The sequence below is a fragment of the Lytechinus pictus genome, chromosome 7 (assembly GCF_037042905.1).
Source record: "Lytechinus pictus isolate F3 Inbred chromosome 7, Lp3.0, whole genome shotgun sequence".
NCBI classification, from domain to species: domain Eukaryota; kingdom Metazoa; phylum Echinodermata; class Echinoidea; order Temnopleuroida; family Toxopneustidae; genus Lytechinus; species Lytechinus pictus.
Window position 1 is genome coordinate 31662936 of NC_087251.1, and position 144179 is coordinate 31807114.

The following is a 144179-nucleotide window of genomic DNA, read 5'->3' on the forward strand; positions in this document are numbered from 1 at the left end:
TGACCTGAAAGGATTATTCTTCTTCTTTACAATGATACCAAATTCATGAAATTCGATGCACAATTAGAGCAGCAATGACCGAATGAAAAGAGGTGTTTTGGTCCGCATCAAGCTCATTAAATATGCAAAACATCTCAAGTCATGAATATCACTTGGATGAAAGAAGCCACTTTCTTGGGACCTGCCATCTGACTGATTGCACTTTGTTATAAATTGGCTAGGGAGAGTGTCCGGTTACTCATGACTATAAAATATATGTGCTTTAAAGCAAGAATGAAACAATATGATTTTAGTAGTGATGAAAAAATATAATTCTATATATTTTTGTTGTCCTCTTAACAATAACAGTAAGGAAGAAATTGAGGGTGTGTTTATGCTTCCATTGCGAGGACAGAATCAGCGCTTTCAAACGTTGTTTCAAAACGCCGATCGTAAACGTGGTTCTGGGAGTGCTGTTTATGCTTAACTTTTCATAGGCAAAATCACGAACTCCAGCTGGCTTTGCATCGTAATTTTCGTCTAGCAGGAAAGCGAGGTCAAATTGGGCGCGCCCTTTTTCAAAAGTTTTTTTTTGAGTGTTGTTATGGGGAAGGTACGTCGACTGTTATTCAAACATCGAACAATTTCCGATATTTTAGTCATTGCATGGAGCTACTTGACATAGCCATATAATTTTCACCATGATGAGGATAATAATAAGAAAAAATAAAGAATATTAAAGTATATGTAGTAAAATAATAAAACATATTTGTTTATGCTACTGGGGTATCTGGCGATGTCTCCTCATTATAACTCATGTTCCAGGTTTTTTTTTTTGTAAATCCCTCAACATTCATCGTGATGACAAATTGGAAGAGTAATACTAGTGATAAAAATTAAATCAATTATCACACATGCAAATGTAATAAATTAGCTAAGAGGTAATTACGTGGAGATAACATGCGACCATGGAGCAATGCGACTGTATTTGCCCGCAGATTTTCATCTCACCAGAAGCATGTACCAAATGACATCATTTAAACGTGTTTACGATCGTGGTTCTGTTTAGGGTTAATCACGTATGGAAACACTGATTCTGTCCTGAAAAGTGGAAGCATAAACAAGGCCATAGATTATTCACTTGATGATAATGTAAATCCTTTATTTATTCACTTTGAATTACATTACGTCGCGTAACGTTGGGGAAGTACAATAAGAAACAAGGCTATGGGTACCCACTCATCCTACGAACGCCCCGACCCAGGGAGCTCCTAGTCTGCAGGCACAGACCCTCATTGGAACTTTGATCAACAAGTGTGCCTCCACGCAAAGACTAGCACATACAAAACCTTCGCGAGAGAGCCTTCAGTACACAAGGCATGAGTAGGCTGCACATTCAGACCCTTAACTCGAGCGAAGGGTTTGCCCAGCAGACTAGGGAGCTCCGGCCCGCTTCACACTTCACTGCACCGCTACCCGCTATATACGGTACCATTCCGTACCTTGGCTTGGGCGAAGTTCGTGCGAAGGATTCATATGCTGACCTAACCCTAGCGCAGCGGGCCGGAGCCCAGGGGCTTACCGTGTAATTCACCATACCCACGGTAGTAGCATGAAGTATGATCTAAATAATTTTAAGAATAAATAGTTAAAACAGAAATTAAGCACTTACCACGATTAGGCCAAGTAAAAAAAGTTAGTAGTTGATCGTCCGGGTTTTTTTAGAGCAGTGATGAGGGAGGTCTTTACTATTTGCTATCTTACTATTTTTTTTAAAAACAAGGAGGCATTTTCTCGGCCCGTTTTTTGACTTCAGTAATGAGGGAGGTCCTTACTATTTACTATTTTTTTTGCTATTTTTTAATCAAATGATTGTCAGGCCATGTCAAGCTTGAATTATGTGATCGATGCATGCTCAATATTAATAATAAATGAGTAGAAATATATATATATATACAATTGATTGGAAATCTATGGAAAACGCAAGGCTCGACATTAGCGGTGGCCCGGTGGCCCAGGGCCACCAAAAATTCACCTCGGGCAACCATTATTGATAAAATATTAAGTTTTGGTGGCCCGAATCGGGCAACCAATAATTTTCAAAGTAGCGCAATTTTTCTCCCAATTTTGCACGCATTTATCAACTTTCTACAGCTCAAATTGCAAGCCAGTTCGTCATGCGCCCTTTTTGTTGATCTACACACAAATACACACACACGAAGTTTGCATATTAGGCCTACAGCTATAGCATACAGTAGCTATTATCCAGCCAGCCGCGCCGGCCGGCTGGCGTGAGCTTTGCATGAAGCCACTGCATACAGCTGTGCTCTAGATCTAGCTCAGACCATTCAGACTCAGGGAGCTGCGATAAAAAATGTTGCTGCTGAGAAATCTTCCACAGAACTTTGAAAATCTAAGTCAAAGTCACCTTTTACCCCAATGAAATGCAATTCTACCGTCTATAATACGAAAATCTGGTGTACCCTGATTATTTGCAAGTATTAAGAAGAGGAATTATGACCTCTCTTTTGACTCAAAAAGACCGATTTCCACATGAATTAATACACATAAAAACACATAGGCAAGTACATCACAGTCCCACGTGTGCATTTGTATGTATGTTGATACTTGGTTTATATCGAAGCTGTGTATTTTCTAGCCTTAAACAGACAGACAGTTTCTTTCTTTCTTGTTTATATAAAATGACTTCTTAAACCACTCTTGAGAAAGTAAATACTTTGGGAAGGCATTTCATTGATATGAAATGTTATTTTTTTTCCAACATTTTGGCAAATATAGGGAAGGACTTTTCTCACACTTTTTCCAGATATAGTTTTTGCCGTTTTCTTTCTTTATTTTTTCATTTTTTTTTTACAGTGGTTAAACCATTTATACCCCTTCCCATTGAATATGCCTGATTAAAAAATATGTTTCTACTGAAAATAAAATAATACAAACTAAAGGATATAAAAATAGAAATGTGCCATTCCCAAAAGGTAAGTGAAAATTATTTGCCTAGCTTTTAATTATATTCCAGTCAGAATAGACTGTTGCCACAGCTGTTAAAAAATATATGTAATGGCTTCTTAATTTTCCCCTTTTCCCAATTTTTATATTAACTTTGTTTTATTAATTTTTCTTTCATTTTCTTTTCTTTTTTCTCTCTAATTTTTTTCTTTTTTCCCTGTTCTTTGTTTTTTTCTTTCTTCATTTTCTTTCTTTTGTTTTATTTCACTAATTTCTTTTATTATTTTTGTTTTCTTTTTGTTATATACTTTTTGAAAATTATTATTTTCTGTGATTTTCTCCTATAATATGCTGCAAAAGAGAAAACAGAAATAAACTGGATTTGGGGCATGCATAATCTAGGTTTTAGGATTCAAAGAGGAAGGAAGGAAAAACCATTGTTTTGTACATCTATCTGAGTTTGCTATGCACTATTTATTTACTTTACCATTATCTCTATACAGAGATTTCAAAAAAAGTCCACACAACCTGCGAACAATACAATTCATTTATTCACTTTCAATCATTTCATTTTTACAACGATAGAAACAATTATCAATTAGCAAAGTAAAATAACAGCAAACAAGGTTTACATACAAGATGTATAAAGTGAAAGTAACTTAGTGGTAGTGGCTGCAGAATTAATATTTCAGAAGTTTGTTTTATTCATTTTTAATGTTTTTCTTTATATTTTTCGGGCCACCAAACTTTAATATCGGGCCACCAAAAAAAATGATTTGATGGTTTTGGTGGCCCGAACGGGCCACCACCAAAAAAAGTTAATGTGGAGCCTTGGAAAACGTATTATGCGATAAAAATCTATTGATGTATTAATTACTGATGTATACCGGTACTGTATTGTTGTAAAACAAAATGTTCATGTCAAGTGAATGATTTAAACATTATACTATATTAATATATGTAACAATTATGTAAGGGTAAAAATGCATGGGGGGTCATTTTTATTACCATGGAGCCATGTTCAGTTTTCCAGAGCCAATCTCTTTTTTAGCTCTGGGTATGGTTTTGCATCGCAGTTTCCAGCTGCTTGTATATTCGTTTAAATAATGTTTAATACTGTTCAATTTTTATTCATTCTTTAATTGATATCAAATGTTAAATGATTATTGAATTAATTGTTAATTGTACACATAAATGTTTATTGTTTCAATATTTGTAACTGTTAGTGTTAGATCTATTTACTATTTAATACTAACTATTTTTTTTACAATTGTCCATCAAATTGAATAGCTCAAGGAAGAATGAAGTTGATCAAATTTGAACAGAATTGGCACTTTATACTGGAATCCCATTAATGATTTTCAATCTTGATAATGAATAACCCACTTGAAATTATTATTTTTTTAAATATTCAATGCATTGCCTGCTGACGTTAGAAAACTCGCCAGAAAATTCAATTCATTTCACCAATTCACATGTCGCGCCATCACAGTCAATCATATCATCCCAACACACATGCACAGTCAATCACTGTACCAACACACATCTAAGTACAGGCCCCGTACAGGCGCTATCACTCACCAAAATACCCCGCTGAAATACAAATTACGTCATTAAAATTGATTCATCTGCGCCATATTTCCAAAGCATGCGACGGATTAGTTCAGATTCAGGAAGCGGGGTCCCCGAAAATGCACTAAATATGAAGAAATCTGTGATCTTTTCCGAGTTTGCAAACTTTATTTTCTCGCTAATTTATGATGGTATCTTAAAAATTCCAATAAAAAAACAAATCAGAATTTTTTTTCTTTCTTGCAGTTACGGCGATATCGGACTTTGTAATTGTTTTTGAAGTTGCGAGAGAGATTCCAGAGCACATGAGAGCAAATTGCTCACCAATCTTGTGATTTTTTTTCGCTATTCAGCAGCCATAAAAATAGTAAATATCAAGAAAATTGATGCTGCAATCAAAAAGGGAAGCAGGCGCGAACGAAAAACATCACAATTTTTTTTTTTTTTTTTTTGCCAATTTTGGAAAATAGTAAATAGTAAAAAATTTCATGCGGCGGCAAAAATAGATGCGCGCGAGGACGATCAACTACTTTCTTTTTTTACTTGGCCTTATATGGATGAAGGTCTAACGAGTGGCAGCTTCCTGACATCGAGGCACAGACTGGAACCTCAAAAAACGAAAAGTTAGGTCGCGAAACAAAATGGCCGATCGAGACCGAGGCTATATAGCACTAGCGCATATAGACTTTGTCAAATTCGCGCATGCCGCAAAACAAAATGGCCGATCGAGACCGAGGCTATATAGCACTAGCGCATATAGACTTTGTCAAATTCGCGCATGCGCCCTACACCCTCGGTACTGGTCTCGAACGGCCATTTTGCTATGAATTCTGAAAGAAGGAGAGCTACCGCGACAGAACTTTTCGTTTTTTGAGGTTCCAGTCTGTGCCTCGATGTCAGGAAGCTGCCACTCGTTAGACCTCCATCCATATAATCGTGGTAAGTGCTTAATTTCTGTTTTAACTATTTATTCTTAAAATTATCTAGACCATACTTCACGTAGACCAAAAGCTTCGGTCTCTCTTAATGTTGGTTGTTCAGCTGAACTCCGTTGGCTTCACTCACCAAATACATGCAGAGACCGAAGTTCTAGCGCGATCTGTACAGGGGACTCAATGGCCATGTTTATGTATTAAGTTTGGATAAAACAGGGAAGTGCAGTTGCGCGACAGCCGAGGTAAGTCACTGTTTTCGTTTCTTTTAACTTGATTTTTCCCTGTTTTTTGGCAATTAATGCCAAGAGGGAATATTAATTTGCATTTCGGTCGTGTTAATTTTCAAAATTTGATTCATTAAACAGTTAAAAGACAAAAATTGAAGAGCCCCGACGGGGGGATTCTGCATGGTAAGTCCCCTAATGGTGGCTGCACGATAGTGAGCCGTCTGTGTACGAGGGAAACAAAAAAAAAAGTTAAAAAACTCCTCGAAACAGACGGCTGCCAGCTGTCTATACTTCACGCTACTACTACAGTGGGTATGGTGAATTACACTGTAAGCCTCTGGCTCTGGGCTCCGGCCCGCTGCGCGGGCCGGAGCTCCCTGACCCTGAGACTGGGTGCGCGTTTCCGTTTTACACCCTGGCGAAGGCAATCTCCGTAAAAATAGCTACAAAGCGACTAGTGAAGAGTCTACACACGTCGCTGGTGCCTCCCCACACCACCGCATCTACACCACAGAGTTATGATCTACACTTAACTCCTGCACAGAGTTCAGTGGCCAGTGGCCACACGGCCAAGGATGTTCATGTACAGAGAACAGTCATGAATTAAATCCCCTTTAAATCCGCACATGCTTTTGCGGTAGCGTTTGTATAGACAAGGAGGTGAACAATTCGGGCAATAACCAAAACTAATTTAGTTAGCAGTACAGCATGTAGAGTTGTTTCCACTTATAATTGATTCATATAATGATTCTAAACGATGAATTAAAACATACTAGTTAGTAGCTGTAGTAGTAGTACTCGGTGGTAGTAGGATTAGTAGAACTCAAGACTAGAACTAGTCTCAACTAGTAATTTAATTCATCGCTTAGAATCATTATGAAACAATTATTATAAGAGGAAACAACTAGACTTCGATCTACATGCTGTAGATTCTCCTTTGTTTTGTACTATTATTATTCTTGTCTTATCATTATTATTACCGCTTACTAGATTTATTTTGTCTATTGCCCGAATTTTAGGTTTTCACCTCCTTGTGCTACAAACGCCACTGACGGTAGCCACTTTACTCTGTGCTGGTGTTCAGTGGCTGTGTAGATTGCATGCGGTGGTGTGGGGAGAAACCAAACCAGCGACGTGTGTAGACTCTTCACTAGTCGCTTTGTAGCTATTTTTGCGGAGATTGCCTTCGCCAGGGTGTAAAACGGAAACGCGCAGACTGGGTTAATGCTGACCTGGACGGTGGCTGGTGCACGAGAATCTTTAATCACACCCTTTTTGCTCAAATAACAATGACATACCGGTACCATTATAGCTAAGATTTATAATTGTGCTATGACACTTACCGAACCATATGGATCGTTTGTTGAATTCTCTTTGCTGTTTTTTTAATAAAAAAAAAACATTTTTGCTTGATCTTCACGTTGATGCCTCCTGATCAGCGTGGATATCAATTTTTGCCTAAAGAGGGCGCGCGATATTTTGTACCGTTTGTCTGCAGCTTGTATGGCAGTGTATCCTATCGCCGGACACCTTTATTTCAGTGCTTTAAAAATGACAACTAGAGGAAATACAATCAAGAAAAATTCGCACTTGCTATTCCAAATATTATGAAAATTATGGATATGGTAAAATTATTTTATATTTACCAACCATTTTCTTTGCATCGCACTTGCCGCATACCCCTCCACGAAAAACAGTTATTATCGTGCGTGACAAATTACATCATGATTCCGGACGCGCGCCGGACGGGTAAAGATATTCAACATAAATTTTAGGGGGGGGGGGGGGGTCCGTCCCCCACCTAAAATTTAGGGCGGACAGGTCCGCCGCCTATGCTATATGAACAAACTGGGGAGAGGATACTTGAAGAGGGTGGGTGTGACGGAGGGGGAGAGACACACTCTTAAAAGGGCGAGTCCACCTCATGGAAAAGATTTGAATAGAGAGAAAAAACACACAACAATACTGAAAATTTATTCAAAATCGGAAGTAAAATATGAAAGTTATGACACTTTAAAGTTTCACTTAAGCGATGAAATATTTAGTGTTATGCTTGTTTGATTTTTCTCTATTTATTCAAATCAATTTTCTTTTGGGGTGGACTTGTTCTTTAAATAAAAGGGGTTTCAAGCCCACGTGTTATATAAGCCTGCATAACCTAGAAAGTCCTCGCCCTATCCTTAAGATGTTATTTGGCAATGCCTCCAAAATACCCCAAGACAAGTCAAGGATTTCATCCATTCTTCCTCGGGTGAGAAAAACACCAACCCCTTCAAAATTATGTTTCCGAAATGTACTGGGAGTCTGGGACAGTACTATGTTTTCAAGAAAATTGAGTATTGTGGCACCTGGCACCTTAAATATGTGAAGTTTTGTATCAAGTAATGAGGGGCCCGGCCCCCCCCCCCCCTATTGGCGGAGCAAAAAAAAGGGAAAGAAAGAAAAAAAGGGAAAGAGAGGAGAAAAAAGAAGAGGAGGAAGAAGATTGAATAAAAAAGATTAAAATGAGGGGAAGACTTGGAAAATAAAAAGAATCTTTCATTAGGCCTATATAAAATTTTCGCTCGCGCTTCGCGCTCGCATTGCCTGTTAGGTTATTTACATAACTTGTTCAATATGGAGCTTAAAAATCAAGTTTGGAAGTTAATATACAAAACATATTTCACCTCGGAAATCGAACTTTCATTATTTTGTGTGATTTACAAACTGATTTTTATAAAGTGCTCTGTAAAAAATGTCAGTTCTATGGTTAGAATATAAACATTTTCTGCTCGCGCGGCGCGCTCGCAAATTTTGATTTATCAGGTACTTATCAATTTTCGTGTATTCCATAAAGTTTTCAAAATATCCCTTTTCATGCCTGATTGTCAAAACGTATCAGCTTGTGCTGCACGCTCGCATTTTGATTGGCGAGCTATGTACTATGTGACAATATTGATTACACAATAAACTACTTAAAATCCCCTTTTCATGACAGTGTATCAAAAATTTCGGCTCGCGATTTGCACTCGCATTAATTCGGTGCCCTCATTATGCACTGAGATCAATTTAATAATTAAATTGTCCCTTCTGTTTCATCTCGCGCTTAATTAGCAAGAGGAATAGAAAGATAGTCATCAGTTTCATATGATGACATGTCCTAAGGATGTCCCGGTCCTATATGTCAAAACTCAAAGTAATAATAATGAAAAATATCAGCTCTTTATTAAGTGCGATCCATCCACCTCACAAGCGAAGGCTGGATCCGCCCCTGAATATTGGCGATTATATTTCGAACTGAGTATCTTCTGCTCATTATTGGATTGGTATAATGGTCAAATGGAGGCATGTTTCTTTTTTCTTTCAAATGAATGAGTTGTAATGAATAAGCTTGTAAATATTGTGCATTGGTCATATATGTTGGCAGGGCGAGTGTATGAGTGATTGATTAATTTGGCCATGGGCGAAAATCCCAGGGGGGACAGGGGGGACGTGTCCCCCCTACTCAAAAAAGTAGGGGGGGGGGGGACACAATATCAAATGTCCCCCCTACTATTTCTTGTCTTTTATGATGGTAAGAAATACATCATTCTAAATCGAAATAAAACATGTATTTTGGGACGAGTTGGGACGAGATGACCGTACTTTTGGGATGATAACCTTTTTTTTCCTTGTCAAATTTCCCCGCACGTTGTCCCCATAGGCGGATCCAGGGGGCCAAGGCCCCCCCTATTGGCGTAGCAAAAAAAAAGAAAAAAAGGGAAAGAAAGAAGGAAAAAGGGAAAAAGGAGGGAAAAGAGAGGAGAAAAGAATAAAAGGACGACGCGTGCATAAAATAAGATGAGGGGAAGACTTGGAAAATAAAAAGAATCTTTCGTGGCACTATATAAAATTTTCGCTCGCGCTTCGCGCTCGCATTGCCTGTTAGGTGATTTACATATCTTGTTCAATATGGAGCTCAAATATCAAGTTTGGAAGTCAATATACAAAACATATTTCACCTCGGAAATCGAACTTTCATTATTTTGTGTGATTTACAAATTGATTTTAAAAAGTGCTCTGTAAAAATGTCACTTTTATGGTCTGAATAATTTTATCAACATTTGCTGCTTGCTCGCAAATTTTGATTTATCAGGTACCTATTATTTTCGTGTATTCCATAAAGTTTTCAAAATATCCCTTTTCATGTCTGATTGTCAAGACGTATCATCTAGCGCTGCACGCTGGCATTTTGATTGGCGAGTTATGTATGTTTCAATATTGATTATACAACAAACTACTTAAAATCCCCTTTTTATGACAGTTTATCAAAAATTTTAGCTCGCGATTTGCGCTCGCATTAATGGTTAAAAATATATTAACTGATGCATCCAATTCATAATTACAAAGGTGAAATGTCTTGTTTTTATGCCATAATATCATCAGATTTCGCGCCCTCATTAGGCATTTAATAAATATGATATTAATTTAATAATTAAATTGTCCCTTTTGTTTTATCTCGCGCTTAGCAAGAAGAATAGGAAGATAGTCATCATTTTCATGACATGTTTCTGTTTCTGTTTGTGGTAAACTCCCGTAGGAACTCGGCAGGACAGCATTTTTTGCTGGTAAACGCCAAGCTGGTATATAACCAATTGCCTTGGAAACATTTTACGTCTAGGTTAATCAGTCATAGTGGCTGACGTAATAGACGACAGATATCACTCTTGGGCCTTTTTATCAAAGTGGAGACAATGGCAGAGTTGGGATTCAAACTCACAACCTTGCGATTATGAGTCCAATGCTCTAACCACTGGACCACACGACCCTTACATGTCGTAAGGATGTCCCGGTCCTATGTCAAAACTCAAAGTAATAATAATTAAAATTTTAGCTCTTTTTTTTAAGTGCTATCCATATCCACCTTACAATTTTCCTACAAAGTGCTTGAAATATAAAGCTGTAATTGACTCTTTTTTTCAGATCGGAATATCAAAGTTTCATGATTTTTCATGATTAAAGATGTATTTAGAATGCCTAGATTCTAGGTCTAAATATGAAACACGCGCGCGCATGTTTATTCAAATACTCAACTTGTTCTCTATTTAAATCATTATCCAGTTTCAGATCACAATATCAAAATTTTTCTGCTCGCACTTTGTGCTCGCATTATTAATGTAGGAAGCCCGGGATAGGAAGACCCCCTATTACTCATCCTTTTCATGATTTACAAAACATTGATTTTGATTTATTTATTTTATTTAAACACGGTAAAAAGCCCTCGATCAGCCTATGGCTGTTTACAAAACATGAACAGAGTGGCCCATTTTTAGGTCTAACTAAATCTCGATTTTTTTTCTGCTCGCGCTTCGCGCTCGCATCAATTGTTGAATTATATAGCTATCCTGTTCACGATTACAAAAATTGATTAAAATTTTCCATTCTTTCTTTAGAAATTTTCAAAAATTTTCAGCTCGCGCTTCGCACTCGCATTTTTTGATTGTTGAAATATGTAACACCTTCATGGCTAAGTGCAAGCAGTCCTTAACAGGTACCTTTTCAACAGGTACCAGTTCAAAATGTATATAAACAAATTTTGCTCGCGCTTTGCGCTCGCATTATTAATACTCATCCTTTTCATGATTTACAAAACATGAATAGAGTGTCTCGTTCAGAAAATATTATAGGACTAAATCTCGAAATTTTCCGCTCGCGCTTGCATCAATTGTCTACTTATATACCTATTCTGCTTGAGTTACAAAAAGTGCTTAGAATTTCCATTTTTTAGGTGAAAAGGTCACCAAAGAAAATTAGCTCGCGTTTCGCGCTCGCATCATATCAAGAAGGATTATGATATTATATATGAATTTATAAAAATAAAGCTAAGAAGTGACTAATGAGGACTACCCCTTCAAAGAAACAAACACAAACCATATTCGAGCTGCCGATCGGGGAAAATATGGCTGAAACAAATTTCCGCCCCCCCCCTATTGGTGAAGACTGGATCCGCCCCTGTGTCCCCCTTACCTTTTGGGAGAGATTTCCGCCCCTGAATTTGGCCGATTCCCGGGGCTGCATTGATTATTGATTGATTGACTGATTTTGCTTTATTGATTTATTTTGAATAATATGAATTGATTTGATTTTTTTTCATTTATATCTTCCTTATATTCATTAATGATTTATTTTGAATAAGAGGAATTCGATCGTGTTTGAATTTTATTTTGTTTGCATTTCCTTTCAGTGCGTCAACTATATTACTGCCATTTTATGTGATATTTTATATCTTTTGAAAACTTTATAAATATCATTCATTTTCAAACTTCCTCATTCTCACACGTATCACTGCATTTGAATTTCATGAATATGATGCCCCCCCCTCTGTCTCTCTCTCGATCTGCCCGCCCCGCCCCTCCCCGATCCAGCTCCCCTCTCCAGTCTTATTTATTTTCTCTTTATACAAAAAATGGAATAATAATCCTTTTGCACCAAACTCAATTCATATCTTTATAAATTGCAATAAAATTATAACAAGATGAGTGCAAACCAAAAAATAAACATATTAATTCTTATTTCTTTAATTAAAAAGTTGCATACAGGCACATGCAGAAATTTTGTCATATGTATTCACATATATACATGTATATATATATATTTACATAATTAAATAATTGCATATCTACAATATATTTACATATTCACATATTTATATATTCACATATTTATATATAGGCATATTTACATATGTTTACAGACTATCATATATTTACATATTAATATAATTACTATTATTTCAAGTCTTGTCAATTAATCTGAAAATCATTGATTCACATGTATTATACCTGCAAAAGCAAACAGGAAAAACATAAAATGTTGAAAATGCCTAGACTCAGACATCATAATATCAATCAATATTCAATTAAGGTTCATTCTTGCAGCATAGACACAAGAATGGTTCTTCAAGGTTTCCACAACAGTCCAGATGCTCCCAATGTTGACAAACTTCGTTCTCACATTGAGCCCAGTCAATAATATCAGCAGAAGGTGAGGGTGGTTTATCCTGATGACATCTACAACACTGGCTTATGTTGTCTTCGTTCACATTGACTCGACTGAATTCTGATGTTTCTGCTCTGTAAATCCTGAGGAAAATGCCGTTCTCAGTAATAGCAACCCCTCCTGATTCGTAGACTGGTGCTGAACGACGCTTTTTTTTCAACTTGGAAGGTGGAGTAGGCATCTTCTTCTCCAAGAAAGCCCCGATGTTTGAAGATGCCGATGAAGAGGGACCTGCATGGGATGGATGGTGCTTCTTCGTGAACTGCTGTCACAGAACTTGGTCTGGTGATCGACCCTCTCGACATCAACTGCTGCCACATTGAATGGGTAGATTCCGGCCTTCTTGAATGCAGTTTTTAGATTGTCCTCCTTCATTGACTGAAGGAAGGACTGGCAGATGAGAGATGCCATATCATACCTTGTGATGGACTGCCCGGGTTGAGAGATGAGGAAGTCTGTGCAGGCCCTGTTATACAGTAGTGTGCCTTCATGGGTCCAAAACAGCCAATGTCAAGAGGTTGCAGAATATGGCTTGTATGGGGTGGCAAAAGGAAGAGTATGATGTTATGGCGGCGTGCTTCTTCAATGAAATGAAATTTTTAGAAAAATAGTGATTCGTTGGCTATTTCGTATGTTTAGAAAATATTACCGTTACTCACAAAATATCTTGATCCGAGGGACGTCTTCGTGTCGACCGGCCGAGGATACCGGTACCCAATTACGGTACCCACAATTTTCATAATACCGGTACGGTATACAAAACATGAATAGAGTGACCCGTTTTTAGGTCCAAATCCCGGGGGGGGCACTTACATTGACGAGTGGATACCATGCGCGACCAAAAAAAAACACGTAAAAGGGATGTCTTATTTAAGATAGGGCATGTTACGTACGTAACGTAATAAATAAGGGTGTCAAAAACACTAAAATTATGAAAAAAAGGGTATCTAGTTTCGCTAGGAAAGCTACGAGTTTAGGGTTAGAATTTGCGAGGGTATAAAAAATTAAGACTAAAATGTTTTATAAAGGATGTACTTTTTGCCCCAAGAGTCAACACTACGTGTTTAGAGTACGATTTGCGCGAGGTGTGGGAGGTAGGGCTGTACAAAACTCAATGATGTAGGTACAGGTAAAACCGACGACCGATCGCGACGTCCCTGACATAACAATTGAATTATCGCTGTACTTGTTTAGGGGTTCGATTCAGGGAATACTTGCCAATAATATCGTTTTGTTTCCAATACTTGTTAAGGGTAGGGTTTCACACGCCAATACTTGTTAAGGGGTGCATTTTCAGAATATGGAAAATACGTGTTTAGGGTGCTTTTCGAGACCCCTTGGTCGCGCATGGTATCCACTCGTCAATGAAATTGCCCCCCGGGCCAAATCCATAGACAAATAAACACTACTAGCAATGCTTGTGTCTTCTGTGATAAAAATGAAGAAAACTATAAACATTTATGTTTCAAGTGCGAAAAAATAAGAGATCTACGGAAAAACTGACATGTGGTGTTCTTTTAATCTTAATTTATATTAAAAATATAAATTGGGATCGAGGGAATTCATATTGGTATATATATATATCTAATGTAGGGAAGGAACAGTTGGTTAATCATGTAATACTGTCAATCAAATACATGTTTTTTGTTTATAGTAGGAATGAAAATAAACCCGGCCCTCACCTCAAAAAATAAAACAAAAAATTATAGAAAATGAACATGAGGAGAAAAAACTAACAGAAGAGACGGGCACTTTAGTGCACCATCTCAGAAAATGGGGAATTTTCACCAATAGAGGTGACGAGGCAGACACGGATATCATGGATTGATAATAGTACAGGGGGCTGTGTACTTCCAAGGGTGTGTGTGTGCATGGGGGGGGGGGGGGCTGTGCGGGTGTTGGGATTGTGTGCGGTGTGTGTGGATGTGTATATGTGTTTTGTTTGTACTGGCCGTGCTTTAGATGACGGGGGAGGGGGTGTTTTGAAGACAGATTAAACTTCTCTCAGACCTTCAGTTAAATTATGCTGTATGTTCATTATGTTTAAACACTTATCAATGATGTATTTCTTTTAATATGAAAAATGAAAATGTTGTGTTGATTGTACTTTAATATATATTTTTTTTATTTTGGAGAAAAATAAAATACTGCAAACATTCCTTAACACGGCCCCTTTTTGATCAGTATACGCATCGTGTTCAGGATCACAAACATTGGCATGATAGAATGTTCAATTTTCAGGTTAAAATACATGAAATTTCAAAAAATAAATTAGCTCGCGCATCGTGCTCGCACTATTGAAATATGGCTTGTGATATTATCATATATGCTGTTTTATAAGAATATAGCTAAGAAGTGACTGTTAGGAATACCCCTTCAAAGAAACGAAGAAAACTCAACTTTGAGCGGCCGATCGGGAAATGGGTGAAAAAAAAAATCGCCCCCCCCCCCCTATTGGCGGAAAATGGATCCGAAACTGATAAAGTACATCATCTTCACAAATTCTTTGAAGAAGACGACATGGCGGCATAAAATCAACCACAAACTTTCATCCAGCAGCATTTGAGCACATCAGAGTATAAGTCTCTTTAAAAAAAACCCGGCACCCTCGTGATGAGGGGATGATTATAACAGCTGTAAATTTGGAGTTGCTGTATAAATTTTGATAAAATATTCGTATATATATTAATCATAAAGATATCAACGTTATAGACGCGCATTTTTGCATGCCTTCTTTGCTTCAGGGATTTGCACAAAAACCTTTTATAAGAAAATACGCCATTGGGGTAAAATGGACTATAATTAAACGTATAAGGGACAAACTAAAACAGGTTTCCGTTTTGCCCTAATCCATTGGACCATTTTGCTCCAAGTACCGGTATGCATTTTACCCCAGTTGAATTTTTTTAATCGCACGCTTTAAGATCAATTGTTACGTTTGTGGTAGTTGGCAGGCGAGTTTTTTTTTTTTTTTTTTTTTTTTTTTTTTTTTTTGGGGGGGGGGGGGGCCTTCGGGTCTGAAGCCCCCCCCCCCAAGAAAAAAATTATAAATATTTTTATACGGGGGAGGGGGGGGGTAGCTGCTTGTTCAGCATAAGGCTAACCACAAAAGATCATTTTCATTGTATTATAATAAACCAATGTCGAAAATTTCTCAAGCCCCCTGAACCCCCCCCCCCCAAAAAAAAAAAAGTTTATTCTAGAACCGCGCCTGGTAGTTGGATCCTCAATATGTTCAGGTGTATTGTTCGCAGGTCGTCATAAAGCCAAGGTGGTCACTAACTATACAAGCGAAAAATTACAAGACATACACATGGAATGAAGAGGCAATGAAGAATAAATTCGAGTTTCTCTGGAATTTACACCTGGGAAATCATGAATTGTCGTTGAATTAAAAAAGTACAAACAATATTTATCTGAAATTGTCAGTGTCGTTTGAATTGTGTCGTTGATGACGGATAATGCAAGTTTTAAATGAAGTATTCCATTATGCTCCACCTACCGCTAGTCTGCAGGCCCACACCCTGATTGGAACTTTAATCAACAAGTGTGCCTCCACGCAAAGACTAGCACATGCAAAACTTGCTGTGAGGGCCTTCAGTCCACAAGGCATGAGTAGGCTGCAATTCAGACCCTTCACTCGAGTGAAGGTTTTGCACAGCAGACTAACCTACCGCCGTACCGGACCGCGCCCACTCTTCAGCTTTCGGATGTCACCACCCACAATAGGGGCCTGTCTCAGAAGATCATGCGTCCATTTTTTTTTAATACTGAAAATTATGTAACAAAATTAACCGCCAACGCCTCAACATATTAGAGATGGATGAATAAATAATGAAATGTGTTCTCCGTCACGGAAAGAAGATAAAACTATAATTGAAGAAAGGTTGAAGAAAAACTCACGAACTCCTACTTAAGTTTCATAAAATATGATCCGAATAATGCACAAACATTTTCATTTTCTATTTTTAATTTATAAAATGGTTAAACACGATTTCTTTACTTATTCCTTTCGCACATAATTGATATATGTTGATTACATTAAGAATTTGATTTTTTTCTCTTTTATCCGTAGTCGGCACAATCGATAAGGGCGCGCTTTACATATCGTTTTGTTACCCTACGTGCTTCTAATAATGTATTTGTCAATATATATCCATATTTATTCCAAATAAAGACCTTTTGTTCTACTTCATCCTTTTCAGGATGACATCATACTCAAAGGAGCATTGACTGTTTGATAGAATTGGACAAATCTCTACCATTTACATTAGTGTTAAAACGAACAAAAATATCAAATTGATCAGTCTTCTCTGTTTGTCTCAGAATATTTTACAACGTGCTTTCTGTATGCCTGAACTTTATAATGAGATCCTTTTGATATTTCCGAAGGATAATATTAACTCCAATTCTTTCAATCTTTTTTCCTTGATTTCTACATTGTACAGATTCTTCTTTCTAGGTTACAGTATATCATAATCATGGACCTGCAACTATAATAGTCCGTCAGTCTCTTCTGTATATCTATCGCCTTTCTCTTGTTTGTTTTTCGTTTTCTCTTTTCCATGTTTTCCTTTCATTACTCCCCCGATCTTATTTATTTTTCATCTTTATTTCTTTTCTGTCTATGCTATTCTCATCTCTACCCTCTCTTTATTTCTTTCTTTCATGTGGCCGGGGTCCAGCTCTTAGCTCTAAAGGGTTCTGCTAGATGCTCTCTCGTGATATCTCGGTCTAATTTTTCAATGTGATATGATGGCACTAAGTAAATAATGCAATGAATCAAATCATACATTTTTGGCTTAATAGAACTTCTTTTCATATATAATTATTCATGCATGCATATGAAATTGATAAGCCTCTATACAAAACCATACATTTTTGCGATACCTTTCGTATACAAGTGAATACATCTTATAAATACTAGGGCCTCACCTTAAAATTGACATTTCCATATCCATCTTTCCCTGGAGTAAGATTGCTCCACGTTGGTTATCAATTTAACTACTTTCTCCAATTATTTCACATAGTATTCCCAGAAACCAAAATCAAGAAAATTATAATTTTTAAATTCTAATCATGTATAGTAATCAATTCAATAAAAAAATGTAACAATATAATGTGTAGTTAGTATATTGCAAGCCTTACATGTCCTCTCCTTTTTCTATAGAAGTAGGCCTATATTTTTTTATTATTATTCATGCATGCATGTCAAACATTTACGAGATTGCGCACAGCGTTTAAATCTCAAGTGGGAGAACTGAGATTTTGCGAAAATGGGCTTTCAGCGGGAGATCTCCCGCCAAACGCGGGAGAATTGGAGTCTCGATCTGCTAAACCATGTAATAGACGGGTCAATGTATGGTTTGACCCGGAACAAATTGCGACATATGATTTTTCAACTGTTTCTGGCAGTATTTGACCTCAGGAATAACATACTAAAAATCTACCAAAATCTGCATACGGGAAAGTAGTTTTTTTAAGGTGGCGTCCAAGATGGCCGCCATTCACTGAAAATGGATATAACTCACTCATTATCCACCCTAGAATCCGATTTCGGTTCATATTCCATGGTCCAGTCGGTAAACGAATTGATACAAGTTAGAGTGAATATTAGCACTCCAGGATACCAGAAAAATCCAAAATGGCTGCCGTAGGCTAAAAAATCCACAATTCATCTATTACTTAAGTGGCTTTAATTTGGTTTCTATTTAATGGTTTTGATGATGAAGTAGTACATCGGGACAAGTTACAAGGACAGCCAGTGGTCTGGTGTGTCCAAAAATCCAAGATTGTGGTTTCAAAAATTGAGTTTAAAATGGCTGTTAATACTTAAAACGGACAACCCCCCCCCCCCAACATAGTTTGTTCAATATCCGGGAATATGATTTTTGTGCCTATACCATGGCTAAATGGATCGAGACGTTGGCATAAGTTACAAGGACGATGGGTGGTCTAGTATGTCCAAAAGTCCACGGTGGCTTTAAAAAATAGTATAAATTAGCCGCTGGTATTTACAAATGGACATAGTTCATGTAATATCCGTCAAGGGCATATGATTTTGATGTCTATATACCATGGTTTTAAAAGTCAGAAAATTAGTTATAAGGACAGTCAGTGGTCCAGTTTGTCGAAAATCCAAGATGGCTTCCAAAAATCGGAGTCTAAAATGACTGCTGTTACTTCAGAAATGGACATAGTTTATTTAAAATCCACAAAGGACATAGGCGGATCCAGGGGGGGGGGGGCCGAGGAGCCCGCCCCCCCCTATTGGCGGAGCAAAAAAAAGAAAAAATGAAAAAAAAAAAAGGGGGGAAAGGAGTGAAAAGAGAGGAGAAAAAAGAAGAGGAGGAAGATGAGTGAATAAAATAAGATGAGGGGAAGACTTGGAAAATAAAAAGAATCTTTCATGTCACTGTATACAATTTTCGCGCTCGCATTGCCTGTTAGGTGATTTTCATATCTTGTTCAATATGGAGTTTAAATATCAAGTTCGGAAGTCAATATATAATACATATTTCACCTCGGAAATCGAACTTTCATTATTTTGTGTTATATACAAATTGTTTAAAAAGTGCTTTGTAAAATGTCAGTTTTATGGTCTGAATATAAGTTTTCTGCTCGTGATGCGAGCTCGCAAATTTTGATTTATCCCCGGATTTATCAGGTACCTATTATTTTTGTGAATTCTATTAAGTTTTCAAAATATCCTTTTCAGGTCTGAAAGTCAAAACGTATCAGCTAGCGCTGCACGCTCGCATTTTGATTGGCGAGTTATGTATGTCTCAATATTGATTATACAACAAACTACTTAAAATCCCCTTTTCATGACAGTTTATCAAAAATTTTGGCTCGCGATTTGCGCTCGCATTAATGGTTAAAATATATTAACTTGGTGCATCCTATTTATAATTACACAAGTGCTTGAAATGTCCAGTTTTCAGGCCATAATATCAGATTTTGCGCCCTCAGGCATTAATAAATAAGATACTAATTCAATGATTAAATTGTTCATTTTGTTTTCAGAAGAGGAATATGAAGACAGTCATCATTTATATATGCATGTCCTATGATGTCCCGGTCCTATGTTAAAACTCAAAGTAATAATAATTAAAAGTATCAGCTCTTTATTAAGTGCGATCCATATCCACCTCACAATTTTCCTACAAAGTGCTTGAAATATAGAGCTGAAATTGACATTTTTTTCAGATCGGAATATCAAATAGTTTAAACTCGCGCTTCGCGCTCGCTTTGATTTTCATTATAAAAGATGTATTAAGAATGCCTAGATTCTATAGGTCTAAATATGAAACACGAGCGCGCATGTTTATTCAGATAGTCAACTTGTTCTCTATTTAAATCATTTTCCAGTTTCAGATCACAATATCAAAAATTTTCCGCTCACGCTTTGTGCTCGCATTATTAATGTAGGTAGACCCCCTATTACTCATTCGTTTCATGATTTACAAAACATGAATACAGTGTCCCGTTTTTAGGTCTAAATTTCGATTTTTTTTCCGCTCGCGCTTCGCGCTCGCATCAATTGTTTAGTCATATACCTATCCTGTTCACGATTACAAAAATTGATTAAAATTTTACATTCTTTTTGTTGAAAAGTCAAAAATTTTCAGCTCGCGCTTCGCGCTCACATTATTTGATTGTTGAAATATGTAACGTCTTCATGGCTAAGTGCAAGCAGTCCTTAACAGGTACATTTTCGATCAGTTCAAAACGTATATAAACAATATCTGCTCGAATTATTAATGTAAGGAAGATCCCCACTTACTCATCCTTTTCATGATTTACAAAACCTGAATAGAGTGTCTCGTTAAGTAGGTTTAAATCTCGAATTTTTCCGCTCGCGCATCATTATTGTTTAGTTATACACCTATTCTGTTTAAGTTACAAAAGTGCTTAGAATTTCCATTCCGTAGGTAAAATTGTCAAAAAATTTCAGCTCGCGCTTCGCGCTCGCATTATTCAATTTTTGAAATATGTAGCGTCTTCATGGCTAACTGCAAGCAGTCTTTAATAGTACCTTTTCCATCAGTTCGTTTCTGCTCGCGCTTCACGTTCGTAGTAATTTTTCATTTGCATACGCATCTTTTTCAGGATAACAAACATTGCCCAGAATGTTCAAGATTTTAGAAAAAAAAACATAATATTTCCCCAAAAAAAATTAGCTCGCGCTTCGCGCTCGCATTGCATATATAAGGATTATGGTATTATATATTTATGTTTATTCATAAGAATAAAGCTAAGAAGTGACTATTAGGACTACCCCTTCAAAGAAACCAAAAATCCCGGCAAAAATCATCTTCGAGCGGTCGATCGGGGAAAGTATTGCTGAAAAAAAATTCCGGCCCCCCCCCCTATTGGCGAAGGCTGGATCCGCCCCTGAAGGAGATATGATTCCGGTGTCCACACTATGGTTTTATGATTGAAATAATACGTTTGGACTGGTTACATTGATATGCAGTTGTCCAGTTTGCCTGAAATTCCAAGAGGGTTTTCAAAAATGGCATCTTATCAAATCACTCAATAGTGGTCAGAGTTCTACAATATCTATCTGGTTAGTATTCCATTTTGTCAACAAATCCACGGTGGATTCTAATTTTTTATCAAAATGGGTGCTGTTACCAACTCATTAAACAATATGATAACTTATCCCCATGCATTTAAGTGTAGGCACCAAGATTATTTCTCACATGTGGATATTGTATGAACTATGTCAATTTTCAAGTAACAGCTGTCACTTTAGAACCCATTTTTAAAAGCCAACTTGGATTTTAAGGCAAAATGGATAACTGCATATCATGGTAACCAGTCCCAAAGTATTTTTATTACCATTGAAACCCTAGTGCAGACACAAAATTAATATCCCCAAGGTGTATTTGTAATGTTCTATATCCACTTTTAAGTAACAACAGTCATTTAAGACCCCCATTTTTAATGCCATCTTCGATTTTTTGACACACCTGACACCTGACTGTCCTTTCAACTTAACCCAATTTATTACTTGACCCTTTAAACTCTAGCGTAGACACCAAAATCATACCCCCAAGGTGTATTTCTAATAAACTAGGTATACTTTTAAGTATCAACAGTCAATTTACACCCCATTTTTTTTTAGTCATATTGGATTTTTTAACATACAGACAACTGACTGGTCTTGTAACTTACCCTTGTGTAAGACACCAAACTCATATTTCCCAGACAGATATTGAACAAATGTTACTTATAAAGGACATAGTATGTCCTTTATAAGTAACATCAGAACTTTTTTACTCCATTTTTTGGAAGCCAAGACTGTCATTGTAACTTGTCCTAATATATAATTTGACCCTTGAAACCATAGTTGAGACGCCGAAATCATATCTCACAGGCGGATATAAAATGAGCTATGCCACTTTTACGTATCAGCAGTTAAGTTAGAATCATTTTTTGGAAGCCAATTAACTTAGATTTTTTGACATACCAAGCCACTGACTGTCCTTGTAACTTGCCCAATGTATTAATTTACCCTGAAACCAGTGGTTTAGATACCAAAATCACATCTCACATGCCGTTATGAAATGAGCTATGTCCGCTTTAAGTATCAGCTGCCTATTTTTAAGATCAATTTTTTTAATCCATCGCGGATTTTTACACATAATACCAGATCACTGACTTTCCTGGTAACTTGTCCCAATGTATTATTTGACCCATTTTACCATGCTATAGACACAAAAATCATATTTCTGGATATTAAGCAAACTATGTCGGTTTTTTTTTAAGTAGCAACAGCAATTTTAGACTCCATTTTTTGGAAGCCATCTTGGATATTTCACATAATGGACCACTGACTGTCCTTGTAACTTGTCCCAATGTCTTATTTAACCATTGAGAACATGGTCTAGACACCAAAATGTCCCAGGCGGATATGAAATGAACTATGTCCATTTTAATTGTCAACAGCCATTTTAAACTCCATTTTTAGAATCCATCTTGGATTTTTGGACACACCAGACCACTGGCTGTCCTTTTAACTTGTTCCATATACTACTCCACCCTTAAAACCATTGAATGAAAAAAAATTAAAGCCACTTAGATGAATATTGTAGATTTTCAGCCTACGGCAGCCATTTTGGGCACCATCTTGGATTTGCCAGGTACACTGGATGGCTTACAATTCACTCTAGCCTGTATCAACAATTTTTGTTTTACCCCCTAGACCATGAAATATGAATCGAAATAGGATTCTAGGGTGGATAATTAGTCAGTTGGATCCATTTTCAGTGATGGCGGCCATCTTGGACGCCATCTTAAAAATAACCACTTTCCCGGATGCAGATTTTGGTAGATTTTTAGTATGTTATTCCTGAGGTCAAATAGTACAAAAACCGTTGAAAAATCAATTATTGCAATTTGTTCCGGGTAAGGGTATTTTAGGTCGTATATTGACCCGTCTTTAAGTCCGGGGTTGGTTTCCCGGCACAGCCCTTGGCCAAGGCATTTTTATCCGTCTACATTGTTCATCAATAAGGCCCCCATTCCACAGAACGGAGACCGTTGAAAGACCACTGAAAGACTTAAAATTGATGAGGTCTTACAGCGGTCTTCAAGATCACTGAAATTTGTCATCTCTGTGGAATGGCTCAGAAAGACCCCTCAAAGAACTCTGAAAGACTGATGGATATTTCTTGTCTTACTGGTCTTAGAGTAGTCTTACACACTCTTAAAAATGTTGGGCAACATACGGTCCACACAACAATTGGTTAAAACTTTATCCAATTCTGGGTAGTTTTACACCAATACTGTGTAGTTTTCACCCAAAGCACACATTATTGGTGTAAAACTACCCAGAATTGGATAAAGTTTTAACCAATTGTTGTGTGGACCGTATGTTGCCCAACATTTTTAAGAGTGCAGAGATCTTTCAATGGTCTTTCAGAGATCTTTTATGCAACAAGTGATCTTTCAGAATTCTTTCCATGGACTTTGCCTGGTCTTTCAATGGTCTTTCAATGATCTCTCAGGAGTCTTACAGTGATCTCCGCAAAAATCTTGAGAGACTGCCGAAAGATCATTGAAAGACTGCTGAAAGACCGCTGAAAGACCACTGAAAGACCATTTTCTTGTAAGACCGTTGTAAGACTGTTTTAACCGTTTCAAAAAGTTTTGGAGCCCATGAAGACCACGAAGACCGCTGAAAGATTGGCCAGGACTCGTGTAAGACCTCAAAGACCATTGTAGGTTCATTGAGAGACCTCTGTAAGATCGACCAAAATTCATGGTCTTTGAAAGGTCTTTCAGCGGTCTTGCTCTCTGTGGAATGGCCCCTTAAATGAAAATGTTTTACGCATTATTGATACAACGTATGCAAGTCTTTTTTTTTAAATTCATTTATTATAGAAATTGATCATGTTTGAGTGCGCGTTTGTGTGAGGAGGGAGGGAGGGTGTGTATGTGTGTGTAATAAGGAGGCTACACACAGAAAAGGCGCGCTTTAAAATGCACTTTTTGTAGTTCTCACACAGGATATATCATCCGAGTCTATCTTTGTTTTAAGAATTAGGTTTATTCTTATATACAAAGACATTTCTATTTTATGTGATAAAGTGTATCGACAGACCTTACAGGTTTCATGAAATTCAAATATTTATAAAATGACATAAAATATATTTTATCTAAATTACATATTTTAGAACTATTACTCTACTACTCTTTCAGGCAGAGCAAACTAACTTAGGTCTTCGGTCACTCTTAAGCTCATGATTGAACTCAAATATTTATCTTATGGTATCCGAGGAGTAGATAAAGAGTTCATAAATTACATTAAACCTCATGGCAAGGTTGAAACTCGTAAACAAATCTCCTTATCCCCCAAACCCTATAAACCAACTCAGAGAGCAAACTTGTGTGCTTGCTCATAATCCACGCAACATCTTTGCTATATGCTCACTCTTGACATGAATCCGACGCGGGACGGTCAGACCGTCAGAAGGGAAGGCACATACTTTGTCAGAATTTAGTCGATGTCGTCTTGATGAAACTCTCCAACCATGGCAGTTGATCGACTGTACTACCTCGCTCTGATCGTCGTCGTCGTCATATCGTCGTCAAACGCCTTCGACGTTAGATCCAACTCAACTCATTTTGGTGTTTCTCTAAATGGAGTTGAACTCATACGCCATTCTCCAGAGGACACATTCCTTTATGTTGGGTCTGGACTACCAACATTTGAAGGCCAATTTGGCAATTATGATGTCGATGATTACATTGAAGAACGTATCGCTCTAGTCGACTTCGTTGCTGATGGTTTAAACGTTTTCACGTTTAGTCGACAAAATATGTTACAGGTCAGTTAATACAATAACATATTTCCTTCCTATTTAATTTATTAAAAGTGAGCATTTTAAAGAATGATATATAATAATTATTTCATAACGGATTTTTTTTCTTCTGAGAATGACGACGTTGAAATAAAGCTTATGTAAACTATAGTCATAATATATCTCAGAGGGAAACCTCAATGGCCCGTATTCTGAAGTTATAGGTTTAACTACAGTGTCAAAGTGTCAAAACTTTTATTAAGTTTTATAATGTTTTTTATGTTACTGTACTCTTTTCTGATTCATCGATAGTGAAGACAATCATCTATTTATACTGACAATTATGAATGATTTGAGAGCCAAATGAGCTGAAATATGATGTCTCTACCGTTAGTGATTTATGTAACAAATGGCAATCCATGCATACTTAAACCACAACTTTAAACCTGAGTTTAAGTTAAACCCGACTTCAGAATATACGGGCCAATGTATGCATTATTTTCTTTTTTATTTCAAAATCATATTGCAAAATTAACGGCACTCTACTTCACTGTGTATAATGTATATACAGTGCGTCCCAGAAAAAAACGAAACCGAGATTAAGCGATGATTTATCATAACTTAATCACAAATACAATAGACAAATGACCTACCAATGTAAAGCTTAGAATCTCCTCTTTCATCTGATATTACTTAGATTATTCCTCATTCACGCATAAGTGAGCAAAAACAATTTGAAGAAAGGATACCAAAAACTCATTTGGCGGGGGGTATCTGAATTTCAAAAAGAAAATCACATGCCTAAAAAGTTCAATATCTGCTCTTTTATTTGATACATTAATCACAAAAAATGGTCAAGAAGTAAAAAAGTTATGTTCCCTCGAAACAATGCTTGTATTTCCATAATTTCATGAAATAAACGTGTTTTCACCGGTTTCCCACAGGAGCTATCGCATGGTTAACAAAAGACTTAACTTCACAAAAGGGTGATAATTTTTCGTTCTAATGTGTCTGTTTAATTGATTTAGTTGTTAAATGGTCTGTAATAGTTTCCATTAATGCATGGCTGATCGTCAACAAAACGGAGTGTCTAGTGAGTTTGAACGCTAGCCTGTAGAACTTCTTCATTTTATGAAATTATTGAAATTCAAGCCTTATTTCAAATAACCAGAACTTTGTTATTTCTTGACCATTTTCTGTAATTGAGGTATCAAATTAAAGAGCAGATATTGAACTTTTTAGCAATGTGGTTTTCTTTTTGAAACCCAGATACAGCCCGCCAAATTACTTTTTGGTATCCCCTCTTCAAATTGTTTTTGCTCACTCATGCGTGAATGAGAAATAATCTAAGTAATATCAGATGAAAGAGGAGATTCTAAGCTTTACAATGGTAGGTCATTTGTCTATTGTATTTGTGATTAGGTTATGATAAATCATCGCTTAATCTCGGTTTCGTTTTTTCTGGGACGCACTGTATAGTGACAGATCATGTTTAACTCGATATCTTTGAATACCGAAATGAGGGGAAATGCCGGATCGTTTTGAACATATTTCTCTTTTCATGCTTTAAACTACATGAAAATATACACTTCGATGATAATGGATCATTAATAGAAGATTTGATAGTAATTTGCTTGATATTTTAATCATATTTCCATATAGAAATAGATAAATCCAATTTATCGGTCTACAAACGAAACTATGTCTTCCAAATCAAAATGTCTTCTTCATCTGATTCTTCTTTCTTTCTCTCCCCTTTTCTTCTTGTTTTCCTTCTATTTCTTCCTCTAACGTGTGTGTGTGTGTGGGGGGGGGGGAATAAGTCTGGGATGCAACGATGAATTATGATGTAATTTAAAAAGGAAATTACAGAGGTATTGGCAAAAGCCCTTGTTCAAATAACAGTGATGCACGTAATCAAATCATGATTAATTAAAATAAATAAATTAATTAATATTTACTTATTTATTTATTAATTTACTTATTTATCTATCTATCTATCTATTTATCTATCATTCATAATATATTTCAGTGTCATAAGTCTCTCCCTCTAAAATCTATGAACGGGGTCGCCCATTTCACTTTCAAAAATAAAAGTCGGCCTACACTACAATAGATGACCAATGTACCCAACGGAAAAAGAGGATCCTGCTTAACATTGCCCCATGCACGTATAGCACATTAAATCGCTGAAAGTTATAAATGAAGTTTGATCTTTTAACCTCTGCCCAATTCTCAATCATTGAGTGTTGCTTAGGCCTTGACCCTTTAAAGGTAAATCGCTGGTATTATTTGGGTTGCGGATATTACTGTTTGTTTCAGAAAGTTCTTGGCCATTATATTTCTCATGCCTCGACCTTAATAATTGTGTGAATTACTGCAGCAGGACGGCCAATATTTCTCTGATGTGAAAAATAAGAAATGATTAAAATTAGAAAAAAATTGACCTTCATCGATGATAAGTTTTTATATATAGCCACGATGTGACTTTATGGAGATATATATATATATATATATATAAAATCCCACTTCTGCAAAGGAACCATATAATGTATTCGCACCAATGTTTATTTCTTTTCGTGAAACAGTTGCCAAAGTATATGAGATATTATGATGACTGATATTCGGATGCAATGTTTATGTATATTTTGTAGCTATATAACCATTTAATATTTCGGTGAGAGAGTGGTCACCATAACTATTAAAAACTCAGAAGATGTATGTGGCCACGTTGTTCAAAATAATATTTTCAACTTTCTTTGGCAGTTTGGGGGAATAATATAATTTCGAGATGACTGAAAGGATTATACATGTATTGATGATAGAGGGTACGTTGCAGCATAATACTACACAGCTTCATCCCATGCAATCATTATTTTATTTCGAAAATATACAGAGAATATGCAGCATGAAATCTATCTTCTTATACGGAGGATAAACATGATAAACATACCCATTCACAAAACATTATACAATTATCAATGTACACTGTTAGAAAAAACAGAGGATTTTACAGAAGCAAAATTAAAAAACAGATTTTACAGAAAGAAGTAACCAAATCATTCTGTAAATTGTTAAAACAGGAAAGATTTTATACAATTTTTATAGAATTTTACAGAACAGGTCTGCTTTAAAAAGGGGGAAAACAGCTATATTTACAATAAATTTGTAAGGTTACATACACCAAATATCTATTTTCTGTAATTTTACACAAATGCATGTAATATTACACAGTGCAGTGAGATTACAGGTGTTCTCGAGACTCTGCTGCATGAATTTTTTTTTAAGGAAGAAATTTTCTAACAGTGTATAGGGGAGATTGGGGTTAGTTGGAACATTTTTGACAAAAATAGCTGTAAAGTCCAAATAGATTTTATACAAGAAACAATCAATATGTCAGCTTAAAGTATGTATCTAAGGGCTTCAAATGTACCCATAAAATTCTTTAAATGATGCTTCGGGCTGAAAATATTTATATCTAAATAAATAGAGTAAAGTTCACAGAGCAAAATGCTGAAAATTTAATCAAAATCTGATTACAAATAGCGAAGTTATTGAAATTCTAATATTTTGTGAAAACAGTGATATGCACATCGTCAGGAATATTCATTAGGTGGGCTGATGATGTCATATCCACACCTTCCCTTTTCTTATGTTATTACATGAAATCATAAAATTGTTTTATCATTTCATCATGTGTGAATGATATATCCCCCTTATAATGAAATAAGTTGCAGCAATGAATATCTAATGCACTTCATCAGTTTTCAATCCGATGTTTTCAGTTTTTAAGGAAACAATTTGAATAAACATAATTTCATATAATAAAATACAAAATTACAAGAGGGGATATGACATCATCAATTTGATCATTGAATATTCATAAAGACAAGCCTAAAACTATTTCACCGGATAATGCAAAACTTTAAAATGTCATAGCTTTGTTATTCCTTGTCCGATTTTGATCAAATTTTCAGTGTTTTGTTTGTCTGTTCAAATCATATTAACCTCAGCCTGGAGTATCCCTTTAACTCTATGATGGTTACTGAAAAAATCCACCTTGAACAAGACCCATCTAGTGTGTTCCAACTTACCCCATATACGGGGTAAGTTGGAACATGGTATGGGGTAAGTCGGAACACTCCATGGTTAATTCAGAATTATACTAAAACTTCTACATGGTTCTGGCTTATTTGCTTATTTTTTCAAGTTCAAGATATTAAAGGTGTGTATTCTGATTTTTAAAATTTATGTTTTCTATTACACATGACATAGGCTACAGCCACTCACGCAAGCCGACTGTGTAGTAGAATTCTGTATATTACTTTATGTGCGTTTGATTTTACAAGCAATATCATGTACTTCTGCACCAAATTTACATGGCATTAATCAGATAATTATTTAAACAGTGTAGTTTTTTAACTGTAACTCAGTAATAAAATGGATATGACGGATGACACTGTACATATGAAATACAAATAGTGGCTTTCATGACAAATGTATGATGCCAAAATCTTATGACTCATTAGGTAGGGGCAAAGTTTGGGGATGATTATAGGAAAACACACCTTAACTGTACTTTGAACTATTTATCTATACCATACAATAACAATTTAAGGTCAGAACTGAATGAAGGAAAAGGTTAATTATACTAAGAAATAATGAACATAGTTGTCAAACATGAGATGAAATGCACCTAGCATGTAAAACAAAAATACATTGGGTAATTAATTTGGCAACTAATTACTAAACAATCATATTGCAGTTAAAATTTTAAACCAAAACATTTGCTGTTCCAAATAGCCCCTTCAATTTTGTTCTAACTAACCCCAGAGGCCCATGTGACATTTAAAAGTTTACAGCACAAAAAAGGGACTTCACCATGGCATATTAATAACCTTATTTTGTAGCTTGGTACAAGTATAAATTTTACCCCAAACTGGCCTACTTGATCTATAAACTGCTCCAAGATAATAATACATTTCTGAAAGAAAAAAAATACTCGGAAGGTGAAAAAAAAAAATCCTTTCTAACTTCACCAGGCTTGTTGCACATGTGTTGTCTGTAATATGGTGGATGGTTGTTGATAATGGCATTAAATTGAGGGCAGTATTATGGGTGTTATAGAAAATTACAATGTTTCAACTTACCCCGCGTTCCAACTAACCCCAATCTCCTCTATGGTAGCCTATAATCTAGGCGGAGGATGTAGTTATTGTCTTTGCTGTTAAGCTGAACACAAGCGATACGTCTGATCTGGCAAAGACTACGCAATGTGGCTGCGTAGTCTTCGCCAGATCAGACGTATCGCTTACGTTCAGCATAACAGCAAAGACAATAACTGCAGCCTCCGCCTACATTATAGGCTACCCCTATGTAGGCCTATATTGAAAGGTTGGCCGAGTAAAGAAATCAAACTTGCGAAAGATAATAATAATGATAATACTAATAGCTCGCATTGTTTCTCTGTCAAATAAACACGATCTCATCACTCCTGTTTTGAAAGACCTCCATTGGTTGCCCGAAAGGATCGCATATAGTTTTCAAAATTTTACTGTTGGTTTATCATTATCATCAATGGATCCGCACCCGATTACAACAAATCTCTTATTACCCCACTATCAACCTAGTCTGCTGGGCAAACCCTTCACTCGAGTTAAGGGTCTGAATGTGCAGCCTACTCATGCCTTGTGTACTGAAGGCTCTCTCGATTGGAAGAGCAAGTTTCGTATGTGCTAGTCTTTGCGTGGAGGCACACTTGTTAATCAAAGTTCCAATCAGGGTCTGTGCCTGCAGACTACTATCAACCTGCTATCATCCCAATCTAGTCTCTTACATATTCCACTATCTAAAAAATCCTGGGGCGATCGAGCCTTTGCTCATGCCGGACCAGCCCTGTGGAATTATACCACAGGAGCTGAAGAACTCAAACTCTGCATCATCCTTTAAGGGCAACCTAAAATTGCATTTGTTCACCAGCAGGTACTATGTTTGAATACAGACATTTTTCCTCATTTGTAATTTATCCTTTTTGTACTTCTTAGTTCTCTTTACTTTTATGTTTTGCTCTCTTCTAAGCGCCTTGAGCATTTAATCAAAATGGAAAAGACGCTATATAAATCATATATATGTATCTAATTATTATATAGCGCCATCTATCTAGGAATATTCTATTCCGATGGTGCCATGAGCCTAATTACATCAGGAGGGCTAAAGATATTTGTTCGACCCAACCCATTCGAAATTTTTCAATTTGATATTGCTGATTGACAAAAATGTATGAATATGATTCAAAATCTAACACTGATTCTAGAAATGGTAACTACTGAACTTCCTTTGCCCAAATTGGGAAGATATATCAATGATTTGGCACTATTTTTTGACTGGCGGAAGAATTGGGGCTATTTTACTGTTTCAGTTGATGAATTTGATCCTATCATAGTTATCTTCATAAATGACGATTTATTTTTAAAATGAGCTGGCTACGATACCCTTCTCTGGTCAGATATGGAATGTCAGATATATATCCTATCCAAAGGTAGTAAACATTTGACCCTCTAATTTCACATTTATTTTTTATGAATTTTTGTTAAGTGCCATTTTAACACACAAGTCTATGGGGAATGTTTTACGCGCGTGAGACCTATAAGTAATACAGGCGAATTCCCTATAGTGGATGGAATACCTGCCAAAACTCCTCAGAAGCAAACAATTTCTAACTGATATCAATATGTTTAGTCATCAAGTGGTGCAAAAAATGGATTTAATGGCTTAGCAAGGCTATATCAGGTAAAGTTAGTAGGTATGTGTATGTAAGCCTAGGAATGCATATAGACTGGTCAATGAGAGTCTAGGCCTCTTTATGTTCTGATTCATCATTGGTTTGTGCTAGTGTATGATCACCTACTTAATGTTAGAAAGACCTTTACAAATTGCTCATGTTAAAATTGTTCTTTGGAATGGGGTAGAGAGCTAGAGATAGAAATTTCTGAACTTTACTGAAGAGAACTAGAGTGGAAGCTTCAAGAAGGTATTTAGAAAAAGGCACAGAGTAAGGTAAGGTATATAATAGTGCTCAACTAAGGAGGGAGGGGGGTGGCTGTGTGATCCAATCTTAGTCTAGCCCCCCCCCCCTCTTTATAAGCCATGACATCTATAAAATTATCTTTCTTTCTCTCTCCTCTTTCTATCTATTTATGTATCTCTTTCTTCTTACATCTGATAGGCAATAGCCCTAGGAAGATTTTGATATAATAGTTCAAATGCAAATGTACTAAAGTAATATAATATGTTATTGTTTCCTCATTCAATCTCATGTACTTCTAGTAATTATGTTTGAGGCAGTTCTGGTATCCTGATATCTACACCAAATTTACATACACCTTTATATTACAAGGAGAATAGGGGCCTATATTGTCATTGCATTCACTGTTGGGCTATATGCAGGAAGGATATGTATACATCCATATAGTGAATATAGCATGTATGAGTAGCACATTAAAATGGGTCATTGCATAGAAAATTCATTTTCAATGCATTTCTTTGTGCTAGTGTAAGTGTACAGATATAAAAGAATAGCAAAGTAGCTATTAAAAAAAATAAAATTCATAGGTCATATAATATAGGTGCCATGAGCCTAATTACATCAGGAGGGCTAAAGATATTTGTTCGACCCAACCCATTCGAAATTTTTCAATTTGATATTGCTGATTGACAAAAATGTATGAATATGATTCAAAATCTAACACTGATTCTAGAAATGGTAACTACTGAACTTCCTTTGCCCAAATTGGGAAGATATATCAATGATTTGGCACTATTTTTTGACTGGCGGAAGAATTGGGGCTATTTTACTGTTTCAGTTGATGAATTTGATCCTATCATAGTTATCTTCATAAATGACGATTTATTTTTAAAATGAGCTGGCTACGATACCCTTCTCTGGTCAGATATGGAATGTCAGATATATATCCTATCCAAAGGTAGTAAACATTTGACCCTCTAATTTCACATTTATTTTTTATGAATTTTTGTTAAGTGCCATTTTAACACACAAGTCTATGGGGAATGTTTTACGCGCGTGAGACCTATAAGTAATACAGGCGAATTCCCTATAGTGGATGGAATACCTGCCAAAACTCCTCAGAAGCAAACAATTTCTAACTGATATCAATATGTTTAGTCATCAAGTGGTGCAAAAAATGGATTTAATGGCTTAGCAAGGCTATATCAGGTAAAGTTAGTAGGTATGTGTATGTAAGCCTAGGAATGCATATAGACTGGTCAATGAGAGTCTAGGCCTCTTTATGTTCTGATTCATCATTGGTTTGTGCTAGTGTATGATCACCTACTTAATGTTAGAAAGACCTTTACAAATTGCTCATGTTAAAATTGTTCTTTGGAATGGGGTAGAGAGCTAGAGATAGAAATTTCTGAACTTTACTGAAGAGAACTAGAGTGGAAGCTTCAAGAAGGTATTTAGAAAAAGGCACAGAGTAAGGTAAGGTATATAATAGTGCTCAACTAAGGAGGGAGGGGGGTGGCTGTGTGATCCAATCTTAGTCTAGCCCCCCCCCCCTCTTTATAAGCCATGACATCTATAAAATTATCTTTCTTTCTCTCTCCTCTTTCTATCTATTTATGTATCTCTTTCTTCTTACATCTGATAGGCAATAGCCCTAGGAAGATTTTGATATAATAGTTCAAATGCAAATGTACTAAAGTAATATAATATGTTATTGTTTCCTCATTCAATCTCATGTACTTCTAGTAATTATGTTTGAGGCAGTTCTGGTATCCTGATATCTACACCAAATTTACATACACCTTTATATTACAAGGAGAATAGGGGCCTATATTGTCATTGCATTCACTGTTGGGCTATATGCAGGAAGGATATGTATACATCCATATAGTGAATATAGCATGTATGAGTAGCACATTAAAATGGGTCATTGCATAGAAAATTCATTTTCAATGCATTTCTTTGTGCTAGTGTAAGTGTACAGATATAAAAGAATAGCAAAGTAGCTATTAAAAAAAATAAAATTCATAGGTCATATAATATAGGTGCCATGAGCCTAATTACATCAGGAGGGCTAAAGATATTTGTTCGACCCAACCCATTCGAAATTTTTCAATTTGATATTGCTGATTGACAAAAATGTATGAATATGATTCAAAATCTAACACTGATTCTAGAAATGGTAACTACTGAACTTCCTTTGCCCAAATTGGGAAGATATATCAATGATTTGGCACTATTTTTTGACTGGCGGAAGAATTGGGGCTATTTTACTGTTTCAGTTGATGAATTTGATCCTATCATAGTTATCTTCATAAATGACGATTTATTTTTAAAATGAGCTGGCTACGATACCCTTCTCTGGTCAGATATGGAATGTCAGATATATATCCTATCCAAAGGTAGTAAACATTTGACCCTCTAATTTCACATTTATTTTTTATGAATTTTTGTTAAGTGCCATTTTAACACACAAGTCTATGGGGAATGTTTTACGCGCGTGAGACCTATAAGTAATACAGGCGAATTCCCTATAGTGGATGGAATACCTGCCAAAACTCCTCAGAAGCAAACAATTTCTAACTGATATCAATATGTTTAGTCATCAAGTGGTGCAAAAAATGGATTTAATGGCTTAGCAAGGCTATATCAGGTAAAGTTAGTAGGTATGTGTATGTAAGCCTAGGAATGCATATAGACTGGTCAATGAGAGTCTAGGCCTCTTTATGTTCTGATTCATCATTGGTTTGTGCTAGTGTATGATCACCTACTTAATGTTAGAAAGACCTTTACAAATTGCTCATGTTAAAATTGTTCTTTGGAATGGGGTAGAGAGCTAGAGATAGAAATTTCTGAACTTTACTGAAGAGAACTAGAGTGGAAGCTTCAAGAAGGTATTTAGAAAAAGGCACAGAGTAAGGTAAGGTATATAATAGTGCTCAACTAAGGAGGGAGGGGGGTGGCTGTGTGATCCAATCTTAGTCTAGCCCCCCCCCCCTCTTTATAAGCCATGACATCTATAAAATTATCTTTCTTTCTCTCTCCTCTTTCTATCTATTTATGTATCTCTTTCTTCTTACATCTGATAGGCAATAGCCCTAGGAAGATTTTGATATAATAGTTCAAATGCAAATGTACTAAAGTAATATAATATGTTATTGTTTCCTCATTCAATCTCATGTACTTCTAGTAATTATGTTTGAGGCAGTTCTGGTATCCTGATATCTACACCAAATTTACATACACCTTTATATTACAAGGAGAATAGGGGCCTATATTGTCATTGCATTCACTGTTGGGCTATATGCAGGAAGGATATGTATACATCCATATAGTGAATATAGCATGTATGAGTAGCACATTAAAATGGGTCATTGCATAGAAAATTCATTTTCAATGCATTTCTTTGTGCTAGTGTAAGTGTACAGATATAAAAGAATAGCAAAGTAGCTATTAAAAAAAATAAAATTCATAGGTCATATAATATAGGTGCCATGAGCCTAATTACATCAGGAGGGCTAAAGATATTTGTTCGACCCAACCCATTCGAAATTTTTCAATTTGATATTGCTGATTGACAAAAATGTATGAATATGATTCAAAATCTAACACTGATTCTAGAAATGGTAACTACTGAACTTCCTTTGCCCAAATTGGGAAGATATATCAATGATTTGGCACTATTTTTTGACTGGCGGAAGAATTGGGGCTATTTTACTGTTTCAGTTGATGAATTTGATCCTATCATAGTTATCTTCATAAATGACGATTTATTTTTAAAATGAGCTGGCTACGATACCCTTCTCTGGTCAGATATGGAATGTCAGATATATATCCTATCCAAAGGTAGTAAACATTTGACCCTCTAATTTCACATTTATTTTTTATGAATTTTTGTTAAGTGCCATTTTAACACACAAGTCTATGGGGAATGTTTTACGCGCGTGAGACCTATAAGTAATACAGGCGAATTCCCTATAGTGGATGGAATACCTGCCAAAACTCCTCAGAAGCAAACAATTTCTAACTGATATCAATATGTTTAGTCATCAAGTGGTGCAAAAAATGGATTTAATGGCTTAGCAAGGCTATATCAGGTAAAGTTAGTAGGTATGTGTATGTAAGCCTAGGAATGCATATAGACTGGTCAATGAGAGTCTAGGCCTCTTTATGTTCTGATTCATCATTGGTTTGTGCTAGTGTATGATCACCTACTTAATGTTAGAAAGACCTTTACAAATTGCTCATGTTAAAATTGTTCTTTGGAATGGGGTAGAGAGCTAGAGATAGAAATTTCTGAACTTTACTGAAGAGAACTAGAGTGGAAGCTTCAAGAAGGTATTTAGAAAAAGGCACAGAGTAAGGTAAGGTATATAATAGTGCTCAACTAAGGAGGGAGGGGGGTGGCTGTGTGATCCAATCTTAGTCTAGCCCCCCCCCCCCCTCTTTATAAGCCATGACATCTATAAAATTATCTTTCTTTCTCTCTCCTCTTTCTATCTATTTATGTATCTCTTTCTTCTTACATCTGATAGGCAATAGCCCTAGGAAGATTTTGATATAATAGTTCAAATGCAAATGTACTAAAGTAATATAATATGTTATTGTTTCCTCATTCAATCTCATGTACTTCTAGTAATTATGTTTGAGGCAGTTCTGGTATCCTGATATCTACACCAAATTTACATACACCTTTATATTACAAGGAGAATAGGGGCCTATATTGTCATTGCATTCACTGTTGGGCTATATGCAGGAAGGATATGTATACATCCATATAGTGAATATAGCATGTATGAGTAGCACATTAAAATGGGTCATTGCATAGAAAATTCATTTTCAATGCATTTCTTTGTGCTAGTGTAAGTGTACAGATATAAAAGAATAGCAAAGTAGCTATTAAAAAAAATAAAATTCATAGGTCATATAATATAAGTAATACAGGCGAATTCCCTATAGTGGATGGAATACCTGCCAAAACTCCTCAGAAGCAAACAATTTCTAACTGATATCAATATGTTTAGTCATCAAGTGGTGCAAAAAATGGATTTAATGGCTTAGCAAGGCTATATCAGGTAAAGTTAGTAGGTATGTGTATGTAAGCCTAGGAATGCATATAGACTGGTCAATGAGAGTCTAGGCCTCTTTATGTTCTGATTCATCATTGGTTTGTGCTAGTGTATGATCACCTACTTAATGTTAGAAAGACCTTTACAAATTGCTCATGTTAAAATTGTTCTTTGGAATGGGGTAGAGAGCTAGAGATAGAAATTTCTGAACTTTACTGAAGAGAACTAGAGTGGAAGCTTCAAGAAGGTATTTAGAAAAAGGCACAGAGTAAGGTAAGGTATATAATAGTGCTCAACTAAGGAGGGAGGGGGGTGGCTGTGTGATCCAATCTTAGTCTAGCCCCCCCCCCCCCCTCTTTATAAGCCATGACATCTATAAAATTATCTTTCTTTCTCTCTCCTCTTTCTATCTATTTATGTATCTCTTTCTTCTTACATCTGATAGGCAATAGCCCTAGGAAGATTTTGATATAATAGTTCAAATGCAAATGTACTAAAGTAATATAATATGTTATTGTTTCCTCATTCAATCTCATGTACTTCTAGTAATTATGTTTGAGGCAGTTCTGGTATCCTGATATCTACACCAAATTTACATACACCTTTATATTACAAGGAGAATAGGGGCCTATATTGTCATTGCATTCACTGTTGGGCTATATGCAGGAAGGATATGTATACATCCATATAGTGAATATAGCATGTATGAGTAGCACATTAAAATGGGTCATTGCATAGAAAATTCATTTTCAATGCATTTCTTTGTGCTAGTGTAAGTGTACAGATATAAAAGAATAGCAAAGTAGCTATTAAAAAAAATAAAATTCATAGGTCATATAATATAGGTGCCATGAGCCTAATTACATCAGGAGGGCTAAAGATATTTGTTCGACCCAACCCATTCGAAATTTTTCAATTTGATATTGCTGATTGACAAAAATGTATGAATATGATTCAAAATCTAACACTGATTCTAGAAATGGTAACTACTGAACTTCCTTTGCCCAAATTGGGAAGATATATCAATGATTTGGCACTATTTTTTGACTGGCGGAAGAATTGGGGCTATTTTACTGTTTCAGTTGATGAATTTGATCCTATCATAGTTATCTTCATAAATGACGATTTATTTTTAAAATGAGCTGGCTACGATACCCTTCTCTGGTCAGATATGGAATGTCAGATATATATCCTATCCAAAGGTAGTAAACATTTGACCCTCTAATTTCACATTTATTTTTTATGAATTTTTGTTAAGTGCCATTTTAACACACAAGTCTATGGGGAATGTTTTACGCGCGTGAGACCTATAAGTAATACAGGCGAATTCCCTATAGTGGATGGAATACCTGCCAAAACTCCTCAGAAGCAAACAATTTCTAACTGATATCAATATGTTTAGTCATCAAGTGGTGCAAAAAATGGATTTAATGGCTTAGCAAGGCTATATCAGGTAAAGTTAGTAGGTATGTGTATGTAAGCCTAGGAATGCATATAGACTGGTCAATGAGAGTCTAGGCCTCTTTATGTTCTGATTCATCATTGGTTTGTGCTAGTGTATGATCACCTACTTAATGTTAGAAAGACCTTTACAAATTGCTCATGTTAAAATTGTTCTTTGGAATGGGGTAGAGAGCTAGAGATAGAAATTTCTGAACTTTACTGAAGAGAACTAGAGTGGAAGCTTCAAGAAGGTATTTAGAAAAAGGCACAGAGTAAGGTAAGGTATATAATAGTGCTCAACTAAGGAGGGAGGGGGGTGGCTGTGTGATCCAATCTTAGTCTAGCCCCCCCCCCCCTCTTTATAAGCCATGACATCTATAAAATTATCTTTCTTTCTCTCTCCTCTTTCTATCTATTTATGTATCTCTTTCTTCTTACATCTGATAGGCAATAGCCCTAGGAAGATTTTGATATAATAGTTCAAATGCAAATGTACTAAAGTAATATAATATGTTATTGTTTCCTCATTCAATCTCATGTACTTCTAGTAATTATGTTTGAGGCAGTTCTGGTATCCTGATATCTACACCAAATTTACATACACCTTTATATTACAAGGAGAATAGGGGCCTATATTGTCATTGCATTCACTGTTGGGCTATATGCAGGAAGGATATGTATACATCCATATAGTGAATATAGCATGTATGAGTAGCACATTAAAATGGGTCATTGCATAGAAAATTCATTTTCAATGCATTTCTTTGTGCTAGTGTAAGTGTACAGATATAAAAGAATAGCAAAGTAGCTATTAAAAAAAATAAAATTCATAGGTCATATAATATAGGTGCCATGAGCCTAATTACATCAGGAGGGCTAAAGATATTTGTTCGACCCAACCCATTCGAAATTTTTCAATTTGATATTGCTGATTGACAAAAATGTATGAATATGATTCAAAATCTAACACTGATTCTAGAAATGGTAACTACTGAACTTCCTTTGCCCAAATTGGGAAGATATATCAATGATTTGGCACTATTTTTTGACTGGCGGAAGAATTGGGGCTATTTTACTGTTTCAGTTGATGAATTTGATCCTATCATAGTTATCTTCATAAATGACGATTTATTTTTAAAATGAGCTGGCTACGATACCCTTCTCTGGTCAGATATGGAATGTCAGATATATATCCTATCCAAAGGTAGTAAACATTTGACCCTCTAATTTCACATTTATTTTTTATGAATTTTTGTTAAGTGCCATTTTAACACACAAGTCTATGGGGAATGTTTTACGCGCGTGAGACCTATAAGTAATACAGGCGAATTCCCTATAGTGGATGGAATACCTGCCAAAACTCCTCAGAAGCAAACAATTTCTAACTGATATCAATATGTTTAGTCATCAAGTGGTGCAAAAAATGGATTTAATGGCTTAGCAAGGCTATATCAGGTAAAGTTAGTAGGTATGTGTATGTAAGCCTAGGAATGCATATAGACTGGTCAATGAGAGTCTAGGCCTCTTTATGTTCTGATTCATCATTGGTTTGTGCTAGTGTATGATCACCTACTTAATGTTAGAAAGACCTTTACAAATTGCTCATGTTAAAATTGTTCTTTGGAATGGGGTAGAGAGCTAGAGATAGAAATTTCTGAACTTTACTGAAGAGAACTAGAGTGGAAGCTTCAAGAAGGTATTTAGAAAAAGGCACAGAGTAAGGTAAGGTATATAATAGTGCTCAACTAAGGAGGGAGGGGGGTGGCTGTGTGATCCAATCTTAGTCTAGCCCCCCCCCCCCTCTTTATAAGCCATGACATCTATAAAATTATCTTTCTTTCTCTCTCCTCTTTCTATCTATTTATGTATCTCTTTCTTCTTACATCTGATAGGCAATAGCCCTAGGAAGATTTTGATATAATAGTTCAAATGCAAATGTACTAAAGTAATATAATATGTTATTGTTTCCTCATTCAATCTCATGTACTTCTAGTAATTATGTTTGAGGCAGTTCTGGTATCCTGATATCTACACCAAATTTACATACACCTTTATATTACAAGGAGAATAGGGGCCTATATTGTCATTGCATTCACTGTTGGGCTATATGCAGGAAGGATATGTATACATCCATATAGTGAATATAGCATGTATGAGTAGCACATTAAAATGGGTCATTGCATAGAAAATTCATTTTCAATGCATTTCTTTGTGCTAGTGTAAGTGTACAGATATAAAAGAATAGCAAAGTAGCTATTAAAAAAAATAAAATTCATAGGTCATATAATATAGGTGCCATGAGCCTAATTACATCAGGAGGGCTAAAGATATTTGTTCGACCCAACCCATTCGAAATTTTTCAATTTGATATTGCTGATTGACAAAAATGTATGAATATGATTCAAAATCTAACACTGATTCTAGAAATGGTAACTACTGAACTTCCTTTGCCCAAATTGGGAAGATATATCAATGATTTGGCACTATTTTTTGACTGGCGGAAGAATTGGGGCTATTTTACTGTTTCAGTTGATGAATTTGATCCTATCATAGTTATCTTCATAAATGACGATTTATTTTTAAAATGAGCTGGCTACGATACCCTTCTCTGGTCAGATATGGAATGTCAGATATATATCCTATCCAAAGGTAGTAAACATTTGACCCTCTAATTTCACATTTATTTTTTATGAATTTTTGTTAAGTGCCATTTTAACACACAAGTCTATGGGGAATGTTTTACGCGCGTGAGACCTATAAGTAATACAGGCGAATTCCCTATAGTGGATGGAATACCTGCCAAAACTCCTCAGAAGCAAACAATTTCTAACTGATATCAATATGTTTAGTCATCAAGTGGTGCAAAAAATGGATTTAATGGCTTAGCAAGGCTATATCAGGTAAAGTTAGTAGGTATGTGTATGTAAGCCTAGGAATGCATATAGACTGGTCAATGAGAGTCTAGGCCTCTTTATGTTCTGATTCATCATTGGTTTGTGCTAGTGTATGATCACCTACTTAATGTTAGAAAGACCTTTACAAATTGCTCATGTTAAAATTGTTCTTTGGAATGGGGTAGAGAGCTAGAGATAGAAATTTCTGAACTTTACTGAAGAGAACTAGAGTGGAAGCTTCAAGAAGGTATTTAGAAAAAGGCACAGAGTAAGGTAAGGTATATAATAGTGCTCAACTAAGGAGGGAGGGGGGTGGCTGTGTGATCCAATCTTAGTCTAGCCCCCCCCCCCTCTTTATAAGCCATGACATCTATAAAATTATCTTTCTTTCTCTCTCCTCTTTCTATCTATTTATGTATCTCTTTCTTCTTACATCTGATAGGCAATAGCCCTAGGAAGATTTTGATATAATAGTTCAAATGCAAATGTACTAAAGTAATATAATATGTTATTGTTTCCTCATTCAATCTCATGTACTTCTAGTAATTATGTTTGAGGCAGTTCTGGTATCCTGATATCTACACCAAATTTACATACACCTTTATATTACAAGGAGAATAGGGGCCTATATTGTCATTGCATTCACTGTTGGGCTATATGCAGGAAGGATATGTATACATCCATATAGTGAATATAGCATGTATGAGTAGCACATTAAAATGGGTCATTGCATAGAAAATTCATTTTCAATGCATTTCTTTGTGCTAGTGTAAGTGTACAGATATAAAAGAATAGCAAAGTAGCTATTAAAAAAAATAAAATTCATAGGTCATATAATATAGGTGCCATGAGCCTAATTACATCAGGAGGGCTAAAGATATTTGTTCGACCCAACCCATTCGAAATTTTTCAATTTGATATTGCTGATTGACAAAAATGTATGAATATGATTCAAAATCTAACACTGATTCTAGAAATGGTAACTACTGAACTTCCTTTGCCCAAATTGGGAAGATATATCAATGATTTGGCACTATTTTTTGACTGGCGGAAGAATTGGGGCTATTTTACTGTTTCAGTTGATGAATTTGATCCTATCATAGTTATCTTCATAAATGACGATTTATTTTTAAAATGAGCTGGCTACGATACCCTTCTCTGGTCAGATATGGAATGTCAGATATATATCCTATCCAAAGGTAGTAAACATTTGACCCTCTAATTTCACATTTATTTTTTATGAATTTTTGTTAAGTGCCATTTTAACACACAAGTCTATGGGGAATGTTTTACGCGCGTGAGACCTATAAGTAATACAGGCGAATTCCCTATAGTGGATGGAATACCTGCCAAAACTCCTCAGAAGCAAACAATTTCTAACTGATATCAATATGTTTAGTCATCAAGTGGTGCAAAAAATGGATTTAATGGCTTAGCAAGGCTATATCAGGTAAAGTTAGTAGGTATGTGTATGTAAGCCTAGGAATGCATATAGACTGGTCAATGAGAGTCTAGGCCTCTTTATGTTCTGATTCATCATTGGTTTGTGCTAGTGTATGATCACCTACTTAATGTTAGAAAGACCTTTACAAATTGCTCATGTTAAAATTGTTCTTTGGAATGGGGTAGAGAGCTAGAGATAGAAATTTCTGAACTTTACTGAAGAGAACTAGAGTGGAAGCTTCAAGAAGGTATTTAGAAAAAGGCACAGAGTAAGGTAAGGTATATAATAGTGCTCAACTAAGGAGGGAGGGGGGTGGCTGTGTGATCCAATCTTAGTCTAGCCCCCCCCCCCCCTCTTTATAAGCCATGACATCTATAAAATTATCTTTCTTTCTCTCTCCTCTTTCTATCTATTTATGTATCTCTTTCTTCTTACATCTGATAGGCAATAGCCCTAGGAAGATTTTGATATAATAGTTCAAATGCAAATGTACTAAAGTAATATAATATGTTATTGTTTCCTCATTCAATCTCATGTACTTCTAGTAATTATGTTTGAGGCAGTTCTGGTATCCTGATATCTACACCAAATTTACATACACCTTTATATTACAAGGAGAATAGGGGCCTATATTGTCATTGCATTCACTGTTGGGCTATATGCAGGAAGGATATGTATACATCCATATAGTGAATATAGCATGTATGAGTAGCACATTAAAATGGGTCATTGCATAGAAAATTCATTTTCAATGCATTTCTTTGTGCTAGTGTAAGTGTACAGATATAAAAGAATAGCAAAGTAGCTATTAAAAAAAATAAAATTCATAGGTCATATAATATAAGTAATACAGGCGAATTCCCTATAGTGGATGGAATACCTGCCAAAACTCCTCAGAAGCAAACAATTTCTAACTGATATCAATATGTTTAGTCATCAAGTGGTGCAAAAAATGGATTTAATGGCTTAGCAAGGCTATATCAGGTAAAGTTAGTAGGTATGTGTATGTAAGCCTAGGAATGCATATAGACTGGTCAATGAGAGTCTAGGCCTCTTTATGTTCTGATTCATCATTGGTTTGTGCTAGTGTATGATCACCTACTTAATGTTAGAAAGACCTTTACAAATTGCTCATGTTAAAATTGTTCTTTGGAATGGGGTAGAGAGCTAGAGATAGAAATTTCTGAACTTTACTGAAGAGAACTAGAGTGGAAGCTTCAAGAAGGTATTTAGAAAAAGGCACAGAGTAAGGTAAGGTATATAATAGTGCTCAACTAAGGAGGGAGGGGGGTGGCTGTGTGATCCAATCTTAGTCTAGCCCCCCCCCCCTCTTTATAAGCCATGACATCTATAAAATTATCTTTCTTTCTCTCTCCTCTTTCTATCTATTTATGTATCTCTTTCTTCTTACATCTGATAGGCAATAGCCCTAGGAAGATTTTGATATAATAGTTCAAATGCAAATGTACTAAAGTAATATAATATGTTATTGTTTCCTCATTCAATCTCATGTACTTCTAGTAATTATGTTTGAGGCAGTTCTGGTATCCTGATATCTACACCAAATTTACATACACCTTTATATTACAAGGAGAATAGGGGCCTATATTGTCATTGCATTCACTGTTGGGCTATATGCAGGAAGGATATGTATACATCCATATAGTGAATATAGCATGTATGAGTAGCACATTAAAATGGGTCATTGCATAGAAAATTCATTTTCAATGCATTTCTTTGTGCTAGTGTAAGTGTACAGATATAAAAGAATAGCAAAGTAGCTATTAAAAAAAATAAAATTCATAGGTCATATAATATAGGTGCCATGAGCCTAATTACATCAGGAGGGCTAAAGATATTTGTTCGACCCAACCCATTCGAAATTTTTCAATTTGATATTGCTGATTGACAAAAATGTATGAATATGATTCAAAATCTAACACTGATTCTAGAAATGGTAACTACTGAACTTCCTTTGCCCAAATTGGGAAGATATATCAATGATTTGGCACTATTTTTTGACTGGCGGAAGAATTGGGGCTATTTTACTGTTTCAGTTGATGAATTTGATCCTATCATAGTTATCTTCATAAATGACGACGATTTATTTTTAAAATGAGCTGGCTACGATACCCTTCTCTGGTCAGATATGGAATGTCAGATATATATCCTATCCAAAGGTAGTAAACATTTGACCCTCTAATTTCACATTTATTTTTTATGAATTTTTGTTAAGTGCCATTTTAACACACAAGTCTATGGGGAATGTTTTACGCGCGTGAGACCTATAAGTAATACAGGCGAATTCCCTATAGTGGATGGAATACCTGCCAAAACTCCTCAGAAGCAAACAATTTCTAACTGATATCAATATGTTTAGTCATCAAGTGGTGCAAAAAATGGATTTAATGGCTTAGCAAGGCTATATCAGGTAAAGTTAGTAGGTATGTGTATGTAAGCCTAGGAATGCATATAGACTGGTCAATGAGAGTCTAGGCCTCTTTATGTTCTGATTCATCATTGGTTTGTGCTAGTGTATGATCACCTACTTAATGTTAGAAAGACCTTTACAAATTGCTCATGTTAAAATTGTTCTTTGGAATGGGGTAGAGAGCTAGAGATAGAAATTTCTGAACTTTACTGAAGAGAACTAGAGTGGAAGCTTCAAGAAGGTATTTAGAAAAAGGCACAGAGTAAGGTAAGGTATATAATAGTGCTCAACTAAGGAGGGAGGGGGGTGGCTGTGTGATCCAATCTTAGTCTAGCCCCCCCCCCCCTCTTTATAAGCCATGACATCTATAAAATTATCTTTCTTTCTCTCTCCTCTTTCTATCTATTTATGTATCTCTTTCTTCTTACATCTGATAGGCAATAGCCCTAGGAAGATTTTGATATAATAGTTCAAATGCAAATGTACTAAAGTAATATAATATGTTATTGTTTCCTCATTCAATCTCATGTACTTCTAGTAATTATGTTTGAGGCAGTTCTGGTATCCTGATATCTACACCAAATTTACATACACCTTTATATTACAAGGAGAATAGGGGCCTATATTGTCATTGCATTCACTGTTGGGCTATATGCAGGAAGGATATGTATACATCCATATAGTGAATATAGCATGTATGAGTAGCACATTAAAATGGGTCATTGCATAGAAAATTCATTTTCAATGCATTTCTTTGTGCTAGTGTAAGTGTACAGATATAAAAGAATAGCAAAGTAGCTATTAAAAAAAATAAAATTCATAGGTCATATAATATAGGTGCCATGAGCCTAATTACATCAGGAGGGCTAAAGATATTTGTTCGACCCAACCCATTCGAAATTTTTCAATTTGATATTGCTGATTGACAAAAATGTATGAATATGATTCAAAATCTAACACTGATTCTAGAAATGGTAACTACTGAACTTCCTTTGCCCAAATTGGGAAGATATATCAATGATTTGGCACTATTTTTTGACTGGCGGAAGAATTGGGGCTATTTTACTGTTTCAGTTGATGAATTTGATCCTATCATAGTTATCTTCATAAATGACGATTTATTTTTAAAATGAGCTGGCTACGATACCCTTCTCTGGTCAGATATGGAATGTCAGATATATATCCTATCCAAAGGTAGTAAACATTTGACCCTCTAATTTCACATTTATTTTTTATGAATTTTTGTTAAGTGCCATTTTAACACACAAGTCTATGGGGAATGTTTTACGCGCGTGAGACCTATAAGTAATACAGGCGAATTCCCTATAGTGGATGGAATACCTGCCAAAACTCCTCAGAAGCAAACAATTTCTAACTGATATCAATATGTTTAGTCATCAAGTGGTGCAAAAAATGGATTTAATGGCTTAGCAAGGCTATATCAGGTAAAGTTAGTAGGTATGTGTATGTAAGCCTAGGAATGCATATAGACTGGTCAATGAGAGTCTAGGCCTCTTTATGTTCTGATTCATCATTGGTTTGTGCTAGTGTATGATCACCTACTTAATGTTAGAAAGACCTTTACAAATTGCTCATGTTAAAATTGTTCTTTGGAATGGGGTAGAGAGCTAGAGATAGAAATTTCTGAACTTTACTGAAGAGAACTAGAGTGGAAGCTTCAAGAAGGTATTTAGAAAAAGGCACAGAGTAAGGTAAGGTATATAATAGTGCTCAACTAAGGAGGGAGGGGGGTGGCTGTGTGATCCAATCTTAGTCTAGCCCCCCCCCCCCTCTTTATAAGCCATGACATCTATAAAATTATCTTTCTTTCTCTCTCCTCTTTCTATCTATTTATGTATCTCTTTCTTCTTACATCTGATAGGCAATAGCCCTAGGAAGATTTTGATATAATAGTTCAAATGCAAATGTACTAAAGTAATATAATATGTTATTGTTTCCTCATTCAATCTCATGTACTTCTAGTAATTATGTTTGAGGCAGTTCTGGTATCCTGATATCTACACCAAATTTACATACACCTTTATATTACAAGGAGAATAGGGGCCTATATTGTCATTGCATTCACTGTTGGGCTATATGCAGGAAGGATATGTATACATCCATATAGTGAATATAGCATGTATGAGTAGCACATTAAAATGGGTCATTGCATAGAAAATTCATTTTCAATGCATTTCTTTGTGCTAGTGTAAGTGTACAGATATAAAAGAATAGCAAAGTAGCTATTAAAAAAAATAAAATTCATAGGTCATATAATATAGGTGCCATGAGCCTAATTACATCAGGAGGGCTAAAGATATTTGTTCGACCCAACCCATTCGAAATTTTTCAATTTGATATTGCTGATTGACAAAAATGTATGAATATGATTCAAAATCTAACACTGATTCTAGAAATGGTAACTACTGAACTTCCTTTGCCCAAATTGGGAAGATATATCAATGATTTGGCACTATTTTTTGACTGGCGGAAGAATTGGGGCTATTTTACTGTTTCAGTTGATGAATTTGATCCTATCATAGTTATCTTCATAAATGACGATTTATTTTTAAAATGAGCTGGCTACGATACCCTTCTCTGGTCAGATATGGAATGTCAGATATATATCCTATCCAAAGGTAGTAAACATTTGACCCTCTAATTTCACATTTATTTTTTATGAATTTTTGTTAAGTGCCATTTTAACACACAAGTCTATGGGGAATGTTTTACGCGCGTGAGACCTATAAGTAATACAGGCGAATTCCCTATAGTGGATGGAATACCTGCCAAAACTCCTCAGAAGCAAACAATTTCTAACTGATATCAATATGTTTAGTCATCAAGTGGTGCAAAAAATGGATTTAATGGCTTAGCAAGGCTATATCAGGTAAAGTTAGTAGGTATGTGTATGTAAGCCTAGGAATGCATATAGACTGGTCAATGAGAGTCTAGGCCTCTTTATGTTCTGATTCATCATTGGTTTGTGCTAGTGTATGATCACCTACTTAATGTTAGAAAGACCTTTACAAATTGCTCATGTTAAAATTGTTCTTTGGAATGGGGTAGAGAGCTAGAGATAGAAATTTCTGAACTTTACTGAAGAGAACTAGAGTGGAAGCTTCAAGAAGGTATTTAGAAAAAGGCACAGAGTAAGGTAAGGTATATAATAGTGCTCAACTAAGGAGGGAGGGGGGTGGCTGTGTGATCCAATCTTAGTCTAGCCCCCCCCCCCTCTTTATAAGCCATGACATCTATAAAATTATCTTTCTTTCTCTCTCCTCTTTCTATCTATTTATGTATCTCTTTCTTCTTACATCTGATAGGCAATAGCCCTAGGAAGATTTTGATATAATAGTTCAAATGCAAATGTACTAAAGTAATATAATATGTTATTGTTTCCTCATTCAATCTCATGTACTTCTAGTAATTATGTTTGAGGCAGTTCTGGTATCCTGATATCTACACCAAATTTACATACACCTTTATATTACAAGGAGAATAGGGGCCTATATTGTCATTGCATTCACTGTTGGGCTATATGCAGGAAGGATATGTATACATCCATATAGTGAATATAGCATGTATGAGTAGCACATTAAAATGGGTCATTGCATAGAAAATTCATTTTCAATGCATTTCTTTGTGCTAGTGTAAGTGTACAGATATAAAAGAATAGCAAAGTAGCTATTAAAAAAAATAAAATTCATAGGTCATATAATATAGGTGCCATGAGCCTAATTACATCAGGAGGGCTAAAGATATTTGTTCGACCCAACCCATTCGAAATTTTTCAATTTGATATTGCTGATTGACAAAAATGTATGAATATGATTCAAAATCTAACACTGATTCTAGAAATGGTAACTACTGAACTTCCTTTGCCCAAATTGGGAAGATATATCAATGATTTGGCACTATTTTTTGACTGGCGGAAGAATTGGGGCTATTTTACTGTTTCAGTTGATGAATTTGATCCTATCATAGTTATCTTCATAAATGACGATTTATTTTTAAAATGAGCTGGCTACGATACCCTTCTCTGGTCAGATATGGAATGTCAGATATATATCCTATCCAAAGGTAGTAAACATTTGACCCTCTAATTTCACATTTATTTTTTATGAATTTTTGTTAAGTGCCATTTTAACACACAAGTCTATGGGGAATGTTTTACGCGCGTGAGACCTATAAGTAATACAGGCGAATTCCCTATAGTGGATGGAATACCTGCCAAAACTCCTCAGAAGCAAACAATTTCTAACTGATATCAATATGTTTAGTCATCAAGTGGTGCAAAAAATGGATTTAATGGCTTAGCAAGGCTATATCAGGTAAAGTTAGTAGGTATGTGTATGTAAGCCTAGGAATGCATATAGACTGGTCAATGAGAGTCTAGGCCTCTTTATGTTCTGATTCATCATTGGTTTGTGCTAGTGTATGATCACCTACTTAATGTTAGAAAGACCTTTACAAATTGCTCATGTTAAAATTGTTCTTTGGAATGGGGTAGAGAGCTAGAGATAGAAATTTCTGAACTTTACTGAAGAGAACTAGAGTGGAAGCTTCAAGAAGGTATTTAGAAAAAGGCACAGAGTAAGGTAAGGTATATAATAGTGCTCAACTAAGGAGGGAGGGGGGTGGCTGTGTGATCCAATCTTAGTCTAGCCCCCCCCCCCCCTCTTTATAAGCCATGACATCTATAAAATTATCTTTCTTTCTCTCTCCTCTTTCTATCTATTTATGTATCTCTTTCTTCTTACATCTGATAGGCAATAGCCCTAGGAAGATTTTGATATAATAGTTCAAATGCAAATGTACTAAAGTAATATAATATGTTATTGTTTCCTCATTCAATCTCATGTACTTCTAGTAATTATGTTTGAGGCAGTTCTGGTATCCTGATATCTACACCAAATTTACATACACCTTTATATTACAAGGAGAATAGGGGCCTATATTGTCATTGCATTCACTGTTGGGCTATATGCAGGAAGGATATGTATACATCCATATAGTGAATATAGCATGTATGAGTAGCACATTAAAATGGGTCATTGCATAGAAAATTCATTTTCAATGCATTTCTTTGTGCTAGTGTAAGTGTACAGATATAAAAGAATAGCAAAGTAGCTATTAAAAAAAATAAAATTCATAGGTCATATAATATAAGTAATACAGGCGAATTCCCTATAGTGGATGGAATACCTGCCAAAACTCCTCAGAAGCAAACAATTTCTAACTGATATCAATATGTTTAGTCATCAAGTGGTGCAAAAAATGGATTTAATGGCTTAGCAAGGCTATATCAGGTAAAGTTAGTAGGTATGTGTATGTAAGCCTAGGAATGCATATAGACTGGTCAATGAGAGTCTAGGCCTCTTTATGTTCTGATTCATCATTGGTTTGTGCTAGTGTATGATCACCTACTTAATGTTAGAAAGACCTTTACAAATTGCTCATGTTAAAATTGTTCTTTGGAATGGGGTAGAGAGCTAGAGATAGAAATTTCTGAACTTTACTGAAGAGAACTAGAGTGGAAGCTTCAAGAAGGTATTTAGAAAAAGGCACAGAGTAAGGTAAGGTATATAATAGTGCTCAACTAAGGAGGGAGGGGGGTGGCTGTGTGATCCAATCTTAGTCTAGCCCCCCCCCCCTCTTTATAAGCCATGACATCTATAAAATTATCTTTCTTTCTCTCTCCTCTTTCTATCTATTTATGTATCTCTTTCTTCTTACATCTGATAGGCAATAGCCCTAGGAAGATTTTGATATAATAGTTCAAATGCAAATGTACTAAAGTAATATAATATGTTATTGTTTCCTCATTCAATCTCATGTACTTCTAGTAATTATGTTTGAGGCAGTTCTGGTATCCTGATATCTACACCAAATTTACATACACCTTTATATTACAAGGAGAATAGGGGCCTATATTGTCATTGCATTCACTGTTGGGCTATATGCAGGAAGGATATGTATACATCCATATAGTGAATATAGCATGTATGAGTAGCACATTAAAATGGGTCATTGCATAGAAAATTCATTTTCAATGCATTTCTTTGTGCTAGTGTAAGTGTACAGATATAAAAGAATAGCAAAGTAGCTATTAAAAAAAATAAAATTCATAGGTCATATAATATAGGTGCCATGAGCCTAATTACATCAGGAGGGCTAAAGATATTTGTTCGACCCAACCCATTCGAAATTTTTCAATTTGATATTGCTGATTGACAAAAATGTATGAATATGATTCAAAATCTAACACTGATTCTAGAAATGGTAACTACTGAACTTCCTTTGCCCAAATTGGGAAGATATATCAATGATTTGGCACTATTTTTTGACTGGCGGAAGAATTGGGGCTATTTTACTGTTTCAGTTGATGAATTTGATCCTATCATAGTTATCTTCATAAATGACGATTTATTTTTAAAATGAGCTGGCTACGATACCCTTCTCTGGTCAGATATGGAATGTCAGATATATATCCTATCCAAAGGTAGTAAACATTTGACCCTCTAATTTCACATTTATTTTTTATGAATTTTTGTTAAGTGCCATTTTAACACACAAGTCTATGGGGAATGTTTTACGCGCGTGAGACCTATAAGTAATACAGGCGAATTCCCTATAGTGGATGGAATACCTGCCAAAACTCCTCAGAAGCAAACAATTTCTAACTGATATCAATATGTTTAGTCATCAAGTGGTGCAAAAAATGGATTTAATGGCTTAGCAAGGCTATATCAGGTAAAGTTAGTAGGTATGTGTATGTAAGCCTAGGAATGCATATAGACTGGTCAATGAGAGTCTAGGCCTCTTTATGTTCTGATTCATCATTGGTTTGTGCTAGTGTATGATCACCTACTTAATGTTAGAAAGACCTTTACAAATTGCTCATGTTAAAATTGTTCTTTGGAATGGGGTAGAGAGCTAGAGATAGAAATTTCTGAACTTTACTGAAGAGAACTAGAGTGGAAGCTTCAAGAAGGTATTTAGAAAAAGGCACAGAGTAAGGTAAGGTATATAATAGTGCTCAACTAAGGAGGGAGGGGGGTGGCTGTGTGATCCAATCTTAGTCTAGCCCCCCCCCCCCTCTTTATAAGCCATGACATCTATAAAATTATCTTTCTTTCTCTCTCCTCTTTCTATCTATTTATGTATCTCTTTCTTCTTACATCTGATAGGCAATAGCCCTAGGAAGATTTTGATATAATAGTTCAAATGCAAATGTACTAAAGTAATATAATATGTTATTGTTTCCTCATTCAATCTCATGTACTTCTAGTAATTATGTTTGAGGCAGTTCTGGTATCCTGATATCTACACCAAATTTACATACACCTTTATATTACAAGGAGAATAGGGGCCTATATTGTCATTGCATTCACTGTTGGGCTATATGCAGGAAGGATATGTATACATCCATATAGTGAATATAGCATGTATGAGTAGCACATTAAAATGGGTCATTGCATAGAAAATTCATTTTCAATGCATTTCTTTGTGCTAGTGTAAGTGTACAGATATAAAAGAATAGCAAAGTAGCTATTAAAAAAAATAAAATTCATAGGTCATATAATATAGGTGCCATGAGCCTAATTACATCAGGAGGGCTAAAGATATTTGTTCGACCCAACCCATTCGAAATTTTTCAATTTGATATTGCTGATTGACAAAAATGTATGAATATGATTCAAAATCTAACACTGATTCTAGAAATGGTAACTACTGAACTTCCTTTGCCCAAATTGGGAAGATATATCAATGATTTGGCACTATTTTTTGACTGGCGGAAGAATTGGGGCTATTTTACTGTTTCAGTTGATGAATTTGATCCTATCATAGTTATCTTCATAAATGACGATTTATTTTTAAAATGAGCTGGCTACGATACCCTTCTCTGGTCAGATATGGAATGTCAGATATATATCCTATCCAAAGGTAGTAAACATTTGACCCTCTAATTTCACATTTATTTTTTATGAATTTTTGTTAAGTGCCATTTTAACACACAAGTCTATGGGGAATGTTTTACGCGCGTGAGACCCGATGCGCGTTATTATTATTACCCCGGCTTTATCTCGAGCTGCCTCTCCGCGCTAATGCATTCAATGAATTAATCCAGCTAGGTACCCATTCACCTCACCTGGTTTGAGATAAGATAAACCCTGTACAGTAATTCTTACGAAAAATCCACTTTAGATCATTTTATGATAGTTTGTTGGGAACGGAAATTCTTATATTGGCTGTACATGCAGGCGTGGATCCATGGGGCCGACGCCCCCCCCCCTTAAAAAGGGAGAGGGGGAAAGAAAGATTGGAAAGAAAAAGAAGGGGATGGGAGGAAAGAAAAGGGAAGGAAAGTGAGAGGGGGAAAGAAGGGGAAAGTGAAAGAGAAGGGAAGAAATGAGGGAGAGGAAGAAAGGAAACAGAGAAAGAAAATGAAAAGAAGGGAAATGAAGGGGGAAAGAAAGGGAAGAAAGAGAGATAGAAAGCAAAGGGAAAAGGGGAGGAAAAAGAAAAGAAAGGAGAATAGAGATAGAGAAGGAAAAGAAGGGAGAGTGCGAGAGGAAAGGTGAGGCAGACAAAAGAGGAGGAAAAGAATGGGAAAGGAGAGACGAATCAAACAAAGGAAATAGAGAGGAAAAAGGAGAGAGAAGAGAATGGATAAGGGAGAGAGGAAAGAAAGGGCAGAGAAACAAAATGAAGGTCAAGACTGAGGGAGGGGGCTATAAACATTCATGGAAGAGAGGATGATTATAGAAGAAAAAGATAACACGGAATGAGAAAGAAAAAAAAGAGGATGAAAAAGAAATTTTAAAAAGGGATACCCTCTCTTAGCTTAGGTATAAACGGCAGGGCTCGCTGAGTTTGCCGGAGGCAAGGGGACCGTACCCCCCCTCCCCCCCATAAAAAAGGGGGAGAGAAAAAAAAGGCATTTGATGGGAAGGGAAATGAAAATAAAAGGAAAATTGAAAGGGGACTAATGGAGAAGGGGAGAAAGAGATCTTGCCGAAACGGTTCTGTTCCCCCTCCTCCATGTAGTAGCAAAGGACAAGGTGGGGCAAAGATGCGTTTAAAAAATGAAGACGTCCGGGGCCGTACGGCCTAGTCATCATGCTGCTTGCTCACCCCTCCGAATAATTAAAAGATAAGCACTTAGTCTAAAAAAAATAGGATAAAACGAAGGAGATGGAGGCGGAAATGAAGAGAAATAAATAAAGAAAAGAAAAATATAAAAATTAGACAGAAAAAAAGGAAAAGCGTTTGCGAAATGTGGTGTTAATTTCCCCCCACAAAATTGTGAACTTCGAGCCTGTTGTTCCGAATAAATGGCTGTGGGAAAGTCTCCATAAGATGTAGGCGGTCCGATGAGAGAAAAATAAAAAGAATAAAAGAAGAGGACAAAAATAAATAAAAAGATGAAGAATGAAGAAAATCAGAGGAGGGGGATTTGCAAATTGCCTAAAAGGAACAAAATGAATATCTCGCGTACTACGCGGTTGAATTGTCCGTTTAATGAGATACACATTTAATATGTTTAGAGGATAAGACGGCTATAAAAATATAAAAGAACTTACGTTTCTGGTCGCGCTTCAAGCATTCATTATTTTGAACAAAATGAGATACCCATCCTGTTCACGATTACAAAAAGTAATTAAATTTCCCGTTTTCACGAACGATTTAACTTCTGCTCCCTCTCTGACTTTTATACAGGGGCGCATTTGAAAGGAATAAAATATATGAAAGCATATTCATCCCATCTCTCGGTAAAATAAGACATAATTAATGATCATTGAAGCATTGCGAGTTACGCTTCTGTGACCACAAAAAAGTCTGAAAATATATAATTATCGACTGCACTTAATGAATTATAATCATTCATGCTAAACTGATCACAATTTGCAAGTATATATGTTTAAAACAAAGGCTATTCTTTTCTCTTTCGTAAGATAATGTGTATAATTTATTAGATTTCATGAAAGTCGGGTTAGGAGTTCAGACTTCGAGGCCAGCATCGTACATCCACTCATTTTTCAATGTTGTAATTGAATTGAATTGAATAACTTAATTGTCCAGAAAGGAAATTCTTTCACAGGTAAAAATGTAGATACAAAACAAAAATGTGTATACAGTATCCCATTATATTGCATTATATATGATAATTCGATTTTGATGTCATCAACTGAGAGCAGAAAACTCTTCACTTTTGCCTGTGAGTACATACAATAAAACTGTACACTGTTTTGATGAATTGTTACATATTTTTCTGTATATATTTGCCATTTTATATTGCATTATCTATGATAATTCGATTTTGATGTCATCTCCGAGCAGAAAACTCTTCACTTTGCTTGTGTGTACATACAATAAAACTGTACACTGTTTTGAATGAATTGTTACATATTCTTCTGTATATTTTTTTTTGCATGACTATCTATAAGCTTTATCAACTTTTGAATTCAGGTTCAAATCCGCTTGGTGAGTGATGCTTCTGAATCCCCATACGTTGAGTTCACAAGTATAGCTGAAGGCATCAATCGAATCTGGTTACGTCTGGTAGCAGAGAAAGATGAACATGTATTTGGTGGAGGCTCCCAGTTCTCTCATTTCAATATGAGAGGGTATAAATTCCCAATCTGGATTCAAGAACAAGTAAGATTTTATATACCTTTCCTTGCTTAATTGGTACATGTTTCGTGTCCATGTTTCATTGCTTGCCATGTTGGTGATTTTAAATTATTTCCTGATAAACAAAATGCAAAACTTTATTGCAAGCAAAATAGAGATGTAGATCTGGGGCCCGTTTCATAAAGGACTTGCAACTGTTGTAATTTTGCCATTGTGGCAACTACCATGGTAACCTTGATTCTGATTGGCTGATGAGCCCTGTTACCATGGTAGTTGCCATAATGGCAAAGTTACAACAGTTGAAAGTCCTTTATGAAACGGGCCCCCTCTCCTGTATTTTTTCCTGCTGTTGAGAGAGAGAGAGAGAGAAGGGGGGGGGGGGGGCTCTACCGTGTGACAAAAAAAAAACTTGACACCTCACAAATCTCCAATTTAAGGAAAAATATATGTCATGAACGCATAATCATTATATATGGCTGGAAAATAATATCTTCTCTCAAATAATTCGATACCATATTCATGTGGTATGTCTTAATAATCAGGAGGTATTCTTTGCAGCGATATAAATTTTGGTTTGCGCCAAAGTGGGGCATGACTGCAATGAATGAATCCAGATGTCAATGATGTCATAATGCTACATGAGTTAGTAAACATATTTGGAAATCCCATTTCGATTAAATTAATTTGAGAATTGATACTAAAAAGTGTTTATTAAAAAATTAGTATGTAAATTATTGAAAAGAAAAGGTGTTTTGAAATTTGTTTTAATGCAACCCTTGTAGGATTATGACATCATTGATATCGGGATACATTCATTGCAGTCATGCCTTACTTTAGCACAAATCAAAATTTACATCACTGCAAAGAATACCTCCTGATCATCCAAGCATTAACACATAAAATATGGTATCAAATTATTGGGAGAACATACTCTTTCAGACCATATATATTAATTATGTGTTCATGACACATTTTTTCCTTAAATCGGGGATTTGTGAGGTACAAAGTTTATTTTTACTCACACAGTATATCTGGTGTTAAAACAAGATGGAAGCAATGTCATTCTTCCTTGTTCGTTTGATGAGATAGATTCCCTTGACTCTTAAGAAGCAGGATGTTTGATATGTTTCACAAGATTACAAGAAGTACTTTGATCTGCAAGATAGATTTCCACATTTATTGCTGTAATATAACATTACCATGGAAATGCAGTTTCCAACACATGAAAATTATGACGAGATACCAAACATGACTCACAAAGTGCTTTTTGTTTTCTGATGATGTTTTCATCAATTTGACAATCATCATAATCAAATGCAATCTAGGTTTCCCAGTTCCTATAATGGAGAGAACTGACCACCTTTATTACGTCATGATTAGCTTATTTTTGAAGTTTCGACATAGTTTAAGCTGACAAAACATGCTACTTCATTTTCAACAGGGAGTTGGACGAGACAAGAACTACGAGATCACATTCAAAGCCGATCAGAGGGACGGTGGAGGTGGTGACTACTATACAACCTATTGGGCTCAACCAACCTTTGTTTCCTCTCGTCTCTACTATGCTCACTTTGACATCACCACCTACTCTGAACTGGACTTTCGAGCCGATCACTTCCATGAGATCCACATCTGGGGAAATACTCTCAGCAAGTTCCATTTCTTCACTGGAAGTAATTACACCGATCTTCTCGGGGAGTTAACTGGGTACCTTGGAAGACAACCGATGCCTCCTGAATGGATCTATAATGGCACTATCTTAGGAGTCCAAGGGGGTACTGATATCATGCTTCAATACATAGACATGGCTGAAGTGAGTAAAGAATAATCTTAACCAACTGTAGGCCTACATAAAATGTCATAAATTTGACCTATATTGATTCTCAGGACTTCTTAACATTTAAATGCATGTTATATTTTATAATTACAAAAGAAGTCAACGAGGAATTATATTTCTTCAAGCAACAGTTATAACAGTTATAACTTGACAAGCATGAAAAGGATGCCTGTCATTTATCCAGTATCAATGTGGCATAATCCTATAAGAGATGACTGATATTAATGACCAGAAATTATGCCTATTGAGTACCAGTACTATCATTTGCTTTTTTAATGTTGTCTAGCTATTGGAACTACTTTAAATTCCTTCTACTTGATACAGGAACATGGAATCAAAGTGAGTGGAGTCTGGATCCAGGATTGGGTTGGCCGTATCACCACGTCTTTTGGAAGACGTCTGTTCTGGAACTGGGAGTGGAACCCTGAGCAGTACCCCAACCTTGACACAGTGATACCGCAACTCAAACAGCGAGGTATCAGGGTGCTTGTCTATGCCAATCCAAACCTCAACAGATTAGGGAGTTTGTATGAGGAAGCAGCAGCAGGAGACTACCTCATCAAGAACATTTCTGGGGATCCATACATAGTTGACTATGGTGAGTTCTTCTGCGGAATCGTGGACTTCACAAACCCTGCGGCTGCTCAGTGGTACAAGGACCGTATCATTAAAAAAAATATGCTGGACCTGGGTGTCAGTGGTTGGATGGCTGATTTTGGAGAGTACCTCCCTATAGATGCGGTGTTTCATAGTGGAGCTAAGGGTACAGATATCCATAATCAATGGCCTGCCATCTGGGCTCAGGTGAACAGAGAAGGGGTGGAGGAGGGTGGCAAGATGGGTGATATCCTATTTTGGATGCGTGCCGGCTATACAGGATCCCAGAGGTACAGTGTCATGACGTGGGCTGGTGATCAGTTTGTTGACTATGGCCTTGCTGATGGCATAGCATCCGTGATCCCCGGTACCCTATCTTTGGGTATGTCAGGGTACGGAATGAACCATTTCGACATTGGAGGGTACACATCTCTCTTTGGAGTCACCAGGACTGAGGAACTCTTTCTCCGTTATGCCGAGATGGCGGCCTTTACTACCATGATGCGCACTCATGAGGGTAACAGACCTGATGAGAACTGGCAGTTCTACTCAAGCTCACACACCATGTACGAGTTCGCCCGCCATACCAAGATATACGTGGCCCTCAATGACTACGTCAACACCACCCTGCGTGAGAACCATGAACACGGCATTCCCGTTCAACGTCCACTCTTCCTGCATTATGAGGACGACGAGCGCACCTATGACATCCAATACCAGTATATGTTCGGACCGGATCTTCTGGTCGCTCCAGTGATAGAGCAGGGTCAAGAAAACTGGGATGTTTATCTTCCTGTAGATGACTGGATATTCCTTTGGGATGAAGACATCACCTCAGATGGTGGAGAGACCATAACAGTTCCTTCTCCAATGGGTTACATACCAGTCTTCTTTAGGTCCCAATCTCCATGGGCTGACACTTTTAGACAGCTGAGAGATATCGAGGCAGGCAAGTACTATATTTCTCTTAAAATGATCTGATACACTCCCCAAAATAAGTAAATTCACTAAAATTATATGGATCAGTAAATTCTTTGTAAGTTACAATTCTTTGTGATAGAGACATAAGATCTGGAATTTTCATGTAGACACAATTTACATGAAAGAGGTACGAGTATGGTTGACACACACACACACAAAATAAATGAAAGGCAGATGCGTTTTCTGGAGAGCATGAAACACGATGGTAACGAGGTGTTTGTCAAACCTCAAAACATCTTTGAATGTTTCAGTTAAATATGAGAAAATATTCAGGTTTCATGTACATCAGAAAATGAACTTTAAGAATGCAATGATTGTAATGTGCTTTTGATGCCCTATTATCCAGTCTGGGGACCAATTCTCCCTATTCACATGTGTTGTAATGAGCATGATTGAAAATGTTATCTCATCTTTTTACATTTGCCTCTACATTTTTTCTGTTTATGCAGTAACGGTAACTCCGACCGAACAGATGACGACTGCTGGATGTCCCACTATAATGGCATCATATTTACTTCTCGCTTTGTGTTGGACCCTAATGACATTATTGTGGTAGCTATCCACATTTCTTTGTCAAGAAAGTCTACCCTACGCAAGACTATAAATATGCTTTTTTGTAGAATCATCTGCTCAGCGATCACCTGGCATAATGATGATAATGTGCACAAATTGAGCACACACTGTCCATGAATGCTCATGGCACTAGAATCCAGATTCAACCCGTTACTCCCAACATGACTTGTAAAAAATTGACTCTTGTAATCTAAAAGTTAACATAGTATGTAACACTATAATCAGTAGCTTTCAAATACTGATCATTATATAGGCTATATTCAGTAGCTGTAGTTGGATAGAAGATCTGAACAAAACTAGCATGTTGGTGCCATGGTGATGACAAATTTGATAGCCCATACTTTTTTTTTCAATGGACATCAAACCCTCATCTCTGGTAAGTCATTCCTTGCAATCATAAAAGATTATGTGTTTTCACAGAGTCAACACATGCAGGAGAAGCAAAACTATTCATTAAAATTTACATATAATGACCGATCTTGGTTCCTGAAATACGTCTTGCTTGAAAGTAGAGAACATCTCTTCACATGTACTTCAAGGAAATGAAGAAATCTGTGTTAAAGATCAACACATTCATAATCATTGTATAAGTTTGGTACATATTCTTCAAATAAATCTTTGTAATAAAACCTTATGACATGAGATGTTGGGTTGGTTCTGTCATAATAAAAACTCTAAACAATGTTTTAAGTGTTTCCCTGCAATAATCAAGACATGAGACCCCATTGAGAATGTGGTTCTGAAAACCAGTTCAGGAGATGGTGATGAGAACTTTAATAAAGCAATTTTCTAAGCTGGTTTTGCAAAGTGGTTTAAAGGGATGGGTCTAGGCTGGAGATATTTATATCTCAATTAATGGAGTAAAATTAACAAAGCAAAATGCTGAAAATTAGATCAAAATCGGATAACAAATAAAAAAAGTTATTGAAATTTAATGATTTGCATTATTTGGTGAAACAGTTCTAGGCATGTCTTTATGAATATTCATTAGGTGGGCTGATGTCATATCCCTACTTGTTCTTTTGTATTTTATTATATGAAATTAGGTTTATCCAAAAAATTTCTACCAAAAACAATTGGATTGACAACTGATTAAGAGCATTATTTATTGCTGCAACTTATTTCATCATAATGGAGACACATCATCTAAATGAAACATTTATGATTTCATGTAATAACATAAGAAAAAGGAAAGTGGGGATGTGACATCATCAGCCCACCTCATGAATATTTATGACGATGTGCATATAACTGTTTTCACAAAATATTGATAACATTTAGAATTCAATAACTTTGTTATCCAATTTTGATGAAATTTCCAGCATTTTGCTCTGTGAATTTTACTCTATTTATTTTTATATAAACATTTTCAGCCCGGGTCCCGTAAAGTTACAATTTATTGTACGCTTGATTTTCACGATTGATTTGTACATTGTAGTCAATGCAATCAATAGTTTAAAAATGTCCTACGTTCATTGCTAAGCTTTGTGTTACTGCCCCAGTTTAGCAAAGATGGGGGGGGGGGGGGTGGTAAAGAAGGCTTTGATTAGATACTGTACATCTATTGTACTCCCTGTCAACTTTATTGCAGTTTCTGTGAACTTTGATCCATCATGGTGCAAGGGGCAAATATATGCATTATTAAGATTTCATCATAAAACCGGTATTTATAACATTTTTATAACTACTTTGCTTGTTCTATCATAAATACACGTATCATCAACTACAAAATAAACATTGGTATTCTTCGTTTGTAAATAATTACCTCCAGTGGATAATGGTGACAATGGAATGTGTGATATGTTTCTAATGAAGCCTCTATTCTAGTGTTATATTAATTATGAGATTTGAAAAAAGTTATTGGACTCATCAATAAAGGAAGTGTCAAAGCAACTGATCTGTTAATATTGTTAATGTGTAACTTAGGGCAAGTATATTTGACAGGAAGGGAAGCATGAAATATTTTGAAATATGAATAAACTGTATGTTCTATATGCCCGTTTTTTTCCTCAAAGGTCAGCTACAGTCAACCAATTCATGATTCAATCATCAGCTGTGAGTGAATTATATAACAATGTTAGATTCTATTCTAAACACCCCAAATAAATAAATATATTAATTAATCAATACAAAGATAATACTACTAAATAAAAAAGAAATAGTAAATAATAACAATAATAATAGCAGCATATTTACCCAGGGTAGCCACTTCAGTTCCGAAAACTGTTCTCCCAGCGGGTCCTGCTATTATTACCCCGGGGTAATATAATATTAGGGGTTGCGAGAAAGTCACAACTTTTTGGTGTTGGAAGAGAAGTTTATTTCACAAATTTGTGCTTGATGGTATGAGTAGGCTTATTTAGCATGTAGTTGAAGGCATAAAAGTATATAATGAAAAAAAATAAGGAAAATAATAATTATAATAGATAAATAATTGGAATATAAAATTAAATAAATAAATGGATAAAAACGAATTCAACAAAAAATAGAAAAAAAATAGAAATTAAGATTTTCATATAATTTTTTTTTAATGGAATGCAATTCACTTCTAAAAATTAACCATATCTGGTATTTTGGGGCAAAAATTACTGTCTTTGTTTTTCCCGATTCTGAACCCACTCATCTTTAATATTGGCAATCATTTGTCATTGTCTTATCAATCAGAATAGATTATTGAAATGCAATTTTTAAAATCTGAAAACCATAAAGGCTACAGATAATTTGCTATTTTGTGACTAATAGGGTGCCAATTCTGTCCACAAACTTCTCTCCATATTAAGTGTTTTACACATACTTAGACATTACTTCATTAATAATGTTTTTGTCTATATGATTACATGTTTGCAACAAACTTTAAATATTGACTTTGAACATATCTACTCATTTTTCAGACAACAGTCCTCTTTAAAAAAATCAAGCAGTAGAAAGCACATACAGCACAATTAATTGTTTTGAACCACTGTACAAAAAAATATATGGGTAATCTCATGCTCCAAAATATTTAAGAAACTTCCATTTCACATCTTTACAATGCACACAGAAACATCAAGGAAAACAAAACAACTGTTTCTTACTTTAGGCTAATGAGACATTAAAACCCATATATTAAAGGATAAAGGGCAAGAATAATGGCAGTAAAAGAGTCATTAAAGCAGAAAAGGGGAGGCCCCCCAAAAAGACATATAAGTTAGTATTAAGTATCACTATACATGCATTTGTGATGAATATCCTAAGAAACAATCACACCTTTCACCCCTTTCCAAATAATACATTATAAATCATATCATGCTAATATCATGCACTAACACATTACACCAGAAATAATTTGTATGTTTCATTATACACCGGTTTGTGGCATTTATTGATAATTTTTTTATTTCATTATCATCATAAAAATATATATATATTTACAAAATTGGCATAATTGACAAAGAAATGAACACATAATAGTTAGAATGATACTTCAATCATTTAGTACAGTGTATTCTATATTTCTTTCCATTTCCTCAATTAAAGTTCACTTTATAAATGCTTTCAGCTTTTGAATGAACTATAAAATAAAAAAATTCAAAGAGTTATGACTCCATGATAAAACTATCAAAAGTCACAATAATATGCAAGCTATCAAATATATCTCATAATAGAATTATATAGTTTCCCTTTTGGGGGGAAGTAATGAACAAAACTTGACTGTCTACATGAACTCAGACTTGAGATTCAGGTAACTTTGCCTAAGTTGTATCTTTTTTAACCACAGAAATCTGTTTGGTTTAGGAGAAATTGAACTTACAATGGGTAAACAGGTCTTAACATTTCTTCGCATTGGGAGTGTATTTGACTTCTGAAAGGTCAACTTATGCAAGTAATAACTCATGAAATGGTCTTTTCCATCAGAAGCCAAATAAACAAATACATAGACCTACTACTGATATTGCTAAACTAGTGTTCAACTAATTAGAGTTGAATTTCATTCTCCTTTAATGTTAATACCAAGACAGAGTACACCTTTATTAATTGTGCAGCTTTATTCTAAGCATCCTGGGGTGCCAAGAGAAAAAAAAAGTGAATGAAGTTACAGTTAAATTCATTACATATATCTAAATGGTGTAAACAATATACCCCAATACCACTCTCACTGCTAATGAAATTAGGGCAATGTCATTTCGTCAACTGCCAAAGCAGATGTCTGATAGAGATATCATGTAGTAGGACAAAATAGACCAGTTCGTAGTTACTTCTGGACAATTATGGTCAAATGACCTTTCATTTCTTTCATTATGATAGGCAGATTTCAAAGCAAGATATTACGTAAGCTTGCATTACATAGCAGGATGAAGAAATTGAATAGACCAGGTGACTAAAATAGCACACAAATGAACACTTTATGAAGGTATTTGTTGCATTCCTACTTTGAATGCAAATCATAGCATGTTGCACAATGTACTTGGCAAACTGTGAAATACCAGTCGTTCGTGGACGCATTGTTGTTTTTCATGGATGTAAATGAAAACCACAATTCAAAAGAATATATGAATAATCAAGACATCAAAGTTGGTGCTTATCTCATTAGATTTTAAACCACCATGTCACTTCAGTACAAATGACCTTCCTCTGATCATGCATAGAATCTTTTGATCATGCGCAGAAAGGAACTACGAACTGGCTTATTGCAATATGTCATGAGTTGGTCCAGTGATAAATTGGTTATTGAAATGGTCATGAACTTCCACAAAATGAAACTTCTCATTTTGATGTGTTCATACTGTGTCCTCACAGTAGTCCAAATTAAAATACTAGAACTTTTAACTTTAGCTGAATTGAATGAATTAAAATGAAATGAGCAAGGTGAGTGTGACACATGGTTCTCACATCAGATCAACACTCACATTTTGCACACTCAAGTTATACAGTTTGAAATATATAATGCTGCTTAATGAAATAATACAAAACATTTGAATTTATCAAATTGGCTTGGTCTTGAATGTTCAAACACTGCTTCACTGTATATCAATTTTCATTAAAATTGATTTGCACTGAGGTTTGAGTATTATCAACATCAACCAAACCTCACCAAGGACAACCTTTTTAAATGGAATACCATACCATGATAGAAACCATCTGCAGTTTTCATTAACATTGAAGAAATAATTTCTTTCAAGATTCCTGCCGGAAATGTTAATATTTAACAAACTTCATAAATGGGTTAAGCAAACAGAAATACATAGAATTTTTATATTTGCAGGATGTTACTTGCAACTAGATAAACAAGATGGCATGTCTTTTGCATAAAGGAAATAAACCAACTGAATGATGAGGGTATATAGACATAAAAAATGATATGAATACATATTCAAAATCAAATATAAAAAAATCCGTAAACAAAGACTTTTTTACAGTTATTTTATTTATTTGATTTTGATCATTTTTATTTCACTGGCTGTAAGCAGGACATTTACCACTTTGTTTGTATATAAATAGGCATTGTCCACATGATACACAAAAATCTTTTCAATCTTGAATGAATACCATATCTGCAGACATACATTGTAATATACCGGATAGACCAATATTGATTCTGTTCCAAGTACCGAAAGGTAAATACTCATTTAAACTTTCATCTACTTGCTGCTGTATTTTCAAACACCTTTGTTGCTATATGATTTCTTCAAAACAGAGATGTACTACTCTCGGGCTCCATGATAAAAAGGTTCAATCAAGAATTCAAGATCAATATTACATATACATTTTGTTCAAACACTGACCAGGAACCACACGGAAGTGTTCTTTCACATTTGTTGTCCATCGCAAGCATTTGTGTCACAGGGCCCAGTATGAAAATGTATGATGCAGTGCACAACTGTCCATCCATTTCTGTTAAAGTATTTCATTTTTGTGACTCTGCTCCAATGTTGAATCAATGATAATTGTAAGGCCAATACTGTTCATTTATCCCTCCATTTTTTTTCCAAATGACTTTTTGGATTGCTTCTGTTGGTATACTTCATTTTATTTAAAACAATATCAGCAGGTGATGCTAAGCTACCCTCATGAATAACATTAAGCTGATCAAATCTTTTCAACTTACCATACAGATGAATGGGAAGGAATTACTTTACACTGATGTGACACTGCTCAAAAATTAAGTAAGAGAGTGCTCCAAGGCAAGTCCTCCCTTAATGCACCCGTTGTCTAATTTCTTCTTGATTCTCGATTACATCTGCTGCTTTGTACAGGAAATGAAAGTAATATATAGCATTTATGAGGCGCTGATTATCTAGTTGCCTATTCAATAGCATACTATATATTACCCCGGCTTTAGCTCCAGCTGCTGAAAGTGCTTGGTGCATTCAAGGAATTAATCCTGCCGGGTACCCCTTTATCTAACCTGGGTTGAGTGCGGCACAACATGGATCAATTTCTTGCAGAAGAAACCTACCTCTCACAATCCTATTCAGGGGATGTACTCAAAGGTACTGCACAGGGTTCATCATCTATTCCTGTTTAAGTATTTGAAGACATCTCGAGAGAAGCAATAACTCAGACCAGATAATACTGTAGTAGAGGCCGTCACATACCTAGAAATGAACATATTGAAATACGTATCACACAAATCACACAACCATGTCCTACTCTGTATTAATTCAAGGCAATTCTGTCAAAGCTGAATTGATATGATCTACAAAAATAACTTTGGATTTAAATACATTGCGGTGATGTGATTAAGGCTAGAGCCAAAACCAGTGACTCCACAAACACATAAATAAATTGATCCAATTGATATTTGTAAAGGGACTAGTAAAGTTAACAAGTGGAACACCTCTGGCAGTCTCGCCTGCATTACGCGATTTAATATAGCAGCAGTGCTAACTTTGAAAACTACTATAAAATAATCATTCACAAAAACACCATTCATATAATGACATAATACCACATGGGCATTTTCACGGTAACTGACATTACACGGCACAATGTTTTCACACCTTTCATTGTGTATATCTCTAAAACAACAAATGATGGGAGTTTGCTTTTGATAGAGTTAATAAAGTGAACCTTGCTGTATACTCTGATACTAAGTTTTCCTATGTAACCACATTTTTTTACGCATCAGCAAGCAAAAATGTGTCGGTAACTGACATTACGCAAAAGGACATGCAATTTCAGGGTGTTCATTAAAATTGAAATATCTCATGTCCCTGAGTAGATAGAGTAATAATTTGAATATGTAAACATACCTCCGTTACTAGGTTAAGATGTGTCAAAATATTAAACAATTCGTATTTGTCTTTTGGGGGCTATGATAATTTTTCCACAACCATGCTGGTAACTGACATTACGGTAACTGACATTACACTTAATTTGCCATAGAGATAACACATGGAAGTCAAATGTGTGGAATCATTGCATTGTATCTTCTGTGCAGGGCTTCACATGAAAGTGAGCTTGATGTGGAAGTATACCCGAGTTTCTAGGAACATTTCAATGAAAAACTATTTTTTTTTTCTTAATTCCTTTCTTTGATTTGAACATTTTTATCATTAGGGTACTTGTCGGTAACTGACAATACACATTAACATTTACCAGTGCTATATGATTTTCAAAGGCATAATTTTTTTGGTACTTATATGTAAGGCTTTTTAAAATCATAAAAGTTTCATAATACTTCACATTTTTAATTGTCAAAAGATAAGAAATGTATGTTTACTTACTGGGGGGGGGGGTGGGGTCATAGCAGCTACATGTTTTCCTATAGTAATTTAATATTGCATTGACTGTACACATGGATTTTTCTGACTATACACTCATAATATATTCATCAGTTTTATATTGACTTTTTAAACCTTTTCCTTCTCCAACCTCCCCCTCCCCTCAAAAAAGGCAAAATGAATAAGGGTCTCCTCCCTAGGCTACACGTACCCCTCCCCCGAATCTCATGCAGCCATGTAGTTTTATTGATTTCTATTCTGGTCAGTGCAAGCAATGCTTATCTGTCGAATTTCAATTCTCTTCATAATTTGTTTAATCATTTTCTTTGCTAATTTCTTTTTTAAGCTGTCAACAAAAAATAAACTCCAGCTTCTAAACTGAAACTAAACTATTTGTAAATTAGAGAAAAAAAAAAGTTTTAGTAGATCCATGCAACATTGATAAGAACTGTCAAATTTAATTTTTCATCTATACTTGTAAGTTGTAAACCAAAAACAAAATTGTATCACACATCCACACTACCAACAGGTATAAAAACCAGGAATTTACTTTTAGCGAGGCAATGCTCAAAAGAATCCTAGAAACTAAAAAAGGGACCCTGGAAATCCCCTTCATCACAATGTTCAGCTTAAAAAATGTTGCAGATTTAGGCAATAGGTTGGGAAAAGTACCCCCTACCCCCCAAAAAAAAAACCAAACAAAAAATTGTCTGATACAAACAATTAGGTACTTGGTAAGTGCATGTACAAAACAATTTCATAGTAATTTTTTTTTTGCACGATGGGAATGCAACTTCCTTCATAATTTCATATTGTATTCCTTGTGAACTATACCTTTTAAAAGTCAATAGCAAGCTCCTTCTGGTGTGACTTTTAAAGTGAAAGACTTAAATAACAAGTATACAATATTTCTTCACCATAAAATTGACCACATATTTGCATTTCAATATTGATAAACAACGTTTTATCATGGTAACTGACATTACATCTCGGTAACTGACATTACATTTTCCACTTGGTAACTAACATTACATATATTTAATGGTACCCTATGGCTTCATTGTGAATTGGTAATCTTTAATTTTGGTGTAGAAGGGAGGGGTGTTACCTAGAGAGGAAATCTACCAAGTTTCATATAATATATCCTCTTTTCCAGGAAATGAGAAAAAAAAGTTCATGTTTTCGGTAACTGACATTACATATCATATCACATACTTCATCAATGTTTTTTTATCAGATGAATGAATTACTGGTGTTTCTTTCTGTAGGATTTTAAAAAGTGTTATAATAGCAAGCTAAATCACAGGTGAAAACATCATGTTCAAACCTGTTCTTTAAAAATCTGTCAAAACAAAATATGTATCAATATACTATTTTCAACACTAATTTGTATCCATACTTTGGCAGCCATTTTGAAATAAAAAATGGCTGCCAGAGTCGGAAAAAAAAAATTCTCAGAAACTTCAGGTCTTGTTTTATTGAAAAACATAAAGCATTTGACATGAATATCAACTTGATTTTTTTGCCTCTGTGTCCATCTGTGGTGAAAATGCCCACATTCATTGACCATAAATGACATTTGAACGGTGACTTAAGACTTGTCAACTACACCCATGTCCACATTTCATTCACTCTATCCATAAACTTTGATGGCAATTCAACAATTACCCCAACATGGCCTAAGTTTATTGACCTTAACTGACCTTTGACCTTGGTTTTGTGACCTGAAACTCACAGGGGATGTTCAGTGATACTTGATTACTCTTGTATCCCAAGTTTTATGAACTAGATCCATAAACTTTCATAGTTAGGATGGTAATTTAACAAATACCCCCAACACGGCCAAAGTTCATTGACCTTAAATGACCATTGACTATGGTCATGTGACCTGAAACTCGCACAGGATATTCAGTGGTACTTGATTAACCTAATGTCCAAGTTTCATGAACTAGATCCATAAATTTTCAAAGTTATGATAGTAATTTAACAAATACCCCCATTTTGACTAAAGTTCATTGACCCTAAATGACCTTTGACCTTGGTCATGTGACCTGAAACTCAAGCAGGATGTTTAGTAATACTTGATAAACCTTATGCCCAAGTTTCATGAACTAGGTCCATATACTTTCTAAGTTATGATGTCATTTCAAAAACTTAACCTTAGGTTAAGATTTGATGTTGACGCCGCCGTCGGAAAAGCGGCGCCTATAGTCTCGCTCTGCTATGCAGGCGAGACAAAAACCAGACTTGATTTGTGCCAAATAATTGTCACTCATTACAACCCTGATCTTAATCTGGAAGATGGGTCTTGATATTGCTGTTGACTAGGCCTGGGACGAATATCTTTTTTGCTGTTCAATTGTTCACCAGTGTTAACAATCAAATAATTTGAACTATGGATAATCAGATATCACAAGAAATTGTTTGACTCGTTTTACTCCCAAGAGTACTGTTGACCCCAGTTGAAAGAACTACCGATTTCTAGTCTGAAATTCAGACTGCTATAGTGTGTCTTACCATAAACCATGAAGAAATGGATGATCTGTGAGGGCAAAGACAGGGGCAACAAGAGTGAATCCAACAAGAGATAACTGGACTGCAGTATTAACCTATAAATGAAAGATTAAAAGAAAGCATTACTCAATTCTTGAAGTAATAATAACAATAGTAATAAAAGCTGGATTTATAAAGTGCTTTTTGCCTAGGGAAACAAAGCGCTGCTATTATTACATCAGCTTTAGCTCGAGCTACCATCACCGGCGCTTAGTGCATTCAAGGAATTAATCCTGCCGGGTACCCATTCACCTCACCTGGATCGAGTGCAGCACAGTTTGGATAAATTTCTTGCTGAAAGAAAAACACGCCATGGGTAGGATTCAAACCCACGACCCTCTGTTTGAAAGGCAAGAGTCAGAACCACTAGACCACGACATGCCCTTGTACAATAATTTTACCCACTGGTGCTAGTTTATATGGTTATTATCATATTAATTCTGACAATATAAGAAACAGAGGGGGGGGGGGGGTCATGAAGAATTGCCAATCCCCCTCCCCCCATATCATGCAATGCAAATATATATGTTAATGAAAGCACTATAAAACAAGGCATGAAAAATACCCCTAAACATACAAAATTGCAATTTTTTGGGTGCGCTTAGAGCAAATTTCTGTATTATTATTTGGCATGCAGAGTGCACTAAAAATATTGGACATTTTTATCAGTCCCCCCCCCCCCCTCTAAATCATAGATTGATAACCCCAATATTAGATGTTATGAACCAATTTCCTTATCATGATTTATTTAAATGAGACAAAGATTGATTGTAAGTTCAGTAATGGTGCTGTAATTGGAAGCATATTTACAAAAACAATTATAACAATAATGTAGTGAGATTTGTCCCAGGACCACCTTCATTAAAAGTATATTGTAGCGCAGATAATAACATGCAACATTTATATAGGGCTTAATACAAAGTTTATAAGCGCTGCAAACTTTTAGCACAGCTACCCTGGTCAGGCGCTCAATCATGCAAGAAATCCCCTACTGGGTAACCCTTTACTACACCAGGGTGGAGAGTGGCAAATGTAGATAAATGCCTTGCCAAAGGACAAGAGTGCAATGGTAGGCTTTGAACCTCGGACCTTGTGGTTCAAAGTCCCAGACTTATTAACTGAGCCACAGCAACTCTACAGATGTCAAAAAGTGGTCCAAACACCTATACCAAACTTGGAATCATTCAATTTCCAATGACAATAATACGTTCTTACCTTACTTATAAATGTAGGCTTCATCTGTACAGTGGCATGTGTGAGATCAAAGTATCTTCTTAACGTGATTGGCGGTGGTAAGGATTGATAGCGTAGGTAGAAGGCAGCAGACATGAGACCTATATCCCTCAGAATAATTAGAGCCGTCAGGGGTACTGGTCAGGAAAATAGAAAATCACAAAGAGAACTTGGATTTGACTTAGTATTTCTGTCTTTGGATGCTATGATGATTAAAGTGGTGCTCCAGTGGGGGTTGAATCTACCACCCCCTTGAGATCTCGCCCGCCGACTGCATGAACATCATGAAAATTGGCATGATAATTGTGTGGGATGTGATCTATAAGGCTGTATGGTTAATTTTTCCGAAAAAGATTTTTTTCATATGAATTATTTATGCTAATTTATGCATAAATCATACTTTTTGCTCTAATTCACAAAAAAAGCTCCAAGAATGCTAATTTTGGTACTAATATTCTGTATACCATTGCTAACAATTACAAATTTAAAAAAATCTGGTTTGAAAATGAATTTCTTATGTATTTTATTGTTTTATGAATTTCTTTTGTATTTCTTTGTTTTTATACGTTTTTTTGCAATTTTTGGTCTGACATGCACTTATGTAATGTTGCAACCACATAACCGGGCATCATAAATTTGGTCTAAAAGATGCACAAGACTTAAAAAAGTAAAGTCAGTGAATGACTTGGTCGAAAATTTCGCGGAGCGGAATGGTCGTGGGAAAGCTCGAAGGGCGAGTTGATTCAAACCCCCCCCCCCCAGCGGCTTTAGGGTTAAAATTCAATAACTTTTTTATTTGTTATTAAATTTTAATTTTTAATAATTTCAGCCCAGAGTACCCCTCTAAACGGTAATAAAAAAAAATATTTGATACAGACCCTCACTTTGTGAACTAGCAGACATAGAGCATAAGCATAAAACAAAGCATTTGATGGGCCTACAGTTCTACTATCCTACCTTTATTTCCCTGTCTGTGATATTACCATGCTATCTCCATTAAATGAAACTTATCACTTGGAATTTGATTTCTATTTTGTTAGAAAATCAGGAGTCAATGGATTATCTGGAAGGACATCACAGAACACACATACATGTGCTATCAATCTTTGGAGCAAACTAGGTGAAGCGGCAGCAAATAAAGGAACCAAAACTTGAGTCTTGAACAAAAACCTATGTCTTGAACTTATTTCAAGTAGCGGAGAGCACATAATTTCTCAACTTCAATTGCTATCAGAAAAGAAATCAAACTTTTTTTTTCATATATTGTATTAAAAAAAATATTCATTCAGGAGATAAAATTGAAGATCTTTAAGAACCGCGGATTAAAAGACAGATATTCCTGATGTGCAGAAAATGAATAGCTTTCAAAAACAAAACCCTACATCAAAGATGCTGATTACAGAGCAATTTCATCAAATAAGCCTGTTCACGGTTGGAAACTGCGCACGAGCAGAAAAAGGTCATTTGAGATCAACCATGAAGGTGGCTTTCAAATTCACTGACATAGGCATTTGTGATTTGATGATTATTCATGTATTCCTTTCAAAATATTCATTTTATCACATCCAAGCTTAAGAGTAATAAATAGAGCATTTATAATCACTGGTATTTGACAGTAGCCTAAAAACTTCCAAACTTTATCCCTGATGTACTATTCTAGTCACCTGGTCTATACAATGCCTTTTGTTCTTAGAATACTCTACCGGTAAAGCTTACGCAACATCTACATTTGAAAATTATAGTGCTTATCCTAATGAAAAATCACAAAAGTCATTTGAGAAAAATTGATCATGAGCTAACAACCGTGAACTGGCTTATTGAGAATCACCTACAAGCGTTTTTTTTATAAAACAGAAAGTTTTCCTACCCAAAAAAATCTACAGAAAATAAGTTGATATTCAATAGAGGAACCCTATGGAAGTGTAAAAAGAAAAAAACCTTTTAGTACACTAAAATTTGTCTCCTATGAAGCATGTCCATTAATTAATATGTTGAATACATATGTCAATGATAATATTACGTTTTGGCCCCTACCACAAACCACGGCCTTAAAGGGTAGCCTACCATTTTGTTTGATGCTTGATGTAGTATACTATATTGTATTTTATGGTTGAAATAATAATAATCCGCTTTTATATAGCGCTTAAGACATCGTGTCTAAGCGCTTTACAGATACATTATAACCCCGGTCATCGGATTCAATCAGTCATTCCCGCACACAATGTGTGCACATCCTCCACTCCCTGGGGAGTATTCCAGTCAGTCGCCGGTGAGGCGCATACAGTACTGGACAAGCTACAATGACTTTCACATCCTACCAGGTACCCATTTAGCACCTGGGTCGAGAGTGGCAAAGTGTGGATTAACGCCTTGCCAAAGGATGCCAGACCGCGGTGGGATTCGAACACACGACCCTCTGTTTACAAGGCGAGAGTCAGAACCACTACACCATGGCTCCTCCACAAAAAAAAAAAAAGGAACTTGAGATGAGGGCGCCGGTCAAGAAGACTACCGGTATACTCACATGGAATAAGCTCACTGTAGGTCAAGCTGACGGTGAGAATACTGATGAGACATTTATCAGCCAGAGGATCAATTATTGAACCAAGTACGGATTGCTGATTTTCAAAATTCCTTGCTATCCATCCATCTAGCTGTGAAATAAAAAGAGAAAAGAAAAGTTTGATGCAAGAAAAGTGAAAACTGCAAGCATAATAAAATTTCTTTAATACTATTTCATAAAGAGTCAGTAAAACTGATTGATGTTCAAAAGGGGAGTTTTCAAATATGAATGTCACAAGACTGACAAGAGTAAAAAAAAAATTTGCAATCTACACAAGTCAATATTCAAAGATTATAAAATGGTTTTTGCACACAAAGAATGTTGTTTACCTATGTGAATTGCATGCTTTGTATCTTTGTTTCTTGCCTTGCTAAATAAAAAAAACATTAATGGCATTGGGTTTTGTAAACACGTGTTAAGAAATCAAGAAATGCTGATGAATTGCAGCAAGAAAAAAAAGCCTACAGAATAATGTTCATGACAATGATAAAACATTCAAATATTATGTTATATTGTGCAGCCTGATGTTACAATGTGGGAAAAAAGACAATGTGCCAATTACCAGATCAGATAGCCCAGCGAGAAGAAAGAGTGAAGAACCGAGTAAATACTGCTCATTGATCACAAGGTAACCAATGTACGGAGACAGAGCTAGCCGCATTGTCGTCAGCAAGTTTGGGATCGTGAAAATGTTCTCTCTCTGAAAATGTACAAAAAAGGAGATTGATTTATGTAAAATATAAACAAGAGATCAAAATTCACAAAGGTTAGTTGCATCAAAACATGTCATTAACACATCATTTCACATCACATCATGCTATTTGATGTGTGACTTTCACCCATTTTGGGGAAATGCAAATTAAACATGCCCAGATGTTGAATTTATCTCATGGGTTAAGGTTAACCCACTTTTGTGATATTGGATTGTAAATACATGAATAGGCTGTGAAATATGAAATTTGTGTCCACATTAATAGCAAAGTTATTGATCACTTTTTTTCTAATTTAACTCAAATACTTCAATTACAATCATCCCACCATCTGAAAGTTGTAGTATCAAGACACTGATAAAATTCATATGAATATCCCAACTTACCAATTCCTTTACTTTAATCTTGCTCTTTTCAACCTGCTCTTGAACTTTTTTCTTTGTCTCTTCGAAATCATTGGCCCCCTTCTTCTTGGCCTGTCGCAGTAGATTTACTCCACCCTGCTTGAGTAATGCATAGCCAAGCTTCACTTGAAATGCTTCTTCTCGCTGCCTACGACATTTTGTCTTTGGCTTATCATTGCTAGGATGAGTTGTGTTTGAGAAGAAACAAAGACATGGTCTGGCTGATACAAGGTAACTTTGTCTCTGAAGTTGATCCCAGTCGGTCACTGCAACCAAAGGAGTGACTCGCTGCAGTGGTAATCGCTTAAATGACAGTAGTCTCATGAAAGACATGATCTTCTGCTATTTCCATCTGAGTGAGAGAAGGGAGGGAAAAGAAGATAGAGAGAGAACATGAGACAGAGAGACAGAGGAAGGTAGGGAGGATATAAAAGATATTTAAAAAATTGAGATACAATTTGAATGTACATGTCTTAAAAGATATGAATGGCACTAGTTTTACTTTGTCTAAACATGTTGAATTTTAAGGTAAGATTCATGATATTTATCGGCTGATGCAATTATTTTTTAAGTTAGCACTGCTCATGATATTGTCGCCCTCTATACGGGTCTTGTAGCTAGGCTACGATAACAAAGATGGCGACAATAACAGACAGTGAGTAAACACTCCTCTACTTTTAATATTTTCAAGTTTTTTTTGTTCAATATTATTTTAAAATATGACCCTTTAGTGCCAAAAGGGTCCAAAAATATTGTAGCCCATTTACATATTTGCTCCGGCTCAAAACCCTAAAGAAAACAATTATTTTGGAGCAACATTATCGTTGCCAAAATACTTGGTGCATGTAGAGCAATGGCATCCTGTCCCTGGCTCCGCTCCGTGGAGATTAAGCACGTCAGTGATATGACATTAATCTCCAGGAGCCTCCTGAGTGAGTCCTGGCTAGGTCTAGGAAGAAAAATACTTTAGTTGAATTATGTTATTATATTAAGGTTTAACGCTAATTAACCCAGGGAGTTCTGGGCCGGAGCCCAGGACTCGTCCGTGTAATATTAGGCAGATCAATACTCTCCAAAATGGGGTAGAATGGGGTTGCAATAGCACTTCAAATAAAAGGGGAAAAAATAAATTATGCACTTACATGTACCTCGATTATATGGATGAAGGTCTATCGTGACACAGAATCCTGACACCAAGGCACAAACTGTACCCTTTAAAAAAAGGAAAAGTTCTGTCTCGTTCGTTCTCCTTTCAAAATTGAAAACAAAATGGCCGATCACTACCGAGAAAGAACGTGACATAGAGGTCTAACTTTTCCTTTTTTAGAGGGTCCAGTTTGAACAAAGAAAGCCGCTCCAAAGCATAGCATTTTCTTCTTATCGTGAAAAAAGAAAGAAATCTGCTCCAAAGCTTCGCATATTTTCCGTTACGCCGTTCCGGCCGCATTGATCTGCTACAATGAGCCGCAATTTTGGTGAAAAGCGGCCGCAGAGCGCTATCCGACTATCGCCTCTGCGCTAGCGCACCCGGGCTAGCGGCATACACATATGCCCGTTCCATAGGGATGCAAACGCACTCACACGCAGGCGACCCGTTCCAAGGACCCCCGTTTTTACAAACATTTGTAGTTCCGAAGCCCGTTCCGAGGACCCAGACCCTCCTTTTTACAATAAGCCCGCTCCAAGGCCCCCGTTTTTTGCCTCGCCCGCGGCACATACCTACTACTTTTTTGGTCGAGTATCCCCCCCCCCCCCGGATTTGGAGTGCTGTTTCGACCCCATTCTACCCCATTTTGGAGAGTATTGATCTGCCTAATATTACACGGACAAGTCCCGGGCTCCGACCCACTTCGCGGGCCGGAGCTCCCTGGGTTAATTGCTAATCAGAACCGCAATACATTATGGGATCGAAAAGGGGGCAATCAAGCAAGCTCAGCTCTGCGCACTACAAACAGTCCTACAAACAGTAGAGCTAGCCTAGCTAATTAACAGTAGAGGCACAGGTCAGAAAATTGGGATCGTCCCAGTTTATAGGGACTGTCTCAGTTTTTTAAGATTTCTTCACACAAGAAATCTAGTAAAGTTCATTCACCTGTCAAGTGCCGACACCAATCAAGTGCGCTAATCAATGTAAAGATATCGGGTTTCATAACAAGATTATTGGAAGACAGTTAGACGGTAAGTCATGAAAAATAGGCGGTGAACTTCAACTGGGGCCTGGGGGGAATTGAGGTCACTGAATCTATTTTTAGCACTCTCAATTCCCGTAATTGATGTCTGCTTTGTCCCGTAGGGGGTAGTGAAAAAAAATCGTCCCCATAAACAAGGACAGTCTCAATTTATCAAGTCATCGAATTCAAGACATGATTTGTCTAGTCTTGAGGACGCAATGATGACTTTTAAAATCCTGTCATAATATACTTCTTCATCATTGGTTTATGAGGATATCCTCGTTTTCTGGGACAATCCCAATTTTTAGACCAGCGGCTGTACTGAATAACATTAAAAATAGCCCCCTTTTCGATTCCCACGTCCACGATGCATTGCCTACGGTTCTGATAAAATATAAACCTATATAGGCCTATATCTTTATATTGATTATTGGGCGTCATCAGTAGAGGCGCACGGCCAATATGGGAGACTCTCTGAGTCTCTCCAATAGGGGAGACAATCTCCCACATTGGAGACTTGCTTTGCAAAAGGACAAAAGAAATAACACCAACAAAAGCATGATTTTTCCTACCAAAATTTTGTCTCACTGAGGTCAGAAGCCCATTTGTTTTGTGTGTGATTGACATTTGACAACAAAAATCCTTATCAAAACAAAAGTAGACGGTGAATTTTTAAAGTAGACGGTGAAAGGGGGTAATTTTTCATGAGGAGTCTGCTTATATCACATTTTTATTTGCCGCCAAGGTAATCCTTTTGCAGCAAATGTAAACAAAGGAAATTGGTCTCCAAAACTGGAGACTGTCTCTGAAATAGGATACCCAAATTTTTTTTTTTTTAAAGTCTCTGAGTCTGATATTGGATTTGGACTCTTTGGAGATAATCTCCCACATTGGACTATTTATTTGGAGACAGTCTCCAATTCCAAATTGGCCGTGCGCCTCTACTGCTGGTCATGTGAGTCAAAATGTGTAGTTAGAAAATTGTGCTCCAATTGGCTCTCCATGGCATAGTTAAAAACTTTAATTAAACCACGGTTTAATTAAAACCAGAGTTCAGAATACGGGCAAGTGGCTATGCAGTCGACTCACCGGAGCTGAGCAGGACCCAAGGCTGGAGATCGATCGGGATGGTCCGGAGCCGGGCGGCGAAGTCTGCCGTGGGCCGCGGCACGTGCCTCACTCACTCTCTTGCGGCAGAGCCAGCCAGACAGAGCATGCAGCTGTCCTAAGAAAGAGCCTATTCTCGCTAATCAGGATTTGTTTTCAATTCAAATATTGGAGGTAAATAAAAACCCGAATAAAGATTTTATCTGTTTTAAAAACAATTAATACATGAAGAAAGAATGGTACGATCTATCGCACGGATGGGCAAGCTGCCATGTTATTGTTGGATGGAATAGACAGAACCTCGTTCGTTATATTAATTGCTGGGTAAGATCATTACTTTTATTTTTTAGGAAATAAAATGATTTTGAACCATTTAAAAACTTTTATTAACGTATTAAATAATCTTTATTTAAAATATTTTCATTTTTTGTATAATATTTTTTGTTGATTTCCAAAAAAAATACTACCTAAAATTCCAAGTTGCCCACGTCAACAAGAAATGGGGCCGATTGTACGAAAGGGTCTTTCCAAGGACCGTCTTTCGTGTCGCCCATCTCTTATGATGCGCTATAAGCGGGGTGTTTCTGAAATTTATGATAAGCAAATAAAATTCGTAAGCTTGCTTTTAAATCAAATTTTATACAATTTCATGAGATATCACATCATTTTATAAACAAATATTTTGTTTATTTTAACGGACAAATAAAATATATTTGCAGATAATTTATTTGAAATGCGTTTCACATGGCGTATCATAAAAGATGGGCGACACGAAAGACTGTCCTTGGAAAGACCCTTTCGTGCAATCGGCCCCATGTCAGCTAGCTAGCTCAGAAAGGCTGCAAGCAGAAAAGAAAGAAAGAAACCTTAATTTTATTTGCCTTAAAAGCCGATAAGTCTCGTCTATCATGGAGGTAATTACAGCGTCATTTTATTTTTATCTATATTTGTGAGTGTTTATGTAAGTTCTGATTTTTTTATAATAGAAAGTCTGACATGACAGCGGTCACCTGCTACACCGCCATTGCCATTGGGAAACGCAGAGTCTACTCCGCCGGAACTTCGGCGTAGCTAGGCCCTACTCTCTAGCATTAGTCTGGGCATGAGTCCCATCCCATTGATTCAGTGGAAACAACTCAACGTCGACAATAAAGACTTGCCGTCTTGTATTTTATGTTAATGCCCACATTACTATGGTCATAATGAGTAGAGGTGCATGGCCAATATATTGAAGAAAGGCCTTATCATTAAATTGTGTAAAAGTCAGTGTGCGCTCGTTGCTATCATACAATGGAAGTGGAAAGAAGTTGTCCCCGCCGCTGACAAAATAAACGGCAGTTAGTGGAGTGGTGACTTAAAGTTAATGTTAAAGCATGATAATGCCTGAAGAAACTCTCTTTGTATATATTTGTAGATATTTTTGTATTTTGCAATTTTTGTAGATAATTTTGCATTTTGACTTGTTTTGAATTCTGATCTAGTTAATGACTTAAACTTAGTAGATATAAACTAAAATAAAAGTGGAGGAAGAACAAGAACTGAAGAAAGAGAAGGTATATAAAAAAAAATCAGACAATGCAGTCTCCAGTTTGTGAGAACAACAGGACCAATTTTTTTTTTATACATTTGCGTGCGAAATTAATTAGGACTGTGTCAAACAGAAATGTGATATATCAAGTGATATAAAAATTCCTTGTGAAAAATTATTCCATGATCCACTTCACCAGTCCATATTTTTTACATGTACTAAATTCACTGTCTACTTACATTTTATGTTGAATGTTATCTTCCACACACAAAACAAATAGGCTTTTGACCTCAGCAAGACAAAATTTTGGCAGAGAATTACTGCCTTGTTGGTGTTGTTTCTTTTATCCTTTTGCAAAGCAAGTCTCCAATATTAGAGATTGTCTCCCTTATTGGAGTCTCAATATCTGCTGTGCACCTACTGAAGATGATTGATGTCTCATCCCTGCTATGAATCAATTTATGTTAACTTATTCATCCTACAGGCAACAAAGAAAACTTTTTTTTTTTTTTAGCAGAATGGTAGGGAGGAGATACCAGTGTTCGATCCATCTGTATTAGAGAAACTCAAAGAAGATTTTGAAAGTATTTCAAAAGTATCCTTCAAGCCACCCATTAGTCCTGCGAATCCTGGAACAGATTTATTAATGAGACCACTTCATATAGGAGATTATGACAAAGGTAAAGTACAGATTAATTCATCTATCAATAATTATATTAATTTGTATGATTAGATCTCCTAATTCAAATATTAATTATTATATTATACCTAGGATTAATTCAAACATGACTATTAAGTATATTTTATATATATATATATATATATATATATATATATGTATATATATATATATATATATATATATATATATATATATATGTTTCTATATTGTTTGAAGTATGGGTTATTTCTGAAACTGCTATTTAAATTTTTAAGTGCAAATCCACTCCAATCAAAAGTGGATTTGAATAAAATGAGAAAAAAAAACATAATGCTGAAGATTTAATTGAAATCAGATGTAAAGTAGGAATGATTTATCTAAGCATTTTAAAGTTGTTTTTTTACTCAACAGTTAAATGAAAATATATATGCAAATAAAAACTAGATATTAAATAAAAACAATTTTAGAACTAATGGTGTTGACCACTCATTATTTCTTTTGTATTTTTTGCATGTGTGGAATATAGAGTATTTCCATATTTGCAGATTTGACGAGGAAACGTCTTAAGAGATTGGAACAATGGCAATCCCACGTTTTCAGGGGATATTGAAATCTTGTTACACATTTATAATGAGGAAATGAATGAAGAATGAAATACAATTTAAGAAGTAGTGAGTGTGTGACATCTGTTCCCTCGTAAATGAATAGGCCTACTTATTTCTGATTTTAATGAAATTTTCAGGGTTATGTTAGTTTGATTTTTTTTCTTGATCTAAATCACCTTTTTGCTGGAGTGGACTTGCCCCAAAGCCCCCCCCCCCCCCACAATCTGGAAGCCAGCGATTTATTTCACATAAGAACATGTATTGATATGCTTTTTTCACATTACTATCTAGGAATACCTAGGGAAAAATCTGAACGCAGGCAGGTTATGTCTGCATTATTCTGATCTATTTCTCTTTGTGTTTCAAAGAAGAAACATGCATTGAAATGCTTATATATTCACATTTCTCCAATCCATAAAATATTTTAATGTGTTTGGAGTAATGGATTATTCCAATTATGGTCTAATCCACAACTGGTCATATTCCATTAATTATCTAAGTGGCTGTTTTGAGAAAATGCATTTAATATTTCCCCATTCAAAAGTTGAGAATATTATACAGTATGTTACTGTAATACATGGCAGTTAAGTCAGTGAGTTGATTTATGAATAGGGGTTGGTGTTCATTGTGTTTGTTTTCTATTTCTCAGGGTACCTGCAACTGCTGTCACAGCTTACAACGGTTGGCAATGTGTCAAGGGAACTCTTTGAAGGTATCTTGAACTCAATTTCAAAAGGATACTGGTTAAGCAAAACTAATGGATAACAAACATTTCCTTGTTGTTGGTTATTATTATTATTATTATTATCATTATCTTCAACATTAATTAATTTATTTAAAATGTTTTGTTAGGGTTTTTTCGGTGGAGGTCTCTTTTCATTGTTTCAGGCTTAGTTTTAAAACATTCTGTTGTTCAAATTGCCTGATATAGCTTGGAATATTATTATTCCATTAAGTAAATGTAACTCAATTATGCTATTTTCATTAAATCTACTGGATTTTTATATGAAATAAAAGATAATTAAGTAAATCATCTTTTATTCCTATTTCATTGCGATTAGCAATTAAATATGATTCCTTCAATAGCCTACAGTAATTCATTTTCTTTCTCTTTGTTCCCTTTTTTTAGAACAATTCCTTGCCTACAAAGCTTGTCCAAACTCTTATTACATCATCGTTATAGAAGACACAAGCACTGGTCAGGTGGTGGCCTCGGGAACATTAGGAATAGATTTCAAATTTATTCATATGTGCTCAAAGGTAAAGATTGCTTTATAAATCAAATGCTTTGGTAAATGAATTATGAAGGAATTGGGATTGGGGTAATGAGATGTTGTAACATTGAAATAAATTACATTGCTTTTAAGATAAACATAATATCACCTCTCATTATGCAGTGGGAGTTATTCAGACCTGGCTCAAATTCATCAATGAAAAAAAAGCCTTAAAGCCATATATTTCATCAGTCAGGGAAGGGAAGCTGCAGATGCTACTCAATTTTCTTTTCATTACACCTTGCATGGCACGGCAGGTTGGCAGCATCAGAGTATTTGATTGGGGGACACATGTTTTCCTCTCTTTTCAAGGCAATGTTTACCTACTTTTTTTCTCTTACTTTGTTATTCTTAAAGATTTACTTGGAAAAACATAGGGCATGTGTTTGTCTCCCCTAAATTTCAGGACTCTTGAGTCATACATGTGGACACAATTAACTCCCAAAATGAAGACAATATGATAAAAAGTGCAGAGCTTATATTAGTCGAAGACCACTGAAAGCTATAGCCTTGGCTGCCCCATTGATTGGTCTTGGAGATTATATATTTTTCCCCATCTGTAATATATCTTAGATATGTGCCTTTTGGGAAATTGAACCCTCCCTAAAAATATTCTAGTTTAAGCCCTGAAAGTGAAAATTGCCACTTAAGGAAATGCTAGATAGGCCCCATGATTTTGAGTTATTCTGCAACTAACTTGTTGGGGTGCACCCTTTGCTTTATAGATGTGTGTACATACATAGCCAATACCAGTTGCCATTAATGTATATACATGTAATATTTACTGATACATGTTTTTTAAGAGTTGTCACTGGAGTTGCCGGTGTCAAGAACAACCTTCCATGTACAATTTCTGACCGGCATCTATTTTCACTGATAAATAATATGATATGAAAAGTATATTTTGAATGTTTTAACCCTAAAAATCAATTAGTCTTCGACCCCACAAAGCCATGGCAATGTTTCGGGCACTAGAGTTTCCATCACTATAGTCCTTGGTTTCAACCCTGATTATGTCTGTTTTTGTTCAGGATTCTATTTTGCATTTTTGTAAATTTTTATTCTTCCTTTTCCTTTTTATTTCAGAAAGGAAACTTGGATGAAATAGTGGTGAAAGAAGAGTACAGGGGAAGACAGTTAGGAAAGTTGTAAGTAGAGAATATTGTGGCTTTATATAAAACAATATGGTTTTGCTGATTTAGAGCTCTTTCTCTGACCTCTGGGAAGTTGCTTAAACATACAATTTTTTTATCGTTACTGGGCCATTGAACCTTTACAATGTACCAGCAGAAATGTAATATTCCATGAAGTTTGTATTACAAAAGAAATATCAAATTATATTGTTGCTAAATTGAGGTCAGATGTCACTGCAGGCTAATTGACCTGAAGATAAAAGAAAGTTGTCAGAGCTTTCAAATTCTTTCTGTGATACTCAGAGTAATGAAAAAATATGTCACCTGCAAAGTATCACTCTTTAAATACCCCCACAAACCAATTATAACTCTTTAAATGCCCCACAAACATTCTAATAAGAGCTGAAACTGTAAGGTAGAGTGTGGGATTAGCCCCTTACAGTCCAATTGTACTGGCAAAAAAATTATTGCCGCCTCTTTTCATGCTTTGTTTTCATGTCCACAATATGGATTTTGCTTTTATCGATATACTTAATCTTGTTATTTGCCCACCTTTATGGAGTATCGTTATTTTTCATCATTTGCATTTTTTATTATATCGATTTTTCTTTGGGCATCTCTCTCTCCAGTAATTATCTTTGATGTATTTTTACTGTCTTTGCTCTCTGACGCGTTCGTCCGCTCTGCCTACGAAGATTTCTGCTAAATGCTGCCCTCTCTCGAACCTTTATGAATTCGTTATTTGTTTTTATGTGTTTTTGTTTCTCTGTATCACTGTTACTTATTTGTTCCCACACAGGACCTTTTATTTTGATTACTCTTCTGTTACTAACTCAATGCCGAAAGTAGTAGTGAATGTTGAGACGCTAACCGTACTTCCGTGAATACTTTAACTAATATGCCGTTTTATTCTTTGAGTAATGATGACCTCTCCATTAGTTTAAATACACATAATTCAAATGGCAACCCTCAGGTTAATTTGGCGTACAACCACTTTGTAGCCAACAACATTAACGCATCATCAGAACTTCTTGATTTTCACTCTGATCATGACTTAATTCGCAATCCATCATCAGAATACATCACTGAACTTCAATTCAAAAACACTAGTAAACAATTCTCCAAAGATATTTTTTCTTTATTACATTTAAACATAAGAAGCATAAATAAACATTTCGAAGAGTTCCAACTGCTATTAGACAATAATTCATCTAGACATTCGTTTTCCATTATTGGACTTACAGAAACTTGGTTAACTGACGAATCCAATATTCCATTTGCATTAGATCAATATGATTTTGTTTTCAATAATAGGAAAGATAGGCATGGCGGTGGTGTTGCGTTATATGTTTCCCACAATTACGAATACAAAATTCACGACGAAATCACTAATATGAATGAATATATAGAGTCACTTTTTATCGAAATCAATGTCCCAAATTCCAAAAATATAATTGTAGGTGTTATATATAGACCACCAAATTCTAACCATAATGATTTTTTACTTCACCTTTCTAACTTAGTTAGAAATCCATTGTTGGTGAACAAAGATGTTTTTATATTAGGGGATTTTAATATCGATATATTGAAGCATGACAGCAACAATACTGCCCATGAATTTCTTGAAACATTTTTGACTTCTTCATATTTGCCATTAATATCAAAACCCACTCGCATTGCAGATCGCTCTGCAACCCTTATTGATAACATATTTTGTAACATCATGCCGTCTCCTGATTCTGAAATTATATTATCCGATCTGACAGATCATTTTCCCATTATGTCACATTTTCCCCTCAAACACTCGTGTATTAATCCTTCCAAGCCATCAAGGCGGAGACCTACTCCCGAGAATCTTGCAAGACTGGGTGTTTCGTTAGAGTCTGTTGACTGGTCGCCTATTTATAACAATAATGATGCAAACATATGCTTCAATAACTTTCTGAATATTTTTAACAGTGAATTAGATAAGCATATTCCAAAAGTAAAAGATAGACAAACTAACTACAAAAAATCACCAAGACTTCCTTGGATATCTAAAGCACTTTTGCGTTCAATTAACAGAAAAAATAATTTATATTATAATTCAAAACTTAAAGGTACTCTTCAGGCAAAAACTAAATACACCACATATAAGAATACTCTAACTATGACAATACGTTTGGCAAAGAAAAGATATTTCACTGATCAAATAATTCTGTATAAGCACGACATTCAAAATACATGGAAAGTTCTTAAACAAGCAATGAATTTATGCAATAATAAGTCCGATATAACTGAAATTAGGTCTAACGGTGATATCATTGGAGATCCTGAAAATATAGCTAATGTTTTTAATGATTATTTTTCATCTATAGGAATTAACCTTGCTAGAGACATCCCCCCTTCAACAAAACATTTTTATGATTATCTAGGTACACCTAATTCTAGTTCAATATTTTTCACTCCCGTAGTCAAACAAGATATTACTGATATTGTATCTAATTTGAATAATAAAAAAAGTCCTGGTTATGATGATGTCAATAACTTCATTTTAAAAGGTATAATATCTGAAATTGTTGATCCTTTGACATATATTTTTAACCTTTCTCTAACCTCTGGTCAAGTCCCTGATCACATGAAAATTGCCAAGGTCATTCCATTGTACAAAAAAGGTGACAAGTTAAGTATCAGTAACTATCGCCCAATTTCTTTATTATCGTCCTTGTCCAAAATTTTAGAAAAAGTGGTTTATAGCAAAACAATTGATTTTTTAAAATCTCACAATATTTTTTCTAACTTTCAGTTTGGATTTAGAGAAAAACATAACACAGAACATGCATTATTGAATTTCGTTGATAAAGTGGCCCACGCTTTTGATAATTGCTCACATCTAGTCGGTATTTTTCTGGACTTCTCCAAGGCCTTCGACACCATTAACCATGATATTTTATTACATAAACTTTCTCATTATGGGGTGCGCGGGAAGGCCTTGGAGTGGTTCAGAAGCTACTTGTCTGATAGACGCCAATTTGTATCTTTGAATGGTCAGGCATCCAACATGCAATCTATTAATTGTGGAGTCCCGCAAGGCAGTTTGTTAGGCCCGTTATTATTTATCATCTATATTAATGACTTTTGTAAATCATCTGATGTCCTTTCGTTTATACTCTTTGCAGACGATTCCAATATGTTTTATTCCCATAAAAATCCATATACCTTAGTAAATACTATTAATAATGAACTTTTAAAAGTCACAGAATGGATAAGATCCAACAAATTGTCTCTTAATCTACTTAAAACTAAATATATGCTATTTAGCAATTCCATTGATACACTTCCGATGGACATTGTTTTAGATGACACTAATTTAGAAAGTGTCACATTCATAAAATTTCTCGGTGTTACCGTTGATAATAAGCTTTCCTGGAAATACCACATAGATTGTACTTGTAAGATTATTTCGCGAAATATTGGCATTATCAATAAATTAAAATATCATTTTTCGTCGTCGTCACTTTTAATGCTATATTCTTCTTTGATCCTACCTTACTTGAATTATGGGATACTTGCCTGGGGCAGCACACACCAAACCATTTTAGATAGACTGTTGTTACTGCAAAAGAAGTCCCTTCGTATTATTCATAATTCAGCTTTTCGTTCACACACTGACCCACTATTTTTTGACAGCAAATTGCTGAAGATAAGCGACCTATACTTATTTCATTTAGGGCAATTTATGTTTAAATTTAACAAAAATATCCTTCCACGTGTATTTGATTCTATGTTTCCTCTTAATCGGTCTTTTCATAATTACCCTACGAGGCAATCTAACGAATTTCATTTACCCCGTTTTAGAACTTTATTGGCAAAGAGTACATTTATGTTCGATGGCCCTAGTTTTTGGAACTCCCTCGACAATAACATAAAAAATAGCCCTTCCATACATTCTTTTAAAAGAAAACTGAAAAACTTCTTACTTAAATCCTACCGAGGTCTTCATTACTAATTCCCGCTCGTTACCACCCCCTCTCAGACATCTAGTTATTTTTATTAGTCTTTATCATCTTGTTTTATTCTCTAATTTCGGTCGCAATTCGTCCTGTTTCTATTTAAGTTTACTTCTCCTTTTGTCGTCCTGTTCTTGTTCTTGTTTTTTTTTTTTTTTTTCTTCGTGGTATTTTACTCTTTATTAGTTTTGTCTTGTTCTGTGTGTTATCTTGTTCTTTTTAATCTATTCAGTAAGTCTCCGTAGGCAAATAGCAACCATTGCGTCTCTCCCCCCCCCCCCTCTTTCTTTCTCTCTCTCCTCTTTTCTCTTCTTTGAGGGAGGTTCACATTATACAAGCTTTGCTTTTGAGTGAATCTCCTATTTCCACAGATACCTTTTTTTTCTATTTGAATTATATTTTATAATTTGTCTACGAAATGCACCACATTTTGTATATATCTTTATATGTTAATTATCATGAATGTTTTTTACTATGATTATAAAGACAATGATTTGTATCGCAAATATTTGTTACAATGTATGAAAATGATTTGTATCAATATTTATGTTATTTCTGTTGGAAATAAATCTGAATCTGAATCTGAATCTTTAATTGTGTTCAGTGTCCTTCAGAAAAATAAATTATTTAATTAGTTAATATTTTGGTGATTTTCAATGATTTACAACAAACACAGTTTTTTTGGTGCATTTTGATTTCAATAATTTACAACCAACACAATTTTTGGTGCATTTAAATAGCCTTTTAACACTAAGAATTAAATATTGTAAATTCCTTTGAACATTACAATTCTCAACCAGAACTAAATTTTATCTTGAATTAAAACTTTACCTCTTACAATTTTATGTAAGAGAGGGTTTCTTGTATTTGTTTTTATTTGAAGTATATGCTCAGATTTCAATATGTTAAATTATCACGCATTAAGGGTCAGGACAAATATATTGAGCATTTCAATGGCAGAAAGTTGTCATTGCCGCTGTATTAATAATGTATGGTAGGTGCTACTGCCAGGAATGTTCTACTGAATGAACAAGTTATCTTTAATTTGGACAAATCGTGTAATCATTTCAGAATATTTTTAAATAAGGCTTCAACTAAATTCATCTGAGTAAGAAAATTTATTGATAGCAGCAACAATGGGAGAATATAATTTGAGCAGTCAAGATATTAAAACCAATCTTTGCAGAGCCGTACCAATGTGCAAAGCTAGCTTAAATGCAAGATGCTCTTCTTACATAAAAATTACAACATTAATGTAGTGAATATTATTTGTTTTTATTATAGGATAGTAGAAACCCTTACATTACTAAGTCAACAGGTTGGCTGCTACAAAACGGCTCTCGAGTGCAAGACAGAAAATATGGGATTCTACACCAAGTTTGGCTTCAAGAAGGATGTTCAAAATTACATGACCTATCGACATGAACATTGTTCATTGCATAAAGAGGAGACCAACAGTTAATGATCATTTCTGACCAATATATCATTTTAATCATGAGTACAGATAATTGCAGGTCAGATGTCTTCATTAATCTTCAGCTTTAGTGGAAAAGCAAAAGAATCAGGATTAGTGCAGTTGTAGTTAACTTTTGCTACATTTTGTGTGCCTAAGAGATGTAATAATGTTGTATTCAATTTGCATTTCACGTTAATGAGTAACATCAAGGGAAAGCTAGAATTCATTGTCAGACTCAGATGAGATGGATTCTTGACTGCGTTCAGGCAAAATATGTGTCCCTGCTTTTGCCAGACCAAAATTTGTCATACAACTTATACAATTTTCTCATGACCTCCGAGATCTTCAACCTTGTGACTCCCAATTCTAATGATGAAAATGGTAAGGATTATCCTCACATGGATATCCATATATTAGCCAAATTTGAAATTGATCCCTCAGTTGGTTCTTCAGTTTTCACAAGAGAGATATGTATTCTAAGTTTTATAATGATCCTTGCGACCTTTGATCCTGTGCTTCTTGGTTATTGTTTGATGGTTAAAACCCTTCCTTTATATGTCCATTTTTCGTTTTTGTTGCAAACGTTTGCTCTTTTTCTTTCTCTTAGATGACGACCAGCCCAGGCAGGGTGTATGACACCCTTCCATGGAACATTGTAAAGTGTTTGAAGGGGTCTTGTGAAGAAAATATTCTTATTCTGTTTCACAGAGAATGAGGGAACGAATTTGATTGGATTGTGAAAATTAAATTTTCACATATCAGTGAAATCGTATTTTAAGTCCACTTTTATACGTTTTTATGTTTAAGGCCATATGAATCTCACATTATTGAATCTTTACAGAACTTTAGACAGGGTCTATTAGGTGTGCCAAACAGTTAAACCTATTAAGCAAAGAAACTTTGGTGATTAAACTGCTCCCTTATGAGGATCTTATATGTATTGGCATTCTAATATTTATTTTCACTACTGTTTGTCACTATGTTGGCTGAACCTCATGCGTGGTTGTTTAATTTATTTGGTACTGCTGTATATTTAAAGTTTCATTCCATCTTCTGCTATATGTGTTATATGTTTTGCTTGGACACTAGTGTATGAGTTTCTGATGCTCATATTCATATTTTATAAATGTACATTTTCTGTAGATAATGATAAAAAGTATATGACTATTTTATTTATCTAATTTAATTCATTTACTGTATAGTAGATGAACGGTTAGAATGGAAGACCATTATAGCATGTGGAATACCAAGTAAAGTTTATGAACATCACTCATTATTTTATCAATTCGCTTTTAATAATTGAGAATGATATAATTGTGTCTTTTCATTAACAAGGGAATGTAATGTTTGTGTGGGTGTTTCACTTCTAAAATGCATGGCTTTAAGAAATTGATTATTTGTGCAATTTAGATGGTGATTGTACATAAATTTCCAACTTTACATTACTCTATCATTAATGATTTGACATTGAATTATCACTATTGTGATATCATGAATGTCTTTATTAAATCATCAACCTCAATGTTACTTTTACTACTACTTCTGATACTACTATTAAAATACTGTTGTTGATTTGGTTTTATCACCTTATGTGCCAATTTGGTAATGAAAATGCTTTACTATATGGAATGTCAAAGAATGAAATGTTAATGTGATTAGTATGCAACCATGAGGGGTAAACACAATACTTTTTAGGTGATTTCAGGAGGGACAATGACCTTTTTTTTCCTTCAAATTTAAGGGTCTTATTCTTAATGAATTTACAGTAGTTCATGTTTCATCCTGCCTCAAATTAGTATTTTCCAGTTTGCTTAACTGTAATTGTATTTGAATAGTGGTTAAAAACAACATACATGTAGATGTATATAGCTATACATGTAGAGAACAAAATTCATTGATTTTAATTTGGATGCCATTTTTTTTCATAGATTTTGATAGTATATTTGAAAAGTAATATATTTCACCATTTTCTTTGTTTCATTTTTTGGGGATGGTGGAACACCAGTGTGTTAACTAGCAAACTGAAACACCTCCAGAGTGCAGTATATGAACCAACTGATCATGTCGCAGAATTCTTGTTAAATACTGATAAATGTACAAAAATAAATAAAACAATAAAAATTGGTAAAAAGCTTATTATACTATAAATATTTTTGTCCCACAAGACTCGAGTCTAAACTTGACCAAATTAACAATCATAATGTGAAGGGACATTCTGTGATGAGTTTGATGACAGTGCCTTAAATGTACAAAAAAGATATGTGTTCATTTACTTTTTGGAGGTTGAATCTACCTCTAACAAGTTGATTTGAATAAATAGAGCAAAAAAAAAAATCAAACAAGTATGAAAGTTCTTCCAACTCAGATGTAGAATTAGAACATAAACATTTTACCTCAATTTCACAAAATACTTGCATGTACAACTCTGATGATAATTGAGAGTGCCAATATCATTTACTATATTTTGTATTTCAAGATATTCCAGGGGAAAGCATTGTCACTATCCATATCCTGCTACCAATTCATTTCCAACAACCTCACAAATGTGCCCTAGATGCAGAGTTCCTATTCAAATTTGGAACCCTAAATAACATCAATACATTAGAATAGTCACTATGGCCTGTATTCTGAACTTGGGTTTGATTTAAACTCTGATTTTAAGTTGTGTTTTAACTATGGATAGCCAATTGTGACGGGTATCATACAATGTCTAACAGAACAAGTTCAATTTATCAGCTTATTTGACAATCATTCACAACTGACTGGGAATGATTACTTAAATAGTTCTCTCTTATCATTAAAACTGGTGGAAATGGCCAAGTAAAGATATGTAATATATACTGAAATGCAACTTCGAAATTTTTGGCTTCTCATAAATTCTAACACAGAGTTAGACCATGGCCCATGCTAAATCGGACTTCAAAATGAAGGCCAATGGAGACCCAAGGTTTATATATTTCTAAAATAAAAATGTGTTCTACTAAACATATTCCTTGGTGTCATTTACAAAGCATTGAAAACTTTAAAAAAATGGTAGAATGCATAGCATAATTTGTAACCCTAAAATGATGTGATGGGCGAGAAAAAGGCTACCTTAAGGACATTCCACAGTTGAAATGAAATCCATGTCATGTTTACCAAATTTTGCACAGAGATACTTAAGCTCCTAATTATTCCAAATATGTAAAAATTTAACATTGGTTCATGTGCTTGATTGTTTGCTATCGGGCATTGAATTTCACCCATTTGAAAGTGAGAAATACGCAATAAAAATCATTTTGCGCTTTGAAACCCCATGAGATAACAACGTTGAGTTGAAACCTCTATTTCTCAGTCAAAATCCATCTAAATTTCCCAAAATTTTACATTTTAGTTTAGTATTATATATTAAATATAAAGAATCCACTCACATTGCTATTCGTTTGCTCTTTAAAGGGTAGAAGTACATTCAATTTTGAAAATAAGATGTGAAAGAAGACAAAAACATATCTAAAAATGTGAAATTTATATTACAACTTTAAGAAGTACAATAAATGCTGCATTTTATTCAAACCACATGTCATTTTCACCAAATTTTGCATGGTTGTAGGAAAGGTATACTAAAGAGGTGAGAACATTAAAAATTGGGGGTTCATGTGCTTGTTTTCAAAATATCAGCACTTTTGTTGGAGCAAATGTGATTTTAAAAGCACAAAATATGTGTCAAAATGCTTCCATCTTCATAAAGAAAAATTCTACACCACTATCCCATCTAATCAAACTTGAGGTCATTATTCGGCATATTTCGCAGTACTACAGAGTAAAGTATTCTGAAGAGATAGATGCATTCAAAAAGTTGTTCCATAGATTATTTTCAGCTAATAGCTTTGTAAAATAACACATCAAGATTTGCTGTTAGAGCGCAGATGCTTGGAAAAAATCAGTTGATACCTGTAGCTGATTACCCACCTGTTCACTTATTGTGGCGTCAACGCACATGGGTAAAATATGTGCAGATAGTAATGCGCACAAACATAACTGGGGAACATCCTGAAGTGGCGCTTACCAACAAATGGTGCTGAAAAGCACAATGAAATTGTTGTCTAAGTTGGATAATTGACAAATACTAAAGGAACTTACCTATTAATGGTGCAGTATTGTGATTGATTATGTAGCAATATGTAATTTATTATTTTCTGCAGAAAATAACATGAGGGTAGTATTTAATATTTATTGTTTATCTTTAATCTTTGATTTCAAACAAATTTGCTTTTTCAGAATGATTGTATTCATAAATTGGTAATTATTTAAATTTAACGAAACATCTGTAATTGTGAATTGAATATATTAATAATAAAACATCAGATAATATGCAGTTTGTTTGTGCGTTGAGTTATTATACTAGATAATTGTTTGACTCGGGTGTCCGTTTTATAAAACTGTTCGTAAGTTAAGAGCGACTTTAAGAACGACAGGTGATCCTTTCTTGGGTAAATGGCATATTCATTGGCGATGGTTTAGTGCGTAAGAAATGTTCACCAGTCCTTCTTAAAGTCGCTCTTAACTTACGAACAGCTTTATGAAGCACCCACCAGGTAACATACGAACATACTTGCAGTTGTTGAGCACAATATATTGCATTTTTTGTTTTGTGTTTGTCTATACCATTTGACTACCCACCCAGGGAGAGGTATCACTCATTAACTTCAGTAGTACCCATGTTGTCCAAGCAACTTGGTGTCAGTTTTTATCCCCAAACGGCGTAGATAGTGACAAGATTATGCAAAATGCACCCCTAAATGATAAAATATTTCCTTAAATGGTGTAAATGTTGAGGGACCAGTGAAAAGGTTTTTTTTCTTTAAAAATGTTGAATACTGGCAAAACTGAAAATTACCCGATTTAAAAAAAACCATCATCGATGCCTTGGGATGGAAATATGACCGTTATTTTTAATTGTATGGATACCACCTCAGTATGTGAATGACACAAGTGGATATTTAGAACGGGCAATGTAATATTACATTTTCTTTCCTAGTATCTCTTTTGAACGTGCACCTTGCTGTTCATTTTCCCTATTCTGCAAATAGCACCGAAACATTACAATCTCAAAACTCTGGACAACAGATCTTTGGGACTTTCCCTGCGCTATAGTGGGGCTCAGAATAACCATTACATTTCAAATGGTGGCTACAGTGGATAGTGAGGGAGGGTAGTGAAATTGGATGAAAAAGGGATTATGGAACATTTGTTGAGGCAGAAGGTCCACAAAGCTTAGGATTACATTTGTTACAAATCATTTTCTGCTTAGCCTAATCCCATAACCCTTGCTTTCAGTTTCAAAACATGCATTGAAGGTGCATAGTTGACTTCAACATGGATAAAACAAAGTGTTTTCTGAAGTGTAGGCCTGTAATTCAGTTTACATTAAAGATCAGGCTTCTAAAGCAGCAAATACTTTGGTGTACATAATACAACACTTTGCCTCATGGACCCTCCCCTATGAACATTGTAAGATAGGGATAATATACAGTGCGTCCCAGAAAAAACGAAACCGAGATTAAGCGATGATTTATCATAACTTAATCACAAATACAATAGACAAATGACCTACCAATGTAAAGCTTAGAATCTCCTCTTTCATCTGATATTACTAAGATTATTCCTCATTCACGCATGAGTGAGCAAAAACAATGTGAAGAAAGGATGCCAAAAACTCATTTGGCAGGGGGTATCTGAATTTCAAAAATAAAATCACATGCCTTAAAAAGTTCAATATCTGCTCTTTCATTTACCTTAATCACAGAAAATGGTCAAGAAGTAAAGTTCTGTTCTCTCGAAACAATGCTTGTATTTCCATAATTTCATTAAATAAACGTGTTTTCACCGGTTTCCCACAGAAGCTATCGTACTGTTAACAAGACTTAATGCATGGCTGATCGTCAACAAAATGGAGTGTCGAGTGGGTCTGGAGGCTAGCCTGTAAAACCTCTTTTTTTAATGAAATAGTTGAAATTCATGCCTTATTTCAAACAACCAGAACTTTGTTATTTCTTGACAATTTTCTGTACTTGAAGTATCAAATTAAAGAACAGATATTGAACTTTTTTTAAATGTGATTTTCTTTTTGAAACCCAGATACAGCCCATCAAGTGACTTGTTGGTATCCTCTCTTCAAATTATTTTTGCTCACTCATGCGTGAATAATCTAAGTAATTTCAGATGAAAGAGGAGATTCTAAGCTTTACAATGCTAGGTCATTTGTCTATTTTATTTGTGATTAAGTTTTGATAAATCATTGATAAATCTCAGTTTCGTTTTTTGTGGGACGCACTGTATAACAATATATAATAATACTAATAATACGACGTTGCTTGTATAGCGCATATCACTACCCATGGGCGTCTCTATGCGCTTAATAGGAAAATAGACAAAGAAGAGAGAGGATTAAAGCCATTATGTAGCATATAAATAGCATAAAAATATAAGAATTCAGCATGATTGCTGTTTGTGACGTGGGTCAAAATATCTTGGCACAAGCAGGTTTGAATGCCCAATAAGCTTGTTGCAGTCATGTGATTAACAGCTCATAACAGATTACAACTACCAAAAAAATATTTCATTTTGAAAAAATATTCAATTTAATGCCTTAGTTTAATATGCAATAATGTTTGGTTTACAAGTGGCACAGCTGTTTTTTGCTACTTTATCGGGCAGTATAGTATTACACAAGCTCAGCCGCGGATCCAGCTGGATTAGAAACAATAGTTTTGAGATGCCGAATATTGTGCAAAGACAATTTGGTATGGTTTTGTGTCTAATCCAGCTAGATCCACGACTGCACAAGCTTAGAATAAATAATGACAAAAATACCTTCCCAAATCACTTCACTGACAGCTTACCTGGTGTAGAGAAGGGGAAGGAGATAATTGCATCACTTGTTTAAAATGGAGATATCTGACTGCACAGCGCACATTAATGCCTCCACCAAATCAGATACATAACACACATTCAGGGTGAATGTTAATTTTAAAACCAACAAAATTTCACAATTTGAGAATTTTAACTTTATGATTACTGTTCCGAACTGTTCTATGAAGTGACCAAGAAATCATTGGCACCAATGTGTGTACAGATTGGACAGTGTTTGAATTAATAAAAATACGTCATGATATGAAATGAAGCCACCTAACCAATGTGGCATTGGTAAGTTAATGACCTTTGAATAAGAATAAGAACATTGAGTTTGCACGCTAGTATGCACGTACCAGGGCTTAAATTAATCAAGGTCATCAAAGGTCATGGCTGTGACTAGTCTTAATACCCCTCTCACAGGCCTTGATTTCTTGTGCCCTTTTGCATTGATAAAAAAATAATGCACACAAAAGCTTTTCTCCAATACAAAATTGAATCAAAAGCCTATACTGTGAAAAGTGCAATCACAAGCTCCGGTAGTGCGTTCTTAAATGCACTAGTTCAATTCATCACTCCATCCTCAGTGTGATTTGTACATTTCATACGTATATTCCTCCGTGTAAGTTGCGTCATATGAGACGGATATGGAGTCTATTTCAAGCGTAAACTCTCCATCCACGGCATCTCCCATAGTCAGACCAATAGCATTGACGGATTCCAAGTCCGGTGGAGTCTGCTTGTCCTGGACTCTACCTTTGCTTGACATGAAGAACTTGGTGAAAGGGATCTGCATAGGTTTGGAAAAGAAAAGGGAATCAAGAATAGGCATATGGAAAACAGACAGAAAATCAAGGTAAATCCAATGAAACGAGTATCAGTAGAAAATCAAATTTGTTCATGGTGCTAAGTGTTGACCATTCTCATTACGTTTAACTGTAAGTATATTGAATACTTATGCTTTTCTTAGATTTTTTGCTATCTACACTGGCGGATCCAGGGGGGGGGGCACCCCCCCCCCCTTTTAAAAAGCAAAATTAAAAATTTGTAATGTAAAAATGCCATTAAAACAAAGGTGTGCCCGCTCTTGAAATTGAAGACCTTTTTTTTTTTGCTTGTCAATTTTTTGGCGGGTACGAAATATCCTTAATTTGTGGTTGAAAACATTTTTTTTTTTTGCTTGTCAAAATTTTCCTCTGAAAATTTTGCCCCCCCTTTTGGAAAATCATGGTCCGCCCCTGGCTATTTACAATTGTTTTGTACATGTCAACAGAGAACAATCTAGTGTTTAGAACACAGGACAACACTGAATTTGCATTTTAGAAAACAGAACACAAGAGATTCTAAATGAACCACAAGATGCAAATTGATATGATTTCTCTAGACACTGTGTTCAATCCTACAGCTTAAGAATATTTAATACTGATCCTTACCGTAATATCTTGCCAATATGGTCCACCTCGTGTGAATATGAAGTAACTCCAAACATCATCATGAGACTCTGTAAAGAAGCCCTTGATCATCAGGTTTACCATGTAAGCACGACCATCTCCTCGTACCCTCATCTTCAAGACATTGAATGGTGTTAGGTCCATTGCTTGTTTCCTATTGAAGGATTTCTGTCATGCATAAAAACCCATAAAGGATAAAAGAATGCAAGCTCGTAATTTTGCTTAAAATACTTAATTAAAAAAATTGGTTAAAAAATGGTAAAATAAAATAATAAGAAAGCATATCTAGTCTGAAACACATTAAAGGTTTCCTAAATTAGACAAATAATTTGATCTATTGCAATTGAAAATTGTCTACCGATAACAAATAATTTTATATTCTTGTCATATTATACATACTTTTTACTGAATACTTTAAAGCTGTTTCAACTCCATGGAGTATAAAAAAAATCATATTCCTGCTGATATCAAGTTAACGTCTTCTTGTAAAGTGGTATATTCTACAGATTTGTTAAACATAAGAGTTTTGTTTACTCACATAAGCTTGTTTAGATCTCAAAGCACAGTATCCACTTCTTTTAGTTTCTCTATCCCTTGGAACCTCAGTGCAGAGGTTACCATGAAACAGCAGCTTATTGTTGCGACTGACAGTCAATCCTGCAGTACTTCTCCCTCCAATCTCAGCATCAGTATGGACAATAAAGTCTTCAATACTCTCAGGTCCATTAAAATGCCACAACACTCGGTTCTGGTCAAACATAGTGTCAAGGTTTGGACTTCTAATCTTAGTCCACATTTCCTCACCTAAGAGTTTCACATTCCTATTTAAGAAGGAGAAATAACCTTCTCTGCTCTTGCTTCTTTGATCTGAGCTACTCAGTCTACTATTTGAAAGGAAAGGAATAGCTATCGATTGTCTCTGAAGATATGAGCTTTGCTTGAACTGCCAAAGTGTCCTCCACGTGTTCTCCCTCAAACGACAAACAAGATGCTTTGGAATCATTGCCATAGTCACTTAGTCACAACTTTCTACATTAAGATTGCACTAATATCACATCATCACTGCATTTATCTTCCAGAATCAGCTGATCTCCTGTATCTGTTTGTCCTGTATGTCAGGAGAATGTTCTTTTATCTGCAAAATAAGTAGCAGGCTTAACATATAAATATGAGACAAAAAATAGACTTGTAGTAAACACTGAACAATCGTATGAATAAAATGACTTTCTGCTGATCAGAATTTCCACAAGTCAAACTAATCAAATGTTTAGCAGATCCCAATTAAATAGTGTAACTCAGATATCTATTAAATGAAATAGTAACAAAATAACAAGATATTGCAGATTACAAAAACTTTAAAGATTTGACTCAGTTTTGAAAATGAAGTTGTCAAAAAAATTACTGAAAATGAATTATGACTGTTAGTGCATGCGAAAATTGTTTCACATTGGCATTTAACAAGCACTGGACATTTAACAATGACTTCTGCCCTGGCTCTTGGCACACATGTATTTTGTATGCATGACTCAAACAAGACTGACACACAAAGATACTTTTAGAGGCCATCTGTCAAATTTTAACAAATGGGAATAATGAAGAGAGAAAATAAGGAAATTATTTGATTTTTTCTAAACTCGAAAAAATTGTTTGGAATAAAGCGATGTTTTACTTGGCCAGTATAAGCAACAAAAGAAGGAGGGTTTATAAAGTAGTGAAGAATTAGGTCTTGCATTATTTGTAACTTCCCATTAACAATACTTTAAATATTATGCTCGGAATACACAATTTTCAACATGGTTGTCATAAAAGCTCATGAAATGTTTGCTACATTAAAGAGGAAAGGGGAGCTTTTTCATTAATTTAGTTGCAAATTGTCACTCAGGAATAATCATCAATCATTAATCTTTACTTTTTACTATTCAAACTATTCAAATTCATTGCTAGATGATCATATGAATGTGTGTGCCCTAAACAATAGATGAGAAGTATTACACATTAAAATGTGTTTTCAATGTGCCTTCATCCATACCAGCCAATAGCTGCATCTGCAAAAAAAGTGCCAAGACAAAGTTGTAAACAACACGTCTTTCAGGGGCTCAAATACTTTTCATGGCTGCAGTTTCAGAAGCAAATTTTAATCTTTCTTGAAAAATTACAGTAGAGGCTACATGTATGTCTAATTCATATTTTGAGGTTTCAAGATCCAACAGATACAAGACCCACTTCATTCTAACACCAGCCACAACACCATACTTGAAATGAGGCTGGTGTTGGGAGTGACCTCGGAAAATATGACAAATTCCCGGCAGTTTGTGTTTAGCGCTGGTGTTGAATGTCGCCTGCTGAATAATAAGAGGCATTACAGCTGGTGTTGACTATCTTAATTTCATGTTTGGTGTTGGTATTCGTGATTTGAAGCTCGCGAACGATGAAACATCCCAGTAATTTTTATGAACAATAATAATTTGTCTTTCAGATATTTGAAGTTATGTTGGCCTTACTTTGCATTCTGTATGAGATTTTTATAACGCGATCGATATATCGTTCTTCTGAATCCAGCTCGGTTCAGCATTCTTTTCATGCCCTCATCAGTCTAAACATCAACACCAGCTGACGAATGCCAAAAAAAAAAATGGCTTCAACTCAAGTCAACCCTGATGTCAACAGCAGATAGAAAACTTTGCACATCCAAGGCAATTTAAAATTGCCTGGCCACCGGCACCGGGCACAGGCACAGTATTAAAACAAAAAAGTTCCCTATAAAGGCTATAGATACTATAATTTATAAATACATACATGATCGCTCACAAACACAATCACTCACAAAATAAAAATGATCGGCCTTATCCTGAAATAAGTCACCTCTCTTCTCCTGTGTGCGCTTGTTGTCATGGTTGTGTACAAAGTCAATGGGAGAGGAAAGAAGTCACCTCCACTGACGAAATGAACCAGGGTGACCAGACATACCGTATTTTGCTTCTTTGTCCCGGCGTCCCGACAAACCCTTCCCGGGACGCCTATTTGTCCCGTATGTCAGAATATTGAACAAAATGTAATTAATACATAGAAAAGTGAAGAATTTTCATAAAAATAACCTGGGAAAATAACCAACAGATGACAAAGGAGAGACAACAATAAAATTACTGTAAACTTTTGCAAGTTCTGCGGCTTGCAATGGCTTCCTGTCTGTGTGTGTGGCAGGCTACTAGGATCGGAGCAGATTCTCAATGGTGCAAACAATCTCACATGATCAACAGTTTTTCCACCAAAATAATCACAAAATGGGCGGGCAATTTTAATTTTTATATTATGGATTCTCAGATTACTGATTTGGTGATGTAATCGGTGGAGCAAGATATTGAGTTTTCATAACTAGATCTAGTTGTTTCAGGTTTCGTTTTAAGTCTTGTTGTGATCAGTGCTAACTTGTCATGGGATGAGAGATGTGTGATGCTGCGATGTTTCATCTAATTTTTAAGTTTGACAATGTTTCACTTTGAAATTTTATTCATTTCTAAAACATTTTAGTGTTCTAACAATTTTTAAAATAGATTTTTAAAAACCCAAATATCATGAAGATGATTGGATATTTTTGCTTGCTTGAAGTTTGAACTTTTTTCCTTTGTTTCATTTTTATTTTTTATCCTTCTTTCTTCATCCTTCTATCCTTCCTGCTTGCCTTTTTTTGTTCCATCTATCTTTATTTCCAATCTTTCCTCGCTTTCTTTTCTGATCCTTTCTCTCTCTCTCTGTTCATTTTTCTTTCTTTCTCTTACTTTCCTTCTTTTAAATACCTTTTTTTATTTCCTTCATTCTTTAATTCTTTCCTTGAACTTTTCTTTGCTTCCTTCTCCCTTCCTCTCCTTTTCATTTTCGTTCTTTCTCTCCTTCCATTAGTTTTCTTTTTTTTCATACTCTCCTCTCTCCCTTTCATCGGCTTTCTTTCATTCTTTATTTTCTCTTTTCCCCTTATTCATTCTTTCCTTTCCTGTTTTTTCCATCTTTCTTTCTTTCAAAGAATGAAGGAAACCTTTTTCTTTCTTCTTTTTTTTTCTTACTTTCTTTTTTTTTCCTTTCTCTCATTTATTTATTATATCACACATGCATTCATTCATCTTCCCTTCCTTTCTTTATTCATTTCAAAGAATGGCAGAAAGTAAACCTTTTTTTCTTTTATTCATCCGACCTTTCATTCTAATTTTAAAAAAAAAATTTCCTTCATTTTCATTTCCCCCTTCATTTTGTATTTCTTTCCTCTATTCCATCTCTTTTCTTTCCTATTTTCTTTCTCTCCTTCATTCTTTCGTTCACCCTCCCTTTCCTTTTCTTATCAAACATTGTGTTTGTTGATTTTTTTTTATCAGTTGCTCCGATCGTGCATCGTGCTTTTTGTCCCATATTTCATTTTCTGGTCACCCTGAAATGAACGGCAGTGAATTAAATCAAGAAAATGCCAAATGATCCCTCCGCCGGACCCCTTCGAGTCTGAGGGGAAATATTCCGACCCCCCCCCCCCCCCCCTTTCCGAGCAATAACAATAGTACATTGTCCCACATGTGCTTATCTGTGTTGGTGATCAGTCATCAGTGCAGAGCAGCGTGATCTTTTCAGCTAGTCTTCCTTAGATTTCAGCCTTTCATGTATTAACAAAGTTCAGTTAATGTACCTGTACCAGATCTAGATCCACCTACGATTATAAAGTAACAATTAACCTTGGTTTTACAGACTTTCTCATAGAGTGTTTCTGAACTTACCACTTACCCAGGTCGGACGTCGGCCGGCCGCTCGGAGAGCATCTTTGCCTTTGGTACACGTACCGGTATACATCACGTACGTACATCACGTGCATTATATATATGGGAACCCATTATATTAGTATGTGAGTATATGCCATAGAATACATCTCTATGGTATATGCATGCACCGCGACATTTCGGCCAAGCTGAGTACGGCCACAGGCAAGGTTCGAGACCAAAAGTTTTAGGGGAGCTTAGCGGTGCAACAGCCGGGGTTGGGGCAGGAGTGGCAGTCTGCCCACCCTGGCGGAGCTCACCAGGAAAAAAAACCGGGGAAAGCTAAGACAGAATTAAAGAAAATGAAAAGGAAGAAAAAGAGGAAAGAGGGGGGGGGGGGGGAGAAAGGGGAAAGAATTGAGGGGAAAAAGAAAGCCGATAAATTAAGAGAAGAAAGGTAAAACGGAAGGAAAAGGAAAAAAACACGAATAGGGGGCCTACGCGTATAGATCTAGGTATAAGAAAAAATAATCCCGAAATACTAATAAATAGGAGAGAAAGGAGAACCAAGAGATGGCCACGTGGAACGGGAATTTATGGCGGGAAAACTGAGGAGTGAGAAAAGTGACGGAAAATGAAATAGAACAATGAGGTAAGTATAGACCCCGGTACGTGGTATAGGTCTTAATATGCTCAAGCTGAATTTTTAAAAATGAAGAAAAAAATGAAGACACAGTCTGGGCTACCAAAGATTAATAATAAATTAAAGCATGAGATGGCTTATTAATGTATGATAACTTGCTAAATGGCAATAACGATCGCAATCAGGACAATATTACAGAAGATTATTAGAGAGGTTCCATGCAGAGGTACCGTCCAAGCATTGCCTTATAAATTATGTCAATTTAATGAGGCCTACATAATTTCATTTTCATAGGGCAAAAACTCGCTCTTGATGTTATAGAAAATTTGTTTCGTAAAACCTCCGTAAAACCTGTATACCCGCGTGATTTGATTGAAAATAGCGGCCATCAAGGTAAATGACTGAATCTATATGGAGAGGAAGGGAGTCCCAAAAATTTCTACGACCAAGAACAAACAAGCAAAAAAAGAAAAGGAGAAAAGAAAGAAAAGCACTTAAAGGACAAGTCCACCCCACAAAAAATTTGTTTGAATAAAAAGAGAAAAATCCAACAAGCATAACACCGAAAATTTCATCAAAATCGGATATAAAATAAGAAAGTTATGACTTTTAAAAATTTTGCTTAATTTCACAAAACAGTTATAATAATATGCACGTCCTGAAAAATCCTGTTCACATTATGACCGGGATATTTTTGGCTCTTGCCCCTCCCCGGCAACCGACCCCTGTTACGCCCCGAGCTTAACTGTGCATGCCTATGAGACTTCTGCAGGGAGCTTGAGAATTTTTGACGTTGTTCATTTCAGTACATGGAAAATAGTCTATCGTAAGCAGCATGCATGGGTGAAACAGCTAAGGGTCGATCGGCGGCCGGCCGGGCCGCGGGCCGGCCGGCGCGGGGGGGGGGGGGGAGAGCCAAAAATTTCCTCCCGGTCATATCATGATGTGAACAGGATTTTTCATGATTACACGCGAGCACTATGGTGCGAGGCTCTATGTGAGAGTAGCGTTATGAGTAAAAAGATAAAATAAGTAAAAAAATCGCAAAATCAAGCTCGAAGCACAAGCTAAATTTTTTTGGTCCCACTCACTTAAAAAAAGGACCTATCCCTGTTTGCGTGACACTTTGTGATATTTTCACCAAATAAAATATGCGAGATGAAAAATGTTAATATCCTGATATGATAAGTGGACGTTAGCATTTCTTATGAACAGGATGGGTATCCATATATCTAAACAAAAATGCATGCGAGCGCGTTTTAATACTTTTTTGCAATTATGAAATTTATTATGCAAGATGTGTATCTCGCTAAAACAAATAATGAAAACTCGAATCATGAAAAAAAAAATTATTGTGCATATTGACTCGAACACTGGATTTTTAAGCCCCATGTTATCTTATTAAACAGATCATTTATTTATCTAAATCAAAAGTCACTGCGAGCGCGAACAAAATTTTGAATGTTATAAAATGACCTCAATTAAAGTTTTATTTCATATTGCAGGGAACTATACCATGACTATATGAGGAAATTTTACAAAATTTGAAGGGTGAATAGTGCTAGCTGTTGTGGATCACTTTACAGCTTAAGTGAGATGCTCATGACAGCATTTACATTATTTCTTCAGTTTCGGAATATTCGGGGGGCCGGGCGCGGGAGCAAGTAGGGCAACGATCCTGACCCCCCCCCCTTGGTACCACCACTTACAGCATGGTGCATGTGGCAAAAGTTTCTGAATAAAAGTCCCGGGAGAGCGAAGCGAGCGAGGTTTTCTTCTACTTTTTCATTACAAGTGATAGATTTTGACATGATCTTATTCCTCTTTCCTGTCCATTTCTTTAATTTCTCCTTTTGTTCTTGGTCGTAGAACTTTTTGGGGCCAGTCCCCAGCAACGCCTTCCATTTTTATGCCAGTGCTGCTGGGGTCCGAGCGGAACCAGAACCTCTCGAGATTTCATTACATGAAACCTTACTTTTCAATCTGATCATATATGTTTTACAAAACGCATCACTTCAATACAGTGGAGTAATAAACCAAACATTTGAGGGGCACAACATGTGAAATGTGGGGATATTTCTAAAACGTCACGAACGAGTTCATTACACTACCTCATTTCCCGTTTCTGTTTGTCCCTTTTCTTTCCTCTTGAGTCCTGTCATACTCGTTCCCGTTCCATTTTGCCACCTTTCTATATATTTCCCCTTTCTCATTCATTAGTAAGTTCTTTCTCATAATCTTGTCTCTGTTTTCCTCTTTCCGCTGAAAACCTTTCCTCTCTTTATAGACTCTTTTCCCTTTCCGTTTCTTTTTCCCCTCCCTTTCCCCTTTTCCTCCATTTCCTTTCTTTCTTTCGTTTCTTTCAAAGTTTTCCCATTCTCCCCGGTTTTTTTCCCGGAGCCATGCAGGGCTGAGGGGGGCAGATCGAGGCCGCCCCCGTGCCCCTCGCCGCCTGTTACCACTAAAGAAGACAAGGAATAATATGCCTTGTTAGTTGCTATTATGTCAAAACACTTGTTCTCAAAAGATGTATAGCTAGGCCTACATGCATTACCTCCATGAGTATATAGGGGAAGGCGGGGTAAGTTGAGCATAAATTATAGGGGCAAGTTGAACCACTACCCCCAGGCCAATAATGAATGAGTCAGACACTGTGGTGTTGTCATTGTATTGATGACCCATTGCATAACCCCTAACCCCACCACAAGTTGTTTTCAACTTTGAAACAAAAAGTACTTTTTTTGAGGGAAAAATACAAATTTCAGCCAAAAAAGTAAAAAAGGGTGCGAAATAGATAAGTGCTTTTTACACACATGCACACACGTCTTTAAATAAAATAAAGACCAAAGACTATAAAGAACAACATTGTTAGCCCAGGTATGGAGCTTCATTCTTGTCATAGTCTTTTATAATTATGATGGATGCATAAGAAATGTGTGGAAGCGAAATTATCGCATCATGTTCGGACTGGGGTAAGTTGTGCCAGCCGACATGGGGCAAGTTGAGACATGGTAATTCTTATAATGTAGGCCTATATAAAAAACAAAAAAACCTTAAAAAGCCTTCGATATGCAGACAGAAAGGAGCAAATTTACATGACTGTTCTATTCCTTTTAGGATGTTGTTATTTATAGAGAATTAGCAAGTGAAAAGACTTTGAATAAAAAAATTAGACATGCTGGTTCTTCCCCCACACATATAGTGTTTGTGGCTCAACTTACCCCACAGATGGGGCAAGTTGAGCCATCACATCAGACAATGACTTTCAGTGTGGGGATAGAAAGTTATATATAGGTGAAAGATATTTCAGAAGAATTGAATTTTAAGGCAAGGTACTTATTTCTACAAGATTATAAATAGTATCAATTCCAACATGCAAAAAGCAAAAGGTGGCTTACCCATAGAGAGTATACATCTCTATGGGCTTACCCCGCCATCCCCTATATACGGATCTTGTTCATAAAAGAAAGGATCGCGTTGCCCCGCGTTGACAATGCAAGCTTTTACCGTGTCGCAAAAGGTGGGACGAATGCCTGATACGATATTTCTGATGGACGACGAGTTACACTCATTGTAGAAATGGAAATGGCAGGAGCAAAGTCAAATCGTCGTACTCTCTCCAAAGTCTCAACTTATTTTTCATATTTTCTTTGTCAGTTTTCTTAATATTGGCATACTGACGCGATCATGGCGGCTTAAAGAATCACAGTCGGCGGAAAGTCCTTCGAGAGGATTGTTTATTCCAACTCTAAATAGAATTCGCCGAACTGTTTAATAAATAAGCCTAGGCTTCACGTCTTACGACATCACTCGCAAGTCGCAGTCGATCGGAGTGTGCAATAGCCAATAAACTGGGAGGAGCTGCCTATCCGTCCGTCCAGCCAGGTTGTGTGCATTGAAGTTTGAACTCAGCCACATCTTTTTGGGGTGCTAATTCGCTTTGCTGTCCTTGGCCCTTGGCTGTGTAGTGTAGACCCTTCAGAAAAGACGCAGGATCTAATTGGGTGTACCATACAGTACAGGCTTAAAATCTACTCCATCAAGGATCAAGGCACTAGGCCTAGTCAGCAATAATAATTTGTCATTGAGTCATTTGTAAATTAAAACAATCCCAGATCACATCCACACAATGTCAAAAGCTACCAAACGCAAACATGTAACAAGAGAGGTTCTGGAAGATTATATTTTGCCAGAGGAAAATCAACAAATTTTGAAGGTTAGTAGTAAAAGTAGAGTCTTAAACTTTCACTTGGCCTAGACTTGGTCATGTTGGTCTTGGAAGTTTCGCTTGGCCATGAAACTTTTAATGAAATGGCTCAGTCAGTGAGCACATCTCATGCTTGAGTAAACACCAAACTTCAAAGTCAAACCTTGTTTTCTCCTTATTCTTTGGAGCACTCAGTGTTACATTCAATCAAATATTTATTTTGGTTATTGATCAATTTTCATCTTAGTTAAAAGTTAAAGGTAAAAGACAGTAGGGCCTACCAATTGGCAATAGTTGCAGCAAACAATTATTTCATGAGAAAGTCTTTTAATCAAGGTTAATTGTCAAGATATTATCAATTAAATCTAGATCTGGGATCTGTTTCATAAAACTTGTTACAATAACAAATTTACAAGAACAGTTAAAAGCTACTGAAATCCTTTAATCTGATTGGCTGATGGTAAATTTGTTATAGAAACTCTGCATTTGTTGCAACAAATCGTAATGAAACAGGACCCAGGTAGATCTACTTTATGTAAACTTATCTTTGTAAAAATCATGAAATCAATGGCTCAAAATCGATAATTCTGATGATTACTAACACAGAAAAGCTATGTGGGAGAGTGTATTAATATTGCTTCGAAAAATACCCAGCATTTGATGGAATTCCATGCTTATTTTGCTCATTTCTCAGCAATTAACACATTATCTTCCAGAGGCACATATTTTTTTATTTATACATATACAAACACTTGGGTGGTAATTTCTATTGATTTTGTTCGAACTTGTTTTGAAAAAGCTACCACAACTGGTATTTATCTTTAAAGCTTAGAATGTGCTTTTTCAAGCTCAATAATAATCTAAAAATTCATCAGGGGTGATTTTTTGTTGGTGTTGGGGTGGCAGGCAGGTCACAGTTGATCTCAAGTTGGAAAAAGTGATGCATTTTGGAAGTGGTTGAATTTCTAAAACGTGACCAATAAATAGATGCTGTATTCAACTTTTAAATTGATAATTTCCTACTGTTGAAATAATTACAAACTTGTTTAAAAAAACACTCAATTTAATTTAATCATTTGTGATTTGCTTTTGCAGATACTTGGAGGAAGAGGAAACAATCTTCATGAAGCTCAGACATCTGAAGGAGATAAATTCCTGATCAGTATGCCAACCAGGTTTAGGAAAAATGTCTGGATAAAAAGGGGTAAAAGAAATATTCTATCAGTCATTTTCTGGATTAAGTGTTGAAAATTATTGGCATCAATGTCTCCTTATCAGACAAAATAGCTTTTTGCAAAACTCTTTTCATACAATATCTGTCATTTTCCCAAAAATGTTAACCTGTAGAAACAATATAAAGTATATTACAAAATACAAAGTATATTGCAATTGATAATGCACTTGCCCTGCATGCATGGACATTATCACTTGAAATAACTAAACTGCATGTGCACGGACCAAACATGTTCACAAGGAGTGAGTTCATAAAATGATGATAAATGTGCTTTTTTTTTTAAATTTGATTACATGTAGGTGACTTTGTGCTTGCTGACCCTATTCTAGAAGGTGATAAAGTGAAGGCTGAGATTGTTGCAATTCTCTACCCTAAGCAGATCAAATATATCAAACAAGAACAACTATGGTAGGTATATGCAGGTCCATGGTATATGTAATTTACACATTATGCACTTATACCAAGTCTCCCCAAAGTGAACATTTTTTTAAAGGTTCCTTGGGGTGCAGGGTGAATTTGCCCCTGTAATGCCTAAAAGATCCCCGGAAACTAATACAATATCACAAAGCAACAATGTCCCGATAGTATTAGTTGAATAATTTATATGTTTTATGGCTTGGATTGGCTTTTCAGGGATAAAATAACGGGGGTGCAGTAGTCTGCTGGGCAAACCCTTCACTCGAGTTAAGGGTCTGAATGTGCAGCCTACTCATGCCTTGTGTACTGAAGGCTCTCTCGCAAGTTTTGTATGTGCTAGTCTTTGCGTGGAGGCACACTTGTTGATCAAAGTTCCAATCAGGGTCTGTGCCTGCAGACTAGGGGTGCAGAGTGAATTCGCTCCTGAATGCCCCAAAGAGCCCAGATAACTGTAATACAACATCACAAAGCAACATAGTCCTGGGGCCCGTCTTACAAAGAGTTGCGATTGATCCGATTAATCGTAACTATGGAAAGCCAGCAAAGTCAACATATAAAATGCATGTTTGTCCAAAAGATTTTCTAGATATGAATGTATATCCATGAATTTATTGATTTCTTGACCATTTGGTGTGTTCTCCTTTGTTTACAAAGGAAATTTTGCAAATTTCTTGTAGAAAAAATTATGGCACTGATGGATTTCCATAGAGTTACGATTGCTTGGATCAATCGTAACTCTTTGTAAGACGGGGCCCTAATAGTATTAGTTGCATAATTGATACCTTTGGATTCTCATTGTGTTACTAGGCCTCAAGGTTTTGTCACAGGAGCCAGTGAGATTAGGAATCAAAACCCAGAAGGCACTGAAGTAGAGGCCTTGACCAACCAGCTCAATGATGCATCCATAGCTGACAGAGATGTAGAGGAGAATAACGGGATCTCTGATGGAGAAGAGGATTATAGTAGTGAAGACAATGATGATGACTTGTTTGTCAATACAAACAGACCCACAGTTACATATTATTATTCAGATAGTTCAGAAGAAGACGAGGAAGAGGAGGAAGACGATTGTGAGGGGGAGGTTCAAGAGGTAACAGATGAAGATCATAGTGCGGACCGATAGCCGTCTCTTTAGTTAACACAGAGCCCATCAAGAAAGGGTGTTATACTTTGAGGAAGTTACATTGCATTAGAGTCTCATTGAGGACTAGGTCTTGTATCAATTCCAAGTTCATGTGTGCACATCTTTGCTTATAAGTCATATTTAAAGAGAGAGTCCACCAAGAAATGAAGGTATTCAAGCAAAATGAAAAATTGCATGTTCTGAAGATGGCAAGAATACTTATTGAAATGTTTATTTGGGTGGTCCTTTCTGGACCAAACATTCTTGTACTTTAACCCCACAAGAGTATTTTGTCAACTGTAGGGTAAAACCTCCACATTGATTCATATTTTGTTATGGAAACCTTCAGAAGTTGTTAAAATAAGTTATTATTGAATCACAATATCAATGTGGGTTCATGCCATATTTCCGGACCACAAATAGGTTACAACAATGTCAATTCCACTGTTGTTTGACATTAATATGAGGAAATATTGAAATTCATGTTATATAGGTAAATTGCCTTTTCGTCTACTGCCAACTCGTCCACATGGTCTAATTTCATTTAGTCTAATGCCATTTCGTCCAACATTATGTCTAACAACCATTTGGTCCAATCATCACTTTGTCTAATCCCCATTTCGTCTATGACCATTCGTCTCATAACCAGTTAGTCTAATATCCATTTCATTTTCATTTATTTTGCACAATTTAACACTTAGTCCAGTTAGACCTAATGGTATATGGACTAAATAGCTATTGGACCAACTGGTTACTATACAGAATGGCATTAGACTAAATGAAAGTAGACCATGTGGTGAGTAGACAAACTGATGGTAGACCAAATGATAGTAGACAAGCTGGCTATTGGACGAATTGGAAATTAACCGTTATATAATGATAAAACAAAATAAAAAGTTAGAGGATGACATCACTTCACTTTGCATGCTAACAAGGATGTGCATTTAACGGTTTTGTGAAATAAAATAAAACTTAAGATGTCAGAAATATCCTTATTTCATCTCCAATTTTGATGAAATTTTCAGCATTATGCTTGTTTGTGTTTTCTTCAAATCAAACTTTCGTTGGGAACTTGGGGTGGACTTCCACTTTAAAGCAAGCATCCACTAGGGTCAGGACAACATCAGTACATGGCACAGAATGCAATATAAGTAATCTGCATTCCTCCATAAGCGTGTCCAGACCTTTTAAATGATGCTTTGCTGTTCCCAAATGTTCCTTGGGGTGTTTCACAAAGATTTAAGTATGACTTAGGGTTGCACTTAAATGCCTAGTTGCGTGCGTTATAATAGGCATGACCGCATTGTTCAGATCATGCCAAGAGGACGCGGACAACTACATTATATGGCATTTATTTGTGACTCTTTAAGTCATGCTTAAATCTTTGTGACCCCCCCTTTGCATTTTGGGTTGGCAAAAAATTGTTAGCAACCAAATTTGGTCTCAACTAAAATTGGATATGGAAAAATTACTTCTTGACACCTTGAGGAGCTTGTGTTGTCCTGGCGATGTCTGTCCTCAATGTTCTTGAACACTTCTGCAGAATATTTGCAAAAATGTTAAATAAGCAAGTACACTTTTTACACTGTCCTTATGATTCACAAAATGACTTCATTTTGTTTCATGATATTGTCTAATTACTATCTTAATTGTAGTGGCTCTATATGTTACATGGCAAGAATCTGGTTGGAAAATGGAAGCTTCATGCTTGTTTTCAGAATGGATAGCATATTGACTTGGGACTCATTTCTTTCTCATTAACTTTGCAAACAGCCCAATACATATACAAATATAAAATATTTGAATGAAATTTTGAATTAGTGCTGCAAAGACTTGTGCCACCTTCATTTCAAGCATGTTCTTGTACATATAGGTCAATCATTGATTTAAATGTTCATATGAACAAAACTACTATAACGTCTTTGTTAAAAAAAAGTGCAAAGCGTGCACAACATGTCTTCAAGAGAGTCTTCAAATTAGATGCTACCTAGCTCATTTGTTTGTAATCAAGTCTTGTCTCCAAGCTATATGATCAACCATTTACTGTATGTACAATGCCAATAAATCATATAAAAAAGTATTTAGTCTTGAGATTTCCATTACTATAAAATTGTGTCATTTCCCCTCATTTCCATAGCTCTATTTTATACTGTTTTTTTTTCTTTGACAATGCATCCCAGAAAATTGAACCCGAGAATCATTGTTGATTTATCATAACTTTATTACAAATATAGTAGACAAATTGAATATTGTAAAGCTTAAAATCTCTTCTTGTACTCGGATTAACCATGGACCCTTCATAGTTAACTCAGAAGATTCCCCATCCATGCATGAGAGAGTAAAGGCAATTTGAAGAAGGGATATAAAAAAGTCATTTTTTGAGAGTTATCTGATTAAGATTTTGATTAGAATGTTATAATTTATGAAGCGAAAAAAATCTTACAACTAAACTTTTGGATTGTGTGATATAATAATAATAATATGCAACATTTATACAGCGCTTAATACAAATGTTTCTAAGTGTTGCATACTATTATGTGAATTCCATTTTCAAGATTCTTGTCGATTTGAATTCCAGGCATAAACACATACCATACCACATAAATACAACAAAATTATTTGGAAGATATTCTTTTGCAGTGTCAATTTTTTTTTCTTGCCTAAATGCAGTTCGGTAGAGAGTAGTGACCTAGTACTACTAATCCCTTTTCTGCTAGTCCGTTAGTTTGTTCCAAAATGTGAAAGTTTTTGTTCAACTTGCTCTCATTTCTTTATTTCTGCATCAATTAAGTTCATACAAGTATGGTATATATGATCCTTGGATAATACCACATGTGCTTTATGAGGGTGATGGGTTCAAAAGGTCAAATGATAATGTTCAAGTTTTTGTTCAATTTGCTCTTATTCCTTGAATCCTGTATCAATTACATGTATGTTGAAACTTGGTACATATTATCCTTGAGTAGTACCATGTATGTCCATGAGGGTGATGGGTCAACTCATAGGTCATCTAGGGGTCAAAAGGTCAAGTTGCTCTCATTTCTTTATTTCTGCATCAATTGTGTTTACACTTGGTACAAATAACCATTTGGTAATACCATATGAGGTCAAAAGATCATATTGCATATTTTATCGATCACAATATATCAGGCAAGACTCGTGGTTCATGAACCACCTTGTTTTATTACACACTGGGTACAGCAGTGATCTGGCAGGGGATGTAGAACGGTTAGAAGATGTGGGGGGGGGGGCTGAGTCGGCTGACCATTTCAAAATCACAATTAGATGGTCGTTTTTTTTAAGAGTTTTTGGAAAAAAGTGGGGGCTGAAGTACCGCGGCTCCTGTATGGTATCTCTAATAATTCATTGTTGTTCTCTTTTCTTTCTCCCTTCTACACATCTCTTTATAATCTTTCATCATAACCCAGACAACTTAAAGACAGGAAAGAACACCTAATCTTTATCTGATTTGTACAGATGTGGTGCAACAACTGTTTTATTTCTTTTCTTTTCTCATAAAACTACAATACATATACAACAAATGCAAGGACTTTGACAGAGTTCTTTATTAATCTTGATGCTATTCATGGTAATCTTTAAAAAGAAATAATCTTGTATCACTTTTCTCAAAGAGTTTCTACACTGTATAGGGTATGAACATCATTTTTATCTAGTCACCAGCACACAAGGTTTCTAACTGCATATGAATCATAGAAACATATCGTCCACTAAGGCAAAAAAGGTCACAAGTCCGAAGTCTGTAAATTCAAAAAACAAAAAAGCGGTATGCTACTGCCAAGCACATTGTGGCAATGGCGAAACCTTTTCTTGCTTGTCCACATTGCATAATAGACCAAATCATAGACCTTGGCCATTTTAGAAACCAAAAGTTCACCAAAAGAAAATGGAAAATAGAAGTTTACTATTTGTTTTTTTTACCACACTTGCTTGATAAAGCAGACAGGCCCTCCATCTTCCAAACTGATTAACAAAGGTACTATCAATAGATTATCAACATCAATTTTGGAAATTATTATTCAAATCAACAAATCAACTACAATAAGTTTATTTGAACACTTGATATCGAGTTAAGCTAGACAATGCACAATATTTTTCTTGAAAAGTTATGTTGTATGTACATGTTTCTCTATTTTTTTCTCATAATTTATAGCACAAACACTAAAAACACATTGAATTCATGATTTTTTTCCCTCATAGCAATCTTCGCTCCAGAATTTTCACTCAGTATATGTAAAATCTACTTCAATGGCCTTGAATCACAATTCTAAGAGCTATCTACTTCATTGGCTGAACGACAACCAATTAAACACATAGACCTACAAGTATATATTTTGGCATATATCTAACTACAATCTTCAAAACTACAATGACCTGTATCTTTTCAATAATAAGTTGTATGAACATCATTGTACATATCTTACCCAGGAAAGACCAGTATTGTACATTTTTCCTCAGAAGTAAAAATAAAACCCAAAGATTTCTCCAATTTCACCAATTAATGATAATAAAAATAGATAACACCCTCCCCAAGTGCTTAACACATAAGACTTGCTCAACACATGACTTCAAACATAAATTTAAAAAAAGTTCTTTTAACAGAAATAATGGAGTTGGAATTCTTTAATTTAAAAGGAAAAAAAAAAACATTTCTTTACAAACATATTAACTGTTGCCTGCACTATAAATCAGAAAACATGACCCATCCAGGCTTAACAAAACATAACGTGAATGAGTGCATTCAATTTAATACAAATATTTATACACTATGTAATGACTTTATAAACTGTTTCAGTCTTGATTGCACAACATGTTTATACTTTGTTTTCTTTATACACCTGCGTTTATATATGTTGCAGCCTCTGAAAAGTGGTTAAGAAGAAGAAACACAGAAGAAGTTAAGAATATATCTTGGCACACAGAACCAAGTACCCTGGAATATTGATTGTCCACTAAATAAAGCATCTATTACATTGTTCCTTCTTAGCAGTTACTATGAAAACTAATGGCCTTATAAAGAACTAACCACCACATGAAGATAGACTGTTAAATAAATTGAAATTTTGAAGGACAAACAGAGAAAAATAATAACGGACGATAATACAACCCTGATTTTAGGTCATGAAGGGACATAGTCTAAATTTGCACACAATTGGTCATCTCAATAATCAAGATGGATAAGTTTATAGGACTCTATTAAAAAAAGAAATGGCAAAAGTACATGTTTGACATGATAGGGAGTTGTGATTAAAAAAACATGGATCAATATTCATAACCAAATAATTGTAGAAAACTCAAAAAAAAAAGCTAAACATCAGTGTAAAAGGAAAGATAAGTCAATGCTTCAAATGACAAAATAATAAATAATAAAAAATACCACATTTCAAGGCTTCTTGAATTTTTTTCTGCAGCTATTTTGCTGGGTCATTGCGGAAAGTTTACAGAACAGTTTCACACTTAAAAAACAAAAGATTAAAATATCTCTAACTAAACTGATATGCAGCCAATCTGATACGGAACTTTTACAATAGCCTCATGCAGTCTCACCTGCAATTCAATATAGTAGTAATGCTGACTTTGAAAACAAGTAAGATGAATAACTTTTTGAAGAGAGACAGAGAGAGGGAAAAAAAAATTCATTAGATAACTTTATCCTACTTTCATTGACCTCAAACGACCTTTGACCTTGACTAGATCCTATAAAGACCTAAAATTACATCCATCTATTTGCTGATACTTGATTATATGTAAGTTGTATGCAATACAGACTTATTCTTCAAATGTTATCTTGCAAATTCAAATCCTTAACGTTGTTAAAAGTTTTTGATGTTGATGCCACATTGTAGAATGTCTTTGACCCTAATATAAATGACCTTTGACCTTGATCATATGACCTGAAACTCAAGCCAAATGATTAGTGATACGTGATTAACCTCACGTCTTAGTTATATGAAACAGTTTTGATTACATTCCAAATACTTAACCTTGGAAAAGATTTATGTTGATGACACTGTCGGAAAAGCAATCCCTATGTCGTTCTTCTGCTATGCAGGCGAGACAAAGAGGGTTAGATATTAACAGAGAACTATAAGGTAAGGAGAAAGATGAACAAATAATCATACAAGCAGAAAGACAATTTCCCTGGATCTCCCTTCTTGTATATATATCCTAATCTCCAATCTTTGCACCAAATTTCTTGGACACTATCCCTTATCTTAATCCAATAAGAATTGCACCAAAGGGCAGTACATACATCTCTATCTGCTGACATTATTTATATACAATTTACAAAATGAAGCAACTGAACATTAAAAAAACAACACAATATAAAACAATGTTTTTGGGGGAAAAAAATACATACCTACTCACAAGTAACATGTTATAAAGGTGATCATCTCTCCGGGGAGATCTGGGTATATACATGTCCAGGTTGACCCCATGGAAAAAGTATAATGCAAATTTTCAAAGGATGAAAAGCAGGAGTGATTAATCATACATAACGAGACATGCTGCTTCATCACCCCCACCCTTCTCCATTTCTTCAACTGTAATGAAAAAAAGATGAACGCTATTTTATAATTATACAGTCATTTTCTACATATGATTTAGTAAGGGACACTACCATTCATTACATTACATTACAACTTTCTAAACCTTAAATAACTTTATTAATAACAAATTGAAGGGTTGTTTTTCATATTGATCCCCTTGACATTATAGATCAAGTCACCCCACAAAAACTGTGATTTGAATCAATTGAGAAAAATCAAACAAGCATAACACTGAAAATTTCATCAAAATCAGTTGTAAATTAAGAAAGTTATGATATTTTAAAGTTTTGCTTTTTTTACATATCATTTATATGCACGATGCAGTGATATGCAAATGGGAGAGTCTATGATGTCGCTCACTCAATATTTCATTTGTTTTTTTGTTGTTTGAATTCTACAATATTTCACTTCTTACAGATTTGACAATGTGGACCAATATGACTGAACTATAACATGTTAAAACAATGGTAATTCCACATGTTAAGGGAGGAATAAAACTTTGTTTCAAAGGTCAATGAGGAGAAAATTAGAATACTTCATATTTCATATAAAAATTCATAAGAAATAGTGAGTGAGTGACATCATCAGTCCCCTCATTTGCATACAGATCAGGATGTGCATGCAACTGATTTGTGAAATTAAGCGAAAATTTAAAATGTCATAACTTTCTTATTTTACATCTGATTTTGATGAAATTTCCGGTGTTATGCTTGTTGGATTTGTTTTTTTCTTCAAATCAACTTTTTGTTGAGGGTGGACTTGTCCTTCATTGACAAATTTTCCAAGAGTGATGTACTAAAAGCTTATATTTTTAGCAAGAAATGTGCGGGCATAAAAAATACATGCATTGATAATGTCTAATGGGAGTTGTGCAGTTCAGATTAAAAAAGTACATAAGAAGATCAATTTACATTGTATCATCTGGGAAGATTGAGTGAATTAGCGATAGTTTGAAGGTGCAATTAGAAGCATCATCATATGTATAGATCCATATTGAAACATACATGATTGATATTATGGCAAGTGTGCAAAAAGAGAAATCAGAAAGTTCTAAAACACCATATATTGCACTCACTATAGAAATTCTTCTACCAGGAAAATACAAAATTTTATGAGGCAAGAGTAGATAAACAGGTAGCCCTGACATGTTTTGTAAGCTAGATGGCATGTCTTTCGAAAATAGGCAAGAGCCTCAACAGAACCACATTTGCGTCTCTAATACATTGATAGAACTCAATTCATAACAGAATCTTTTAAAGGCTATTCACACAAAAGATTTAACAAACATAGGACTGAGATAGGTCACAGTATATCATCACTTACAGTTCAATTAAATTATGTAATTCAAATCACTTACAATGATAGATAAGGAGAAAACAAATTTATGAAAGCATATATGTGCCAAGAATCTTCCCATGCACAGAACTATAAAGACATTAAAAGATTCTGCAAATCACATGATGTAAATGGGATTAAAATTTAAATAAAATAGAGCAAATCTACCATTGGTATGTCATTTGTCTTTATATGAACCAAATTCTTACTTTTTAGAGTAAAAAAATTACATTTTTTATTAAATAAAAATAAAAACAGTATTAAAAAAATGAAAATGCAGGCAGTGCACATTAATTTGACCATTGATACTTGGTAGAAAGTACTAGTAGCCAATTTCCCCAATTAAATATTGTTTGTAGACGTTAATTGTAATAAGAAATAACAGTAAACAATATTAGGTAACTGAAACCTGATTCTCTTTAATAATGTATTAATTAATTCCGGCTATCATTCACAGAAATTCTAGTCCATTTTCACAACATGAGAGTGATTTTGTACTCAGAGAGTGGTTAGCAAACCTGTTCATTTACAAGAATTATACCCTCAGTTAAGTTGAATGGAAAATGATATACCCTCATCATTCAGAATTCCAGTGTCTTTATCCAAAGTAATACTATCAAAGCAAGTTTAATTTGCATCTTTAGCATTCATGACTTAAGACATCCCTATATTTCTGATGCAATTCCCCCTTTTTTTTTTTTACAACATCTCCACAAGATTGTTAGTTGTGTTACATATCATATTGCAATGCAAGTTCTTGTCGTAGGTCAGTTACAAGTACATCTGTATTTACACTTAACACAAAATACATACAAACAAAACTTGTAAGTCATCATGGCAAGAGTAAGAGAAAGTCCTATTATTTCAAGAAAACAGAGAGGAAATACAGAAAATGCAGTGCTAAAAGTCCTCCCAACCCCCAATAAATAACCCACACTCGATAAAAAGATATCCTCCTTCCAATTCTTCTGCCACTACTCTGAACGAAATATATTCATATTTATAGATTTATATATATATAATATATATATATATATATTATAATGCTATATACACATTGGCATACTTATTATGTAGTCACATCTCTGCCTCCCCCATTATGTACAAACAGTTTACATAACATGTTCTAAACGCGTCCTCAGCGGTATGTGTATGAAACGTCAGTGTCAGTTTTTGTTAGCGGTAAATTGTGATCTGCCAAGTCAGAGAATTGAAAAGGTTCTGGAAAAGTGATAGGAGAGACAGTCACACTCCCAAACAGCATTAAGTTGTCATGGTAATGAAAGAAAACATGGTTATTGGTCATAATATAAAGGAAAGAATAATGAAAATATCCGAGTTCCGATAACAGTTGCAAAGAAATAATTATAGAGCAACTCATCCTTCATGAGTTCAAGATAATCCAATATTATTGTCAACAATAAACTTAATTTGGTATTGTAAAAACATACCTTGACTTTTTAATTGAAACATTGCTTTTATTTGTCAGAATGAACTCTAACTAGAAAACCACCATTACACACAAATGTGTCCTATATTAAACACACTACCTACTGGATCTTCGTATTCTCATTGGTTTTATATAGGGATCTCCCAGTTCCCATCCAGCATCATAAGGATCCCAGTGTTTTTTTTATATCTCACTTAAAGGTCTAGTCCATCCTAGAAAAATGTTGATTTGAATCAATAAAAAAAATCAATCAAAGAAGCATAACAATGAAAATTTCATGAAATCGGATGTAAAATAAGAAAGTTATGACATAAAAAAAAAAAAATTCCACAAAACAGTCATATGCACAACTTGGTGACATGCAAATGAGAGAGTCGACGATGTCTCTCATTCACTATTTCTTTTGTTTTTTATTGTTTGAATTATACAATATTTATAATTTTTACAGGTTTGACAATAAGGACCAACTTGACTGAAATAAAATGTTAAATGTTAGTTCCACATATTCAAGAAGGAATAAACCATTTTTTACAGGACAATAAAGGAGAAAATTATAATATTTCATAATTCATGTAATAGAATACAAAAGGAATATAGAGTGGGTGATGTCATCAATCCCCTCATTTGCATACCGACCAGTATGTGCATAAACTGTTTTGTGAAATTAAGCAAAACTTAAAAATTTCATAACTTTCTTATCTTACATCCGATTTTGATCAAATTTTCAGTGTTATACTTGTTGGATTTTTCTTTTTTTAAATTCAAATTAACTCTTTGTTGGGGTGGACTTGTCCTTTAAAGGGCAAGTTCACCCCCCTCCCCCTCCCTCAAAAAAATAAAATAAAAGGAGAATAATCAAACAAGCTGAACACATAATTTCATCAAAAGTATAATAAAATTGTTATGACAATCAAGCTTCGCTTAATTTCACAAAAGCTATAAGATCCTCCTTATACTGGGGTGTAGGAACTGGAAGCATTGCTTATTTATCCTTGTTGCTATGTAAATTAGGCAGCCAAAGACATCACTCACTCATAATTTTTATGGGGTATTATATGAAATGAAATATGATTTTGTTTTTTCCTAATTAAATGTGAAACAGAAGTTTGATTTCTCACAGAACAGTAGAAATCTATTGCTGTAACCTCGTGTAATTCAATGAAGTTTCTTCATTGTCAAATCTACAAAAATCAGCATATTGTTATTGCATTAATGTGTGAGCGACATCATTAACGCTCTCATTTGCACATCACTCTGATGTGCATACAACAACTGTTTTGCGAAAATTTTCAGAGGTATGTTTTCTTGATTATTCTCTGTTTATTCAAATCAACATTTTGTTTTGGTGGAATCCCCCCCCCCTCCTTTAATGAGATCTGGGGGCATTTCACAAAGATTTAAGTATGACTTAGAGACGCACTTAAATGCCTAGTTGCGTGTGGTATAAAAGGCTTGACCGCATTGGTGAGATCATGCAAAGAGGAACGTACAACTGCATATCAATCAATAAGATTGTGCATTGCATATGATATACGTGCCGACTCTAAGTCATACATGTACCGGGTACTTAAATCTTTGTGAAACACCCCCATGTTCCTTTTTCCTAAAGGTTGGCATTAACAAAATCATTCTGCCACCAATCTAACAAAATCATTCTGCCACCAATCTAACAAAATCATTCTGCCACCAATCATTCAAAACATTTTTCAGCAAAGCTATTGAAAACCATTTATATATAATAAAGACCCATGTTCAGATGTGTCGTACGGTTGTCATAGCCTTAGAAAGAATACAAGTGCATCTACTTACATAAAGGTTAAATCTTTCAAGCGGATTATCAATCGCACTCGGAGAATTCTTTTTTTTTTGTTTTGTTTCACAATGTATTTGTTTTGAACATGCCCAACAAAAAGGATATTTTGTTTAATAAGCTTTTTAAGTTTTCATTTGGTTAAACATACAATATCTCAATTGAAAGGAGGGATATTGTCTTGAAATTGATGTGCTTACTTAAGGGTCAAATTTAAATCATTATACACAATATTCATTTATACAGGTAATTTTAAAATACCATGGAAAAATGCACATATTTACTGATTGTCACTTTATGCTGCCAATGTCTCTTTACAATACAGCTAAATTGCACTTTTGCAGTCATAATCCATACATTTTACTCTTATTAAACATAATTAATCATTTCAATGTTTGCATATGTAAATCTTGAAGACTGATTTTAAGTTTTGAATATCGGTGTGGTTTCAGAAAAAGGGAATGACTTGTTCATCTCACCAATAATGTGAACAAATTGATTTGTATATGCTTGGAGCAACTAGAACAAAAAAATCAATACAAGAAAAAGTCAAAATATTCACTTGGGCGATGTGATTAATTGAATCTAATGCCCTCTTGGACAAGTTTTCTTTCTTTTGTCAGTAATCCTGTCTTGGAATATCTACATTTTGTTTAATTTCTTTTTTGTTTTCTTCAGCCAACATGAGAAGTTTTATTCATTTTGAGATCCATTGCACATATCTACTTGCAGTAGTTCACATTAATGATACAAAAGGGTTTTATTTTTTATTCAACCACAAAATAAATACAACCCTTTTCTGAAAAATAATAGTCAACACTATTTAAAAAATAAAGAGAAATGGAGACAGAAAGACAGACAGAGATATAGTAAAAGAGCAAGAGAGAGAGAGAGAGAGATAGTATACTGCACTTGGTTATAAATGTAGCCTCAACTGAGATGGATTGAATTTCACAAAATGACCAATTTTCTTTTAGAAAGACTCATCATTGTTTTAATTTCCACTACATAACATACATAGCCTAACCTTGGAATATCATTAACAATTCTCAAAGTATGACTCAAGCAACTTGGAAATGGGCTTGGGGTCAAAGGTCAACCCAAAAAGATAATAAACTGCAGCTGACTCAAAGCCTTCTTCAAAGGCTAAGAATCAAAAAGTCATTTCATAGCAGCACACACATTTCCCGCTCGATGAAAGTTTGAACAATTTTTTTTTCATACATGATAAAAAAAACACCTGCTGTGCTTAGGACCACATCGTTCTCATGACCCACGACCGTCTCAACGGATGAAAATTCAGCAAATACACTTGTCACTCTGCTCCAAAAGATCCACACAAGTCTTCAGTGTCTTCGTGTCACCATCTGTATGATCTGGTGCACGCTACAAATTTTTCGCAGCGATCCACACGCGCATTGCATTAACAAGATGTCAGCATCCTTTGGCCAAAACCTTGAAAGTCTTCATCCATATTCTCCTCCTCCATCAAGTCTATTGCATATAATCCCAGTGGTAGAAAAAATGAAGCTCCTCCTCCTGTTTGCGCTTATCTCCTAGTCGATGTCTGTAGTAGTAGCTTGGTTCTCTTCAGCTGTTGGGCGGGTATAGGTGAAACCACTGAACTCATTCTGGTTGATAGACTCTACGATCTTGGTGGTGATGGGCGTCAGCTTAGGCTCCTCGCGAGTGAAGTCCGTGTCGAAGTTGTTCCAGTCTTTCTTTGTTTTCTGCAGGAATTTGTAAATTCAAACAAATTTAAAGTTTGTTAGGAACTGCTTTCTTTTCATCATCATGCAACATCTGTTCCCAATCCACAAACAGGTGGGTTTTTTTTTTGCATATCCCTCCATTATCACTGCAATTCACTTGTCTGTAAGATTACCAAAGGTGTTACTTGCAGTGATGTGGCACTCATACCAGTTATAAGAAGTAGACACCCATGGTGGTGCATGTTATACAGAAAATTTATGAAAGTACAAGATAGTTATCAGACAACACTATACCAATGAAATTTTTTTTTTCTCTTCCTAAAGTGGTTTTGATAGCACAGACTCAAAGAGGTGGTCTCAATTACCAATTAAAGCTGATTGTCGTCAAAGTTGTCAAATGTATCCAACCTGAAAGATTTATAATTTCCTTGGTTTTTTTTTAATAATCTGCTTGTGCAATATATTTTCCAAGTCTTTTGCGCTACTGCAATCTGAACTAATGCACTTTGATGTATCATCAGTTTGAGAAAATGAATAAAGTGACTTTTCTTTTTACAATGTGTAATTCTTGTTTTCATCATTTTTTCTTTTCCCCAGTAGGTTTTCAAAATTCAATTATACTACCAAATTGTCCATGTAGCTAATATATTGAATATAATTATTTTTAATGCCATAATGTAACTTGAGAGAGAGTCTTAGGAAAACATGAAAAATATCAGATGTCTGGTTGCTACAAGAACACGTTTTGGAGGAAGAAAATTGAATTGACTTAAAATGAAAGTTACTTACAATCTTAGGTTTGAATGGAGGTTCTACTTTGAGGTCTTCTAGATCTTGCCAATGGATCTCTCTGAAGAAAGAATGTGATAAGATAGCCCTTTCTCCTCCTTGTGCTTCCATACAGCCTAGACGCTTGCTGGGGTTCTTGGTCATGAACTAAAACAGAAAAGAATATGTTACATCAGGGGAGATATTTATCAACCATGTCATTTTTTTTTCACTGACCGAATTGCCATCAAGCAAGCAAATGCAAATATTTACAGGTAATTAATTTTCAACAGAAGCTGATGATTATATACATGTGCGCCCTGGGGCCGTTTCACAAAGCTGTTCGTTCGTAAGTTAAGAGTTACTTTAAGAACAACTGGTGAACCTTTCTTATGCCCTAAATAATCACCAATGAACATTTAATGGTGACTATCATTTATAACAAGAAAGGTTCACCAGTCGTTCTTAAAGTTGTTCTCAACTACGAACAGCTTTCTCAAACACTCACCAGGGCAGTTCATCACAGGCAATCATTTTGTTAGATTGTCCAGTTATGAATTCTCTGCAAGTAATAATAGCAGGGCCCGCTGGGAGAACAGTTTTCGGAACTGAAGCGGCTACCCTGGGTAAATATACCGCTATTATTATTATTATTATAAGTTAGATTCATGCCCTATGCCTACCACCTCAGGCCACTCTTACAATAGTATGATCTTTAATGTCACAAAGGGATAGATATTGGACATGGTATTGCCCTCATTAGGTCCTGCCTAAATATTAAACTTTTTTTACACAAAACTATAGAGTAGAAAATGCATTACAACCAAGATAATGGCAAGTGATAGATAACAGGTCAGGAATATTTCAGCTGTTTACTCACAGCTTTGAGGATGGATGTTGCTTCTTTACTGAGCCAGACTGGATAGAGGACGTCGTCATGAAGGATGGAATCGAAGAGATCGTCTTCATTGTCTGCTTCAAACGGTGGTTGACCGGCCATCATCTCATACATGAGCACACCCAAAGCCCACCAATCTACCGACGGACCGTAGTCTAGCTCTTGGAGAATCTGATTATCGCAAACAATGAAATAAAAAGTACTTGCTGGATTTCACAACTTTTTCTTTTTACTCCACTCATCTGTAGTTCCACATTCAGCTTGTACTTTCTATATCATATTGGTAAAATTGATATTGATAATTTCTACTGAAGGACCATAGTCTAGCTCTTGGAGAATCTGATTATTGCAAATGATAACATAAAAGTAATCACTGGATTTCACAACTAAGCTTTTTACTCCACTCATCTGTAGTTTCACATTCAGCTTGAACTTAACACATCATGTTGGTGAAGATTCTATCATTATTTCATAACTTTAATTTGTACTCCACTCATCTGTTTCTCATTTAACTTGTACTTTGTACCCCCCCCCCCACCAAAAAAAAGAAGGAAAAAAAAAGCATTCTTTCAGACCAAAATAACATGTTTTTATATATACACATATATCGTCGGCGGTCATCCGAACCGTCATATCACACATACGACAGTGCAAACCCATTACAGAGAAAATCGACTTCAAAGTTTACTATAATTTCCACACTTTGTTTCCCAGCCTTACAACATTTTCATTGCTAGAAAAATACATGGTTGGAAAGACCAAGACAATTGCTTGACATTGGTATCTTTATTTTTACACAAATCCAAGGATCAGAAAAAATATCGCAAGAGAGCTACATGTTTATAATTCGGTCTGAGCGGTTTTAATTTTCCCTGTACACAAATGCCAATTCGATGCGCATGATCAGTCAAAACGTATCGCTTTTTCACATGCAAAATCAATGCAGTGCTCATACGACGGTTTGACTGACTGTGCATTTGAATATTAAGTGCGCGCAACTGTTGTTTGCTTTGCTAGAGTGTACGTTGCCCATGGGATTTGCGCATTTTATCAACAATTTGTATGGCATTGCCGTGAAAATCCCCACATATATCAGAAACTAAAATAAATTGTTGCCTAGAAATTTAAGTATGTACAGAATAGAACTTGTATTTTCATTTTCTGCAAAAATCTCAAAATCAATTTTTCTTTTTTAACCAAAATTGACCGATGCTACGGTTCGGATGAACGCCAACGATATACATGAATATAAGCAAACATCTACCGGTACCCATTAACATGGCTCTGATGTCTTGTGGAAGTACTTGTTGTTAGTTTGGAGATGGTACATGTAGGTCACATATTCAACACCAATCGTGACCAATATTTTGAAAGTGACTTACCTCGGGGGCGATGTAGTCCGGAGTTCCACAGAATGTGGCAGTGGTACGACCATCTAAGATACCTTCTTTACACATACCAAAGTCAGCTAGTTTGCAATGACCGTCCATATCTAGAAGAATGTTGTCTAACTTCAAATCCCTAGGTGAGGCAAACACAGATGAATTAACACTTGGTTGAAATAAAATCATCTATACTGGCATGCAATCTTCACTACTGCAATTCTTTATTATCTGTGTAGGTTTGTAGTGGATCTTATTAGAGTCCAAGGGGGTGTTTCACAAATATATTAGTGTGACGCCGAGTCTTCGAGTCACACTTATATTTCGGTTGCAAGTGGTATGTATTTAACTCATCACCAGATCATGCGCACTACTGTGTACCCATCAATCAGATTATGTTTTAAATAATGTGCGCATTGGCATTTAAACATGACTCTTTGTGAACATCCCCAGGACTCATGACCACAATGTCATAAAGTGTTAAATGTGACTTCAAGTCATGCCTAAAAATACTAATGCACATGTGATATAAAAACACAAAATGTTCAGCGTCAGTAGAGATGTTCATTTAACACTAAAAGAATAAAATAATATCTAGGAATTGTATGAGGAATGTAAATAATACAGACTTAAATGTCTGTTAGCTTTGATGGAATAAGATCTTTTAAAAAGGAGATAAAATTGAAAGCAAAATAAAAAGAAGCTGAAGGGGTAAATTACCTGTATATTACCCCATGCCGATGTAAGAACATTAGTGCTAACGTGACTTCAGCAGCATAAAACCTGGCACGTGGCTCATTAAACTTGCGGGCTCTCTGGATCTGGAACATTAGATCACCTCCGTTGACGTACTCCATAACAAAAAATAATCGGTCCTGCAAAATTTAATAAAGAAAGAAAGGGAGAGATAAAATGAATTTAAAGAAAAGAGAGAAATGGGAAATGAATAGACAAAAGAGGATGGAGAAAAAACAAAAGGAGAAAAAACAGAAGGGGAACAGGAGAGGGGACAAAAAAAAAGTAGAAGAGAAGAGAAGAGAAGGGAAGAGAATAGAAGGGAAGGGACAAGAAGAGAAGAGAAGGGAAGAGAAGGGACAAGAGAAGAGAAGGAAGAGAAGAGAAGAGAGGGGGGTGTGAGGGAGGATGAGGTGACAAAAAGGTGAGAGGTCAGGAGGCAAAAGACACGGGAGATATTCACGTAGATGAAGAAGAAAGAAAGATGGAGATAGATATAAGAAGAAAATGGAAAGGATGGGGTGAGACAGTGATAGACAAACAGAGGGAGGAAGAAGGGGGAGGAAGAGATAGAGAGAGCTTTAGAAAGGATTCAGCAGCCAAGTAAGGTTCACCATATGGTTACCTGCTGTGAGAGTAGTCATCAGGGGATTTCGTTGCTACATTACTCTATATCAAATTTCAATTTGAATTTACCTCCTATGCTTACAAGGCATGGGTTACATTCACCTTACTTCATTCAAGCTTTCTCCATGTTCCATCAAATCATCCATGGGGTGTCTGAACCTCATATCTCAACATACAATTTTAAAGGCAGCTCAGAAAAAGCTTCTTTTTTTAAATAAATATGGCAATGGTGGAGGTGTCATATTTTCTGAAAACGGTCTCCTTATTCCTGTAGAGACTTCTTTCTATGCAAATCAATGTTGCAACTTGTATCTATGTCATAATTCGGAAATAGAGCTTTTTATGAGCTGTACTCAATAAATACTCAATTTTTGAGATTCAAGATTTTAACATCCCAGTAATAAAATGCATAGTTTCTTTCAATCTACCACACAGGTTTGAAATAAATTTTTTCATTAAAAAAATTACATCACCAAGAACATTCAAAATAATATACATTCAAGATAACATCATAATATGGTACAATGCATCTGCCCTGTTTTATTTCTACTCATATATGTCCTTGTGCAGTTGCCATAAAAATCGTTTCACCCATATGCTTGGAAAATATAACAGATCCTATTCAGATACATTCACAAGCTAATGGGAGTCTAATATGAATTAGAAATACCTAATGTCACATGTGATAGAAGAAGAACATTTATCAGCCTAACATTCCCAATATGAAAGACAGACAGCTTGGAATAACATAATTAGACAATGTCCTAATTCATGATAATGCAGACAGTCTACATTCAACGTCAGTCAACGTTATGCTTACATAACTCAACAAAATAACACTTGTGGAATTGCTCAAGATTCTATGATTTGTCTGGCGTTTGCAATTCCCCTGAGAGTGAGGTAATGACAAATTGTTGTCCCAGGTATCTGTGTATTTAATCCCACTGCTGAGATGCAATATAACAGCACACCATTGTCTCATTACCCTACATAATGGCTGATCTACTTTCAGGTGAAGTGCGTTTGCATTGCTACCCTCCTTCTTCCTTTATATATCTGTGCCAGATTAATCAAAAGCACTCAACTGATCATCTCATACTTATTGCAATGTGGTTCTGACAATGCGTTCTTGTTGTTCGCATTCAAAATTCTCATTCTTACATTGACGCCCAATGGCGACAAAGCCTTTTTGATGTTTTCCATTCCTATTCCGCAATCTACTTCTTTTCTCCTTCCCGAAAAGCCCATTTATTACACACGTACATCTAGTTCTTGTGGACCCTGCCCAGGTCCTGTCCATTATCCAAATTCTTCTAAATTCCAACAACATATTGTACAGGACCCATCATTGTGCACCTAACATTTCATTTTCCTAAATGAAATCACTCTTGCATGACTATCCAGGCACCATTTTGTCCATTTCAGGTCCTTTTTTTGTTCATTCATATCTGTTATCCTGCATGCTACAGATTTCTAACAAAATGCTGTAAATAGTCTGAGAGGTGCTCATTCATTTCCGATCCATAACTCAGCTTCAAAATGTCGTCTTCATGCTCTAAACTCACATCCAAAAGAGTTTTCCTTCCAAAATGTAATGTTTTTTAAAATGCAAAACTGGAAAATTGTAAAATCAACATATAACTTTCTTGTTTTTATTCATTTAAATCTCCTTTTTTCAGGAATAGCTCATGGTATCATTGCAAACATTAGAACCAAATTTCAAGAATAAGTGGTTAGCTGAGAAAAAGGGAGCTTCCTCTATTTTGAAAATGCTAATCTTTCATATGAATATGCAACAGACTACACAATTTCAAGCAAAAAAAATATTTAAAATTGAAGAATTGTCATGAAGATAGAAATGTATATTTCTACCCCCCTCTCTCTCTCTCTCTCTCTTTATCTGCAAGAATAAGTAGTTAGCTGAGAAAAAGGGAGCATCCTCTATTTTGAAAATGCTAATCTTTCATATGAATATGCAACAGACTACACAATTTCAAGCAATAAAAAATATTTAAAATTGAAGAATTGTCATGAAGATAGGTATGTATATTTCTATCCACCTCTCTCTCTCTTTATCTGCAAGAATAAGTGGTTAGCTGAGAAAAAGGGAGCATCCTCTATTTTGAAAATGCTAATCTTTCATATGAATATGCAACAGACTACACAATTTCAAGCAAAAAAAAAACATTTAAAATTGAAGAATTGTCATGAAGATAGGTATGTATATTTCATTGCATAATAAGAATATTCCAGAATATCTCAGTTAAGCTCTGCTATGTAGGCATATTATTAATCCAGGCAGAGTAATGTTTGGTATTTTTGTAATGTACAGTGATCTTGGCAAAGAATAGGGACTGATGGCAGGGAAAAAGGACTATTGGATTAGCTATGTTGTTTACATTGTTAATTTCACTGAGGTCAATCAAGAGTCTTCTAGAACATGTAGAATTGGATTATTCAAGAAAAAAGCAGAATGTTTTTGTTTTAAGACAACACTAGAAGCTTCCAGTAAAGTGGAAATTTATATATAAAAGCTGGCAGTTTCTTCGATTAGATCAGAACTCAGAGTTTCAAGCCAGTTTTCATGTCAGTGCACAGTTCACCTCTATGTGGAGTACAACATTAACTTCTATGGAATTATTTGCACACCATCAATGAACTGTTTGCAATTATTTTGAAAGAGGAATACTCAGTGCTCGAGATCATCAACCTGTTCTAGGGAAAATTCTTCAACCCATGGATCGCTGATATACTGTTTATCATCAACTTTGTCTTCACCGACATTTTAACTCACAACAGTAACTGTAATCATCCATCATCTTTCAACATCACTTTCGTCATCACTAACATTGTGGACTTTAATCTAAGGAATCTTTGCCAGCCAATTTGGATATTATTTGGATTTAATACAGGATTATCATATATTTGGATTAACCAAAACTGACTCTTTTCAAGATATGTAAGATGATTTATTGGTTTTTTTTACTTAGTGCTCTATTCTGTGTAAATAAGGAAAATAGTAAAATAATCTAACTAATTTTTTTTTTTCATTTGTTCAATATTGTTTTAATATCATAACATTAGACCATACTTTTAACCCTCAAGGGACTAATCTTTACAAGATTAGCTTCTTTGGTTTCTAATTTCTCTTGTCTACATCTGCTTCTTATAATCAAGTGCAAATATTCCTACTAATGAGGGATTGCAAACCTTGTTTCAAGTTATTTGTACATCATTTATTTCTGTACATCATTTTGATTATAAAATCACACTTGAACTTGAATATCAATAACAGTAGTATAGATTTATAGAGTGCACACACCAAGCAAAGACCCTTGTGGTGCTAGCTTAGCAACAGTTCACTTGTGTATAACCGAACTACAAATGTATGCAAATCAAATCAAACATGAAATAAAAAATTGAACAAATATGTTTTTAAAAAAATAGATTAGTGTGAATGAGTGGAAATTGATTTACTGACACAATTTACAGAATATTGTTGTTTTACAAAGCCTGTAGTACTAGCATTAAAGAGGAAAGGAATGATTATGACTGTATAGATAATAAGTAGATTTGCAGGTAAATGTGTCTGTGGCAGGCTAGGTGTTAAGGTGACATGACACTTGCTCAGGGCTCCGTAACACAAAGGTTAGCGATTGATCGCTATCTGATAACAGCCTATCAAGACCATCGTTGCATGCGTATTTAGCTCAGTAGACTGACTAGGAACCAATCAGAATTGTACTTTCATATTAGTGATTGATCGCTTACCTTTGTGTTACGGGACCCTGGGCATTATTCCGTCTAGGATATAGGGTTAGGGTTATTGATGCAAAAAAGGTTAAATGCTAGGTTTTATCTTAGGTTTAGCGTGAGGTTTAGGGTAGGGAAAGTTGTTTAATCCAGTGTTGAAGTTAGTCATTTGAAAAGTGTGGAATTTCTAACAAAGCAATTGTTGCTGGAACAAACGTCATGGAACTGTTCTTCAATGTTGGCATCAACTCATTGGACTTTAAAAATTCATAGAAACATCCTGAAATAGAAAGACTTCTATGAGAACATTTCTTACCTTAGTCTGGAAGCAGGAATGTAGGGATGTAAGGAAAGGATGACGGTTAGCCAGCACCAGGACTCTCTTCTCTGTCATGGTACACTCCACGTCATCATCTTGAATAATAGCATGCTTCTTAAGAACCTTGACGGCATAGACCTCATCGGTTCCCTTCCGCTCCGCGAGCATTACCTGCAAATAACAATAAAAAATTGTCTAGAAGTCTCTTTTGATTTAATAGACATCAGAGAAGCCATCAATGTTCTAAACTGACTTCCTTCAGACAAATAAATTTTGTCAAAACTTAAATGATTAGAATAATAATAATGACATTCTGCTTTTATATGGAGCTTAATACAATGGAACGTCTCTAAGCGCTTTACAGATATATTATTACCCGATTGTTCTACGTGAGCGGGAGATCCCGGAAAAATCAGTCTAAAAACACTAAAAAAATTCTTTGTCTGCTGTTTTTTCTCATAAGGTTTTTGATGGGGCACAGCTTTTTGTGTCATTAGTGCGCATGCGCGAAATGCGGAGATAGTGAACTGCTTCGCCATGCATGGCAGTCAGCCACAACTTGTCCCCCGGAGATCAGAATGTGGAATGCAGAACATAATTATCAGGGTTTTTTTTAATCCTTAACAAGTTTCCATAAATTTATCCGTAAATTGGTGATCGAAGTATTTTGGAAGCAGTGAGCATGAACATAGCTTATGTGAGCTTTGTTTTTAAATCAGAACACTCAAAATGCACTGGAAAATTATGCATAACGGTTCGTCTAAAGTTTTCGCATCATGACGCAGAAGAGATTGAAGACCATAGTCTTTGCTAAATATTGGTGAATCAAAACAGCAGTTTCGTACTGAAGTTTGGACAAACGACACAGTTGCAATTTTTTGTCAGCTCCGAAACTTAGGACGCAAAACTGCTGTTTTGGTCCACATTTTTCCAACAGATCCCAGCAGATTTTCGTCATTTGACAGGCATTTTCACTACAATAACTATGTTCTTGAATCTGTTGTCATGGGGCAAAAACTCTCTAATGATAACAGATGACTGACATGGCAGCGCTTACCTTGCCAAAACTTCCTTTACCAAGGACTTTGAGGAAGGTAAAGTTATCCAAGTTGTAACGTTTGCTTGGTCTCCTCTCCAGCTCCTCCTGTAGTGATTGTGTCCTCATGGCTGATCCTCCGTGGCTCTTAGAATCACCTAGCGTAAGCTTGTCCGTGTTTTCAGCCATCTCTTCAATCTTACTGGTACCTAATGTGCCCAACGCAGAGGATATATGGAGACGCAGGGAGGGGGAGACGAGTTAGATCGAGGATTATATGGTAATGGTCAGAAGAGTTAGATCAAGGATTGTATGGTAATGGCCAAAAGAGTTAAAGAGGATGATATAGTAATGGTCAGAAGAGTTTAATAAAATGTTATAATGGTAATGGTCAGAAGAGTTAGAGGGAGTGGAGATGAGAGTTAGATCAAGGATTATATGGTAATGGCCAGAAGTTAGATGAAAATGGTGAATATGAAAGATAGAACAGGAAGAACAGAAGGGAATGACAGGGGAGAAGTGTAAGAAGATGGAGGAGAAACAAAAAAAGAAAAAGAAAAGAATAATAAAACAGTTGTAGAAGATTGTAGCAAAGAAAGAAAGCAGAAAAAGAAAATATGAAACGAAATAGAGGCTCGTGTGTACAATTGAATGGAGAGTTATAAATCAATAACAAATGAAAAGAATTAGGAATGTATAAAGATGGAGATAAAATTGAAAAAGATGAATAGGAGAGAATGAACTTAACTTGAAAAAAAATAGATGATTTTATCATAAAATTGGAAATGATCAAAGTATGTCGAAATAAAGGGTGTATAGATGAATTAGATAGTATCGGGTTTGAGTATGAACGATGTAGATTAATGAATTAAGAATGAATAAAGTGGTTTGGTAGTATTCAACGTGGACATAAGGTTTAACAATGTAATTGAATTTTAATAAATAAAGTGGGAATGTAATAAATGAAATGAAAAATAATTGCAGATTAGATTCATAAGGAAACATTCAGAACATAGTGGGAGGAGAATGAATGGTACAGCCAGTGAGATTACAATTCAATTTGATTATTAGCATGGCCGATTGTGAGTGAGGTATTCGGGATGGATAAATGATCACTTACCAGTTAGAGGTTGTAAATAGGATCAGTAATTAGAACAGACATAGAATGTTGGGAAGATGGTAATGAGATACACAAGGGGAAAATGTTTTTTTTTTAAATATAAGTGAAGATTAATGCATTCCAGAGCGATGTATATATCAAAGACATGATATTGAAGGAGAGAGAGAGAGAGATAAGAGAAGGTAGAGAATGAAATGATTTTAGAATATGACATGATTAAAGTTTGGCAAATGCAAGAATGCAAGAATACAAGGGAGCAACATGCAACAGGTTAGATAGATAATGCAACAAAAATGATTGCAACATGAATGATCGCAAAGGTAAAATTACAATTAAAAAATTAACAGAGAACAACATGATATCATAAATAAAAAAATAAACAAATGAAAATAACCAATATGAAGATACAAGGGGTTAAGATAGAAATAAAGTGGTATGAAAACAGAAAAGTGATGAAAATAGATATATGAATAATAGAAGACAACAAGAAAGGGAATTAGGAAGGAAACAATGGAAACAATGTCTTAGAGAATTGATCAAACATATGATGAGTATAACAAAATATAATATGGATCCAATGCCATACACTTATTAGTATATCACACAATATATCAAGCAACTAATCCATACAAAAATTATCACTTTGTTATATATTCTGTTTGCTTTCAGGTGTTTTCATTCTTTTTTTGTATTCACAAATTTTATGATGTATATAATGTATTGCTTTTATTCTATTTTGATACCAAGTATATTTTTTAAAATAACAAGCAAATCAAACTTAATCTGAAAAACCCAGTAAGATGGCAAAATGGCAGAGGAGTATTCAAAATTCGTGAGTTTATTTCAAAGAGAGACATAAAAAAAGTAAATAATTTTCATGCAAAAATAAAAATGTCAATTGCACTTCTTACAGTGAGTCTCTTACATAATTTTCATTTATTCAATAGCGACACATTTTCCAATAACCATGAATAACCTCTCCTTAAATGAATGGACCCTTTTGACAAACAATACCCATACAAACTTGCAATGTATGTCATGCTTAAGACAATTACATAGAAAAACACATCAAGGCATCACATTACTAGTATTTTCACATGACACCACATAAATTCATGCACTTAACCTAATGACATATAAAAACTAACTTAGTCATTGTTAGCATAGCCTTTAGATGTCAAATAAATTCTGGGAATGTCATATTGTTTTACAATAATTTCTGCTGTAATGCTTTGCACAAAGTATTCTCATTCCTAGATTTACTGCTTTATTTCAAATCACTGGCAAGCATACGTCTTTGCATGGGTCATAAATGATATGGTGCACTGCTTCACTTTTAATCAGAATGTTTAAGAGTTTTAACCCTTTGAACCCAAAAAGCCGGAAAACCGGCTTCACCATGAACAAGCATGTCCCCTAAAAGCTGGAATACCAGCTTCAAGTCATGTGACTCGAAAGGCAAAGGCTTTACATGTCAAGTGACCTTTAAAAAAATTTAATTCGATAACATCAGTCAATAATCATGTCGATAAATGGCTTTCATTTGTAAGGTTTTAACATAAAAAATGGCCAAAATATACTACCCGTCCAGAAATGCTTGAGCAATAATACACAGCGAGTTGTATACGGACTATGCATATTGCTACTGATGAATATTACTTCTGTCAAAGCAGTGATTTTGAGACAAAATTTGAGATTATCGTCAGGAAGTTACACAACATCAGCTGGGATAGGCCAGATTAGCAGATAAAGTGCTGCTAGCATGGCTAGAGATCAAATCAAGAGAAAAGGAGGTCACTTATTTCAAATGTCATGTATATCTTCATTTTGCCGATTTATAAGCTTGGTATCTGAAAAAAATTCAGGGCGAGGGTCACAACCGCCCCCAAATAATTCAGGGTTCAAAGGGTTAAAAAATGCATTAATAGCTATTTTTGCAATGATTTCTATATATTTGGCATCTGTTTTCTGAATGGATTAAATATGGTTTCCACCCACACCATTATTTCTTACACACTGGTAAAGGCTCATAAAAAGAACAGAGTTTATGAATGACTTTCATGTAAAGTTTATTGAACCCAAATCCATGCATTAATTTCTTGAATTCTTTCCTTTAATAAATCTGATTCATATGTTTTAGTACCTTCATTCACTGATGCAAAGGCTGAAAGCATCTAGATAATGATCTTAATTTGTTTAGCAACACATAATTTACTTAATTTTATAAACTTTGTTTTAGGTCACTGTGTTTTCTTGATGACTTCAATTCCATTTTAGAAGACATTGTTCTTTCAGGGGGGGGGGGGCAAATCTAAATTTTAATCTTGCAAATAGCTTTGATTAATCTATCTTGATGTACGGATGTACTAGAATATTTTTTTTGTCAAGACTACGTACTCTGATCAAGGTAGTGGTGCATGCTATAGGGTTGGTGACATGCAAATGCCGAATGACGGTTGGAGGTACCTTCCAGCTCCGGTATAAGGGGCGCAGACGAGAGCGACAGTGATCTAGAGTTGTTGATGGGAGTGTGACTGCGAATTTCAAAAGAAGACTACAGTTGTGGCCAAAAAAAAAATGATGAGAGGGGGATTTGAAGTGAGAAGAATAGAGGGGGAGGAATCATAGATGGGGGATTTTTTTTTTCGGGGGGGGGGGGGGTGAAAGAATTTATTGGAAATGATGGTTGCATTCGAAGGTAGCAGTATGTCATGTTTACATACACATTGTCGTATTGAAACAACAGATCATTTGCAACATTGAATTTTCAAGCAAGGAGGTTTGTGCAGGTTTAAGAAGGTTGCATGGGTAATTGTAATGGTTATTAACATATATTTAAAATTTGGATTAAATCATTGGAGTTTACGTAAAACAGGTGAATCGGGCAATTGTGGGCCAAAATTCAAACCCAGAGTCGTGAGAGGATCGGGGAGGTTGGTCAATAGAATGGCATTCGGGAAGGTTGGTTTGGGGTGGATGGGTGTCGGGTGGATGTGATTTCAATTTGAAGTTCGGGGTTTGTATGAGTCATGATTAAAATAAATCCGGGAATAGGGATGATGAGGAGAGGAAACAAAGGATACAAAAAAAAGAGACACAACATGACAAATAGATTACCACAATGTCTGGAGTTTGCAGGTATTATCGTGAACAAGAATACAGTGATCTAATAATTGCACTAAAAAGGAAAAAAAATAATATATGGTGAGTGTCAACATACTGCGAACAAAGAACAGAGGTACAAAAAAGGAAAAAAAGCTATAACTGCCCAGTAACCTGCAAGATCTATTCTAAATACAAAAGGATATATGCCCACAAGGTAACATGAAACTTAAAGCTCACATAACACATGACTGTGCATATCAAATGCATGAGTGCATTGGGTGTATAGTCGTATGTATATAAATATATTTCTAAATAAAGTGCAAATATGGAGAACATTTAAGATGATTTGTACCTTCTCCAGCACCGGTTGAACTTTCTGTTATTGTCGACATTGTGCAGGTGCTCCCAGAATCTTTGACAATAGCCTAGAAATGAATTCCCTTCGTTATATCATTGTGGTGCTTGAAAATTACTTTCAAATTAATTCAATGTATCTAGGCAGTTCAACTAAATGTGCACAAGTCTATCCTCTTAAAACTATTTTTTTTTAATCTGACAGGTTTCTAAATATTTTTTCATTTTTCCTCCTAGTATATCTTGAACCTATTCACCACTGAACTCTGTAACTCCCATAGGCTTTGTAAAGGGATTACCAGTTCAAGAAGCAATGGGACAACAGACTAGATATGTTGAAAGTATGAAAAAATATCTTAAGAATACAGGCAAAGTAACAGTCCTCTGAATGTCAACTATCAAATGAAATAATAATACAGCAATCAAATTAGATATTAGAACAATTGATAAAAAACAAAATTTTAACACAATAATAGCTTTTGAGCATTGATCTCACTTTAAAAATAATATTTTGAATAATAATTAGTAATTATGCACATAAGAGACTGAACTTTTGATTATTGTAGTACAGTTCAAATGCATACACTTCTAATTTGTGTGGAGTCAACTTTGACTAAGAATGACCTCAGCTAGGAGTCAATTCTGTTTCAGTTCAAAGTGACCCTTCTTCCAATTACTTTGACTCTGAATTGAGTGATTTCCAGCTGACACCCCACTATTTTGAATCAGGTAAATTCAGAATCTGAGTCACTTTAACTTTGGAATAAAGTCAACTCCCACAGATCCAGTTGACACCATACAGAGTCAAATGTGACACTATGGAAATAACAGTGCTGTTCATTCAATATAGCTTCTATCCTACCTCATACAATTTCTGTAAATTATGAAGGTAGCTGCAACTATGAAAATCAAGTGAACTACTAATCAAAAAGAAGAAAAAATCATAGATTCTTAGCAAATCAATAAGTTGCAGAGTATGTGAACTCATATGCCATAGGTCTGCAGCCTGTAACTATGGATCTTACGGATGATTAGAAAGCATTCAAACCGACTTGACCCTAGCACAGTAATTCAATCAGAAACGATGAACCTGTTGGATTGTCCCTTGTTTCTTCAAGAGGCATAGAGTTGAAAAACCAACTTTTTTTTTAATTGTAAGTTTATTGCATTTTCAGCCATCTTTGACCAGCATATTCAACCACGGAGAGTTTCAGACCATAAAAATGCTTTATTGTGATATTATGGTAATTCGCAAAAATTAAAGTAAATTCAACGTATATGACAGTGTGAATTTATGAATGCTGTGTACCTCAATGTCTTTATCACATTGTCCCGTATTCTGAACTCGGGTTTAAATTAAACCCTGGTTTAACGTTGTGGTTTAACTATGGATAGCCAATTGGGGCACAAATCACTAAAAGTACACATACAATTCATTAAATGACATAACACTCAAGTTGTTCATAATTGTCTGGGAATAATAACTGAAGTATTTTGAAGTATTATCCTTCGTTTTGAAAGCAAAAGGAAACAAAAAAGTAAACATATTAAATTATAATACAGACAGAAATTTTGAATTTTTGGCTCCCATTATTTTAGCACAGAGTTAGACCGTGGTCTAAGATAAACCCGACTTCAGAATATGGGCCATTGGCAATTAAAAAAGATAAATCCTCATTTTCTAGCTCACCTTTTTTCTCTTTATTGAAAGCTTATCTCCTGTTACTCCCATCTCTCTAAGAATGTTTGCCATTTCTTTGTTATTCACACCACAGTTGTTGGCCACATTTCTACTACATCTTTTATGGACATTCATTTTACACACTGTAGGAAAACAACGGGAAGAGGATAAACAAGAAAAAGATAAATGGATATATTAATCATATTAACATAAGTAATTGAGAAATATTCTCAAAACATGTGGCTAATGCACTGCATTTGGTAACATTTAAAAAAATTAATCAATTTCTGTTACTTCACAAATTCCATGATGTTTTTTTCTACTTTCTGTTTCACTGAAAACTCACAGATTTACATATTTACTAAAATACTACAAAAAATATATTTTTCTTACTTACTGTAATCTAATTGATAAATACACAAGTGAGTAAGAAAATCATTGTTACACCTGTTTTTATAATATCTTAATTCATTATCTGCACTCCTTTCCGTATTAATCTTTTCTCTAATTTTATCTCAAGTATACCTATCTGCCTATCACCATCTCTCTCACTCTCTCTCTCTTTCTTTCTCTCTGTTTCTCTTCCATGTCCTCAGTTCCCCTTTATTTCTCCCAGCTCCACAGGCTCTCTCTCTTTCTCTCTCTCCCTGTTTCTCTTTCATCTTGTCAATACCCCTACATTTTCCCAGCTCCTAGTATCCAGGGATCTCCTATGGTACACTCACCTTCAAGGTGCAACACGTCACAACAGAGCAGTAACCATAGCAACACCAATTTGCCATACAAAAATAGTTCATGTTTCAGTTTATCTTTGCATAAGGCTGTATGCAGCCCAGCATTTGGAATCACAGGATTTTTTAGAGGGAAATTTGACGCAAGGAGAGAGAGAGAGAAAAAAGCTACTAACGAATGAGGTTATTTTTTTCTTTAATCATGTGTCCTTGGGTCTGTTTGAAATGGCAAAATGTTCCACATTTCAAGATTGGTTCTCACACCACTTGTAGAACCCATTTCAGTCACAGAGCAAAAAAAAGAAAAAAATCTAATACCATACATGTATATTACTCTTTTCAAGTCTTGGATATTAAATTTCTTTGTACCAATCAAGCGTAACCTGATTTTTGCTTTCTTGAATGTGCAATTTCTGAAAATTGCTGAAAATATGATTCTATCAGCTGTGTGAGGGAAGCAATGAATGAAAGCCCTAATTTTTGTCTAATTTTGAATGAAAATTAAAAGCAATTTATGCTGACTTGAGAGAGGAGCATAAAAATGGGAGAAACAAACACTGATAGCAATTACATCAATCTCCATCCCTGAACCTATTTATTGATCAAAGTTTTACTGGCAAATATCAAATCTATACTACCAATCAAAACATCTAAGACCCCTGTTACACATGCGTCGGCTTTCAAAGCCGGCCCCGGAGGCGGCCTCACGCCTGCAATTTGAAGCCGCCTCAAAATCATCAAACCCCTGTTACACATAGTCTCGGGCCCGCAATTTTGCGTCTACACATAGGCCGGCCTCACGTCGCCTTTTCACGAGCTGACGTTGGGGCGCACTTCATGTAAACAAACGCTTAATATTTTCGCGCGGTTTGCAGGTCTTTTTAATTGCATTGGATCTCATCGACATCGCGACCGATCCGTACACATAGTGCAGGCTGCTGGATATGAGGAAATTAAAATTTAAAGCAATAAATGATGAAAAACAATGTAATTTTACGCTCGGGGCGAGGCTTACCTATAATATATACTGCATGCCTGGTCCAAATGGCAAAAGCGCGCCCGGCCGATGCATTGTTGATGATGACAGGTCGCGTCACTTCCGCTTATAAGCCGGCGCCGAGTCCACTTTGGTGTTACACCTACCGATTGCGGGACTGAGTCCGGACTCGGGCCGGCCTCAAACCACATCCAGAGGTGGACTGAGTCCACCTGGCCTCAGTCCGGCCTCAGTCCGGCTTTTCAAAAAAAGTTGATGTTACACATACGTCGAGCCGCCTCCGGGGCCGGCCTCAGTCCACTTGCAAACGTATGTGTAACAGGGGTCTAATAGATCCATGCATTGCATATCTTTTGATGTGTGGAATGAATGGAATGCATTTAAACAATTTTACCAAATTTCAATTGTAATATGCAATTCATATATAAATTAATGTAAGTATCACTGATCAATTTCATTAGTATTATTATTTCTACAAGAAGGCATGCTTAGCACCATCTACTTATTTTATTCAATAACAAAAGTGAATATGAATTATCCCTAAAACCATTGATTATGCCGAAAATAATGATTTTCATGCAACAATTATTCTTTGCCTTGAACCATATTCACATCTTCAGTAGATAAAAGATTTTGTGTTTTTTGTTTTCATACTATATGTGACAGAGTAAAATGCTACCACTCTAGATTGTGCTACATTAGTCTGCTAAAACGTAAAAGGGGGTTTCAGGGTAGACTTTGCATAGAGTGGCATAGAAATGCTTAGCCACTATGCTACTCTGACTCAACTCGTGCTTATGAAAGTCTACGTAATTGTGCACATTGGCATGCCAAGAGTATGCAAGATCTCTTGAACATGGAATCTATGTGAGTATAAGCATCCTATGCAAGTGTTCGAATTGCGAAGCCTTAATGAAATTCCATGTTCGATACAAAAATTATTGTTAATCATTCAGACGTTCTATTATTCCAATATTTCAAAGCTCTCATTTGAGAAAAAATATTTTCAGTGAAGATGAACATTTAGTTACCCCCTTGCTAAGATGATAAGCTCAAATTTACCTAAACACAATAAATCAAGGAGGAAAATGGGGTGGTGTTTTGATATTCATTTTATCTCTGATACAATGAAAAATCTCTCTTAAAGGAGAATGAAACCCTTGAAACCAGCTGAATCAATATCAAAGAGAAAAATCAAAGAAACATATTGTTGAAAGTTTGAGGAAGATTGAATGAATGATAAGAAAGTTATGAGCATTTGAATATTGAGATCACTAGTGCCATGTAGATCCTCCCATCGGCAATGCGACCAAGATCTGTGATGTCACACACGTACAACTCCCTCATTACTTTAGTACTTATTCCACTTATATTCTCACTTTTATAGAGTCTATCACAAGGTGAGGTGTTCTTAATTATGAGATGACAATTAAGTACAGAGGTTTCACAACATTATATCATTGATGAATTATTTGTCATATGATTAGAATGAGCAAAAAGATATGTTTTGGGGTATATTTTCAGTGTCCAAATGGGAGAGTTGTACGTGTGTGACATCACAGATCTTGGTCGCATTACCAATGGGAGGATCTCCATAGCATTAGTGATCTCGACATTCAAATGCTCATAACTCTTTTATTGCTAGTCCTATTTTACTCAAACTTTTGTTGATCTTATTCTTTGATTTTTCTGCTTTCACAAAAGCTAACTTGCTCCAAGAGTTTCATTCTCCTTTAAAAATCAGTGAGATAAAATGCCCATAAAATCTCTCTGAATTGGTATTCTGAGAACCAATTTATCTACATTTTATCTCATTAAGGCACGCCTGTTTATGAAGCAATGGTGTTTTGATATTCATTTTATCTCTGATACAATGAAAAATCTCTCTTAAAAATCAGTGAGATAAAATGCCCATAAAATCTCTCTGAATTGGTATTCTGAGAACCAATTTATCTATATTTTATCTCATTTAGGCACGCCTGTTTATGAAGCAATGACCATTGAGAAAACGCTCATTAATAGCACTTTCATGTCATTCATTCAATGAATGTTTGCCGAGGTGGGATCTGAACCCCGGACCTCGTGGTTCACAACACCACTATATCATGTAGACTAACCTTCACATTGCACGCCTTGTTTGAAGAGACCATAGAGCAGAGACCCGCAGTGATCACAGAAAGTCGGTCTTCGGAAATTGTGGAGGGAAAAGCGATGGGGGATGTTAATATTGAATCGCTGTGACCCAACCTGCAGAGAAAAGGAACAAATAAAACCTTTGTCATACAATACAAACATTACAGAGTTAAATTGAAGTGTAACATGCGAATTAAATAGGAAGAAAGTTGATACAGGCATATTAAAATGGGTAAGGCTGAGACATGCATGTTAACGTAGACATTATGTACATACAGGTGAAAAAACAGAGACCATCAATACGTCATCTTTGTAATCTGTACAATAAAGCACTTCTTACAAGACATACTCTACCAAACTTCACGACTGATATATTTGACAAAAAATTTGACAACATTTCAAAGATAAGGGTATAAATAATAGGAGATAATTCAAATAATAAAGGCTTTTTTCTTTGCAAAATAATTAAATAAATAGCATTATACCATATATCATGTGGAGAATTGACCTTTCATTACAATGCCTGTTTTTGGCTAGTTTAATCCCCTCAAATAAGTCTATCACTACACCAATTCATTACCAGATTATAAAATGTCTATGCCTTAAAACAGTAATGGTGTGGAGGATATGAAATGAAAACATTGTAATTTAGCATGAAAATTTATCTTGATCTGCGTGTTTCATTATTTTAAAGTTTTTTTATCTTCTTTTTATTTTTTATAATTCCAAATCATGGAATGGGTGAAAATTTGAGGATATAATGTTTGTCTGACATAGATTTCTGATATCCAATCACTAAATTAAAAAGAAACATTAAAGCATTGTGGATATTGATTGATTGATGATACTTGGGTATTCTTATTATATTCCACATACTACATGTAAGAATCTTGCTGTAGGATTGGTCAAAAGTTGGTCACGTGATAAAGGTTAGTTTCCCTATCAATCATCACTCGCTGTAATGGAACTTTTGTGTGTTCGCTGATCGTTTTCAGCCCATAGGGTCATAACGCATTATGAATTAATTTGAATACGTGCACATTTTGCCACTGGTTTTTTGGTCCATCATTCTTCCTCAACTGCAGTGACGATCACGCAAGGTCTATATGGGCGCGCCCATTGTACATATGCGCAAAAAAGTGCATTGCCCTGTTGGAGCAAGATCTCGGATGCTTGCGCACAGTTTGCATACACGCTAACATTAAAACAAGCATAATCGTCTCGATTGATCTTTTTTTTCAAAGGAAACCTTGATTTGAAAAAAAATCATAAGAGAAGTATTAATATCGGTTACTTCATTTATAGTGGTTCTCGATGCGGAATATAAAACATATAATTACCTCTTGATTTCAGGTGATGAGGCAAACTATCACTTTCTCGGCAAGCTGGATGTACTCGCTATCTTTCCTCAGCTTCGCTCTGGAAAGGTAGCTACATCCAGCTTGCCTCGTAAGTAATAGTTTTCCCATCACCTTCATCACCAACAGTGATTATATGCTTACTATCAACCATCTACCAAAGCTTTAACCAGACTTTTAAAGGTGGATTTCAGTTTTAGTTATGACTTTGTTTGTGATTAGTCGAAGAATCTGTTTACAGCAAATGTTAAAGGTTGTTTAAAGACTTTTAAAGATGGATTTCAGTTTTAGTTGACTTTGATAAGTCGAAGAATCTGTTTATAGCAAATGTCAAAGGTTGTTGATTATACAAATATATATATTTAATGATTTGGATACACCTTATTGTAACCACCTTATCTACATAAAATAATAGTTAAATAAAACGCTTGATCTGGCGTTGCACAGTGTCTGCCGGGCCCATGATCAATAATCGGGCAAAAATAATTTTTCTGAGTATTTCTATTTAAGATTTCATTTCGAACAACAGAATATGGACTCTTTTTTTTTTCAATACTACTTTATTTGATCGG

The 144179-nt window shown here is 35.3% G+C and overlaps 6 protein-coding genes across 11 annotated transcripts in view; 3 read left to right on the top strand and 3 right to left on the bottom strand.

Annotated features, from left to right (window-relative positions):
- The first annotated feature begins 24741 nt into the window (after positions 1-24741).
- LOC129264556 (sulfoquinovosidase-like) lies at positions 24742-61956 on the top strand. Its single transcript, XM_054902438.2, has 5 exons — positions 24742-25038; positions 55793-55981; positions 57399-57770; positions 58119-59340; positions 59822-61956. Exons 1-5 carry the CDS (start codon positions 24742-24744, stop codon positions 59926-59928), a joined length of 2187 nt encoding a protein of 728 aa, XP_054758413.2. The 3' UTR covers positions 59929-61956.
- A 518-nt stretch (positions 61957-62474) lies between these two features.
- LOC129264555 (probable cardiolipin synthase (CMP-forming)) lies at positions 62475-78701 on the bottom strand. 2 transcript variants are annotated; one of them, XR_010294182.1, is made up of 8 exons: positions 78372-78692; positions 75094-75463; positions 74560-74697; positions 73959-74088; positions 71417-71571; positions 70166-70257; positions 66382-66520; positions 63274-66165 (listed from the first exon to the last, which is right to left on the bottom strand). XR_010294182.1 is itself a non-coding variant. In XM_054902437.2 (7 exons), exons 2-7 carry the CDS (start codon positions 75442-75444, stop codon positions 66433-66435), a joined length of 954 nt encoding a protein of 317 aa, XP_054758412.2. In that variant the 5' UTR covers positions 75445-75463; positions 78372-78701; the 3' UTR covers positions 62475-66432. The 2 variants fall into 2 exon arrangements, 1 of the variants encoding a protein (XP_054758412.2); XM_054902437.2 differs by having other exon boundaries at positions 62475-66520; positions 78372-78701.
- Positions 78702-79187: 486 nt separating this feature from the next.
- LOC129264554 (glucosamine 6-phosphate N-acetyltransferase-like) lies at positions 79188-89676 on the top strand. 2 transcript variants are annotated; one of them, XM_054902435.2, is made up of 6 exons: positions 79188-79303; positions 80435-80597; positions 81833-81895; positions 82313-82443; positions 83544-83605; positions 88864-89676. In XM_054902435.2, the coding sequence occupies exons 1-6, from the start codon at positions 79298-79300 to the stop codon at positions 89039-89041; spliced, it is 603 nt and encodes a 200-aa protein (XP_054758410.2). In that variant the 5' UTR covers positions 79188-79297; the 3' UTR covers positions 89042-89676. The 2 variants fall into 2 exon arrangements, with proteins under 2 accessions (XP_054758410.2, XP_063958589.1); XM_064102519.1 differs by having other exon boundaries at positions 79190-79303; positions 80432-80597.
- Positions 89677-95631: 5955 nt separating this feature from the next.
- LOC129265826 (complex I intermediate-associated protein 30, mitochondrial-like) lies at positions 95632-102453 on the bottom strand. 2 transcript variants are annotated; one of them, XM_064102517.1, is made up of 4 exons: positions 102132-102453; positions 97916-98512; positions 97360-97545; positions 95632-96716 (listed from the first exon to the last, which is right to left on the bottom strand). In XM_064102517.1, the coding sequence occupies exons 2-4, from the start codon at positions 98384-98386 to the stop codon at positions 96510-96512; spliced, it is 864 nt and encodes a 287-aa protein (XP_063958587.1). In that variant the 5' UTR covers positions 98387-98512; positions 102132-102453; the 3' UTR covers positions 95632-96509. The 2 variants fall into 2 exon arrangements, with proteins under 2 accessions (XP_063958587.1, XP_063958588.1); XM_064102518.1 differs by having other exon boundaries at positions 102139-102417.
- A 3789-nt stretch (positions 102454-106242) lies between these two features.
- On the top strand, positions 106243-112364 carry LOC129264553 (probable RNA-binding protein EIF1AD). Its single transcript, XM_054902434.2, has 4 exons — positions 106243-106969; positions 108056-108164; positions 108494-108602; positions 109419-112364. The coding sequence occupies exons 1-4, from the start codon at positions 106883-106885 to the stop codon at positions 109732-109734; spliced, it is 621 nt and encodes a 206-aa protein (XP_054758409.2). The 5' UTR covers positions 106243-106882; the 3' UTR covers positions 109735-112364.
- Positions 112365-118816: 6452 nt separating this feature from the next.
- Positions 118817-144179, bottom strand: part of LOC129264551 (calcium-independent protein kinase C-like) — a 34616-nt gene continuing 9253 nt past the window's right edge. Inside the window, exons 4-13 of one of the 3 annotated variants that reach the window (XM_054902432.2) lie at positions 142234-142363; positions 138398-138531; positions 135715-135802; positions 132150-132337; positions 131090-131263; positions 126379-126533; positions 125659-125797; positions 124259-124447; positions 123400-123546; positions 118817-122628 (exon numbers count right to left, since the gene is read on the bottom strand). In XM_054902432.2, coding sequence (XP_054758407.1) covers positions 122455-122628; positions 123400-123546; positions 124259-124447; positions 125659-125797; positions 126379-126533; positions 131090-131263; positions 132150-132337; positions 135715-135802; positions 138398-138531; positions 142234-142363 — 1518 coding nt within the window. In that variant the 3' untranslated portion in view covers positions 118817-122454. Of the gene's footprint in view, positions 122629-123399; positions 123547-124258; positions 124448-125658; positions 125798-126378; positions 126534-131089; positions 131264-132149; positions 132338-135645; positions 135803-136705; positions 136779-138397; positions 138532-142233; positions 142364-144179 lie in introns of all 3 variants that reach the window. The other 2 variants (XM_064102520.1, XM_054902433.2) reach the window with 2 other exon arrangements.

What these genes read in the sequence shown, in the direction of transcription:
- LOC129264553 (XM_054902434.2), top strand. Translation starts at nt 106,883, where the DNA reads ATGTCAAAAGCTACCAAACGCAAACATGTAACAAGAGAGGTTCTGGAA. An exon ending in AAAATCAACAAATTTTGAAG is followed by an intron (nt 106,970 to 108,055) that starts GTTAGTAGTAAA and finishes TTGCTTTTGCAG; the next exon opens with ATACTTGGAGGAAGAGGAAA. An exon ending in ATCAAACAAGAACAACTATG is followed by an intron (nt 108,603 to 109,418) that starts GTAGGTATATGC and finishes TTGTGTTACTAG; the next exon opens with GCCTCAAGGTTTTGTCACAG.
- LOC129264555 (XM_054902437.2), bottom strand. Translation starts at nt 75,444, where the DNA reads ATGTCTTTCATGAGACTACTGTCATTTAAGCGATTACCACTGCAGCGA. An exon ending in CTACAGTGAGCTTATTCCAT is followed by an intron (nt 71,572 to 73,958) that starts GTGAGTATACCG and finishes TTTCCTGACCAG; the next exon opens with TACCCCTGACGGCTCTAATT. An exon ending in AGCCTACATTTATAAGTAAG is followed by an intron (nt 70,258 to 71,416) that starts GTAAGAACGTAT and finishes TTTCATTTATAG; the next exon opens with GTTAATACTGCAGTCCAGTT.
- LOC129265826 (XM_064102517.1), bottom strand. Translation starts at nt 98,386, where the DNA reads ATGGCAATGATTCCAAAGCATCTTGTTTGTCGTTTGAGGGAGAACACG. An exon ending in TGAGATCTAAACAAGCTTAT is followed by an intron (nt 97,546 to 97,915) that starts GTGAGTAAACAA and finishes TATGCATGACAG; the next exon opens with AAATCCTTCAATAGGAAACA. An exon ending in CATATTGGCAAGATATTACG is followed by an intron (nt 96,717 to 97,359) that starts GTAAGGATCAGT and finishes AAACCTATGCAG; the next exon opens with ATCCCTTTCACCAAGTTCTT.
- LOC129264554 (XM_064102519.1), top strand. An exon ending in TATAGGAGATTATGACAAAG is followed by an intron (nt 80,598 to 81,832) that starts GTAAAGTACAGA and finishes TCTATTTCTCAG; the next exon opens with GGTACCTGCAACTGCTGTCA. An exon ending in GGAAGACAGTTAGGAAAGTT is followed by an intron (nt 83,606 to 88,863) that starts GTAAGTAGAGAA and finishes TTTTTATTATAG; the next exon opens with GATAGTAGAAACCCTTACAT.
- LOC129264556 (XM_054902438.2), top strand. Translation starts at nt 24,742, where the DNA reads ATGGCAGTTGATCGACTGTACTACCTCGCTCTGATCGTCGTCGTCGTC. An exon ending in CAATCTGGATTCAAGAACAA is followed by an intron (nt 55,982 to 57,398) that starts GTAAGATTTTAT and finishes CATTTTCAACAG; the next exon opens with GGAGTTGGACGAGACAAGAA. An exon ending in GCTGAGAGATATCGAGGCAG is followed by an intron (nt 59,341 to 59,821) that starts GCAAGTACTATA and finishes CTGTTTATGCAG; the next exon opens with TAACGGTAACTCCGACCGAA.